Raw genomic sequence first — 135,492 nt, 5'->3', positions numbered from 1 at the left:
CACACATTTTGCCTGGACAACAATGATCAGCAAATTATGAGTCTTCAATTGATACCTCACCAGGCATGCTTTGTACAAAATTTATCATAGTCTTGTAAAAGGGGTGGACATAAGGGTACAGACTGTCACACATCCCACTTCCCCTTCTTGAATATTGGCATGACATTGGCACTCTAATCTTCTAGAATTTCCCTGGTATTCTGAGAGTTATTAAAAATTAACCTTAATAAGGCAGAAATCTCAGCCAACCCTTTTAGGATTCTTATGTGCAAGTTATCCAGGTCTGCTGATCTAAAAATATTTATCCCTTTTAGATTATTTTTAACATCCTCCTTAGTTACTAATGGATTGGAAAGTATTTAATTATCATCGTTACATCATCCAGTTTCTTTCCAAATACAGAACAGGAATATTTATTGAACATTTATCCTTTCCTGCATCATTAACAATTTTGTCATCTCTATCTAGTAATGGACCCGTGCCATTACTTGGATTTATTTTGTTTCTCATATACTTTAAAATTGCCGCCTTGTTGTCTTTAGCTCTGTCAGCCATGGACTTTTCCTTGATGTTCTTAGCTTCCCTTATCAATTGTCTACATTTCATAACTTCTAATTTATATAAATTGCTATATATTCTCCCCTTTTCCATTTTTTACATCTATATTATTTCTAATTGCTGTCTTCACTTCACTGAACCAGGATGAGCTTTTACCCAAAGTTATCCTTTTTGTGATTGTGAAATTGTGGCTTTTTGGCCATCAAATAAATTCTTAAAGAACTTCCAATTTTCACTCACATTTTTCTGTCTGAATATTTCCTCCTAATCAGTTTCACTCATAGTTTTCCTCAGCTTTGGGAAATTAGCCCTTTTGAAGCACCAAGTTACATATTACTGGTTGGGACCAGTACTCTCTTTGCCTGTATTGAATGTAATCAGGTAACGATTACTGGTCCCTAGGCAACTGCCAACTTCCAGTCCAATTATTTTCATCTTTATCCATCATAATGAGATCCAAAATGTTACCTCATGTTGTGTGTAATATCTTTTTTGTTAGAAAATTATCATCTATAATTTTTAGAAACTAATAATTTCTATGGACTATATGAATCCTCTAGCTAGTGTCTTGCAAATTGAAGTTCCCTGTGTCAACACAGTTTGTCTTTCTGTACATCAGATAGATGTTTAAGGAGTAACTCATCCTGTTTGGTTTGATTCGGTGTTCTGTAGCAGACCACCTTCGGCCTTGTCAGGATATTGAATCATATGCATTCAAAGTCCATTAATTTTTGTGAATTATGTACTCCTTTTCTGTGTGCTAGGCATAAGGGGCTGTGAAATCATTCTGGCCCTCTATTGGGTCTGAGTATGAGCAGCTGCTAGAGAGGTGAGAATGATGTGCTGGGTGTCAGCCAGAGGCTGTATGAGTGTGAGAATTGTGTGCTCCTTCCCCTGTGCATGAATGGCTTGCTAGGAGGAGAAGCACATGCTCTTGCCCTACTCCCCAGAGAGGGAGTGAAATGGCTATGGGGTGATGAGAACTCTGTGTTCCTGTGGATGGAGTGTGGGGGTAAATAGCCATGGGAGAGTGATATTCATATACTGCTGCTCCAGAAGTGAATCAGTGACTATGACAGGTTTCAGAGTAGCAGCCGTGTTAGTCTGTATTCGCAAAAAGAAAAGGAGTACTTGTGGCACCTTAGAGACTAACCAATTTATTTGAGCATAAGCTTTCGTGAGCTACAGCTCACTTCATCGGATGCATAAAGTGGAAAGTACAGTGAGGAGATTTTATATATACACGCAGACCATGAAAAAATATACATTAGTTAGTCTCTAAGGTGCCACAAGTACTCCTTTTCACTCTCCTTACAATGTATATTTTTTCATGGTCTGTGTGTATATATAAAATCTCCTCACTGTACTTTCCACTTTATGCATCCGATGAAGTGAGCTGTAGCTCACGAAAGCTTATGCTCAAATAAATTGGTTAGTCTCTAAGGTGCCACAAGTACTCCTTTTCTTTCAGTGACTATGGACTATGAGAATTATGCAGTATTGTCCCCCCTACAGAAGGTATTAGTATGAATGAGTATGGGAATGGAAGGATAAACACATCTGCTAGTGGGTGTGAGAATTATGTAGCCACCAGAGTTTGTGAATCATACTCAACCTGCAGCCAGAGGAAGGAGTATGACCTACCGTTGAGGTGTGGGGGGAAGTAGGTGTACGTGAGAGAATCATAGGTTCCTGCTCTGGTGAACCCAGCATGGAAATGGACATCTGGAAGGGGAGTGAATTGGGTGTTCTTGCCCTTATGCACTGGTACCTGAGTATGGGCAGCTGTAGGCATGTGGTAACCATGTGCTCCTGTCCATGTGACCAAATGTAAGAAATGTGTGCATCTGCTGCTGTGAACTGGAGCCTGATTGAGCAACATGGGAGAATCACGCACTCCTGTTTCTGTGTACCTAAGGACTGAGTGTGAGCCACTGTGGGAATGAGTTGTTCTGCCCCTGTGCACCAGCATGGTTGTGAGCAGCTGGGGAGTGTAACAATTGTGTGTTCTTGCTCCTGTGCACCAGGAGCAGCCCCTCAGAGACTTGCACACTGGACACAGGATTTTTTTTTTCTGTTAAGATGAAACTGACTGCATGAATTGGGAGTGACAGAACATCACGTATTATTTTATATTCAGTATAAAATCTCTCAGTTAATGCAGTGTTAAGGGCATCTGATGGACAGAATCTTTGAAGTGTAGGGCTGGAAGGGACCTCAGAGGTTATCCAGCCCAGTCCCCTGTGTTGGGGAGGACCAAATCTACCTAGAGCATGTTTTTGTCCATCCTGTACTTAAAAACCTCCAATGATGGGGATTCCACGACATCCACTGGAAGCCTATTCCAGTGCTTAACTATCCTTGTAATTAGAAAGGTTTTTTTTACTAATATCTAACCTAAATCTCTCTTGCCACAGATTAAGACCATTACTTCTTGTCCTACCTTCAGTGGACATAGAGAACAATTTATCACACTTGTTCTTTATAACAGCCCTTAACATATTTGTAGACTATTTTCAAGGCCCCCTGCCTCCCCCAAGTAGTCTTTTCTCAAGACTAAACATACGCAGTTTTTAACCTTTCCTCATAGGTCAGATTTTCTATATATTTTACCATTTTTGTTGCTCTCCTCTGAACTCTCTCGTTTGTCCCCATTTTTCTTAAAGTGGGGTGCCCAAAACTGGACACAATATGTTAGCTGAGTGCTAAGTAGAGGTGATGATTACCTCTAGCATCTTACATACAACAGTCCTGTTAATACACCCCAGAATGACATTTGCCTTTTTCCAGCAGTATCACGTTGTTGATTCTCATTCAATTTGTGATCCTCTATAACCCCCACATCCTTTTCTGCAGTACTTCACCTGACTAGTTATTCCCCATTTTGTATTTGTGCATTTGATTTTTCCCTCCTAAGTGTAGTACTTTGAAAGATAGGAAATGCTAAATGTTAAAGGTCTGAGCAGTATACACATGCCACATTGCACTTAGTGGGCCAAATACACTTCTTTGCATCTGCCTAACCTGATTGAAACCACTTGCTGTGGAGTTTGCCCAAGGTATATTACGGGCTCACTTCACAGTCTGGCTTATGCTTAAAAATACTGCATAGGTTCAGTGAGGCTGAACTTCAGCGTGCTCTGATAACGTTTCACATTTCCTTTCTGGACTCTGGGGTATTTAAATTTTCAACCTCAATAGTGCATTAGATGCATTTTTGTATTTCAGTTTCAGGAGGGTTTTTTATTATTATTATTTATTATTAATAATGATGCCATCATGCCCTGATAAACCTGGAAAGCCACTTCCTAACAGTGTAGTGTGTTATGTAACTCAAGAACAGGTTCCCTTCAAAGGACCCTCTAACCTCAGCACTAAACTGACGGTTTAACACTGAAGACAGGTAAACACCGCAAGCAGGCAGATCTTATGCTGATGGGAGCCAAATAGGTGCCAAAATAGATGTAAAGTCCAGCCAGCCAAAAAAAGAAAGGAGGAAGACCAAAAAAGTGCTGTATAGCTAAGTGGCAAAGTCTGAGGTTCCTCAAGCCAAGCAAGTGTCTTTCAGACAATGGAAATCCAACTTCAGTGAAGCCAATGGAAAGGAGCACAAACTACAGCAGACAATATGTAAGACAGAAAGCAGAAGAATTAATGTGATCCTGGGATGCACAAATGGAATCTCAAATAGGAACTGAGAGGTTATTTTACGTGGACGTGACTGCTGCTGGAATAGTGGGTCCATTTCTGGTGTCCACAATTCAAGAATGATTGTGATACACTGGAGAGGATTCAGAAAGGAGCCATGAGAATGATTAAAGGATTAGAAAACCTGCCTTATAGTGATTGAGCTTCTTGAGTAACTATTTAGCTTACCAAAGAGAAGATTAAGTGGTGACTTGATTACAGTCTGTAAGTACCTACATGTAGAACAAATCTTTAATAATGGGCTCTTCAGTCTAACATAGACAGGTATACCATGACCCAATGGCTGGAAGCTGAAGCTAGACAAATTCAGACAGGAAATAAGGTATACATTTTAAAAGGTGTGGGTAATTAACTATTGGAAAAATTTCCAAGGGTAATGGTGGATTCTCCATCACTTACCATTTTTAAATGAAGATTGCATATTTTTCTAAAAATATGCTCTAGGAATTATTTTAGGGAAGTTCTATGGCTTGTGATATATGTTAGACTAGATCACAATGGTCACTTCTGGCATTGGAATCTATACATCTATGAGGTAGATTATGAAGAGCAAATAACTAAAGACCTACAAACAAGGATTTCTTAAGGATATGAGAAACTGAAAGACAGCCTGTAAGAGAATCAGTGGGCCTGCTGGGATATCTGGAAGTAGAGAGATTAAGGGCACTGCAAAGTAGCTACATTTCTTTGCATTGTTTTTTTGCCTTGAACGTTAATAGGAGATCTACCCTGAACCTACTTTTCCCAGTGAGAAATCTCTTCTTTTTCACTGTTGGAGTATAGTGTTGAAAAAAGGATGCTGAAACACATGCACAGGGAGCAACAATATGGGATTGTATTTGTATTATAGGGCAGCAATAGCTGCTCCACAATTAAGATTGCAACATGTTTCCTATGGAAAGCTGAATTTTGCATGAAGTATAAGACACGTTGCTGCAGTGTTCTTGGTGAGCGCTAGTGCATGGTGTCATGCTGAAGGTCTATCATTTGGCATAGAAATAATTATTAGACTTTTTGTTTTTGGCTTTAGGGAATCTAATGCTGCAGCTGGCATGCCACTATAGATTTCCAGCACACTGTGTAAACTCCTGACATGAGCTGTTACTCCCACAAAAGATCCTGCAGATCAGTAGAAGGTACGCTGAGTCACAAGCTAGGAGCCCATGAGTTTAGACTAACCTCATACAGTGACTTACTATAAACATTTGTATGCTTCGCAACCCTCATTATTGAACAAAGCCTGAGGTCCCAACTGGGATACAGACCGGTAACTATAGTTCCTTGTATTTTATTCAGCGGTATTAAGTCCACAAGGGATCATTGTGATAGTTTAGTCTGTCCTGCATAACACAGACCATAACACTTTGTTCAGTAATTCCTGTGTCAAGTTTACAGCTTATTAACAGCCCGAAAACTTCATAAACAGAGGTAAAGTGGCCCGATCATGCCTCATGCTTGCTATTATTTATTAATTTAAATGGCTGGCTAAATTTAATCTGCTGAAAACCAGAAAAAGAGGTAAGATACATTCCACCTTAACAGCACAATCTTATCTCTGTCCCCTTGGATCTGAGAGTGATTCGGTAAGGGTGGTACCATAAGAAGATGACATGAGGAAGGACTATAAGAATGTGTCATTGTTTGTGTTGTGCTCCACTGCACTGCTCCATTTATCTGCATGCATTGCATATGTGTCCACTGTTTGGTATACTCATACTGAATGGTGGAGAGATTAGTTGGAGCAGATTGGCAGAGCTGTTGGTGTGATTTGAGAAGTGCATGTGTACTTTCATCAATTCTCAGCCAGAAGGGACCCCTGTGATCATCTAGTCTGATGTCCTGTAGAAGACAGGCCATACAACTTGCCCAAAATAATTCCTGTTTGAACTAGAGCAGATAATACTCAAGGGCAAGCAGTATCAGCCCTTGTGGGCCTGTACCATGCACTGAGCATGCTCATTCTCAGCTCCTACTTTAGTCTCAGCACTATCATAGAATCATAGAATCATAGAATATAAGGGTTGGAAGGGACCCCAGAAGGTCATCTAGTCCAACCCCCTGCTCAAAGCAGGACCAATTCCCAGTTAAATCATCCCAGCCAGGGCTTTGTCAAGCCTGACCTTAAAAACCTCTAAGGAAGGAGATTCTACCACCTCCCTAGGTAACTATGTCATCTAGTCCAACCCCCTGCTCAAAGCAGGACCAATTCCCAGTTAAATCATCCCAGCCAGGGCTTTGTCAAGCCTGACCTTAAAAACCTCTAAGGAAGGAGATTCTACCACCTCCCTAGGTAACTATGTACCTGTCCCATTCACTCAGAGAGAGGGTTAATGTTCAGAGCAAAAATCGCTTGAGTGGAGGATTTGAACTCATTGTTCTTGGATTCTAGCAGTCCATACTATAAATTTCATGAAGATTTGTGCCTTAGATTTTCCCTAGCTCTATACTCATAATAATTGTAAGAATCTGAAAATGTTATAAACTGCACATGTTGGGGTGGGGGGGGAGGGGAGAAGCTGTGTATCATGAACCCCTTGACCAAATGACTCAGTGGTTGGCATTTTTTATCACATTCAGTCCCGTTGTTCAGGAAATAGGGTGAGGAGCAAGTAGCATGATTACACTACCCTAATGCTGCTGCTTACTAACATCTTTCATTTTCTCTTTAGTTAAGGCTAATTTCCTTGACAATATTTCTAAAATAAAATCAGAATCTGCATGGGGAGTTCAGAGCACTTTGAAATGCCAGCTTTTAAACCAGAAGCTTTGGCCTCTGGGCAAAACTTCCAGAAATTGCCCCTGCAGAATGCAAATAATGCATACGACACTCATTCTCTGAAAGCTGCGAGTGTTAGAACTCAAATTTAAAGCACATGGGTAGGGCCCTATTAAATTCATGGTCCATTTTGGTCAATTTCACAGTCACAGGTTTTAAAAATAATAAATTTCATTGTTTCAACTGTTTAAATATGAAATTTCATGGTGTAATTAAAATAATAGAATCATAGAATATCAGGGTTGGAAGGGACCTCAGGAGGTCATCTAGTCCAAACCCCTGCTCAAAGCAGGACCAATCCCCAACTAAATCATCCCAGCTAGGGCTTTGTCAAGCCTGACCTTAAAAACCTCAAAGGAAGGAGATTCCACCACCTCCCTAGGTAACGCATTCCAGTGCTTCACCACCCTTCTACTGAAAAAGTTTTTCCTAATATCCAACCTAAACCTTCCCCACTGCAACTTGAGACCATTACTCCTTGTTCTGTCATCTGTTACCACTGAGAACAGTCTAGATCCATCCTCTTTGGAACCCCCTTTCAGGTAGTTGAAAACAGCTATCAAATCCCCCCTCATTCTTCTCTTCTGCAGACTAAACAATCCCAGTTCCCTCAGCCTCGCCTCATAAGTCATGTGTTCCAGTCCTCTAATCATTTTTGTTGCCCTCTGCTGGACGCTTTCCAATTTTTCCACATCCTTCTTATAGTGTGGGTCCCAAAACTGGACACAGTACTCCAGATGAGGCCTCACCAATGTCGAATAGAGGGGAACGATCACGTCACTCGATCTGGGGGCATGCCCCTACTTATACAGCCCAAAATGCCGTTAGACTTCTTGGCAACAAGGGCACACTGTTGACTCATATCCAGCTTCTTGTCCACTGTAACCCCTAGGTCCTTTTCTGCAGAACTGCTGCCTAGCCATTCGGTCTCTAGTCTGTAGCAGTGCATGGAATTCTTCCATCCTAAATGCAGGACTCTGCACTTGTCCTTGTTGAACCTCATCAGATTTCTTTTTGCCCAATCCTCTAATTTGTCTAGCTCCCTTTGTATCCTATCCCTCCCCTCCAGCATATCTACCACTCCTCCCAGTTTAGTGTCATCTGCAAACTTGCTGAGGGTGCAGTCCACAGCATCTTCCAGATCATTAATGAAGATATTGAACAAAACGGACCCTGGACTTCAGGAAAGCAGACTTCGACTCCCTCAGGGAACGGATGGCCAGGATCCCCTGGGGGACTAACTTGAAGGGGAAAGGAGTCCAGGAGAGCTGGCTGTATTTCAAGGAATCCCTGTTGAGGTTACAGGGACAAACCATCCCGATGAGTCGAAAGAATAGTAAATATGGCAGGCGACCAGCTTGGCTTAATGGTGAAATCCTAGCGGATCTTAAACATAAAAAAGAAGCTTACAAGAAGTGGAAGGTTGGACATATGACCAGGGAAGAGTATAAAAATATTGCTCGGGCATGTAGGAATGATATCAGGAGGGCCAAATCGCACCTGGAGCTGCAGCTAGCAAGAGATGTCAAGAATAACAAGAAGGGTTTCTTCAGGTATGTTGGCAACAAGAAGAAAGCCAAGGAAAGTGTGGGCCCCTTACTGAATGAGGGAGGCAACCTAGTGACAGAGGATGTGGAAAAAGCTAATGTACTCAATGCTTTTTTTGCCTCTGTCTTCACTAACAAGGTCAGCTCCCAGACTGCTGCGCTGGGCATCACAAAATGGGGAAGAGATGGCCAGCCCTCTGTGGAGATAGAGGTGGTTAGGGACTATTTAAAAAAGCTGGACGTGCACAAGTCCATGGGGTCGGACGAGTTGCATCCGAGAGTGCTGAAGGAATTGGCGGCTGTGATTGCAGAGCCATTGGCCATTATCTTTGAAAACTCGTGGCGAACCGGGGAAGTCCCGGATGACTGGAAAAAGGCTAATGTAGTGCCAATCTTTGAAAAAGGGAAGAAGGAGGATCCTGGGAACTACAGGCCAGTCAGCCTCACCTCAGTCCCTGGAAAAATCATGGAGCAGGTCCTCAAAGAATCAATCCTGAAGCACTTGCGTGAGAGGAAAGTGATCAGGAACAGCCAGTATGGATTCACCAAGGGAAGGTCATGCCTGACTAATCTAATCGCCTTTTATGATGAGATTACTGGTTCTGTGGATGAAGGGAAAGCAGTGGATGTATTGTTTCTTGACTTGAGCAAAGCTTTTGACACTGTCTCCCACAGTATTCTTGTCAGCAAGTTAAGGAAGTAAGGGCTGGATGAATGCACTATAAGGTGGGTAGAAAGCTGGCTAGATTGTCAGGCTCAACGGGTATTGATCAATGGCTCCATGTCTAGTTGGCAGCCGGTATCAAGTGGAGTACCCCAAGGGTCGGTCCTGGGGCCGGTTTTGTTCAATATCTTCATAAATGATCTGGAGGATGGTGTGGATTGCACTCTCAGCAAATTTGCGGATGATACTAAACTGGGAGGAGTGGTAGATACGCTGGAGGGGAGGGATAGGATACAGAAGGACCTAGACAAATTGGAGGATTGGGCCAAAAGAAATCTGATGAGGTTCAATAAGGATAAGTGCAGGGTCCTGCACTTAAGATGGAAGAATCCAATGCACCGCTACAGACTAGGGACCGAATGGCTAGGCAGCAGTTCTGCGGAAAAGGACCTAGGGGTGACAGTGGACGAGAAGCTGGATATGAGTCAGCAGTGTGCCCTTGTTGCCAAGAAGGCCAATGGCATTTTGGGATGTTTAAGTAGGGGCATAGCGAGCAGATCGAGGGACGTGATCGTTCCCCTCTATTCCACATTGGTGAGGCCTCATCTGGAGTACTGTGTCCAGTTTTGGGCCCCACACTACAAGAAGGATGTGGATAAATTGGAGAGAGTCCAGCGAAGGGCAATAAAAATGATTAGGGGTCTAGAACACATGACTTATGAGGAGAGGCTGAGGGAGCTGGGATTGTTTAGCCTGCAGAAGAGAAAAATGAGGGGGGATTTGATAGCTGCTTTCAACTACCTGAAAGGGGGTTCCAAAGAGGATGGCTCTAGACTGTTCTCAATGGTAGCAGATGACACAACGAGGAGTAATGGTCTCAAGTTGCAGTGGGGGAGGTTTAGATTGGATATTAGGAAAAACTTTTTCACTAAGAGGGTGGTGAAACACTGGAATGCGTTACCTAGGGAGGTGGTAGAATCTCCTTCCTTAGAGGTTTTTAAGGTCAGGCTTGACAAAGCCCTGGCTGGGATGATTTAACTGGGAATTGGTCCTGCTTCAAGCAGGAGGTTGGACTAGATGACCTTCAGAGGTCCCTTCCAACCCTGATATTCTATGATTCTATGATTCTATGAAAACCGGTCCCAGGACCGACCCTTGGGGTACTCCGCTTCATACCAGCTGCCAACTAGACATGGCGCCATTGATCACTACCCGTTGAGCCTGACGAACTAGGTCTAGCTTTCTATTCATCTTATAGTCCATTCATCCAGCCCATACTTATTTAACTTGCTGGCAAGAATACTGTGGGAGACCATATCAAAAGCTTTGCTAAAGTCAAGGAATAACATGTCCACCCCTTTCCCCTCATCAACAGAGCCAGTTATCTTGTCATAGAAGGCAATTAGATTAGTCAGGCATGACTTTCCCTTGGTGAATCTGTGCTGATTGTTCCTGAACACTTTCCTCTAAGTGCTTCAGAATTGATTCCTTGAGGACGTGCTCCATGATTTTTCCAGGGACTGAGGTGAGGCTGACTGGCCTGTAGTTCCCTGGATCCTCCTTCTTCCCTTTTTTAAAGATTGGCACTACATTAGCCTTTTTCCAGTCGTCCGGGACTTCCCCCAATCGCCATGAGTTTTCAAAAATAATGGCCAATGGCTCTGCAATCACATCCACCAACTCCTTTAGCACTCTCGGATGCAGTGCATCCAGCCCCATGGACTTGTGCTCATCCAGCTTTTCTAAATAGTCCCGAACCAATTCTTTCTCCACAGAGGGCTGGTCACCTCCTCCCCATGCTGTGCTGCCCAATGCAGCAGTCTGGGAGCTGACCTTGTTCGTGAAGACAGAGGTCCTGACCCAAAAAAGAAGTCGTGTGTGGGAAGGGGGTCGCAAGGTTACTGTAGGTGGGGGTTGCGGTACTGCTACCCTTACTTCTGCACTGCTGCTGGTGGCGGCACTGCCTTCAGAGCAGCAGCTGCAAGCCAGGAGTCCACCTCTGAATGCAGAGCCGCATGGTATTGTATTGCCACCCTTACTTCTGTGCTGCTGTCCACAGAAGTGGGCTCTCGGTTAGCAGCCACCACTGTCCAGCCGCCCAGCTCTGAAGGCAGTGTAGAAGTAAGGGTCCAGTAAGGGGATTAGAATACATGATTTATGAGGAGAGGCTGAGGGAACTGGGATTATTTAGTCTGCAAAAGAGAAGAATGAGGGGGGATTTGATAGCTGCTTTCAACTACCTGAAAGGGGGTTCCAAAGAGGATGGATCTAGACTGTTCTCAGTGGTAGCAGATGACAGAACAAGAAGTAATGGTCTCAAGTTGCAGTGGGGGAGGTTTAGGTTGGATATTAGGAAAAACTTTTTCAGTAGAAGGGTGGTGAAGCACTGGAATGCATTACCTAGGGAGGTGGTGGAATCTCCTTCCTTTGAGGTTTTTAAGGTCAGGCTTGACAAAGCCCTAGCTGGGATGATTTAGTTGGGGATTGGTCCTGCTTTGAGCAGGAGTTTGGACTAGATGACCTCCTGAGGTCCCTTCCAACTCTGATATTCTATGATTCTAAGGGTGGCAATACCTCAATGCCCCTAAAATAACCTTGTGACTCCCCTTTTGGGTCAGGACCCCCAATCTGAGAAATGCTGGTCTCCCCTCTGAAATATGTATAGTATAGAATAAAAGCACACAAAAGATGAGATTTGATGTGTGGGGAGAGCCCAGATTTCATGGTCCATGACATATTTTTCTTGGCTGTAAATTTGGTAGGGCCCTACATATAATTATAAAATAAATCAATGGGAATGTAAATATTGTAGTTACATTTCAGTGTATAATATATAGAGTAATATAAACAAGTGAGTGTGTGTATAAAATTTTAGTTTGTACTGACTTCGCTGGTGCTTTATACGTAGCCTGTTGTAAAACTAGGCAAATATCTAGATGAATTGACATAGCCCCTGGAAGATCTCTGCATACCCCCAGGGGTATGTTTACTCCTGGTTGAGAACCACTGGTATAGGGTAAAAGAACACAAGAGACCAGATTTCACAGTCCGTGATGTGTTTTTTCACGGTTGTGAATTTGGTAGGACCCCTACACATGAGTGCTGCTCAGGTTCAATGGCCATAGCATGTCCTATTGAGCCATCCAGTTATGCTGTCAGGGTTCTGCAAATCCTCTGGTTTGCAAAAGAGCCATAGTTTTGCTACACATGCACATTTCACTCTTTGGTGCATCAGTTTAACTTGAGCCGAGGTGGAGTTCCCAACTTTATCCTCAATAGCTTTTAAAATATTGCTTCCCAAAGGGGCAGTGAGTACCGGACACTAGCTGAGATCAATCTTAAGTGGATAATATCAGTTTGGGAAGGATCAGAACCATAGTTTGAGCCCTAGGTGACCAACTGAATGAATAATAATAAGAATAAAAGGCTTTTCATAGCCGCATGATTTTTAGGAAGTCTTGTTCTTAGGAATCTCATGCTCAAAAGACCCAGAATTTGGTCCACTATCCCTTCCTTGGATGTCCCCATAAGTCACAGAAAATTTCTTAGCTTCAAAGCATTTAAGGCCAGAAAAAAACATTAGATCATCTTGTTTGATCTCCTGTGTATCATAGGTCATTATATTTCACCAAGTACCCCTGTGCTGAGCCCAATCACTCATATTTTCCAAAAGTCTATCTTCCAGAAAGATATCCAGCTTTGATTTGAAGATGTCAAGAGATGGAGAATCCACCACTGTTCTTGGTATTGAATGGTTAATCATCTTCACTGTTAAAAATTTAAGTCTAATTTCTAATTTGAATTTGTCCGGGTTTAGCTTCCAAATACTAGTTCTTATGCTTTTCTCCAACATCACCCTGGGAGCTCATGTTGTGTTGCTTGTCTAGTAGGATGCCCTAAATTCTTTTTCAGAGTTATGGCTTTCCAGGATAGAGCCCCTACTTTCTGAAGATAGGTCTGGCATTCCTTGTTCTTAGATGTATAACTTTGCATTTAGCTGTATTAAAAAGCAATTGAGGAAAAAGGCCATATTGGTTTAAAAAGATGGGAAGTGCAGGCAGCTATAAAAATGTGTATATATAGCAAATAGAAGAAAGGGACAGTTGATTGTAATGAATTAGAAGCTAGGAATTATAGAAAATTGACAAGGGAAGGAAAGGGGCACAAGATGAAATCTGTGGCCAGCAGACTTAAGGAGGCAGTTTTAAAGTATATTAGGAACAGTAAGAATCCTAACAATGGTATTGGTCCATTACTAGATGGAAATGGTAGAATTATCAATAATAATACAGAAAAGGCAGAAGTGTTCAATAAATATTTCTGTTATGATGTAATCATATAATGTTGATAACACTCAATTTCACTAGTATCTCTGGAGGATGTAAAATAGCAGCTACTAACTGATATTTTTAAATCAGGAGGGCTAGATAACTTGCATCCAAGAGTTTAAAAAGAGCTGACTGAGGAACTCATTGGACCATTAATGCACCAATAAGAATTGGAACTCTGGGGAAGTTCCAGAAGACTGGAAGAAAGCTAATGTTGTGCCAGTAGGTAAAAAGGGTAAATGGGATGACCCGGGTAAGTATAGGCCTGTCAGTCTGACTTTGACACCAGGCCAGATAATGAAGCAGCTGATAAAGGACTAGATTAATAAAGAACTAAGGGAGGATAATGTAATTTACGCCAATCAGCATGGGTTTTTGGAAGATAGATACTGTCAAACTAACTTGATTTTTTTAACGAGATTAGAAGTTTGGCTGATAAAGCTAATAGTGTTGATGTAATATACATAGACTTCTGTAAGGCATTTGACTTGGTACCACATGACATTTTGATTAAAAAACTAGAACAATATAAAATTAGCACATTAAATGGATTAAAAACTGGTTAACTGATAGGTCTCAAAATGTAACTGTAAACAGGGAATGGGTGATTTTCTAGTGGGGTCCTGCAGGGATCTATAATTGGCCCTGTGCTATTTAACACTGTCAAAGTTTGACTCAGACTCACAATTTATCAGACCACTCTGTTTTATTAGCAAAGCTGCTCTGCTAATACATTTAGAAGTGAGCCCCCCGAGTGGGGCTTGTGTCTTTTAATTTATACAGTTTTTTGGAGAACAAGTTACAGAGAAGTTACAGACAAAAGAAGAAAAAGATTTTAGTCACCACCCTTCGAGATCCCTGAGACCAGTCACGTATCTTCAATTACCTGCCACCCTTAACAATCTCCTTTAACAGCTTCCAGTTAACTTAACTAATTGCCCTTCATACCTTCCATTCTGATGCCTGCTTCTTAGACGTGCTGGCTCTATCTTAATTGCTTCTCCATTCAAAAGCTAACTGTCCCTACGTGTGCTCCCTCAGATACTTTGTAACATGTTTTGGCATGCCCTCTCATATACAATGTATCCAGCATGTCCCCTTATACAATGTTATACTTCCACAATTCCCCCTTTTGGTCAAGGCTACGCCCATGATCAATGACTTACTGAATTCCATACATCAATCGTTCTTTTTCATTACTTTCACTGGTGACATTTAACAACATTAGATTAGCACTCTGGTTGGGGGTAACCTGATGGATGGTGTGTCTTGTGCAGTTTTGGATACAACAAGAAATCAATTGAAAACACACAAAGATTATTAGAATTCCAAATAGGATAGTCAGGATTCCTTGAAACAACCAGTTTCCCAGACTAGAGAAAAATTGAATAAGTTACTTATCCATTTCCACAAGGAACTTGGTTTTTCGTGGGGGAAGGTATGCAATTTGCTCCAGATGGCTAGCACAATTTATTACCTCATTAGTATGATCAGGTATGTATACACAGCATTCTGTTCCAATTACAGCGCAGGTCCCTCCTTTGGCTGCCAGTATTATATCTAATGCCCGACGGTTTTGGAGGGCCACTTGTCGGACCGCTCCTGCTTCTTTGGCTAGAGCTTTTAAGCTCTCTCCTGTTTCATTGGCCATGATCTCAACCACCGCTTGTAACCTTAAAAGCCTTTTTGGATGGTGGATTACCCCCCCTACTTGGACTAAAGAAATGCCAACAGCTTCTTCCCAAGTTAGGGGGCTTATGTTATCCACATACCATTTAGCATCTGGCAAGTCCCTCCTTTTTCGCCTGAAATTACGGAGGCGATTTCGTGGGAGGGATTGAAGCACCCGGAATTGTGGGAAAAGTTGAGCAGGATAACAGATACCTGACCAATTTGCTGGTAACACAGTGTAAGCATTTTCCCCACAAACCCAATGATGTCCCATTAAAGCTGGGAAGGGTTGACTGCAACCCTTTGACATGTAAGAATTTACGAAGGAGGAATAGTATCCCCCAAAGGGCACAGGATGATTTTCACTGGGAGAAGAGGTAGCATTCACATGACATTTGTAGATGGTGCTGTTTTTCTCAGGGAGGCTGTAGGGGGAGCAAGAGATTGAATCTTTGGTTTGATCCCAGGTTGAGAGGAAGTTTATCTTTCCATACCCGGTTCGCCATTCACCAACCTTGTTTGAATAGTCCCATACACCATGGGACACAATGTATTGGAGACAGCTGCTCCTCCCTAGATTCAGCCCTGTCCCATTACACACCCAGCACCAGTGGCCCTTTCCTTTCACCACACTTATTAGTTTAGGAACATATGTTTTTCCCAGCCCCCAAGTGTCATTTTCCTTCCATGTCCTTTTAAGTGGATAGGGTTCTCCAGCAAGTTCTGAGGAATTCAAAGGGATTGCCATGGTGGGGATACTAGCTTGTGAGTGAGCTGGGATGTGGCTGCAGACCCAGCAATTAGAAATATTCAGGATCTGGGCTATCTGCACCTGTTGTTGGATGAAAGAATTGTCACTGTCACTCTGGATTCCCCAGACCCTCAGGACACAGTAGCTGAGGATTAAGCTTCTCAAAGGACACATGTTGGAAGCAGGACCCTTTCTGGTTCCGACAACCCCTTTCGAGGGAACCACAGTCACGGTTTTATGTCCACCAGGCAGCAGGCGCTAGGCTCACTACTGCTTCTTGTTTGTTGGGTCCTGCTGTTTGCTTACGCTCTGCTTCTGACAACCCTTACGAGAGCGCAGATTGTAAGGTATTGCAGGCTGTTCCTCTCTGTCTTCTGGGGTTGAAGCTGGTTCTGCGTGGTCTTGCAGAGGTGCTTGGTCCCCTTGAGGTGGCGCTGGCTTACACTGTGTGGCGTGGATCCATGCAGCGATGCCGGATAATTTCACTGCTGTCTGGGTGGTGAGCAGTACCTGGTATGGACCCTTCCACCGGGGTTCCAAGGTGTGCTTCCGAAGGTGGTGCCGCAGGTAGACCCAATCACCAGGCTCAGAGTGTGACAGGCAGCAGAGGTGGGTTCCGTTGGCCAAGCTGCTCGCACCTGCGAATGGAAGGAGCTCACAGCTTGCATTAACCCTTTGCAGTACTGGAGGAGCGTGCTGTGAGTTAGGTTTAGGTCTGGGGCTGGGGTAATAGTAGCCATTGTTCGCATAGGGCGTCCCATGATGATTTCAAATGGACTCAATTTGTGTCTCTGGTATGGGGATGACCGAATTTCCGTAAGGGCCAGTGGTAAAGCAGCTGGCCAGTTTAACCCTGTGGAACTACAGATTTTTGCCAGCTTATTTTTAAGCACACCATTTCGCCTTTCAACTGCCCCTGCACTCTGTGGATGGTAAGGGCAGTGCAACAGGTGGGTGACATGTAATACCTGGTTTAGATGTTGAACAATTTTTCCAGTAAAATGTGTTCCCCAGTCACTAGACAAAGTGGCAGGAATTCCCTTGGTAGGGATAATGTGGTTTAACAGACATTTTGCAATGGACAATGAATCAGCTTTGCGACAGGGAAAGGCTTCAATCCAACCTGAAAACAGACCTATTATAACTAAAATGAATTCATATTTCTGACACTTTGGCATTTGTACAAAATCAAGTTGCCAGTGTAGGAAAGGTGCTTGAGGCAAACCCCGGAACCCTTGTGTTACTTTTACAGATTTGCCTACATTGTGGCTTTGACAAGTAACACAAGCGGCACAGTGGCAGGTTGCAAAGGAGCTGAAATGGGGGGAGCCCACCACCCCTCCTTACTCATAGCAGAGACCATCCCCTCCTTGCCGACATGCGAAACACCATGTAGCAGGGCGGCTAGAGACGGGTAGAGTGAGAGGGGGGCTACAAAGGTACCAGTGCGCGATCACCAAAGGGAATCAGAATGCAAAGAGCAACCCAAAGCACTCCAGGAGTCTTTCTCTGTTTCTGGGGCAGAATCCTGGAGCTGAGCGAGATGAGACAGGGATGGTGGCATTACAGAGACAGAGAGGGGACCAAGAAACGCTTCTGGTGAAGGTTTTATAGTGGCGGCATGTTTTGCAGCAGCATCAGCAAGTGCATTACCTTTTGCCACCTCGGTGTCTGCCGCTGAGTGGCCAGTACACTTAACAATTGCCAAGGCAGACGGTAGTAAAACTGCATACAGGAGGGCGGCAATGTAGCAGCCATTCTTGATAGGGGTACCAGTAGAGGTAAGAAAACCTCAAGCCTGCCAGAGGGTGCCAAAGTCATGCACAACCCCAAAGGCATACCGAGAATCAGTAAAAATAGTGGCAGAGAGCCCCTCGGCTAGAAAGCAGGCACGGGTTAGAGCAATCAGTTCAGCCGAGGTCACAGAGGGTAAGGGCGCAGCTTCTATGGTCTCAGAGAGAGAGACCACAGCGTACCCTGCAAGAAGGTGGCCTTGGTCATTTCTATAACAGGACCCATCAGTGAATAATACCAGGTCAGAGTTAGGGAGAGGTACATCTGAAAGGTCGGGACGCGGGACAGTGATAGCGGAGACAGTTGCAAGGCAGTCATGGGGTTCACCATCACTAGGTAAAGGAAGGAGGGTAGCAGGGTTTAACCGGGAGCAGCGCTTAATAGTGATATGTGAGGCTGAAAGCAGCAAAAGTTCATACCTAGTGAGGCGAGCAGAGGAGAGGTGAGCAGTGTTGCGTTGCAGAAGGAGAGTTTCCACAGAATGGGGAACCATGAGAGTGAGAGGAGAGCGGAGGACAAGGGACTCAGACATCTCGACCAGGCACGCTGCAGCAGCTACAGCGCGTAGGCAAGGGAGTAAACCCTGGGCTACAGGGTCCAAGGTTGCAGAAAAATAAGCCACCGGGCAATTTCTGTCACCGTGCTCCTGAGTAAGAACCCCGAGGGCACAAGCAGATTGTTCGTGACAGAAAAATGGTAAAAGGCTTGTCATAGTTAGGTAATCCTAAGGCAGGGGCAGAGGCTAAATTCTGCTTAAGGGAGATGGAAGCAAATGCTGCTTTCAAGTGGCCATGGCATGGGGTTAGGTACAGAGGATCGAGTGAGTTCTTGGAGTGGTTTAGCCAGAGAAGCATATTGGGGAATCCATTGCCTACAGAATCCTGTCATACCTAAGAATTTTCTGACCTGGCGTGGAGAGCAAGGCTGGAGAAAGCTAATGATGGCTTGTACCCGGGCTGGAGAGAGTGTATGGGAGCCCTGGGAGAGAAGGAAGCCTAGGTATGTGACAGAGGTTTGGCAAAGCTGCAATTTTGTGCGAGAAGCCTTATGACCCTTGTTTGCTAAAGCTGTGAGAAGTGTTAGTGAATCAGTTTCTGAGGCAGACAGAGAGGGGGAGCACAGGAGTAAATCGTCCACATATTGGATCAGTGTGGATCCTGATGGGAAAACCAGATCAGCGAGATCCCTGGCTAGGGCTTGAGAAAAATAGGATGGACTCTCTGTATACCCCTGGGGAAGGGTAGTCCATGTATATTGCTGACCCTTGTAGGAGAAGGCAAAGAGATACTGGGATTCAGAGTGAACTGGGACAGAGAAGAAAGCGGAGCACAAATCTACAACAGTAAAGTGGGTTGCATTTGGAGGAATAGACGCTAGTATTGTAGCAGGGTTAGGAACCACTGGAAAAGAAGGTATGACAATACAGTTAATAGCTCAAAGGTCTTGAACAAATCACCACGATTGGCCATCAGCCTTTTGAACTGGGAGGATAGGGGTGTTACAGGGGCTGGAACAAGGGACAATAATTCCTTGTTCTTTTAATGCAGATATAACTGGAGCAATCCCAGCCTCTGCCTCAGGATTCAAAGGTTACTGAGACAGGCAAGGCAGAGGTTTGGAATTGTCTACAGTAATCTGAACTGGGTCAGTATTTAATCGGCCCACTTCAGATGGGTGAGATGGCCATAGGGAGGAAGGAACCTGAGAGATTAAGTGCTCTAGGGACGGAGATAAGGGACAGCAAGGGACCGGAGTGGAGAGGGAAGTTTCAGACAGCAGGGAGGCTACAGAATCACATAAGGAAGACTGAGGGATTTGCAGATAGACACCATCTGGGGAGCAGTAAATAGAACAGCCAAGTTTGCATAGCAAGTCCCGTCCCAGAAGGTTTGCAGGGGTGGAATCAGAGAGGAGGAATGCATGCTCCTCAGAGAGGGGACCGACCTGAACAGACAAAGGTTTTGAGAGGGGAAAAGAGGTAGGGATCCCTGTAATGCCAACAGCAGACACAGATTTTCCAGATCAGGGAACCCCAGGCAAGTCAGTGGTGCGGATTGTAGAAAGAGAAGCTCCAGTATCAACAAGGAAAGGGAGAGAGAGATCATTTACAGTCAGGACACATTCTCCAGTAGGGGACAGAGGTAATAAGGGAGCTAAAACTTTGTGAGGTTCCCCAGCATCCCATCATTGTTGGGGTGAAAAATAGGGTTGGGGATCAGCTGGAGGAACCAGCGGGGGGTTCACTTGATTTCCCATACAATTATTAGGTCATCTTGGACACTCTTTTTTCCAGTGTCCAGGCTGTTTACAGTAGTTACAAACCCCAGTTAATCCAGCCCCCCGCCCCCTTCTGCAACCCCGTCCCTGTCCCCGGTGTGGTCTGCTTAGTCCTGAATAATGCTGTATCTGCAGAGCCATTAACTTCTGGGAGGACTGTTCCTCCTTTCCTTTTAAAGTGCAGTGGCAATGCTCTGCTACTGCCATCAATTTGTCCATGGTTTCAGTCTCCCATCCCACACTTATTCATTTTAACATGCTGCCTGTGGCAGGGAGAAGACCATCAACAAATGCTTGTGCCAAGGCTCCCTGCCCATTTACATCGGGCTCTTGTATTCCTGAATGTTGTAGGAAAATATCAGTTAGCCAGGACCTATAGTCGCCTGGACTTTCTCCTTGCCCTTGCTTACAGCAACGTATTGCTGTCCGGTTTGTTTTAGGAGACCACACTTTGGGAATGGCTTGATGCAGGCGCTTCCAAAGAGCCATACACCGGTCTCTGTATGCCGAATCTGGGCCAGTACTTTTTATGGTTGAGTGGCATGCCTCAGCTGGCCAGTCTGCGGCAGCCAACCATTTTTCATAATAACTGGCAGGAGCTAACAATTTACACAGTTGGAGGAGATCTGTCTCAGAGGGTTCATAGGTTTCACAGATTAACAGAAACTCTTCAGCAAATTTGACAGAGTTTTCCTGTGGTTTGGGAAAACTTTTAACTATAGATAAAAGTTCCGTACGAGTCCAGGGCTTATAATCCCATATAGACTCACTTTCTCCCATCTTAAGGACTCATAAGGGTGCCACAACAGTTTGATCAGAGTCTCTCATTAACCTCCCATCAGGTTCTCTTTTCCAAGAAGAGATGTCAAGAGAATCTTTGCAGTCTGCTTTGGATTTCTTCTTCATAATATTTTGCAGAGCTGTGAGGCCAATGAGGGTATCTTCTTCACTTTCATTATCTGTAGTCACTGAAGATTTTTCCTTTTCTGATTTCTTATTTGCGCAGGAGTATGGTGGGGGTTGGGTTTGATCCGGATCATTGCACAGGACTGGGCAAAGGGGAGCGCTCGGACTAGTGGTGGGAGAGACTGCATCCAATTGAACTGTTAGTTTTTTGATAGAATTTTTAAGAGAGGTGAGTTTTGACTCAGTCCATCTACTATTTGCCTCTTCCCACCACTTCATGAAGCAGTCTACTTCTCCTCTCCCCAATTTGGTTTTTGGGAGGACGAGTTTGCTTTATAAAGCGTCCACTCGATCCTTGTCCCAAGAACCTAACAGTGGCCACTGTAATTTGGGGTTCTCTAGAGCTAATTTGGACCATTTTTCAAGAAACCTACAAGAGTCCGGATCCCTCCTAAAATACATAAAATAAGCTGGAGTTCCCTTAGGGAACTGTTCTACCTTAGACTTCTGATTACCCATCCAGGAGGACTTCACACAGCACTCACACAAAAAGGAAATTCGGGCTCAGTAGAGCGGTACCCGGTGCAACACACAGAAAGGAGCCCACAGGCTACTGCCTCAACTGCCCTTGCTTTCACACCAGGGGTTATACCCAAGGCGTGGTGCGGCTGCAGCTGTGCAGATTCCACTTATTCAGACCGTGGGGATGGGGATCCCTTTGTCAGCCAGTCTCCGGACAGAGATGGCTCCCAGATTCACACACACACCACGGGGAAGACGGATAGACACAAAGACAAGACAGTCCTCAAACCGGTTAAGCACAAAAATAATAATTACCTGAGACGTCTGATTCCAGAAGCTGGATCCAAAGACCCCTACCCGAACAGAGTGGGAACCAACAAGTTCAATGGCGTAGACTGCGCTGCTGCTGTATACCTTTCTGTCTTGTGGAGGATCGCTTGGACTAAGCGTCCAGGTGCCGGCTGCCACGATCATCCTGCAAGGCAGTCAGGGATCACACACCCTCAGTGAAGCCGCTTGCCATCTCGGTGGGACCTCCAAATTGTCAAAGTTTGACTCAGACTCACATTTTATCAGACCACTCTGTTTTATTAGCAAAGTTGCTCTGCTAATACATTTAGAAGTGAACCCCCCGAGTGGGGCTTGTGTCTTTTAATTTATACAGTTTTTTGGAGAACAAGTTACAGAGAAGTTACAGACAAAAGAAGAAAAAGATTTTAGTCACCACCCTTCGAGATCCCTGAGACCAGTCACATATCTTCAATTACCTGCCATCCTTAACAATCTCCTTTAACAGCTTCCAGTTAACTTAACTAATTGCCCTTCACACCTTCCATTCTGATGCCTGCTTCTTAGACGTGCTGGCTCTATCTTAATTGCTTCTCCATTCAAAAGCTAACTGTCCCTACGTGTGCTCCCTCAAATACTTTGTAACAGGTTTTGACATGCCGTCTCATATACAATGTATCCAGCATGTCCCCTTATACAACGTTATACTTATACAATGTTATACTTCCACAACACTTTTATCAATGACCTGAAGAAAACATAAAATTGCCTCTTATGAAGTGTGCAGATGACATAAAAATTGGGATAGTAGTAAATCATGAAGAGTACAGGTCATTGATACAGAGCAATCTGGATTGCTTGGTCAGCTGGTAGCAAGCAAACAATATGCATTTTAATATGGCTGAATGTAAATGTATGCATCTAGGAACAAAGAATGTAGGCCATACTTACAGGATGGGGAGGACTCTATTCTGGGAAGCAGTGACTCTGAAAAAGATTTGGGGGTTGTGGTAGATAATCAACCGAGCACGTGTGACGCGGTGGCCAAAAGTGCTCATGCAATCCTTAGATCAGTGGTTCCCAAAGTCAGGTTCATGAACCCCTGGGGGTTCACAAAATGTGACAGTGGGTTCTCGGGAAAAAATTCCCTAATGGCGGACAGAACTGTCCCTAGGGACCGTGAGCAGCATGGGGCCAGCAGCCCCAGAGCCCCTGGACTTCCAAGAGCTAAGCAGATCAAAGCAAGCATATCTATCACACTGAAGACTTAAATACCTCAAGACTCCTTATAAGAAATGGAAAGGGAGGTGGATATTTTTTGCTGTTTTTAAAATTAAATTGGCAGCTAGTGTTGTTTTTAAAATTATTATGAAGAACAAGTTTAAGCTTTGTTGTAATGTGCATTGTTTACCTGGACTGCTCAGGACCTGAATGTTTGTACATGAGGATTTCTTTGAGTTGGCTTCTTAAATCCCTTCATGCTGTTTCACATCTGATACTCCTCAGTGAAACCTAGGAGCCTTGTCTTATAATAGGCTTATTCAAAGTGATACAAGCTATGAAAGTGAGATCTTGGAAGAGTGTTGCTGTTTTCATAATGTAATAAAAATACTGTAATGATCAATAATAATTAATAATAAATAGTGTGTAATAAGCATGTCATAAAAACAAATTTTATATTTCCAAGATCACTGCTTTTATAATTTATACTCAGGTAAAGGAGAAAATCCCTGGAAATACTCATTTTTAGGAGGAGGTTCGCAAGACTTGACATTTTAGTGAAAGGGGTTCATAGGTTGTTAAAGTTTGGGAACCACTGCCTTAGATGCATAAATGGGAGCCTCAAATAGGAGAGGAGAGGTTATTTTACCTCTGTATTTGGCATTGGTGCAACTAATGCTGGAATATTCTGTCCAGTTCTGGTGCCCACAATTCCAGAAGGATGTTGATAAATTGGAGAGCATTCAGAAAAGAGCCATGAGAATGATTAAACAGGCCTTATCATGTTAGATTGCACTCCTTCTTCAGTCTATTTAGTTTATCAAAGATAAAGTTAAGGGGTGACTTGATTAAAATCTGTAAGTACCTACAAGGGGAGCAAATATTTAATAATGGGCTCTTCAATCTAGCAGAGAAGGGAATAACACAATACAGTGGCTGGAAGTTGAAGCTAGACAAATTCAGATGGCAAATAAGATGTAATTTTTGAATGCTGAGAGTAATTACACCATTGGAACAATTTACCAAGGGTTGTGGTGGATTCTCTATTACTGACCATTTTAAATCAAGATTGGATATTTTCCTGAAAAATCTGCTCTAGGAATTATTTTGGGGAAGGTCTGTGGGCCTGTGTTCGACAGGAGGTCAGACTAGATGATTACAATCATCCCTGGTCTTGGAATCTATGAATACGCTGAGTTTATGAAGCGATTCAGATCACTCTGTATGACTGCCCTGTCCTCCTCATTATTTACCATTACACCAAATTTTGTCACCCATAAATTTTATCAGTAGTGATTTTATATTTACTTCCAGAACATTGATAAAAATGTTGAATAGTGTCATGCCTAGTACTGGTTGCTGTAGAACCCCACTAGAAATATTCTCATTCAATCATGATCACTCATTGACCACTACTTTTTGTGTCGGATAGCCAGTTCTTAATCAGTTTAATTTGTACTTTATGATACTTAATAGAGGGAATTTTAAAATCAGAATGTGTGGTGCTAAATCAAAGGCTTTACAAAAGTCTGCTACAACTATGCAGTTATATTTATCAACTAAACTTGATCTCATCAAAGAATGAAGTCAAGTTTGTTTGACAGGTCATATTTTCCATTAAAAATATGTTGACTGGCATTAATTATATTTCTATCCTTAATTAATTGAATCCTGTATCAGCTTTTCCATTACTTCCCCCAGGTCTGATGTCAGGCTAACTGGCTTATTATTAACTGGGATTTTTCCACTTCTCCTGTTTGGAAAAGTGCTATTGTACTGATAAAAGAAAAGGAGTACTTGTGGCACCTTAGAGACTAACCAATTTATTTGAGCATGAGCTTTCGTGAGCTACAGCTCACTTCATCAGATGCATCTGATGAAGTGAGCTGTAGCTCACGAAAGCTCATGCTCAAATAAATTGGTTAGTCTCTAAGGTGCCACAAGTACTCCTTTTCTTTTTGCGAATACAGACTAACATGGCTGTTACTCTGAAACCTGTCATTGTACTGATATTCACTCTTCTACAATTCCCCTCATATTCCAAGATTTATTAAAAAATTAACATTAGCAGGTCATAAAGCTCCTCAGCCAATTCTTTTAGGACTTTTGGGTGCAAGTTATCCAGGCCTGCTGATTTAAAAAACATTTAACCCTAGTAGTTGTTTAACATCCTCCTTCATTACTAATGGAATGGTAATCCCTTCATCATCCTCATATATATGAGTACATTATCCTGTTTCTTTCCAAACATACAACAGAAATATTTATTGACCATTTCTTCCCTTTCTGCATCATTAACAATTTTAACATCTCAATCTGATAATGGGCCTGTACCATTGCTGGGATTTCTTTTGTTCCTAACCTATTTTAAAATACCTTATTGTCCTTAGTTCTGCAAGCCATGGACTTTTCCCTGTTGTCTTTAACTTCCCTTATCAATTTTCTACACTTCATAACTTCTAATTCATATTGATTGGTATTTATTTCTCCTTTCACAATATTTTTCTGTCTGAATTTTTCCTTCCAATCAACTTCCCTCATAGTTTCCCTCAGTTTGGGGACATGAGTCCTTTTGAAGCACAAAGTATATATATTACTGGTTGGGGTTGTCCTCTGTTTGCCCATGTTGAGTATCATGAGGCCTTGATCACTGGTCCCTAGGCAACCACCATCTTCCAGTCCATGACTAATTCATCTTTATCCATCATGAGGTCCAAAATAGTTACCTCATATTCAGTGCAATGCCTTTTGTTTTAGAAAATTATCATCTATAATCTTTAAAACCTGTAATGATGTTTTACTACTGCCTGCCTGAGACCTCCAGCATGTGTCTCCCAAATTGAAGTCCCCCATAACAGCACAATTTTTTCTCTGCACATGTTACACAAAGGTTTTTAAGGGTAACTCATCCTGTTCTCCAGTTTGATTCACGGGTCTGGAACAGGCCTCATCCATGTCCCCTCCTGGATATTGTTAGTTCATTGATCCATATGCATTCAAGATTCTTTTCTTGAGAGTTATTAATAAGTCTAAAACAGATAACAGTGCTTTTAATGTACAGTGGCACTGCACACCCTCTCTTTTACCTTCTCTAGTCTTCCTGAACAGGTTATAAGCAGTGAACAGGTTATAAACATTGCAATCATATGACTCATCCCCAGTAGCGTAGCTGGGGGGGAGTGGGGCAGTGGCCGCTCTCCCACCGAGCAGAAGTGGCGCCTTTTAAAATGTTGGTGCCTTATTAATTTTTACTCACCTGACAGCGCTCCTGGTCTTTGGTGGCAGATCAGGCGGCATTCTGGATCTTCAGCGCCACTTCGGCATCGGGTCCTTCACTCGCTCTGGTCTTTGGAGGCATTTTGGTGGTGGGCGAGGGGGTGGTCCTTCAGTGCCACCGAAGACCAGGAGCGAGTGAAGGACCCGACACCGAAGTGCCGCTGAAGACTCGGAACGCCACCTGACCTGACGCCAAAGACCCTGAGTGCTGCCGAGTGAGTACTAGTGGGTGGTGCCTTTTTTATCTCTGCTCCCCCTGTTTTCTCCACCTAGCTATGCCACTGCTCATCCCACCAGGTTTTAGACATGTCAATGATATCAAATTTCTTTTAATCCATTATTAGTGCATTTCCACGTCCACTTGCTTTTTACCCAGATTCCTAGCATTGTTATATAAGCAACTGAAACATTTTCTTCTCTTCTCATTCTTTGTCACATTGGTTCAGTTTGTTCACAACACACTGAGTTTGAGTTTGTGCAGCATCTGCCTCCTTAGTACCTTCGTCTTGTGTTACTAATTTAATGCCCTCCTGGCTGGTCTAGCTAGTCTCCAACTGAGAAGATATGTCCCCCCTATTTGTGAAATGCAGGTTCTCCCATTCCTATAGCCCTCTGTGCCATTGTAATGTGGCCCAGTGCTCCACAAAACCAAAACTTTCAACTTCACACCAATCATGCAGACAAAGGTTCACCTCTTGTATTTTCTGTCCTCTCCCTTCTCTTAGTCATGGGACCAGAAGGATCTCTGAGAACATCACTTGGTGTTTTTTTGAGTGCTTGTCCATAATGTATTCTCCTCAAAGCGCACATGTGTCCCATGCACTTGAGAATTGGAGGTTTTTAGCTAGCAGTGTCCATTCTGTCTCCATGTGTGCACTGTACTAAGGAACTAAAAGGTGGTTCTGGACCAACCACTGCTCCAGTTCCTTCTTACCACCCGTAGTTGGAGATGGAGTGCTCAGTTTCTGCATACTTTCAGGTTTTCTAAAGAGTTTGTTCTGTTTATAGCTGTAATCAGGTTAGGACAGTTGTTGCTCATTGACACTTAAGGTGCTAGTGAGTATGCAAGAGTTTTTATTCCCTACCCCCATTCCTTTGTTTTATTCTTTCCCTATAAAAAATAACCTTTATTTTTAAGGGATAAAGACTCATCCAAAATCACCTGGGTTCAAATATCGGCTCTTCTGTGAGGGAGCATTCCCTCTTGATGGATACATTGTGTCTCTCTTTCTAAGAGAAATCATACATTCCTTCAAAATATAGTGTGTGCAAATCCTTTTCCCAAAGGACATGGGAATCCAGGGAGGTAAGGCTCAAAATGTATTTGCTTGACCACTCCATGTGGGCAGCCTTGGACCCAGGCCCATCTGACCCACCAAAATGGGATCAAAAAGTGCCCACTCAAGCTCCATTCCCATTATTTTGAGAGGCAGAGCCACTGCCTTAACTGAGGACTCCAATAGGAAAATCTCAAGGAGAGCAACTGAGGGGAAAAATGTCCATTCTCCTTGTGCGCCTAGAAGCAATTCTCCTCATAAATCCTCCAGTAAAATAGGTTTAAATTTGCCTCTACTCTCTTGTGCCTTGGAGACTCCACAGCCCAGTCTGGGTGCCAGCAGAGCTTCTGTAGAGCATGGTACTGACCATTGAGTACCAATAACCGTGGGACCAATGTCCATTATGGGTGCCAAGGCTCTCAGTACTGAGGTTTCTCTGGCACTGCAGAAGTTGGTACCACTGGCTACCATTACATATGTGCCAAGTAACTGAGCACCTTAACCTCAACAATCTCAGTGGGGCTCATGTTAACCCCAGGGCTCGGAGCTCCTTCAGCATCAAAACTAAGGATACAATTTAGTCATAGAGGCCATGGATTCCGTGAATTTACTTGACCTCTGTGACTTCTTCGGCTTCAGCTGTCAGCAGCTGCCACTGGAGCTGGAGCCAGGGCCATCTGCTCACCTTGCCTTCCCCTGTGGCTGCTGCTGGGTCTGGAGCCAAGACTGTGCACCCTCTCTCCCTCCCCATGTCTGCAGCTGGGACTATGTACCTCCATGGCCAGGGCTGGAGCTGGGGTTATGTGCCCCCCCTCCGTCCCCCGGCTGGGGTCGGACGCAGGACTGTGTGCTGGAGCCGGGGCTGTCAGTCCCCTCAATGGGGCTCCAGCTGTCATTGCTCCCCCGCCCTCCCAGCCCTGACCCCTGGTTATTTTTAGTCAAGTCACAGACAGGTCATAGGCTCCTGTGAATTTTTGTTTATTTCCTGCAACCTGTCCATGACTTTTACTAAAAGTAACCATGACAAAATCTTATCCTTAAGTACTGATCAAATATATGATATCTAGGGCGCTACAGTATACTGAAGAACCTACGTCCCAATTGCTGTCAGGAGGACTGTATATTCCTTTGATACATGAGGCTAGGATTTCAATGGTATCATCCTCCTCTCTGGTACCAACTCCGTTCAAGGGTTATGTCCCACCACCCCTACTTCTCCTCTTTCTGAGTTGGATGCTATTCGCCTTCTGACTCTCAACATAGTGGAAGCACTTTGCCCATCTATTCTCCTAGAGCTTACTCCCTAGATTATGTCATAGAGCAGGATTCTAGGATGTCCCACTACTCTAAACACTGTAGGGATTATCAAGTTTCCCATGTGCCCTGGCACTCATCCCCTTGTGCCTCTTTTTTTCTTTCCCTTATAGTGCCCCACCGTGGCCAAAATGGAATCCCTCAGACATTATTGGCAACATACTTCCAATCCCAGAGTGAGAGAGTGATTCAAGCATAAGTCTATTTAGCCACACGAACTTTCTGTTTAGATTAAACAACTGGAGAACCCGCTGAGGAGGAAAAGCAGCCCAGGGAAGAGGAAATTCAGGCAGTGGTGGCCATCTCCTCTTTGTCTTTGGATGAAGTGGTGATTCCTTCAAGTTTCATTAAAAGAGTGGCAGAATCACAGCAGCTCCACCTTGAAGGGCTTCAAGAAACTCCATATAAATTGTTAGATATTCTGCACACATCTTTGCTGGGATGAGTTGCTCTCCCAATTAATGAGGCTTTATTAGAATCTGCAAAGAATATCTGGCCGATGCCAGGTACCATAACTCCAGCAGCTAAGGTGGCTGATAAAAGATACTATGTTCCTTCTAGAGGAGCAGAATGCCTGCTCTCCTATCCAGTACCAGGCTCTCTTGTGGTTGCTGTGGGAAATTAAAAGAACCAGCCAGCACCATTCTAAAATGACCAGATCTGAAAAAAGACTCAAAACAAATGGACCTACTTGGCTGTAAGAATTATTCATCTTCAAGTTTGCAGGTTAGAATCTCTAGCCACCATGTGAGTCTGGCACAATATGACATTCTCATGTTTAGCTGGTTATCCACCAGGACCCTTAAGTCCTTAGCAGTGTCTCTGCTTTCCAGGAGATAGTCCCCCATCCTGTAAGTGTGACCTGCATTCTTTGTTCCTACATGACCAATGTTCTGTGGTGCTAAATCAGATACCGTACAGAATTCCAAGTGTATCACATCAACACAATTACTTTTATTGACCAAACTTGTGATTTCATAAAAATACATCTTTTGTTTGACAAGACCTATTTTCCATAAAACAAGTTGAAGTTAGTAAAGCTTCTGATACTGTTTTGCATGACCTTCTCATAAACAAACTACATAAATGCAACCTAAATGGAGCTACTATAAGGTGGGTGCAAAAATGGTTGGAAAACAGTTCCCAGAGAGTAATTATCAGTGGTTCACAGTCAGGCTGGAAGGGCATAACAAGTGGGGTCCCACAGGGATCAGTTCTGGGTCCAGTTCTGTTCAATATCTTCATCAGTGATTTAGATAATGACATAGAGAGTACACTTATAAAGTTTGTGGATGATACCAAGCTGGGAGGGGTTGCAAGTGCTTTGGAGGATAGGATTAAAATTCAAAATGATCTGGACAAACTGGAGAAATAGTCTGAAGTAAATAGGATGAAATTCAATAAGGACAAATGAAAAGTACTCCACTTAGGAAGGAACAATCAGTTGCACACATACAAAATGGGAAATGACTGCCTAGGAAGGTTTCAGAGCAGTAGCCGTGTTAGTCTCTATCAGGAAAAAAACCGAGGACTACTTGTGGCACCTTAGAGACTAACACATTTCTTTGGGCATAAGCTTTCATGGGCTAAAACCCACTTCATCAGATGTATGCAGTGGAAAATACAGTAGGAAGATCTATGTACACAGAGAACATGAAAAAAATGGGTGTTGCCAGACCAACTGTAATGAGACCAATTAATTAAGGTGGGCTATTATCAGCAGGAGAAAAAAAACTTTTTGTAGTGATAATCAGGATGGCCTATTTCATACAATTGACAAGAAGGTGCGAGTAACAGTAGGGGGGAAATAGCATGAGGAAATAGTTTTTACTTTACACAATTTCCCCATGTTAATTCCCCCCCCACACACACTGTTACTGTTACTCTCACCTTCTTGTCAACTGTTTGAAATGGGCCATCCTGATTATCACTGCAAAAGGTTTTTTTTCTCCTGCTGGTAATATCCCACCTTAATTAATTGGTCTCGTTACAGTTGGTATGGCAACACCCATTTTTTTTCAAGTTCTCTGTGTATATATATCTTCCTATTGTATTTTCCGCTGCATGCTTCCGATGAAGTGGGTTTTGCCCATGAAAGCTTATGCCCAAATAAATTTGTTAGTCTTTAAGATGCCACAAGTACTCCTCACTTTTTTTGCCTAGCAAGGAGTACTTCAGAAAGGGATCTGGGGGTCATAGCACATCACAAGTTAAATATGAGTCAGCAGTATCACACTGTTGCAAAAAAAGTGAACATCATTCTGGGATATATTAGCAGGAGTGTTGTACGTGTAAGCAGAGTCAGGATGAGCTCCACCCTGACATCTAGTGGTGAGTTGTGGCAAGTTGTGGAAAAGAACTTCAGGGTCTGATCTCATTTGCATAGGCACACCCACCCCGCCTAGCATGAGCCCTTGGCTGCCCAAATGGTCACTTTGGCTGCTGTGGGATCCCCAGTGTCTCTGTTATTGGGGCAGGAAGAATAAATTGTTATCCTGATTATGTGAATCAAGGACAGTGGAACTGTGCTTGGCCTTTTGTTATGATGGAGGGACTCGCCATCAACTAAATAGCACTTGCTAGGCAAGGGACATGGGTTCCAAAACTCAATGAATTGACAGATTGGGGATAGGTATTAGTACTTGGTGGTGTGGGCCTTTTGTGATAGCATGAAACATCAATTGCACCACCACCCCTTTCCCCCCTGAATATCAGAGCTAATTTTGGGTCTATTAAGAGTCTAGCTACAGGTGCTGAGTTGAATTTGCTTTGGGCTTATGGTGTACCAGCACTGAGGCTCCCACTACTGCAAGCTGAAATCACTAAAGAGCTAAAATTACTAAGCACTGTGTTAAGTAGTGTGGAGCCTGAAGATATATTGCAGAGTGGAGCAGTTTGTGGGACGGCTGGAGTGGCCTGTGGACCAGCTGGTGGAGCAATTCATGGGACAGTGGGAGCTGCTTGTGGGATGGCAAGCGGAGCAGTTTGTGGGACGGCGGGAGCTGCTTGCGAGACGGCTGGTGGAGTGGGGCAGAGTGGAGTGAAGCCCTATGGAGCGGCGGGGCAGTCCACTTCGGATCATGTAAGGTGCTCCTTACCTCTTTTTTATATTTATATATATATAGATACACACACACACACACTTTTGAATTCTGGGGCTAGACGTTTGGGTTGTTGGACTCAAGAACCAGAGGGAAAGGACATGGCCCAATCTGCTGGGTTGGGTCTTTGCTCATGGTTTGGTTGATGAACCCTAGTTGTGGTGTTTTCCCAATTTAATGCTGCTGTTGTTTACCTCATGTTATTAAAGATTTTCTGCTACACAGAGACTCTGTGCTTGTGAGAGGGGAAGTATTGCCTCTTTGAGATGCCCAGGGGTGTGTGTAAGATTTTCCCAGATCACTGGGTGGGGGCTCGAGACAGTTTTGCATTTGCTTTGTTGAGAGTATACTATGTACTGAACCCGGCCCTTGCTGCTATCAACTTGGCCTGGCAGAAGGGTTACATAAGCAAGACACGAGAAGTAATTCTTCCGCTCTACTCTGTGCTGATTAGGCCTCAGCTGGAGTATTGTGTCCAGTTCTGGGCGACACATTTCAGGAAGGATGTGGACAAATTGGAGAGAGTCCAGAGAAGAGCAACAAAAATGATTAAAGGTCTAGAAAACATGACCTATGAGGGAAGATTGAAAAAATTTGGTTTGTTTAGTCTGGAAAAGAAGACTGAAAGCGGACATGATAACAGTTTTCAAGTAGGTACAAGCTTGTTTCAAGAAAGAGGGAGAAAAATTGTTTTTCTTAACCTCTGAGGATAGGACAAGAAACAATGGGTTTAAATTGCAGCAAGGGAGGTTTAGGTTGGACATTAGGAAAAACTTCCTAACTGTCAGAGTGGTTAAGCACTGGAATAAGTTGTCTAGGGAGGTTGTGGAATCTCCATCATTGCAGATTTTTAAGAGCAGGTTAGACAAACACCTGTTAGGAATGGTCTAGATAATACTTAGTCCTGCCAAGAGTGCAGGGGACTAGACTAGATGACCTCTCAAGGTCCTTCCAGTTCTATGATTCTATAATTCTATGAATTACATTAATTATGCTATCATCATTTAATTCTTAACTGATTGTATCCTGAGTCAGCTGTTTCATGATTTTGCCCAGCATCAGTGTTAGGATATTTGGCCTATATTTATCTTCAAGTCCATTTGCCCTTTATAAATATTGGGACAACATCAGCTTTCTTCTAGAACCTGTCCAGTGTCGTAAGCTTTGTTAATCAATATAATTATCTAACAGAAATCCTCAGCAAATTCTTTGGTGCAAGTTGTCCTGTACATTTTGGACAGTTGTGCAAGTTGTCCTGCTACATCCTGAAGCACTTGCATGAGAGGAAAGTGATCAGGAACAGCCAGCATGGATTCACCAAGGGAAGGTCATGCCTGACGAATCTAATCGCCTTTTATGATGAGATTACTGGTTCTGTGGATGAAGGGAAAGCAGTGGATGTATTGTTTCTTGACTTTAGCAAAGCTTTTGACACGGTCTCCCACAGTATTCTTGTCAGCAAGTTAAGGAAGTATGGGCTGGATGAATGCACTACAAGGTGGGTAGAAAGCTGGCTAGATTGTCGGGCTCAACGGGTAGTGATCAATGGCTCCATATCTAGTTGGCAGCCGGTATCAAGTGGAGTACCCCAAGGGTCGGTCCTGGGGCCGGTTTTGTTCAATATCTTCATAAATGATCTGGAGGATGGTGTGGATTGCACTCTCAGCAAATTTGCGGATGATACTAAACTGGGAGGAGTGGTAGATACGCTGGAGGGGAGGGATAGGATACAGAAAGACCTAGACAAATTGGAGGATTGGGCCAAAAGAAATCTGATGAGGTTCAATAAGGATAAGTGCAGGGTCCTGCACTTAGGACGGAAGAATCCAATGCACTGCTACAGACTAGGGACCGAATGGCTAGGCAGCAGTTCTGCGGAAAAGGACCTAGGGGTGACAGTGGACGAGAAGCTGGATATGAGTCAGCAGTGTGCCCTTGTTGCCAAGAAGGCCAATGGCATTTTGGGATGTATAGGTAGGGGCATAGCGAGCAGATCGAGGGACGTGATCGTTCCCCTCTATTCGACATTGGTGAGGCCTCATCTGGAGTACTGTGTCCAGTTTTGGGCCCCACACTACAAGAAGGATGTGGATAAATTGGAGAGAGTGCAGCGAAGGGCAACAAAAATGATTAGGGGACTGGAACACATGAGTTATAAGGAGAGGCTGAGGGAGCTGGGATTGTTTAGCCTGCAGAAGAGAAGAATGAGGGGGGATTTGATAGCTGCTTTCAACTACCTGAAAGGGGGTTCCAAAGAGGATGGCTCTAGACTGTTCTCAATGGTATCAGATGACAGAACGAGGAGTAATGGTCTCAAGTTGCAGTGGGGGAGGTTTAGATTGGATATTAGGAAAAACTTTTTCACTAAGAGGGTGGTGAAACACTGGAATGCGTTACCTAGGGAGGTGGTAGAATCTCCTTCCTTAGAGGTTTTTAAGGTCAGGCTTGACAAAGCCCTGGCTGGGATGATTTAACTGGGAATTGGTCCTGCTTTGAGCAGGGGGTTGGACTAGATGACCTTCTGGGGTCCCTTCCAACCCTGATATTCTATGATTTTAAAATGTTTTACTTAGTAGCTGCTGTTTAACAGTCTCCCTAGTTACCACTGGAATAGGAAATATTTCATTATCACTGTAAGATATGGCTACATCATTCAGCTTCTTTCCATGTTTGGAAATTTACATATTTACTCAACACTTCTGCCTTTCTCTGTCATTATTGATGTTTATCATCTCTGTCTAGCAAAGGAACTATACCGCTGTTAGGATTTCTTTCTAGCATTTTACAGATAATATACCTAAAACGTTGTACAAGGTCACTTCTAGGAGAGACAGAATAAAATTCAAGTTTCCTTATATAGTAAATGCTTACTCATTTGGCTACTCAGACTCTCAGAAAGATTAGGTCAAATCTATGTATGTGGCTATGCTTTCTGTGTAATGGGTTTACTACTCCATACCTACATCTATAAAGAACCATGAGATACACAGCTGAATTGTCTCATTTCATGGTATTTCTAGTGGTAATGAACAACAGAGAGAGCTGCAGGAAGAAAAAGAATGTTTAACACAATGGACCATAAGAACGGCCACACTGGGTCAGACCAAAGGTCCAATTAGCCCAGTATTCTGTCTTCTGACAGTGGCCAATGCCAGGTGCCCCAGAGGGAATGAACAGAACAGGTAATCATCAAGTGATCCATCCCCTGTCACCCATTCCCAGCTTCTGGCAAACAGAGGTTAGGGACACCATCCCTGTCCATCCTGGCTAATAACCATTGACAGACCTATCCTCCATGAACTTTTCTAATTTTTTTTTAAACCCTGTTATAGTCTTGGCCTTCACAGAATCCTCTGACAAAGAGTTCCACAGGTTGACTGTGTGTTGTGTGAAGAAATACTTCCTTTAGTTTGTTTTAAACCTGCTACGTATTAATTTCATTTGGTGACCCCTAGTTCTTGTGTTATGAGAAGGAATAGTTAACACTTCCTGATTTACTTTCTCCACACCAATCATGATTTTATAGACCTCTATCATATCCCCCCTTAGTCATCTCTTGTCCAAGCTGAAAAGTCCCAGTCTTATTCATCTCTCCTCATATGGAAGCTGTTCCAGACCCCTAATCATCTTTGTTGCCCTTTTCTGAACCTTTTCCAATTTCATATACAGTAAAAGCTATGTTATCCAGCCCTGTACCAACCAGAAAGCTCTATAAACTGGCATTTTTAATCTTCATAGAAAATCTGGTTTATAATCCAGTTGGCGCAGAGCCAGCAGATTCCCTACCTAGCTCCACGTGGCTCCCTGGAAGCATCGACATGTCCCTCCTGCTCATAGGTGGAGGAATGGCCATGAGGGGTTCGGAGTGCAGGAGGGGGCTGCAGGACTGGAGCGCCGGGGGTGTGTGTGGGGCATGGGCTCTGGGCGGAAGTCAGGGTGTGGGAGGGGGTTGGGGTAGGAGGTTGGGGTGTGAAAGGGGGCTTGGGGTGCCAGATCTGGGAGGTACTCACTTTGGGCAGCTCCCCACAAACAGCTACCTGTCCCAGCTGCTCCTAGGTGGAGGTGTAGCAGAAGGCTCTTCACTCTGCCCCTGTCCGCAGGTGCTGCCCCCGCAGCTCCCATTGGCCGCAGTTCCTGGCCAATGGGAGCTGTGGAGCCAGCACTCAGGATGGGTGGGGGTAGCACGCAGAGCCGCCTGCCATGCCTCTGCCTAGGAGCAACTGACACAGGTCGTCGCTTGTGGGGAGCCATCCGAGGTGAGCGCCCCCCGGATCTGGCACCCCAAGCCCTTTCCCCAAATCCCTGCCCACATCCTAACTCCCTCCCAGAGCCTGTGCCCTGCACCCCCTTCCAGCAGCCTAACTCTCTTCCCCAAGCCCCCTCCTGCACCCAAACTCCTGCCCAGAACCTGTGCCCCGCATCTCCTCCCATGCCCCAACCCCCAGCTCTGCGCCGCCTCCCCCACCCAAACTCCCTCCCTCTTAGTTAACCAGCATTTTTCACTTACCAGCACCCGCCATTCCCCCAACATGCCAGATAAAAAAGCTTTTATTGTATCTTTTTTGAGATGGAGCGACCATATCTGCACACAGTATTCAAGATGTGGGTGTACTATGGATTTATATAGAGGCAATATGATATTTTCTGTCTTATTATCTATCCCTTTCCTAATGATTTCCGATCTTCTGTTAGCTTTTTTCATTGCCACTGCACATTGAGTGGATGTTTTTAGAGAACTGGCGACAATGACTCCAAGATTTCTTTCTTGAGTGGTAACAGCTAATTTAGACCCCATCATTTTATATGTACCATTGGGATTATGTTTTCCACTGTGCATTTATCAACATTGAATTTCATCTGCCATTTTGTTGCCCACTAACCCAGTTTTGTGTGATTTCTTTATAACTCTTTTAATCTGCTTTGGACTTAACTATCTCGAGTAGTTTTGTATCATCTGCAAATTTTGACACCTCAGTGTTTATCCCTTGTCATAACCATGGGGGTAGCCTAAATTCCTCCTTACCTGTAAGGGGTTAAGAAGCTCAAATAACCTGGTTGGTACCTGACCAAAGGAACCAATAGGGACAAAAGATACTTTCAAATCTGGGAGGGGGGAGAGGTTTTGTTTTTCTGTGCCATTCGCTCTTGGGACTAATTTGTTCTCCAAATCTTCCTGAACAAGTCTCTCATATTTCAAACTTGTAAGTAACAGCCAGGCAAGACATTTTAGTTTACCTTTGTTTACTCAACTTGTGAATTTTCCCTTTGTAGAGGGAGGTTTATCTCTGTTTTGTTGTAACTTTGAAACTAAGGCTAGAGGGGGTTCCTCTGTGCTCTTTGAATTTCCTGCTACTCTGTAAGGTTAACTACCAGCCTAGGTTTACAGAGGTAATTCTTTTACCTTTTTCTCTTTAAATAAAATCTTTCTTTTTAAGAACCTAGCTGATTTTTCCATTGTTCCAAGACCCAGAAGTTTGGGTCTTTGATCATTTTGTAACCAATTGATTAGGATATTATTCTCAAGCTTCCCCAGGAAAGGGGGTATATAGGCTTGGGGGAATAGGACTCCAAGTGGTCCTTTCCCTGATTGTTTGTCACTTGATTGCCACTTGGTGGTGGCAGTGATCCCAAGGCAAGAAGGGAATCTGTGCCTTGGGGAAGTTTTTAACCTAAGCTGGTAAGAATAAGCTTAGGGGGTCTTTCATGCAGGTCCCCACATCTGTACCCCAGAGTTCAGAGTGGGGAAGGAACCCTGACATCCCCTTTTCCAGATCATTTATGAATATGTTGAACAGTACTGATCCTAGTACAGACCCCTGGGGGACACCATTTACTTCTTTCCATTCTGAAAACTGACCATTTACTCCTACCCTTTGTTTCCTATCTTTTAACCAGTTACTGATCCATGAGAGGATCAACCAGGACTGAGGAGAGCTGGATTCTATGCCTGGTTCTGTTATTAACCTCCTTTGTGATATATTAGGTATGAGGAGGTGGCTACTAATTTGGGCCTTAATCTGTCTGGCCAAGATCTACAGAGGTATTTAGCCATCTAAACCTCAGATTTAGGTGCCTAAATCTAAGTTTTAGGCACTATTACGATCCACAAAACTTCTGCTTGGCTGCTGCCAAACCCTATAGGCACCTAAATTGCTGCTGTAAACATTCCCTAGGTATGTGAGGGAATGTGTTTTCTAACTTTTAGCCCAGTTGTTAGAGCAGTTGCCTGGGATGTGGGAGACCCAGGTTCAATTCCACCTTTTGACTGATGGGGAGAAAAGATTTGTGTATAAATAAAGACTCGTTGGAGCAGGGGGTCTGGACCCTGGGTCTCCGAGCTGGGTGCTCTAGCCACCAGACTATACTCTCTTTTGGTCTTGGGCCCAGTGCCTCTTTAAGTATTAATACATAATGGAACAGCTTCAACAGGACAGATTGAGGGAGCCCATACAACTTGCTATGATTATGGTGACCAGCGTAATACACCATGCTTTCATCAGAGACCTTACATGGCATTCTTTGATGGGCTACTATGTAGAATCCAGCTGCAGGGGATCTTTCTAACCCTCATGTAGCCTGTGCCCTCTGTCAGTTGCCACAAAGAGCTCCCTGGATCACAAAGACCCCTGTTCAAATCCTTTTGCTACCTCAGGCAGAGGGGGGAATTGAACATTGGTCTCCCATGTGAGTGCTCTAACCATTGGCCTAAAAGTTATAAGGTGGGTGGCCATTTTGTGTGGAGTGAGGCCAGAAACACCTAATGTGCCTGACTCCAGGAGAGGGGTTCCTGTTTGTGGACAGCTAGCAGAGATAGATGCTTCCGTACAGCCTGGATTTAGGTGCCTGGCTCTGTGAAAGGAGCAGGGCTTAGGACACAATGCTCTCATCAACATCTTACCATTGGCGATCTCAGGCACCTCCCTGCCTCACGTGCTGGCTTTGTGGATCACATTCTTAGACCTGGTCTACCCTACAATGTTAGGTTTATGTAAGTTGTCTTGTGTTGAACAATTGTACTTGTAGTGATACACAAATTTTTCTCCAGCCAGTGTAAGTGCCCTGTTATGGAGACACAGTAAGACCACCTCTCTGAACAGCGTCGATCCATGGTCGACCTTCTGAGGTTGAGAGAGTGAGTGAAGACACTACATGAGCTATGTTGACTCTAACAATCCTCCAGCAGCTGTCCCACAATGCCCCATTCCCTGCAGCTGTGACCACTCTGGTCACAATTGTAAAATCCAGGGGTCATAGAAACTGTGAAAAGATTGCAGGCAAAGAGATATGACAGGGAGCAGCAGCAGCATCACATAAAAGAGAAGGAACTGAATCGGGCATACTGCAAGCACAGGGAGGCCATCAATCAATCTGGTGCTGAGACACAGACCTGCTGCTTTACAACAAGCTGCGGGCCACCTTGCAGACCATCGTGGATACCTCGCAAGAGCCCAAGACAGAGATCCCTGCTATGAACACCAAGAAAGGGGAGATGCAGTGGGCGGGTCCAGCCTGTAGAAAGTTTCAGCTGGCCTGATCGGCTGAATGTGCCCCAACTTACTAATGTATTTGTATCTAAAAACTGTAATGTAAAGATCAATAGAAAGTTAATAATGTACTGATAATTACTATTGTGATTTATGTACAGAGGAGAAATTCAAAATTACAAACATATTGGACATTCTGTGTCTGCCAGGTGAGGCTAAAGTTACGCCACCTGAGACAAAGGACTGTGGTAGAGCCACCTGCAAGGCATCTCAAATGTACATTAAGAAACAAGGACCGGAAATGCGAATTACATGGAAGGTAACCAGGACCATCAGGGCAGCTGGGGGAGGAGATTGCAAAAAACAGATCAAATTGCGTTTTAGCAAATATCAGCTGGGGAAGAAACCAGACTGGAGCTTCCTTCACCAGGAGACACCATGGCACCTTCCTCAGAGCTTGAACGAACATTATTTCAGAAGAATCTATTTCAAAGGCTCACTGGACGAGAGGGGCAGAGAACCCAAGTGATCTTTCACCTAAGATGACAAAGTAACTGAACACTTTGGACTTTGTGGGAGATGCTGACCAGGGTGGTGGTCAGCCATTGTGCTATATGGAAGATTGGTAAGAAAACTACCTTGAACAAAGGCTGTAGCTTGCTTTGTTAAGTCCTAGCCTCTAGAAAGTACTTTTCACTTTTATTTGCTTCCAACCATTTCTATCCTTTGTACTTGAACTCACTAAAAATCCTATTTCCTTTTGTTAATAAACTTGTTCTACTTTTAATCTAAAACTAACCCAGCTCTGTATTTGAATTCAAGTGAACGGTAACTCCAGTGAGTTGCAAGTTGTTGGGTTTTGTCTCTTTAAAGGAGCAAACAAATCTGATTATTTCTCTGAGTGTTTCAGGAGAGGGCTAGACACTGCAGAGCACAGGGTATGGGCAAATTTTTCCTCCACAGTGTTATGCTTATAAGAAGCACACAGGATCTTTTTCAGGGGAAAAGGCAACACATCATGTTTATTGAAGATACAATTAAATACGCACACACCTACCTCTGCCAGTCAACGTTATAGTTACCAGTCCAGAGTCCAGATCAATCTAGTGGCCAGCTAGGTTGATCATGGGTAGGGAGGAGCTGGGTTCCATCAGTCATGACATGATTCTCTGGGTAGGGCTGGTGCAAGGATATTTTGCACCCTAGGCAAAACTTCCACTTTACACCCCCCTCCCCCCAAAGCATTGCTTATTATAAACTTTCAAAAATGAATAGTGCATAATGTGGTATTCATTAGAATTAATACATGTTCAGCTTGAAAATTTCATTAGTATACAAGTTTAATGAAAATAAATGAATAACCTGGACAGTGTTGACATTGTTATTGTTTTCACTTTGCACAACATAGCATGGTTCTTGAAATAAATCACATACATTATACACAATACACGGTCACAGAGTAACATGTTATAATTTAGAATTTACTTTCCACGCTTTCAGTTTAGCAAATTTAGAAACAAGTTCCTCCAAGTCAATGCTGCGAGCAATGTTATGTTCTATTGACGAGGTAGATAGCCCAACAAGTCTTTGTTGCAACATTGATGTTCGCATGTATGTTTTTAATCAACAAATTTTTCCTCTATCTGCCATGAGGCTGCATCAACTGAAAACAAAATATGAAGTTTTATTCTTATCAGTTCTTTTTCTTGCTCACTGTTAAAAGTAGAGGATAGAGAATACATGTCACTAACTATGAGTCACTATTTGACTATCAACTGTTTGATGTAAATGTTGATTAAGAGATCAAGATGACTTTTCCTTAAAATTAAGCAATGTTGATTGTAATAGGAAATCCACCCTTTAGTCATGTATACTTCCTTCCTTCATATAAAAATCTACTACATTTTATTCTACCTTTAGAATATCCAATTATTAATTTATAAAATTAGAATGGTGGATACTCCATCATACAACTGACAATATCAATGACAAATTTCAACAACCTACAGCTGGATATTTGTACATGATAAACATACACTCAAATACTTTACACACACAATTGAGAAAGTATTAGCGAAATGATACAGCAGCAATTGCCAGAGTCTTAGATCTGAAACAACTCAACAAAAATAGTTAGCCTCAGTCAACAACCTCCAAAAACTAGTAAACGTAGCATGATAAACAGCCTGTCAGAACGGGTAATGGCTGCGCGCGATGAGAAAAATGACGTCAGTGCCACTTTGTACCAAAGTGAAGCAATACGCTTGTGCCCGTAACGCAGACCTGGCGTAGGCTATAGCTGTAATGTACTAGAGAACGACAAGTTAAAATGCAAGTTCAATGACGTTTCTTTATTCATTCATTTCCCAGAAATAGTGTAAAAAAAATTGGGGGGCACTGCTTTTTGGCAACCCCAAATCTTGGCACCCTAAGCGGCTGCCTAGTGGTTACACTGGCCCTGGCTCCAGGGAAGTCTTGGCAGGACAAACCCAAAATTTCATGGCAAGGCCCCCTGTTTATAGAGGGATTTTCCTTAATTGGGACTAAAGTTTTGCACCATCATGCTGTGATCAATTGTTGTTTGACAAGTGCTTCTTTTCTTAAATTGTCCTTCTCATTCTTTATCACAGGTATTTTGTCCCCGTTGATAGGTGTATGTCTCATCTTTAGAGTTGTCAATCTGCCCTCCTCTGACATTTCAATAGGGGTGTGTTGCAGCCTCCTGGCACACTTGCGTCTGTCTCCAGTTCCTCCCTCAGACATCTGACTCAGCGATGGCCTTCAGACTTCTCTTTACACATACATTCCTCATCCACACAAAAATAGAATTTACACAACATTTTAAACAAACATCAAGTTGCAATGCACAATAAATCATGGCATTCTTTTACTTATTTTAAAATGCTAAACCTACAAAAGTAATGATCTTAAAACATCTGTTACTGCCTTGAAGTCAGCCCAGACACAGATTCCAGCTGCTGCATTTTTACCAAATGGCCCATTAGGACATTCCTTTCTGCTATTCAAAAAGGGTGGCTGGCAGGATATGATCAAATCCTACACCAATACATTTAATACATGCTACATTATCTCATTATTCTTTATCCTTCCTTCCAAATCATACAAAATACATCTGATGAAGTGAGCTGTAGCTCACAAAAGCTCATGGTCAAATAAATTGGTTAGTCTCTAAGGTGCCACAAGTACTCCTTTTCTTTTTGCGAATACAGACTAACACGGCTGTTCCTCTGAAACAAAATACAAACAAAATCCTACTACTACAACAGGACATTTTCCCATGCCACCCTAATGATGACATTGGTTGGCGCCATTTCTGTAAACAGGCTAGTGACATGTGGGGCCGGGTAGCTTTGGGACACCAGCAATGTTCCCTCTAATATTTTCCCCCCATCTATGTGCGGAATGAATTGTTATGTGCACCAATATCAAGATAATGTGTGGATGTGCATCACCAGTAGAAACAAACGAACTTATCTACCTTTTTGTAACTGTTGTTCTTTGAGAGGTGTTGCTCATGTCCATTCCATTCTAGGTTTGTGCGTGCCCGCGTGCACACTTGTTGGAGATTTTTGCCATAGCGGTACCTATAGGGCCAGTTGTGGCGCCCTTTGGAGTGCCATGCTCAGTGCAGCAGTATATCAGGCACCACTGGTCCTACACCCTCTTGGTTCCTTTTTGCCGGCAACTCTGACAGAGTGGCAGGAGGGCAGGTAATGGAATGGACATGAGCAACACAGCTTGAAGAGCAACAGTTACGAAAAGGTAGATAATTTTTTTCTTCGAGTGCTTGCTCATGTCGATTCTATTCTAGGTGACTCACAAGCAGTATATATTGAGGTGGGCTCTGAGTTCACCACTTGAAGTACTGCTCTACCGAAGCCAGCATCATCCCAGACCTGCTGGTTAAGTGCATAGTGGGACATGAAGGTATGGACCAACGACCAGATGGCCGCCCTGCAGATGTCCTGGGTAGGCACTTGGGCCAAAAAGGCTGCCAAAGAAGCCTGTGCCCTGTTAGAGTGGGCAGTGACTATTGCCAGGGCAGCATCTTTACTTGATCATAGCAAAAAAGTGAAAGCAGGCAGTGATCCAGGAAAAAAATTCTTTGAGGCTACAGCGATGAATAATTGCATTGACGTACGGAAAGGCTTGGTCCTGTCAATATAGAAGGCCAGGTCTCATCTGACGTCCAGGGCATGCAGCTTGTGCTCCTCCTCCGACTTATGTGGCTTTGGAAAGAAGACCGATAAGTAAATTTGGCTTGAATGAAACAGAGAGATTACCTTGGGAAGGAAGGCTGGGTGCAGTCTTAGCTGGGTCTTGTCCTTGTAGAAGACAGTAAGCCAGTTCTGAGGTGAGCACCCGAATCTCAGATACCTGGTGGGCCGATATCACTGCGACCAGGAACACAACCTTCCAGGAGAGGAGAAGGAGAGAGCAGGAAGCCAGAGGCTTGAAGCGGGGCTTGTGAGCTGAAACAGCACCAGATTTAAGTCCCACGGAGGAACAGGATCCCTGAGGCGCGGGTAGAGGTGCTCCAGGCCCTTAAGGAATCTGGCCATGCTATGCGGAGAGAAAACCGACCTGCCTTTGAGCGGTGGGTGGAAGGCTGAGATAACTGCTAGATGGACTTTGATGGATGACAGCGACAAGCCCTGGAGCTTGGAGGTGCAGGAGGTAGTCTAGAATGAGCTGCAACAAGGCTCGCTCAGGACAGACCTCCTTGTGACGTTGCACTCCATATGCTTTATGAAAACATGCTTATGAATATGAATGATGCAACTGGAATATGCTTTATGCAAAAGGTCTCTTGTAAGGTATCATTACAAAGCTTATAATCTACTGAGTGTGTTCATCCTATTTGTAAGCATGTATCATTTGTATCTGAAGCTAGAAATATGAAGTATAATTCTGAGATTCAATTATAATTATGCAAAGTGTGGGCCATTAATGGGTTTTAGAATCTTGATGGCTCCTATTGACTAGGACAATCTGTTGTGAATCGTTTATTTACCTGAAAGCCTTCCTGTGTGCTCGTGGGCCAGCCCATGGGTAATGAAGAATGAGGTCTTACAGTGACATGTGACTATGTCACCTGGTAATGAAATCCATCTTAAATCTGGTACTTTTCCATTTAGGAGGAGGAGTGGGGACCCCGAGAGACAAAAGATTCCTGCCTTGTGCCAAAGCTATAAAAGGGGAAAGAATGAAGGAGGCTGCCAGTCATGAGAAAACCCCTAGTTTTTACCTAAGATGGTCTGCTGAAACAAACAAGGACTGAATCAGGGGAAAGGATTGGGCCCAGACTAGGAAGGAGTCTAGTCTGTGAAAGAAGCTTATTGAAATATGAGGTGAGATTTTACCTGTAATTAGTTTCTTGATGTATTAGGCTTAGACTTGCATGATTTTTGCTTTATTTTGCTTGATAACTTACTCTGTTCTGTCTATTACTTGAAGCCACTTAAATCCTACTCTTTATACTTAACTGATATTAATAGTAAACCTAGAGTAAGTAATTAATACTTGAGTGGGAGTAAACAGCTGTACATCTCTATCAGTGTTAGAGAGGGTGGAAAATTTATGAGTTACTCTGTATAAAGCTTTATACAGAGTACGACGGATTTGGGGTTTGGATCCCATTGGGAGGTGGGTGTCTCGATGATGGAGATAGGGAACCTGCTAAGCAGTTTTTAGTTAAAGTCTGCAGCTTTGGGGGCATGGACCAGACCTGGGTCTGTGTTGCAGCAAGCTAGTGTGTCTGGCTCAACAAGGCAGAGTTCTGGAGTCCTAAGCTGGCAGGGAAAATGGGCTCAGAGGGAATTCCAGCACATCAGGTGACAGTCCCAAGGGGGTCTCTGTAACCAAACCTGTGTCACCCCTTATCCACTAGGTGGATCGCTTCCATTTGGCGAGGTAGGTGGCCCTGGTGGAAGGCTTTCTACTTGCTGGATCTTGGATGAGCACTGCCACTCCTGCACGTTCAGCCACACAGCAGCAAAACTGTTAGATGTAGCACTGCCAGATTCAGGTGCAGGAGTCTGCCATGGTTCTGAAACAAACAGGTCTGCCCCGAGCAGCACTGAGAGGTCCAGCAGAGTGCTGAACCAGTGTTGGTGCGGCCGCACCGGCGCTACGCAGATGACCATCACCCTGTGCTGCTTGATCCTCATGAGGACCCAGGGCAGCAATGGCACCAAAGGGAAGGCGTACATCAGAGCCCCCAACTACGGGAGCAGGAAGGTGTCCAACAGGGATCCCCTGTCCCTGCCCTGGAACGAGCAGAAGACATAGCATTTTCTGTTGTGCCTGGATGTGAATAGGTCCACCTGGGCACTTCCCCACCTGTGGAAGATAGAACTGACCACCTCCAGATGGAGGGACCACTTGTGGTGAGACAAGAATGTCCTGCTGAGGTGGTCTAGCCAAGTGTTCCTGACTCCTGAGCGGCAAATGGCCACAAGGTGGATGTCAGGCTGCAGACAGAAATTCTAGAGCGCTTCCTGACAGAGTGCAGACGATTGTTAATATAGAAGACCATGGCCACATTGTCCATTAGGACCTGAACCACCCTGTTTTGTACGTGAGGCAGAATGGCTTGGCAGGCTAGGGATGTGCAGGGGCTGATCGTGACTGGACCAATGGCCTTGAGTATTGAGATCCAGGTGGGCTCCCCAACCCAGATCCAAAGCTTCGGGAGACTGGGGGACTCCTTCCTGCACCAATGTGGGATCTTGCCACCAGGTGAGAGATGACAGTACGCTGTCCGGAACCCTGATCACCCATGCTGTGCTGATTGGGGGCATAGACCGACGCCAGCCACGACTGTAGGGGCCTGAGGCAGAGTCGCACATGCCAGACCATGTAAGTACATGCTGCCATGTGACCCAACAGTCTCAGGCAGGTGGTGGGCGGTGGTGAGTGGTTTGGCATGCAGAGACTAGATGAGGTCCACCATGGCTTGGAATTGAGTCTCAGATAGGAATGCTCTGGCCCAAGTGGAGTTGAGTACCACCCCAATTAAATTCTATATTTTGCACTGGGGTGAGGGTTGACTTTGTCATTTATTATTAGGCCCAGGTTGCAGCAAGTGGAAAAGACCAGATTTAGATGCTTCCATACCTGATCCACACCTTATCAACCAGTTGTCGAGGTATGGGTAGATTTGGACTCCTTGACATCGCAGGTAAGTGGCCACTGGTGCTATACGCTTTGAACACTTTGGGGGCCAATGAGAGACCAAAGGGCATCGCTGTGAACTGAAAACGGCGCTGGCCCAATGTGAAATGGAGGAAATGCTGGTGCCTTAGTAAGATGAATATATGGAAGTAGGCATCCTTTAAACTGAGGGATGTGTATCAGTCTCCTGGATCCAGGGAGGGAATGGAGACCATACAAAACTTCAACATTTTGAGAGACTTGTTGACACAACATAGGTCTATAATAGGTCTGAGGCCCTGCTTTTGCCTTTGGAATTAGGAAGTAGCAGGAGTAAAATCCTCTTTCTTCCATGTTTTGTGAAACCTTTTCCACTACCCCAGGCACAGGAGGTTAAGATTTCCTGAACAAGGAGTTGCTTGTGAGAAGGGTCTCTGAAGAGGGACGGGGAAGGGGGGTGGAAGGGTTGGTCGGCTATAAAGTGCAGGGTTGCCTGATAACAGTATCAAGCACCCGGAGGTCTGAGGTAATATGAGTCCAGGCCAACCAGAAAGGATGAAGGCAGTTGAGGAAGATGGGGAGCAGATCTGGTGCACTGACTGGGGTGTCATCCTCAGGCGCACCCTCAAAATGACTCCTTTTGGCTACCCTGGTCCCTGGAAGGACTAGGCTGGGCAGGTAGATGAGATGACGACTGGTGGTGTTGCTTAAAACCCATTGTGATGCTCTGTAACTTGGGGTGGGGGAGGGGGAACACCCTACACCCCCATGTTCATCCTTATGAGATGTAAAGGATGTCATGTTGGGTGTCTTCGGAAGGCTCATGATGCACTGAGCATTGTTATAGGTGTAATTTCATGTATATAGTTGTGAGGCTGAAAATGTGTCCTCATGGCTTAAAACAAGCCCAGGAAAAACTCCAAGAGCAGAGGGGTAGTTCACACCTCATCAGGGGATGTATGGGACAAACCCAACCCAGTCTTACAGGAACAGAGGACACTGGCCAAGGCAGCAACAAAATCTGTTGGACTCTCGAGTGAGTCACCCCCCTTCCTTTGGTCAGTTTGGGACTACAATGAGGTAATGCTCACCTGACTCTGAAGGGGGAGGGGGCAAAGTCAAGAGGGAAGAACGAACATGATAAAAAGGAGATGTTTGCCATGCTCTTCCTCTCTCTTCCACCTCCATCTACATACATTACAACCAAGTGACTGAAGCGCTGATCAAAGAGGAGAGCCTGGCTGAAGGGCAACCAGCCAGCCTGTGCTGTGAAACATCTAAGTTTGTAAGAGCACTGAAAGTGGTTAAGATCAACTTAGAATGCTTTTTGCTTTTATTTAATTTGACCAAATCTGACTTGTTGTGCTTAGATTAAGTGATTAGAAGTCAATCTTTGTAGTTAATAAATTTGTTTATTCTACCTGAAGCAGTGTGTTTGGTTTGAAGTGTGTCAGAGGCTCTCCTTGGGATAACAAGCCTGGTACATATCAATTTCTTTGTTAAATTGATAAACTCGTAAGCTTGCAGCATCCAGTGGGCATAACGGGACACTGCAAGACAGAGGTTCCTAGGGTTGTGTCTGGGACCGGAGATATTGGCTAGTGTTGTTTGGTTGCACAATCCAAGGAGCAGCTTACATGCCAGAGGCTGTGCGTGAACAGCCCAGGAGTGGGGGGGCTCTCACAGCAGAGCAGGGTAAGGCTGGCTCCCAGAGTCAAGGATTGGAGTGACCTAGCAGATAACCAGTCTGGATAACACTGGACGGAAACATCACAACCATCTTTGTCCTTTTTGTAGGAGCTGAAACGAGGGGTACCCCAAGACCTCGACAATAGCAGAAGGCAGAATGGCTTTCTAGCCTGCTGAGGAGTATACAGACCCGAAGAGTAGAGGGTGGCCTGAGAGTCTAAGGCTATGGAGTCTTGCATCAGTTACCTCCAAGAAAGCCCTGTTCCCTCAAAAGGGAGGTCCTGGAGAGAGTTGTTTGCATGGCTATCGCAGAGGTGACCACCCTGGACACTGAGTCTGTGGCATCACAGGCCATCTGGAGTACATCTCTGGCTACCACCTTGCCCTCTTCCACCACAGTGGCAAATTCCTGTGGGAGGTTCTCTTTGAACTTGCTGATGGAGTCCCACAGGTTGAAATTGTATCTGCCAAGTAGGTCCTGATCATTAGGGACCTTAAATCGGAGGCTGGCTGTTGAGTAAATTTTTCTGCCAAAAAAGTCCAACCTCTTGGCATCTTTATTTTTGGGGGTGCCACTTGCCTGTCCCTTTTGTTGACAGTGGACATGACCAGGGACCCTGCAGGAGGGTGCGTGTAAAGGTATTCATCCCCCTTGGCAGGGACATAGTACTTTTCCACCTTCTTGGATGTGGGTGGAACAGAAGATGGGGTCTGCCACACTGACTTGGCAATCTTTCGGACTCCTGGGTGAATGGGCAATGCGACCCAGGCTGGGACAGAGGAGGGAATGACATTGAAGAGGTCATCAGGTTCCTCAGCTAACTCCTCAACCTCCAAGTTCAGGTTGGCCGCCACCATTTTAAGTAGGGCTTGGTGCTCCCTGAAGTCATTGGGGGTGAGGCTACAGGTTTGTGAGGGCCCTGCCACTGCCTCATCTGGGGAAGAGGACGAGTATATCTGGAGGGTATCGCTGGGGCCTCCCATGAAGTCGCCGCTTCAGATTTGGTCCCTTGCTCAGACATCAGTCCCGGCTGTGCCAGAGGTAGCTTGTGCGATGCAGCTTGGGAGGAGTAGTGGGAGTACAGTGCCAGCATAACAGGCACCCATCACGGGTTCCAGTATTGCCACTGGGCAGGCCATTGTCCTTGACCCCTTGCCGGTGCTGCATGCGCCTTGGTGGTTCCTGGCTCAGAGACAATTCACCCTTTACAGGGGAAGGGCTTGAAGTGTCCCTGCAACCTGGACCACTGTCCTTCTGGTGACCAGGGCAGGGCTGTGGAAGACTGAGTCTGTCAACCGACTCTCATTGGCAACTGGTATGGGGAAGGTGAAGGCTGGTGTCTGCCCAAAGAACGGTACCGGAGCCCCAGTGACTAGTGCCACAACCAGGAAGGGTCTCGTGCTGGAGGGGACCGATGCCTGGGAGATCTGTGAGGCGATAGTGACTGGCATCTTGGCGATCTCTGGTGGGAGGATAGTCGGTACCAGGAGTATGAGGATTGGCGTCATGACTCCGGAGTTCCGACACCTGCGGTATGGGAACCAGGGACATTCCACTGCCTTCAGGGGTGGTCCCATAAGTGGCTTGGTCACCTGAACAGGTGTCTTGCCTGTGGGCAGGCTTCAGTGGTGCTGGCCACCGGGCCTGCCTTGGGCACAGATGGTCCTGCGATGGGCTGGGACCCCCTACTGCTCCCTGGAGTTGGGGCACTGGCCAAGCTAGGGGGTCTGACCACAGCGGAACCCCTGAAAACCTCCGTTGCAGACACAAGGCCTAGCTTAGGTTCCTCTGCAGTACCAGTGAAGGGGAAGAGTGTCAGGTGGATTCTGGTGCTGGCGGCATACTGAGTGCTGATGCTGAAGTACCAGGAGTGGAGTGCGAGGACTCTGATACTGGGTGTAGAGTGGCCTTCATGAGGAGGGCCCTCAATTGAATGCCCCGCTCTTTGAGTTGGGGACAAAAGGTTTTGCAGATCCAGGACTTGTCTTTTCTATGGGACTCCCCAAGGCATTTCAAACAACTCTCATGAGGGTCATGGATGGGCATCGGCCACCTGCACTCACAACACCGCTTGAAGCCTGGGAAGCAGGGCATGCCCCACTACAGGACAAAGTCCCACCTGGGACTCCAACAACTACTAAAACACTTTACAGCTAACTAAGCACTCTACTAAATAACAAAGGAGAATGATCTAAACAGTGAAGCATCACTAATGCTCTTGCTAAGCAAGACCAGGTGCTCCAACCAACCATCCTGGGCAGTAAGAAGGAACAGAGAGTGTAGGGCTGGTGGCGCCTGTTATACCACCACATGGGCATGGCACTCCACAGGGTGCCACAGCTGGCCCTATGGATACTACTAAGGCAAAAATCTTTGACAACTGTGCATGTGTGCACACCTAGAATGGAACAGATGTGAGCAAGCACTCGAAGAAACCTAGATATAATATATATTGTTTAAAAATTACCATAGGGATAATTACTCTATCCAGGACAGTTAGGTATTTTAGAACTCTCTACTCAAAGAATTAAATTTAAGCATGAGAGAAATAAAGTTATGAAATGCATAGACCAGTCAAAAAACTAAAAAACAGCACTTTGAAAGAATAAAATTAGAGATTGTGTGTGTATTGCAGGAAGTAGTAACAACAAACAACAACACAATGTTGGGAGGTGAGTGTGATGGAGACTGTGTGTGTGTGTCTCTCACATACACATAAACTGAGAGAGTATGTGTGAGTAACAGCACTGACTCACCAGCATGGTGGCTCCTGCTGGTCAGTCCAGGAATTAGCTCATCCAGCTCAGGAGCACCCTCCTCTGGCCAATTTCTCCCCTATCCTTACCTGCCCCTCTGCAGTCCTTTTATCTCCACCAGTTCAGGCCCCGCATCCCTCCCAGATCACCTTACCTTGGGATACTGCCCCACAGCAGAGTCCCCACACTCTGGGTTTCCCTTCCCAGAGGAACCCCAACCCTCCTATACCCACCTTTCCTCAGTGCTACTGCCAGTCATCATCTAGTCCCTTCTCTCAGGGGCAAACTGCAGTCTGAAGTGGCCACTCATCACTGGCAAGGGGGTTAGACTTGCTGCCTTTTCTTGCTCTGGCTGCCTCCCTGCAGCCCTAGTACCTCCTCAGGCCTTTGCCACAAGGCCTCAGCCTGGGAAGTTGCCAGGCCAGAGCTCCCCAGCTCAGCTCCCCTTTTCCAGTACTGCTCTAGTCAAGGTACCCTTGCCTCTACCAGGCAGCTAGATCCTTCTTGCTCCACTGCTGGAGCAAGACTCCCCTCCTTCTCCCCAGGAGCCCTTCTTATACTGGCCCAGCTGGGCTGTGATTGGCTGCCTCAAGCCCGCTCGTGATTGGCTCCCCGGAGCAGCCCTTTACCAGGGCTGATTTCAACCCCTTCCAAACTCGGGTGGGGTGACCGCCCTGCTATAGTGAGACAGAGAGACTGTGTGTGTGTGTGAGACAAAGAGAGATACACATATATACAGGTTTCAGAGTAACAGCTGTGTTAGTCTGTATTAGCAAAAAGAAAAGGAGTACTTGTGGCATCTTAGAGACTAACCAATTTATTTGACCAAGAGCTTTCGTGAGCTACAGCTCACTTCATTGGATGCATAATGTGGAAACTGCAGAAGCCCAGAATGGGTCCAAGTCGCACCCCGCCCTTCCCCCTCCCCCACACCTGCTTAAGGCTCTGGGAGGGAGTTTGGGTGTGGGAGGGATGCGGTCTCTGGGATAGAGTTTGTGTTCTGGGACGGGGGTGAGGGAGGGGCTCTGGGATGGAGTTTGGGTGCTGGGTGCAGGCTCTGGGCTGGGACAGAGGGTTGGAGTGTGGGAGGGGTGTGGGGCATGGGAATGGGCCAGGAATGAGGAGTTTGGGGTGCAGCAGACAGGCTGCCCTGGGGCTGTGGCTCAGGGCCAGAGAGGAGGACACCCTGCAGCCCTCTCCCCGCCAGCAGCAGCGAGCTCTGGGGGAGGACCAGCCCCCCCCCCCAGCACGATACTCACCCAAACCCCCCCAAGCTGCTGCTCAGGAGGTCCAGCCAGTATAAGCCCCTCCCCCATGGTGTTGCCTGCCAGACTGGGGAGGACTTCCATGCGCCTCCTTCCCTCCTCCCTCCACAGGCACAGCAACCGCCTCAGCCTGTCCCCTTGTAGCCAGCAGCGGCTGGTGAGGGAGCACAACACGGAGCTGCAGGGGGTAGCTGCCCACTGCTCAAGGCAGGCAGAGACACTCGGGGAAGGCATGCGGGGGCGACAGATGGGCCCCTGAATTTGCTGAAGGCCAGGCACCACGGGGCCCATACAACTCCCCGCCCCTGGCCAGCAGCTCCGTCCAGCTCCTGAGCTCTGTTCCTCCCCCATTCTGTGGTGATGGAGTACATGGGTGGGGGGATGGGGACACCCTGACATTAGCACCACCCTCCTCCTCCCCTGACTCTGCACAGCAAGCAGGAGGGTCTCAGGAGCAGCTGGCCAAGGGCTCCAAGGCAGAGGGCAGGAGCAGTGCAGCTGCAGAGCAGTGGGGGGAGAGGGGGTGCTCTGCTAACCAAGTGTGCGGCACTTGATTGACTCTGGGGAGGCCGCATGGCCAAGCAGCTTAGAGGGAACACAGGACACCAGTAGTAGCTGTGCTTGCTGTGCCTTTATTACCACCAGGAGTGAGATATCAGCCAAAATCACCACTGCCTGTGGAAAATAGAGCTAATATTCAGTGCCATTATCCTAGGCACATACTCATGGAATCGGGGCTGAAAATTTATTGTTTCATGCAACCAAAATTCTCCCCTGCTCTGCCTGCTCACCGAGTGGGCCATATTCAGCATGGTTGGTGCTGGAGAGCAGTGCTGAAGTGTCAGTAAGCATGTCTTATTAAAAGTTTACATGGGAATAAGGGAAGGGAGTTTTGAAACTTACGTTTCCCTTTGTGTTGTGACTGTAAATCTAATGATACATCTGTCTGTTTTTATCAGCAGTTGCTGCCATTGCAGCCTTGAGGGGTGCCCCCTCCACACCTGCAGAACACTTGGCCCTGATGAGGAACAGAAAGAGGACTAGGGAGGACATGGTCAGTGAGATCTGGCAAGCCAGTGTGGCATTGGACCACGAACAACAGGAAAGGACAGGGAGATGCATCAGTACATAATAGGTCTTCTTGGGCAACAAACCCAGATGCTGCAGACCCTGGTTGATCTACAGATCCAAAAATTCTAGATTCCCCACCCTTTGCAATTCTTGGAAAACTCCATGGTAGCAGCTCCCTATGCTCCCCAACAAACCATGTGGCATCATGGGCCACATCCTTACCCCTTCCGCTCCATACCAGGTGACAGAAAAGAAACCCCTAGCTTCATATACACTGACCTGAGAGAACCACAGTTGATGTATGTGTAGCCACAGTGGAATACATTTGTGTACTAAAATGGACCAAAATGTTTGCTGCTTTTCCAATTTTAAAGGTCCATTCTGTTAATTTATGTTAAAAGTTTGTGTTGCATTGCTTCCTGTTTTTTGCCATTGTTTTTCTGCACTGTTTTTTGCCACTCAATAAACTTCAATTTTTGGAGAATAAAATTATTTGTATTACTTCACAACATGTATTGCAGAATGCATAGGAATACTAAACCCTCACAATACTTGTAAATTTACAGGAAGCACCACAGCACTCCTAGGTTCAGGCAAATATGTGAGGTAATGCCTTTTATTAGACCAACTTCTGTTGGTGAGAAAGACAAGCTTTTGAGCTTACATAGAGCTCTTCTTCAGGTCTGAGAAACTAACTCACTGCTAAATACAAGGTGGAACAGATTGTTTAGCATTAGTTAACACATATTTCAAGGGACCATTCACAGTGAAGTGCCCGTTAACACCCCTCTAGTCATAGGTAGGACGGGGGCGAGGAAACAGCTGGGAGATGGTTGTTAGTGGGTTACAGAATGTTGTAATAAGCCGTAAATGTGGTTCTCTATTCAGTCCATGATTTTTAGTATCTAGTAAACTTGAATTTAAGCTTCCAGGCTCATCTTTGGAAAGTGCTGTGCAGATTTCCTCTGAGCATTGGGACTGATAGGTCAGACTTTGAATGATCACTTTGTGAAAAGTTTTCACCAACAGGTGTTTTTCGTCTTTTGTCATTTTTCTCTGTGTGTTTGTTTGAGAGCATAGTGATTGTCTGGTTTCACCCACATAGTTGCTATTGGGGCATTTAGGTACATGACATATTGTGATAGGCATGTGTAGGACCCTTGGATCTTGAAAAGTATGTTGTGGAGGGTGTTGATCATTGTGGCAGGCCTGGGTGGCGCATGAACCGCTGGCTGGGGGAGGCTAGCCTCCAGCCCTGCCCCTACTGTGTCCCCCACCGCCGGAGCCAAGAGCTCCCTCCACCCCAGCCATCAGCTCCCGCACCAGGCTAGTGCCCCCTCTACCCCCAGCCCTGGAACAACAGGAAGGCAGGCAGTGTAGCTGCAGCCCCCCCCCCCCGGCCTCAGCCCCCCCAGCCCTGGAGCATAGGGAGGGCAGGAGGCGCGGCCAAAGCCGGTGCCACCCCACAAGGAGACTGGAGTCGTGCCGAGCAAGCAGGAGGGAGGGTCTTGGGGGCAGAGCATGGGCGGGGCTACACCTGCCTGTTTAGGGAGGAACAGCCTCCCTCAGCCTATGATACCCGCCATCCATGGTGGCTGTGGAGATAAGTCTGCACGTTTGCATCTGTTGTTCTGGCAGGATCTGGCACTTTACTTTGAGTTGGTGTATCCTGGTCTGTGGGGAGCTTGCTTCTGATGATGAGCTTGGAGAAATTGGGGGGTTGTTTGACACAGCTACATCACTGCATAGATTAGGAAAATACAGTCATATTTATATGTCAAGCACCACACAGTTCCTAACAGCACCCAAAGCTCCAGGCCCAAAGAACAGTCTAGCACAGAACTCTATCTGAAGGGGATGGAGCTCTGCTGTTCTCAGTGGTGGCAGATGACAGAACAAGGAGCAATGGTCTCAAGTAGCAGTGGGGGAGGTCTAGGTTGGATATTAGGAAACACTATTTTACTAGGAGGGTGGTGAAGCACTGGAATGTGTTACCTAGGGAGATGGTGGAATCTCCGTCCTTAGAGGTTTTTAAGTACCGGCTTGACAAAGCCTTGGCTGGGATGATTTAGTTGGTGTTGGTCCTGCTTTGAGCAGGGGATTGGACTAGATGACCTCCTGAGGTCTCTTCCAACCCTAATATTCCATGATTCTATGACTACTGTGGCTGACCATTAAAATGTTCTTTCAAAGCCTCCCTCAACTACATAGCTCCACATTAAGCTCTTGTGATGGCCCTTGTGTCTGGCTGTTTGAAGTCGGTAGACAATAGTTCCACCTCCATTCTGGGAGCAGCTTTTCCTTCTTTGACTCATAGATATTATGCAGGACACAAGAGGCAGCTATAACCATTGGGATATTTACTCTCACTGAGATCCAACCTAGTATGTAAACACCACCAGCATCCCTTCAACCCACCAAAAGCACATCCAACTGTCATTCTACATCTGCTGAGCTGGTAATTGATTCTGTCTTTGGTGTTATTGAGGTGGCAGGTGTACAACTTGATGAGCCTGGGAAGCAAGGGGTAGACTGGGTCCCCCAGAATCAGAACTGGTTTTTGCATATCACCAATAATAATCTCAGGGTTCTGGAAGAATGTCCCTGCTTGAAGCTTTCTGAACAGTCTTGGGGGTTTTTTTCCTACTAATATTTTATTAATTACACACACACACACAAAGAGGAAAAAACAAATAATTATGCATACACTTCTCATAATCTATAACTTCTCATAATATATTAACTATTTGCTACCTAATCTTAGCTATACATAAAACATTTAATTATATATCATGAATTATTAAAATATAAAATCAAATATTTGTATTACACAATTTACAAACAGAATTCATTTAATAAAATCCAGCTAGTTAAAGAAAAATTAAGATAAAGAATAGAAGCAAATTTCAGAGAAGAGGGATAGATACAGAGAGGGAAGGAAGTGGGTAAAGAGGAGAGGAAAGCGAGGGGGAGGAGGGGGACATACATTTAACAGGATCATTCAGATACTTCCAGGAACTCATCCCATATCTCTGAAAATTTTTCTTTGATATTTCTGTTATGGTATACAATTCTTTCCATGGTGGCCAATATTATGAAGTCTATGCTCCAATCTTCAATTGTTGGTCCATTAGTCTTTTAGCAATTATTAGTGCTCTGTTTAACCAAAGTTTTTCAGATTTATTCAAAGCTTCCAATTAACATCCATTAGGTTTAAAATTGCATGTTTAGCTTGTAACACAATTTTAATTGACAGGAAAAAATTAACTCTGCAACTAATTTCTGTTCATACAGGTGTAGGAACGTTCCCAGAGCATATGGGTTCAGTTAGTACATATTGAATCACAGTGCCAACATTTTTCTGACTATTCTGAATGGTCAGAGAGGGGCCCAATGCATCCTCTGTATGATTTTCTGCTGGCTTAATCTTAAATGGAGGTCCAAGGAACAGTTTGGAGCACTGACTAAAATTTGTTTCCATTGGTTAGCAGAGAATAATTGGCCTAGTTCCTCCTCCTATTTCTTTTATAGGGAATCTGTGTTTAATTCAAATTTGCTGGCCAGGTGTGCATATACTGTTGTCCTAGGTCTTGGCAATCAGGATAATATTTGGAGAAATTAAAGCAGTTCACATGGATCAGGGGAAGTGCAGGCATCAGGGTCAAATAGATGGCATGTTTCAAGTGGATAGATTGCTACTCCTTCTTAGTCTCTAGATTGAACCTTTCTTTTGATATTGTAAAAGGATGGAAAGTATCATTTTCAATAAACTGACTGATGGTCAATATCTCTTTCCTAATCCAATATGGCCAGAGACACCAAACTGAAGACAGAAATCCCCCAAGGGTTACCTCCTGGGTCTGCCCTGAAAGACATTTCGAATTGACAGATCACTACAACTCTGTCACTTTTAGGATTTAGATGGTAACTCATTTCTGTGTATACATACGCTTGCTTTAATCTGTAAATAACTCATTTCTTTTTCCTAGTTAATAAACCTTCAGGTAGTTTTTTACAGGACTGGCTACAGGCACCGTCTTTGGTGTAAGATCTAGGGTACCAGTCGATCTGAGTAAGTGACTGGTCTCTTAGGACTGGAAGCAACCTGAATATGGTGTGATTTTTGGTATAAGTGACCATTATCACTAAGCCCAGTCTGCTTGAGTAGCACGGTAGACTGGAGAGTCTAAGGGGACTGTTGGACTCCACGGTGAAACTGTTATAGTAGATCCAGGAGTTCACATTTGTTACTGGTTTGATGACATCTAATTATAGAACATACCACCAGTTTGGGGTATCTGCCTGTTTTTGACAGTCTGTCCTGAAGTAAAAAGAAGTACTTGTGGCACCTTAGAGACTAACCAATTTATTTGAGCATGAGCTTTCGTGAGCTACAGCTCACTTCATCGGATGCATACCGTGGAAACTGCAGCAGACTTTATATATACACAGAGAATATGAAACAATACCTCCTCCCACCCCACTGTCCTGCTGGTAATAGCTTATCTAAAGTGATCATCGGGTGGGCCATTTCCAGCACAAATCCAGGTTTTCTCGCCCTCCACCCCCCCCGATGTCAAGAATTATAACATTCATAAACCAGTCGGAGAACACTTCAATCTCTCTGGTCACGCAATCACAGACATGAAGGTCGCTATCTTAAAACAAAAAAACTTCAAATCCAGACTCCAGCGAGAAACTGCTGAATTGGAATTCATTTGCAAATTGGATACTATTAATTTAGGCTTAAATAGAGACTGGGAGTGGCTCAGTCATTATGCAAGGTAGCCTGTTTCCTCTTGTTTTTTCCTACCCCCCCCCCCCCCAGATGTTCTGGTTTAACTTGGATTTAAACTTCGAGAGTGGTCAGTTTGGATGAGCTATTACCAGCAGGAGAGTGAGTTTGTGTGTGTATGGGGGTGGGGGGGATGTGAGAAAACCTGGATTTGTGCAGGAAATAGCCCGACTTGATTATGTAAAGAGTTGTCACTTTGGATGGGCTAGCACCAGCAGGAGAGTGAATTTGTGTGTGGGGGGGGGGGTGGAGGGCGAGAAAACCTGGATTTGTGCTGGAAATGGCCCACCCGATGATCACTTTAGATAAGCTATTACCAGCAGGACAGTGGGGTGGGAGGAGGTATTGTTTCATATTCTCTGTGTATATATAAAGTCTGCTGCAGTTTCCACGGTATGCATCCGATGAAGTGAGCTGTAGCTCACGAAAGCTCATGCTCAAATAAATTGGTTAGTCTCTAAGGTGCCACAAGTACTCCTTTTCTTTTTGCGAATACAGACTAACACGGCTGTTACTCTGAAACCTGTCCTGAAGTAGGAATTCATAGTCGCCAGCCACACCAGACAGTGTGACAATCACACTGGTCCCTCCTGGCCTTGGAATCTGTGAATCTTCTGGCTTGGGAATATATGAATTGTCAGTAGTGAGTGGGCTGTCTCATTTGATGTTAGCTCTTAAGAGCCACTGTGTATGCAGGCTCTCTCCAGTAGTGGATTTTTTCTGAAGCACTCTCATTAAAGATGGCACTGAGGGAAAGTTGGAAACTCAAGGCAACATCTAATATGGTCTGTGAAAACTTTATGTCCCATCCACAAGTGAGTAAACCCATTTTCCTGACATGTCAGAACCCCTGACAGCCTGGCTTATTCATATGATTAAAAAACAAATAAAATTCACTTACAAATAACTTCCTCTTGTAGGAGCAGCAGTGATCTGTATGCTCTGTATAACCTGTATGTTCAAAAGGTTTGTTACACCTTCCCCCTCGCCCCTTTGTCTCTTCTCCTTCTTTGAATATCTGTGAAGTGACTTTCCCCCTCCCTCTTGGAATACTTGTGGGATGAATGGGCTGCTTGAACAGCTGGAAGATCAGAAGAGCTCCAAGGTAGACAAGGTGTCTGGCACTCTGATTAGGCAGCAATCACACACCCAATGCATGGACACTGCACGAGGTGGAGTGTGACCAACCAGACGTGGCCAAGTCATCTCTAGTTGCAGGTCATGAGGAGCAGGTCCTTAAAAGGGGAAGGGGCCATGTGCTCAGGAGTGCACTCACAACATTGTACCTCCTGTGAAGGCCCTTCGCCCGGACCGCCTGGCCACTGGTTCGCCGTGTTGCGTTCCATCGTGCCTTGGGAAGACTTACCTTCGTTGCGCTGTGGGACACTTACCTTGAAGGATCCTGACCTCTCCAGTGACGTGCCTGTCCTGGGAGTGTGAGTATGCAAGTGTGAGTGTGATCCCCACTCCCTTCTTTTCAGCTTAGCTATCAGTATAATAAATGTGCTGCTTTCTGCCAAACTCTGGTGGGTGATTAGTCCTCCCTAAGCTTACTAGCTGGCCCAATTTTGGGTAACACTTCCTTACGATTGAGTTAAGGTTGCTGCTCAACCAAGAGCCTTCTGCTCCTTCTACCTTTCTGAAATGTGGGATCTCAGATCCCCAAACTCAAACATTAGAAAACCTGAAATGCTTAGTTAAGCTCTCCTATCCCACAAATCCTTGGCAAGAACTACACAGATCATGCTTGACACACTGAACTGATTGTTTCCAGCTTCACAACCACAATGAAAGAGGGTAAATATGCATTACGAGTTTTCCTAAAATTAGTTTCCCAGAGTTTAGGGAAAAATTAATCACTTCAAAAGGGACAAGTCTGGCATTTTTAAGTCCCACATCTTGAAAGGGTACAATAAAAAGTCACTGCTGTGTGACAGCATCATCATCCTTTTTAATTAAGATTTTTGTAAGTGAATTTATCCAAGAATTCTGACGGAATTGAAGAATTAAAAGGGGCTCATTAAAACCAGCTATTGTAAAGGGGGCCTGGAAAGAAGCAAATGCAGCTAATTTTATTAAAGAAGCTAGGGATGAGCCAGGAATTAGCAGTATCTCAGACTCAGGAAAATTAAAATAATTAATAACAGAATTGTAAATCACTTAGACAAACATGATATGTTAGGGACTATACACTACAGTGTCTACAAAGGAAAACCACATTTCTAATCTATTAGAATTTTTTGGATGTGTCAGCAAAATAGTTGATAAAGGAAGAACCAGTTTCTATAATTTGTTTGGATTTTCAGAAAGATTTTAACAAAGTCCCATGTCAGAAGCTACTAAGGCTTGTTTACACAGTAGTGTAATGGACTCTACGGGGGTGTGATTTTTAAAGTGCACTAACATGCTGCACATTAGATTGTCTGTGTAGACTCTGCTGCTCTGCACTAAAGTTCCCTAGTGTGCTTTAACACTATTTCAAACAGCACTACATTAAAGCACACCAGCAGGGTCTACACAGACCAATTAATGTGCAATATATTGGTGCACTTTAAAAATCACACCCCCATAGAGTGCATTACCCCACTATGTAGACAAGCCAAAGAAAACTAAGCAATCATGGGATGAGATATGAAGTTCTGTCATGCATTAGAAAGCAGCTAAGAGAGAAAACAAAGAGAAGAGAAAAAGAGTTAATTTTCATTAGCAGTGGGGTGCCCAGTCTCTGTACATGGACCATTATTGCTTAATATATTGATACAATTTCTGGAATAGGAAGGTGGGCAGTGAGGTTACAAAACTTTGCAGATTACACAAAATGATTGTGTAAATTGAATTTACTCAGGACCATAGAGTATTATGCAGAACATCAGAGGAACCAAAACAAGGTAGACCAGGTAGCACCATGAAATTTATGCATACCAATGCAATATAATGCACACTAAAATAAATAATTTGAACTTCTCATATACCTTGTAGGGTTCTCAATTAATCAGGGAAAATACTTAACCATTGAAAAGTCATAGATTTTAAAGACCAGAGTGACCATTATGACCACATACCACAACCTTGACCCTGACCTCCTAGGGAAGCTGCCTTCCATCACCCTCCTTACCAAACTACCTCCTTTTAGCCCAAGACATTACTACACCAAACATTAACAACTAAATGTTAGATCAGGGGTCGGCAACCTTTCAGAAGTGGTGTGCCGAGTCTTCATTTATTCACTCTAATTTAAGGTTTCGCATGCCAGTAATACATTTTAACGTTTTTTAGAAGGTCTCTTTCTATAAATCTATAACATATAACTAAACTATTATTGTGTGTAAAGTAAATAAAATTTTTAAAATGCTTAAGACGCTTCATTTAAAATTAAATTAAAATGCAGATCCCCCCCCGACCAGTGGCCAGGACCCGGGCAGTGTGAGTGCCACTGAAAATCAGCTCGCGTGCCATAGGTTGCCTACCCCTGTGCTAGATTGAGGGAGCTAGTGTTAAGGTGGCAGTATATGGTCTGGAGCTCATGGCAGTTCTGGTAATGGTAAGGTGAATGCCTTTGGGCAGAGGAGTAGAGAGTATGTTCTGAAAATGATTAGGAGGCTGGGGCAAATGACTTATGAGGAGAGACTGAAGGAACTGGTCTTATTTAGTCTGCAGAAAAGAAGATTGAGGGGGGATTTGATAGCATCCTTCAACTACTTGAAGGGGGATTCCAAAGAGGATGGAGCTCAGCTGCTCTCAGTGGTGCCAGATGACAGAACAAGGAGCAATGGTCTCAAGTTGCAGTGGGGGAGGTCTAGGTTGGATATTAGGAAAAACTATTTCACTAGGAGGGTGGTGAAGCACTGGAATGAGTTACCTACGGAGGTGGTGGAATCTCCTTCCTTTGAGGTTTTTAAGGCCCGGGTTGACAAAGCCCTGGCTGGGATGATTTAGTTGGGGTTGGTCCTGCTTTGAGCAGGGGGTTGGACTAGATGACTTCCTGAGATCTCTTCCAACCCTAATCTTCTATGATCCCATGATTCTTGTTGTATATTCCATCTGAATCATTATGGAGACAATGAAAACCTCTGCTCACTGCTGCAACTGTCAAAAAAGACAACAAAATGTAAAGAATGGGATGGAAAAAAATACTGACATTATTGTTGAATTACATAAATGAATGGGACACCTTCACCTGGAACATTTTGTTAATTCAGGCTACCATATCTCAAGAATGATATGGAAGAAATAGAGGAAATTCAGTGATAAAAGACCAGAAGAAACTTCCATGAGACTGAAAAGACTGGGACTGTTCAGTTTAGCAAAGAGATTAATGGAGGCAACCAGGCTAAAGGTACCAAGGCTAATGAGCAACCTAGTGAAGGTAAATTGGGCACCCATATTTACTCACTCATGTAATAACAAGGGACAGTCAGTGAAATAGAAAGGCAGCACATTTAAAACTGACAAAAGGAAACTTTACTGCCCCATGAGTTCATGGAGACCAAGAGCCTAGCAGAGGGGTTTCCCTCATTCTGTAGAGAGGGCCAAGTTCTGTTTTTAATTATGGTGTGTGGGCTGGGATATAAACTTAGGATAAAATATTTGCCTCTATCCACAGCTGATCTCCCATTGACAACAGTGAAAACTGTCCACAGAAAACCAGGGTAGAAAGTTTATGTAGAAACTAATCTTTTCATTATCTATATTTGTTCAATGCCTTACTCTGAGTAATACTGAATGAGACAATAAATTCTGCTCCCTTTGCTCTACCTTTGCTCTGGATAAATTGGAGAGAGTCCAGCGAAGGGCAACAAAAATGATTAGGGGTCTGGAACACATGAGTTATGAGGAGAGGCTGAGGGAGCTGGGATTGTTTAGCCTGCAGAAGAGAAGAATGAGGGGGGATTTGATAGCTGCTTTCAACTACCTGAAAGGGGGTTCCAAAGAGGATGGCTCTAGACTGTTCTCAATGGTAGCAAATGACAGAACGAGAAGTAATGGTCTCAAGTTGCAGTGGGGGAGGTTTAGATTGGATATTAGGAAAAACTTTTTCACTAAGAGGGTGGTGAAACACTGGAATGCGTTACCTAGGGAGGTGGTAGAATCTCCTTCCTTAGAGGTTTTTAAGGTCAGGCTTGACAAAGCCCTGGCTGGGATGATTTAACTGGGAATTGGTCCTGCTTCGAGCAGGGGGTTGGACTAGATGACCTTCTGGGGTCCCTTCCAACCCTGATATTCTATGATTCTACCATCCTCCATTCTTTCTTTGTCTCCTGCTTCTGTCCCTGGGACTTTTCTTCTTTCATATTTCTGTATGTCCTTCCATGCAGTATCCTCCCAGTGGGTTTTATTCCCATTCATCTTCTAAAATTATTGGAAATGAAATAATTGACATTTAAAACATAATGATTAGGCTTTAATGTTAACACACCATTGATATTAATGGAAGGTGAGGAAGTTTACACATTTGAGTTTTTGTTTTAGGCTGTCTGCTGCCTCAGGATGACATCCCTACAACAGTTTACATTCAGGTCACATTTTCAATGTTTTATCTGAGGACAAGAAATGTATTTAAAAAACTAAAACGTAAATTGTGCAGAATGTGAGTGTGCTGTGCAAACCACATACATCAGTGTGGCCAGGTATTTCACACTTCTACCGCTATAAGTCAAAACAGGGTTGGACATCTGATCTTATGTTAGATAGAATACAAAACAAGAGAGATGGTTATTCCGTAATTGTTCACTAGGGAGTTTCCTGCACCTGTCATTGAAGCATCTGGCACTGGTTACTATTAGAGGCTGGATACAGAACAAGATAAACCCTTGGGCTGACCCAGTCTTATGTATCTATACTCTATATATTAATTTATCTGTCTATATCAGAGGTTCTCAAACTGTGATCCATGGACCATTTTGATTTAGTTGGGGATTGGTCCTGCTTTGAGCAGGGGGTTGGACTAGATGACCTCCTGAGGTCCCTTCCAACCCTGATACTCTATGATTCTATGACCACCAATGGTTTGCAAGCTCCATTCAGGTGGTATGCGGATAGTTCCCTCTAAGGTGCGCACCTGGGCGGCCGCACACGACAGAATGAAGAGCCATCCTCAAATTAGTGGAGCCGCGGCTCCACTAATTAGGTGCCTGGACCCTGTAGAAGACACACCTGTAGAAGACCCTGTAGGAAACACACATGTAAGCCTTGTGGGGGGATAGGAGGTCAGTGAGAGGGGGTAGTAGGGTGAGAAGAGGGGGTGGGGGGAATTTGGGACATGCAGGGCTGTGGTTCCCAGAGAAAGAGGTGACTTTCCCCAGCTCCAGGGCTGTGGCTGCTGGGGAGAGACCCCCCTCCTTCCCAGCCTCAGCTCCCCCCCCTCTTTCCTAACCCCAGCTCAGGGGCTGCCGTGTCGGGAGAGGGAACATTCATTGCATTAGAAAGGTAAGACTACTGATATTAAAATACGAGTTGTGTGCTTTTATTTGTAGAATAAAAAAACAATTATTATGATGTTTTTATTATATAGCGCTTTTATCCAAAGTGTTTTACAATAGTTAGCTAATGGTACAAACAACATTTGGAAAGATCATTAAGTTGTCCACCAAGACCCGCAGCAATTTTCAAGTGGTCCATGGAAAAAAAAGTTTGAGAATCACTGGTCTATAGCCATTCAGTCTCTCAATCAGTCACCCACCTCTCCAGGCCTTTCCCCTCTGCCCACCATTGCAGTAGTTACACACACAATATTCAGATGTCCTGCTTACCCCAAAGTTTATTTTTCTTCCTTTTGGTGCCTTTATTTTACTGAATCTGAAATGCAGCAGGCATCGTACTGTGTAGACTAAGTTCTGTGAGGCAAGTACTTTTGGGGACTTGAGCAGCCTCAAGGGCTTAGTCTACTGACTTTCTGATTCTTTTTACTAAATATCTCCCACAACGCACTCAGTTCAGATGACATGAATATGTTAATGTTTCCCTGGGAGCCCCTGTGACCTAAATAGGATGCATGATTCTTGTACTTCAATAAAAAAGTTGGAATTTCAAACCCTTGAAGAAAAGGTATTGCATCCCATTTTCCACACACATACTCCACCTGTTGTTGTAGCTACCCTCTCAATAGCCTCCTGTTTTGTCTGTAGTCACCCCCTTTATACTTTTCTGAGCCTCTTTATCTCCCATCCCTAACAGAGCAGCTGGATGACCACATATAAATCCCCTTTTGTACATTTCATATTTCCCTCTTGGTCTCCTGGACTATAACTCATGAGACACCTTTTCAGCCTTGTGACGAGCAAAAAGCTCATTGGCTGTCATTGGTGTGAAGGGAGACAGAAGCGACACTTAGTTCCTGAGGCACCTTGGAATTAGTAGAGAGCTGGTAAAGGGATATGACAGCTGCACTGGGGTCTCCTGTAAAGTGACTATGAAGAGAGGAATGATTGGGGAATAATTTCAAATTTCTATCTAAGAGACAGACCTCAAAGATGGGACTGCAGAGAACTTGTGCCTGTAGTAAAGAACATCTGAACAAGCCAAAACATGTGGCCTGCAAAAAGGTAAGCAAAAGCTCCTAGGCTGCCTCAGGGTCTGGCTGGGCTGCACTGATAGCTAGGCTATGTCAGTTGGTATCTTATTGTCTGCCCTCCTCTCTCTTTCCCCCCGCACAAGGTTATGGCTCCATTCAATCCATTTCCTATATTAATACTAAATCCCTATCCATCCTCAGATCAAACCACTGATTAAGAGACAATGACTGAATCATCCACTGTCTGAACCTACGAAATACACTGCTCCTGGAGGGCATGAGCCAAGGTCACAAGGTGAGAACAACACCCCTGCACCTGTCCCACCCTGGTAATAGTGTTCACCACCGAGTCTAGGAAAGCATTCCCATCCTCTACTCTCAGTCCTGTGTTCTTCCTCTCCCTGTGTGCTGTCAGGGTCCCCAACGCTTTTGTGAGAGCTCCCCCCCGAAAGTACTAGGAAAATATTTCCACTCTCTTCCCCAGTGCTGCCAGGGCTCTTTAGTCCGATGAAAACTACCCCTCGGGGAGCCTGGGAGGGCCCGAGATGAATCCCGACAGGCACACAGTTGTTTCTGATTGTGACTGGATACCAGGCCAGTCTAGACTGAATTTTCCTTTTCCTTCCCATCATCAGCACCCTCCTCGCCGCTAACTGGGCAAGGCGTTGCTGCTCCTGGAAATGACCCGGCAGAGCATCCGCACGCTGCGGCAGCAGGCCAGGAACGCGTCCATGGAGCCATCCTCCTTCCCGCACCGGGATGGGGCCCAGATCCTCAGACGCCTTTACACACACTTCCACGCTCCTCCGAGGAGCGGGGCCCTTGCTCCCCGCTGGGCTGCTGCCCTAGTCTCGCCCCCGATTTGGCCCCTCGGACCTGAACCCTCCCGGACCCACTATACGCCGCTCACCGGCTTTTTGCACAGACAAACTGCTCTCTTGTGCGCCTCAGCCAAGCGGCCCCGCGCCCTCCTCCGCCCCGCGACCCGCTTGCGCGATCCGCAATCCGCGCCGGCCACTCGCCTCGGGGCCTAACCGTCCGCGGCTGCGCCGGGCCCGCGGCGCGGAGCCGGGCCCGGCCCGTCTGCCCCGCGACCGCGTCACTCCGACGGGTGCCTGCCTCCGCTTGTACCGTTATCGCCCATCAACGGGCGCTGAGCTCACAGCCCGACGCAGGGTGGGCGGAGCCTCTAGCCGCGCCCCCGGCCCGACGCGGGCCAGCCGAGCCGTTGCTGGGGCAGGAACGAGCAACAATTCAAAGCGGCGCCTCCCGCAGGCGGAAGCGGCCGTGCCCTACCCGGAAGTACTTTCGAGGGGGGAGGAAGTGACGCCTGGTCAGACGGAGGGACAGAAGTTACCCGGTTTCCGGCCCTGGCCGGAAGTGTCTGTGTTTGAGGCCCAAGATGGCGGCGGGGATGTACCTGGAGCACTACCTGGATAGTAAGAGCCGGGGTGGGGCTGGGGGTGGCTCCTGGCGGGGGGGTCGTTGCCCGGGGCTGGCCCCGTGGGGAGTGCGTTCGGCTCGGGGAGAAGCGGCGCGCGGGCTTCCGGGACTCGGCCCGACAGCTTCGAGCGCGCGCGGTCCCGCCAGCCCCCGTGCGCGGCGGGGAGGGGGGTTAAAGCGCGGCGCCGGCGCTGTGGCCCCTTCCCGCGCTCATGGGGTGTCGGGCTCGCCCTGGCGTTGCGGAGCTGTTCCCAGTTCCTGCTCTTCCTGTGCTCTCTGGAGCTCGGCTCGACGTGGTCTGGGTCAGTCCCACACACCTGCTCTCGGCGCCAGATCCTGCTTCGGGGTAGGGGTGGGGCTGCTGGCTGCTGCTTCTTCTGCACGTTCTCTTTTGCATCCTTTCCCTGCTGACTTCTCCTTTCATCGCGGTTTATATGTTGGGGGGAAGGTGTAGTTTTTTAGCTTTGTTCTCCTGCCCCACAACGCACACTCAATCTGTGGGACTTGTTGCCAGAGGATGTTGTGAAGGCCAAGACTATAACAGGGTTAAAAACAAAAAAAACCCTAGATAAGTTCATGGAGGACAGGTCCATCAATGACTATTAGCTAAGGTGGTTGGGGACACAACCTCATGCTCAGGGTGTCCCTAAACTTCTTACTGGGAGTGGACACTTGACGATTGCCTGGTGGCTTCATTCTGAAGCATCTGAGACTGGCCACTGTCAGAAGACAGGATAACTGGGTTAGATGAATAGTTGGTCTGACCCAGTGTAGCGACTATTATGTTCAGAAAGCAGATTGTTTGTGCCAGGCTCCTGCAAGAGCTGGCAGCCATACAGTTGGCATTGGTGTGGGTGATGGTTAAGGATATGATTCTTTCACAGAGGTTTCAGAAATCACGGAATCTCTGACTTCCAGCGACCTCCATGACTTCAGCCCACGGTGGCTGGGAGCTGTGGGGTTACCCCGCCATGTGGCGGTGGGGCTCCCGGAGCTCCGAGCGGGCCCCCACAGATGTCTGGCTGCTGGGTGTGGTGTGGGGACCCTGCAGCTGAGCTTCTGATTTTGTCATGAATATTTTTAGGAAAGGTCACAGACAGGTCACAGTCTTCCATGACCTTTCTTGCTCATGATCTGTCTGTGACTTTAGTGATGGTTTGAGTGAAGAAGAGAGAAAGTAGTTGGATTTCAAGTTCTGTCTCCTATAATTGACAAAAAGCGTATTTTTCTCCGCTCCCCATGCTGTCTCCCCACCCCCCGAGAAAGCAATAAAGGAGAGTGGATGGTTTACAGTGTTTTTCTCTTCAATATGTGGGTGGAGAGGATGGTTGTGAGCTAAATCCAACTATATTTATGATTTTTCTTATACTTGTATTATTTTTATTTGCATAAATGTTTTAAAATTGTCCTTGCTTGTTTTTTGTTATAGAGAAAGTGGTAATTTTATAGGTGAAGCTGGTAGCACCATCTTTTAAGATTGCCTGATACTTCTCATTATAAGATCCTCACTTTCACTTATAACTCTACCAAACTTGATCCATTTTGGGGGAAAAGTCTTGAGCTGATTTTTTTTGTTTGTTTTGTTTTAAATTTCAGCCAAAATAGTTCAATTGCTTCAGAGAACAAGTCTAGGAGAAAATGTTTTGGCATATTTTAATAAAAGATATGTTAGCAACCTATTCTTTAGAAATTGCTAGCATGTGTTAGGTTAGGGACTTGAAATTTGGCAGGGAAGTTGCTGTGATTGTTAGGATTGTGCCTTTTGCCATCCTGGAGAAAATTCACCCAAATGTGGCCAAGTTGCAAGTCTTGGCCGGGGTGGGGGAATCTTTTTGCACATGCTCAGTATAAACTTGTTGGAACTTAACAGCGAAATTCTCTGAAAATTCCTTGAGTGGGGGAACTGAGATTACATGAGCCCAGGAAGGGAGACTGGGAGCCAGTGTGGAGTGAGGAGGAGATGATTGGAGACCTGGTGAAAAGGGAAAGAAACAGATTTTACAAGGATACTAGGGCTCAGACCGGGAGCTCAGAGGAAAGGACTAGGACTGATTGGCGCTGGAACGAAGAGAGAGGACTAGACAAGGACAGTTGGAAGGCACAGGAACAGAAGGCTCTGTGACCGGAGTGCACACACTTCCAAAACCTGGACTGGAACCCAAGATTCCTGGCTCTCACCATTCGTTGGCTGTCAGCAAATTGCTGTGAAACCCACTGTCTTGTACCCCTCCTGCCTCAATCCATGTAGAGGACGACAACCTACTATTGCTGTCAGTTATTGCTTAGCTTAAATGCTAGCAGTCTGTGCTGTGGATTTAAAGGTTTTAACCCTGCTGGTGAGCCAAGTGGGTGTCAATATATCACATGACGAAATTATTTTTTGTTAACCTTTTTAAAAACTTAGGAAATTACCCATTTAAAAAAAACTTCTTATACAAACATTAAGCTTTCAAAGTCAAGCTTTCAGAAGTTGGGAAATGCCAGAATTAAGGTTGCATATTCTTTTAATGCAGTTTTGTGTGTGTAAGCTCTAACACCTCTATGGTTTGCAGCAGGGACTTAACATTTAGCAGAGGGGATGGTTCTAGGTTCAGAGACTTGCATCTTGCTGTCCCTTTGAAAACTGAAAAAGTTATAAAACTGTAAAACATCTCCATTTGCAGTTTGTATTATATCTGCAGAGCATGATAGGCTTGCTGTTTAAAAAATGAGACTGTGTGTCTGCACTGAGCATGCCCCAGCTTTGCTGAGCCCATTCACAGACAGATACATTTGAACTCAGCTTTCTTCCTCTCTGGTGATGTCTCTGTGTCCCGTATCCTCTTCTTCTTCCCCTTCCTTCAACTCTGTCCAATATGAGAGGAGTTAAAAATGAAAAGGCATCTCCCCACTTCCCTAAAACATGTCCTCCTGCAGCTTATCTCCATTTAATGTCCTAAACCATTTTTTGTCCCCTGCCTCCACTATTGGAGAAGCTGGATCTTCTATACTGTAGCTATCAAATCCTGTAATGGGAGGAGGAAGCTAGATACTGAAGCACTTTCTCCTCCCCTACACTAAGGAAGCAGTGGGTAGTAAGAGAGAGGGAGAAGAAAGGAGGGAGATCAGAGAAAGAACTTGGGAAGGGAAGAGTCTTGGGGGACAGTTGGGAGAGAGAAGGCTGGGGGAGGGGGGAAGAGCTCTTTCCTTTGTGTAGAGGAGCTTGTGTCTGTGTATGTGGACTCTTAGAAGAGTCTGTGTAACAAGTCCCTTATGTGTAGAGGCAGTCTGTGTGTGTGCTGTTTGCGTTTGCTTGATTTTTGAGGTAAGAAGGCCAGAGAACATGACATTTTTTTGGATGGGATGCATGAGATGAGTGGCTGTTAGAGATTTTGTAGAGGGTGGAAAATGAGTGTAATCTTGGGGGGCAAGTGGGAGAAGGGATGGCACAAGAATGTGATTTTTTTTTTGTAGTAACCAAAGGACCCTTGAGGACTGTGGTCTCGTGCTAGGCACTGTACAAACATGAACAATAAGATTATGATCCCTGCCCTAAAGAGATTATTATCCAAGTCCCTATGTACACATGAAAGTTCCACTGGTGAAATTGCCCTTATATTAGAGGGAACTGCTGTGCATCCACACACACGTTTCCTCCCACCCATGCTTCACTGAGGAAATTACCCTTGTTTCTATCCATAGTAAGTCTGCACCAGTGGGAGTTAAATCTGTGTAGTGCCGCAAGGACTTGTTTCACTTCCATGGCAAATAGTTCTTCTGCTGCTGTCTCACGCTCCAGTGGTCACAACAGATTTGACCCGTCTGGTCAGCTTCCTACACTTTTTATGTTCTGAGCTCATCTCAGCTAGAAGTCACCCACCTGTTCAGAGAGCACTGACGAATGTACAGTTCCCATTCATAGGCTACTTTTGAAAGAGCTTTCCCAACCAAATCCAGCCTTCTGTGTTCGTTATGCTTTGCACATCTGCCTGGAACCATAAGGAGTTTTAATTGCTGTTAGGGACATGCAACATGGACTGTCCCAGCTGGGAAAATTGAACCAGAATGCAAAGAGATCCAAGCACCTGCCTTGACAGGTGGTAGAACTGGGTTACTTTCTGAATAACAGTGTAGAGTGAAGGGTAAGGAGCTGTGACAAAGCTATAAAAGAGATCACAATGGCAACTATGGAAATGCCCACACAACCTCCAAGTAGCCCATCAACCGGGTGGATAAAAATCAGTGATATAAATCTGATTTTTTTATTTTATTTTTTTTAGGTTTTTTTTTACTTAAATCAGATTTTTTTGATAAAATGCTTTTTGAGGAAAAAACCTCTCTAAAGATAGTTTTAATTAAGATACATTATAGCTCAAAGATATCTTATCATGGAATAGGGATTATAAATTATAATTCTATTGTATGAGCCAATATAGTCATGTAATGTTTAAGAAAAGTTTTGTAAATGAGTTCCAATAGTTCATGGATTATAGGGACCCAGTCTTATGGGGTTGCAGGGGCTTCTGTATAGATTATTTAGGTTCATCTTTCTGTCTACCCAATGGGACTCAGTGCTCAGTCTAGAAGATACCATCAGAAATGCTTAGTTTTGCAGTTCTCAAACTGTGGATTTGTGTCTCCAGAGATAACATGCTTGTTAACAGCAAAAATGTTTTAAAATAAATAAATAATATTTCTCACCTCTATATAACAGACCTCAACCCTATTGTCCTTCTGCAAGTTTGTGTACACCCAGTCAATCCCTTAACTTTCTCTAAAAGTGCAAAGTTTCAAAAAATTCAATGAATAGAAAATTGTTGGGGGCGGAATAGATCTGGACAAGGAGAAGAAGTCATGAGATAAATTTGAGAAGGGAGGGACAGGCAGTAGAACCAAAAGTGAAACTGTTTGAGCAACATATTCCAGAATATTCCATATTCTCTGACTAGAAGGGAAAGCCTATAATGGCAGCAGGCTGTAAAAGAGACCCAGTCTGGGAATATTTTAATGAAGTTCCTCTACCTGTGGGTAAGACAAGCATGCGTGCAAAATGCAAACAGTTCAACAAAGAAATGCAAGGCCTGGTTGCCCGAATGAAACAACATTATGAGAAGTGTTCCTTCTCAGGAGGAAGCTGTGTTGAAGATGATGAGAGAACATGTCTGAACATGCAGAATCTTCAGGTTGGTAAACTTTTTTTATTTCATACTTCTTTCTTAAGGACCGCCTGTCTTCCTTCTGGAGTAGTCTTGAATTCTCATGTTTGAAGAAAAAATATAGTTGTTACTCTGTGATACTATGATTTTAGATGCAGTTGTGATAAAAAATAAATAGCTGAAATAGGCAGATCTTCCTTTTTGCAATTTCACCTTTAAAGTAGTACTGAGTAAAAGTGAGTGTAATGAGTAATACTAAATGAGCAGTATGATAATAATTAAATAACTGCGTTGACTTATTTTGTTTAGGAGAATCCATCCTCAACATACAGGATTCTGAAGACTATCCACCTTCAAGAGCACCATCATTTTCTATAGTTTCGGAGTTATCTGCCAATGGTAGTGTTTCAGTCACATCATGTATGTCACGTAGCCACAGTATATCACTTGTAGCAAAAAAAAAAAAAAAAAAATCTCCGTCACCCAGAAACAACCATAGGTAAGTTTGTGATACTAACCAGCAGATTACAAAAAGAGGTAATTAATAGAAAAAATTGCCCGGCTTGTTTATCGAACAGACTCTCCTTTCCATATGATTGAGAACCCACACTTCACTAACATGGTTCAGTCATTAAGACCAGGGTACAGTTCACCCAACAGAGCAGTTGTCGCAGGCAAATTGCTGGATAAAGTGTAAGAAAGAGAAATTGAGCACTGTGCAAAAGGTTTAGAGCAGTGTTTCCCAAACTTGGGACGCTGCTTGTTCAGGGAAAGCCCCTGGGGGCCGTGCTGGTTTGTTTACCTGCCGCATCCACAGGTTCGGCCAATCGAGGCTCCCACTGGCCGCGGTTCACCACTCCAGGCCAATGGGGGCTGCGGGAAGCGGGGTCCAGTACATCGCCTCAAACCGCGGCCGGTGGGAGCCACAATCGGCCAAACCTGCGGACGTGGCAGGTAAACAAACCGGCACGGCCCCCCAGGGGCTTTCCCTGAACAAGAGGCGTCCCAAGTTTGGGAAACAGTGGTCTAGAGGGTAAAATTGTTAACCTGAGTCTTGATGGGTGGAGTAATGTCCACAATGATCGTGTTGTATGTGCTTGTGTGACAACAGAAGAAGGGAATGTCTTCCTTACAGAAACAATTGATACATCAGGAAATGCACACACAGCAGAATACTTATAAGAAGTAGCAGTAAAAGCTATAACAAACTGTGGGGAAAAAGTTCAAATGTCTAGTACGCAGCTTGGTCATAGACAATGCTGCAAATGTATCCAAGATTAGAAGAAATTATTTAGAACGGAGTCCCAAGCTAATAACATGTTTGCAGTGCTCAGTGAAGAGAGTCCCAAGCTAATAACATACGGTTGCAGTGCTCATTTGATGCACCTCCTAGCCAAAGACTTCAGTGTTCCAGAAATAAAGGCTAATGTTGTTGAAATTGCAAAATTCTTGTGTAACAGCCACTTTGCAGCAGCAGCTGCTCTGAAAAAAGTGGGAGGAGCCAAGCTAACTCTCCCACAAGACGTGTAATGGAACTCAGTAGTGGACTGGTTTGAGCACTGTATCAAGAACTGGTCTAATCTGTTGACAGTTTGTGAACAAAATCATGAAAAAATAGATGGCACTGTCACAGCCAAAGTTCTCAACATTGGGGTTAAGAGAAATGTTGAACACAGACTGAATACCCTGAAGCCTATTGCTGTAGCCTTGAACAAAATGCAGGGAAATAGCTGTTTAATTGCTGATGCTGTTGAAATTTGGAAGGAGCTGAGTGAGATCTTAAAAAGAGAAATATGCCATGACAGAGTTAAATTACAAGCATTAAAAAAACGAATGGGACAAGCACTATCTCCAGCTCATTTTCTTGCAAATATTCTCAATACGCGGTACCAGGGTCGAACCTTAACTGCTGAAGAAGGGGAGTTGGCTATGACATGGACCTCCAGCAATCATCCCTCCATAATGCCAACTATAATAAACTTCAAAGCTAAGGGTGAAACCATTGAAGAAATATATGTTTGCTGATGATGTTTTAAAGAAAGTCACACCGGTGAACTGGTGGAAGTCACTTAAAGCACTTGGATTCAGAGACTGTTGAAGTGATCATCTCACTTTTAACAGCAGTAGCTTCTTTTGCCGGTGTAGAAAGAATATTTTCTTCCTTTGGACTAATTCATTCCAAATTGAGAAATTGTTTGGGACCTGAAAAAGCAGGAAAGCTTGTTTTTCTTTTCCAAATTATGAACAAACAGGAAAATGAAGATGAAGATGACTGAGTTAGCTGCAGAAGCCAATATTTTAAGTTTTTCATGTTGACCTGGCTGACATAGTTGATTTAATTTTTTTTTAAAAAATATCATTTAACTATTATAGTTAAAAACAACTTTAACAAAAACAAACCTGATTTTAAAAATTTTGAATGTTTAACTAAATTCAAAAATTCATATGCTTGTTTTGTTAAAATATTATGTGTGTGCTGTTGAAGAAAAAAATTCAGAATACATAACGTTGTTTTAGTTAAATAAAACAATTTAAGTGTCTGTCTGATGATGATCTCCTCCTAATACAGCATAGCAAGAAAATCCTCCAAATATTAATGATTAATCTGTTGAATTGGAGATAGTTCACCTCCCAATGACTTCATAAATATCTGCTTCAATTACCTTTGGTAAATGAAATAAACAATCATTCATTTTCTCATATAGCTGTAAAACTCATCTGAAAAGTTTTCAAAATAAATCACTTTAAAAATGTATAGTGTGTACCTTCTAAAAATGAAACCTACATCTATCTGAGTTGTGAAGAATATGTATTAAGGTTAAAACAACCAATAAGAATGCACTTTTATGTAGAAATACATGATTAAATCGAGTCTTCCTGACTACTGATTTGAATCATGATTTAAATCAATTTGATTTAAATCAAATCCACCCTGCCCATCATTCAGCCTCAGTTACTTGCAAACCATACTGACCCTGTCTGGAGGCTCCCCAGAAGAGTGCTGATAGCCATGATGAGGTAGAGCAATAGGAGAATAATACTGACGTGTCTACTCAAAGCTGCTTGATACTCATGGTATTGTCCTGGAGGCCATCAGTCAGGACCTGCTCCAGATGCAGATACTAGGATACATCTGCCTCAGAGACGACAACGGAGACAACATACTAGGGAGATGAGGGGCCCTCAGCCAGTAAGTTTTTATTGTAATACATAATCATTGTAGCTTTTTTTGTGCTGCGGGGGGGAGGGGAGGCTTTGAACTTTCTACCACGTTTGCTTTTCCACTTTTTGCTTTTGTAAATGGGTAAATATAGCTATGTCATTTTGAAACCTCTCCATTTCTCCTTCTCATTATTCCGCTCCGCCCCCATCCCACATCTTCCAAAATGCTGCTGAGACTACTTGCCCCAAGGTCTCCTCTTTTCTCCACACACACACCCATCTCCTCCTGCCACCACTCTCCCTTGTTCAATTCCTGACACTTTCATCTTTTCTCCCCCCATTGAGTCATGTGGTTGGGTACAAAATGGCAAACAGCAGCAAAAAAATTCCAGCACAAATGGCCCATGATGTGTCATAACATAAATATAGAAGCAATATAGAGATCACAAAGCTTGAACACAATATCTGCCAGTCTCTGGGCTGTCCAGCAATACAGCATCATAAGCAATGTTGTTCACTGTCTCAAGCCTTTGGTTTAACTGCATGCATAACAGTATAATACAGAAAGTCCATGGAAAATTACAGTACTTCTCAAAAAAAAGGGGTTCAATGATTCATGGACATTATTGGTTCACATATCCCAGTAAAAAGAAAAGGAGTACTAGTGGCGTCTTAGAGACTAGCAAATTTATTTGAGCATAAGCTTTCGTGAGCTGCAACTTACTTCATCGGATGCATTCATGAAGTGAGCTGTAGCTCACAAAAGCTTATGCTCAAATAAATTCGTTAGTCTCTAAGGTGCCACTAGTACTTCTTTTCTTTTTGCGAATACAGACTAACACGGCTGCTACTTTGAAACATATCAGAGGCAGTCATTTAAACTTGTTAGTGCAGTGTATTTTCAGAGATGGTTATTTATTTTTAATCCTGATTTTCTCATGTCTCCTGGCATATCAGAGAATTTCTGGGACAAGAGGAGTTTTAATTCGATATGCACATTCCTAGACAGTACATGTTTCCCTATCCCTTCCATGCTATGGCAGGATACGTTTTCTCACTTATCAAGTAGCAAATCTGGCAGAACCACCTCAGCTCAAAACCTTGCAGTCTCCCTGGCTGGCCTCTAGCCCTCTTGAATTATGTCCTCCTTTGCCTTTTGGGACTCTGCATCAGGGTAATGTCTTCCAAGGCCAGGTCTGCCTGTGATAGTATAACTGGAGTTCTAAATAAGTTCCATATAATGCATCATTTTCCTGCACTCTATCAAACCTTTAAAGTAAAGATTGGCATCGACGTAATGATAAACATCCTTTTTCTAGGAAGCATTTAAAGGCTGCTTTCCATTTTGCTCTGGGTGCCAGATTGTTGGGGAACTATGGTAAACTATTGGGAAAATGGCCAACAACAAAAAGAGGGGTTGCGGGAGGGTAAATGATACATTTTCTTTTTGGGAATGCTGGGTTTCCATAGCTACTGCATTCACTATGGTTACTGACTGATCTCTGTTTCTTTGGACAGTACCTGCAATAGACATACCTTACTAGAAAGTTCCACTGATGCTTGCTGTCTTATAAATTGGAACACAAGAGAAAGGACCAGGATACCTGGATCAGCTACAGACTTCTTTTGTGACCCTGGACAAGTTGATAAATCTACTCTGTGCCTCAGTTCCCCATTTGTAAAATAGGGATAACACTTCCCTCACAGTAGTGTTGTGAAGATAAAGCCCACTAATGATTGTAAGGCATATAGATACAGTAACTCCTCACTTAACTTTGTAGTTATGTTCCTGAAAAACGCTACTTTAAGCAAAATGATGTTAAGTGAATACAATTTCTCCATAAGAATTAATATAAAGGGGGAGGGGGGTGTTGTATTAGGTTCCAGGGAAATTTTTTTTGCCAGACAAGACTATATTTTAAATATATACACACACGTATACACAGTATAAGTTTTAAACAATTTAATACTGTACACAGCAATGATGATTGTGAGGCTTGGTTGAGGTGGTGGTGGAAGAGGGCGGGATATTTCCCGGGGACTGGCTTACTACTAAATGAAGAACTAATACTTGGCTGAGCCCTCAAGGATTAAGACGTAGTTAATGTAGCCTCACACTCTACAAGGCAGCATGAATGGAGGGAGAGGAGACAGCACGGCAGAGAGAGACAGAGACACGCACAATGTGTGTGAGAGAGAGACAGGCATTGCCCCTTTAAGTACGCTGACCACACTCTAAGTACACTGTCTTTTTAAGTTGATCAGCAAGTTGAGACAGCAGCTGCTGCCAGCAAGCTTCCTCCTGCTCTGTGGAGATGGGGTAAAGGAGCAGGGAGGGGAAGGGGGACACCCTAACATTAGCACCCCTCTTCGCCCCCCACCCCTTGCACAGCAAGCAGGAGGCTCCCAGGAGCAGCACCAAGACAGAGGGCAGGAACAGCACATGGCAGTGTGGGGAGGGACAGCTGAACTGCCTGGCAGTTGATAGCCTGCTGGGCAGCTGCTGCACAGGGAACTTAGGGGAGCTGATGCTGGGCCACCCTGATTCCAAGCCCACACCAGTAGGTTCCAACAGGCTGCTCTTCCTTCAAGCCATGGACAAAGCAGGCAGCTGCCAAATGACATTATAAGGGAGCATTGTGCAACTTTAAACAAACATGTTCCCTAATTGATCAGCAATGAAACATTGTTAATCGGGATGACTTTAAGTGAGGAGTTACTGTACTATGGTAATGAGGGCCATATAGGTAAGTAATATAAAGAGATTGTTTAAAAAACTTATGGTGGAGTTCCAATGAGCCACAAAGAGGACCTGGATGTGTTAAGATGAGCACTTAACTGAGAGAGTGTGGGACAGGAAGAAGACTGTTCTTTGAAGTTGATCTAAGCAAAGAGAGAGAGAGAGACATGACGGGGTGGGATGATGCAAGAAGAAATGCTCACCCTAATAAGGAAGCACACTGTGTTCCTGGAGAGCATTGTTGCCTAGGCAAGCTGCACCTTTGTGCTGCAGAAATATTGAGATTGAGGATATTGGGTGGGCTCTTTCACTTTCCCCCCATGGTCCCAGTCATTCTCCCACCAATCCTCAGGACAAGGAGAACGACTTAGTCTGTGTCTTATCTGTCACAGACTTGATCTTTAAATTATTTTGTTGTGTGTTTGTGAATGCTTTGCATGGTTGCTGAAGTTCTGATTTGTGTTTAATAAAATTTGTACTGTTTAATAAAGCAGCAGTGGTGGTCTTGGTTTCAAAACACAGATGCCAAGGTTTATTGAATAGCATTAAAATGCATATAAACTAGAAGATGAAGAGATTTCAGGACAGGCACCATCTTTCTGTTATGTGTTTATACAGTGCCTAGAACAGTGGCACCCAAATTGCTCATTTGGGACCATAAGCACTTCTGCAATACTGATATATATTCTACCAAAATCTAATATGTTGCTGTCTCCTGTTCCCAAAGTGTATGCACGAGCATTTTTGACCATGGCACTTCTGCTGGCAACATTGCCAACAGTTTTCAGAGCGGTAGCCGTGTTAGTCTGTATCAGCAAAAACAACAAGGACTACTTGTGGCACCTTAGAGACTAACAGATTTATTTGGGCATAAACATTTGTGGGCTAAAACCCACTTCATCAGATGCATGGAGTGGAAAATACAGTAGGAAGGTATATATAACAGTACATGAAAAGATGGGAACTGCCTTACCAAGTGGAGGGGGGGGGGGTCAAGACAATTCAATTAAAGTGGGCTATTATCAACAGGATGAAAAATCACTTTTGTAGTGGTAATCAGGGTGGCTCATTTCAAGCAGTTGACAGGAAGATATGAGTAACAGTAGGGGGAAATTAGCATGCGGAAATTAGTTTTTAGTTTTTGTAGTGACCCATCCACTCTCAGTCTTTATTCAGGCCTAATTTGATGGTGTCCAATTTGCAAATTAATTCCAGTTCTGCAGTCTGTCATTGGAGTCCGGTTCTGAAGATTTTGTTGTTGAAGAATTGCCACTTTTAAGTCTGTTGTTGAGTGTTCAGGGAGGTTGAAGTGTTCTCCGACTGGTTTTTGAATGTGACAGTTGACATCTGATTTATGTCCATTTATTCTTTTGTGTAGAGATTGCCCAGAGGGGCATGCTGGCACATGATGGCATATATCACATTGGTAGATGTGCAGGTGAACGAGCCGCTGATGGTGTGGTTGATGTGGTTAGGTCCTATGATAGTGTCCCTTGAATAGGTAGGTGGACAGAGTTGGCTCTGGGGTTTGTTGCAGGGATAGGTTCCTGGGTTAGTGTTTTTGTTGTGTGGTGTGTAGTTGCTTCAGGTTGGGGGGCTGTCTGAAAGTGAGGACTGGCCTGTCTCCCAAGGTTTGTGAGAGTGATGGATCGTCCTTCAGGATAGGTTGTAGATCCTTAATGATGTGCTGGAGAGGTTTTAGTTGGGGGCTGAAGGTGATGGCTAGTGGCGTTCTGTTACTTCCTTTGTTAGGCCTGTCCTGTAATAGGTGACTTCTGGGTACCCTTCTGGCTCTGTCAATCTGTTTCTTCTCTTCAGCAGGTGGGTATTGTAGTTTTAAGAATGCTTGATAGAGATCCTGTATGTGTTTGTCTCTGTCTGAAGGATTAGCACAAATGCGGTTGTATCTTAGAGCTTGGCTGTAGACAATGGATCGTGTGGTGTGATCTGGATGAAAGCTGGAGGCGTGTAGATAAGTATAGCGGTCAGTAGGTTTCTGGTTTTGGGTGGTGTTTATGTGACCATTGCATATTTGGACTGTAGTGTCCAGGAAGTGGATCTCTTGTGTGGACTGGTCCAGGCTGAGGGTGATGGTGGGGTGGAAATTGTTGAAATCATGGTGGAATTCCTCAAGGGCTTCTTTTCCATGGGTCCAGATGATGAAGATGTCATCAGTGTAGTGCAAGTAGAGACGTTAGGGGACTTTGTCCACCTACCTATTCAAGGGACACTATCATAGGACCGAACCACATCAGCCACAACATCAGGGGCTCGTTCACCTGCACATCTACCCATGTTATATATGCCATCATGTGCCAGCAATGCACCTCTGCCATGTACATTGGTCAAACCGGACAGTCTCAACACAAAAGAATAAATGGACCCAAATCAGTTGTTAAGAATTATAACATTCAAAAGCCAATTGGAGAACACTTCAGCCTCCCTGGACACTCAATAACAGACTTAAAAGTGGCAATTCTTCTACAAAAAATCTTCAAAACCAGACTCCAACGAGAAACTGCAGAACTGGAATTAATTTGCAAACTGGACACCATCAAATTAGGCCTGAATAAAGACTGGGCGTGGATGGGTCACTACAAAGACTAAAAACTAATATCCACATGCTAATTTCCCCTACTGTTACTCACTCCTTCTTGTCAACTGCTTGAAATGAGCCACCCTGATTACCACTACAAAAGTGATTTTTCATCCTGTTGATAATAGCCCACTTTAATTAAATTGTCTTGACCCCCCCCCCCACGCCACTTAGTAAGGCAACTCCCATCTTTTCATGATCTATCGATCCATCTGTCGATCTATCTACTGTATTTTCCACTCCATGCATTTGATGAAGTGGGTTTTAGCCCACAAAACCTTATGCCCAAATAAATTTGTTAGTCTCAAAGGTGCCACAAGTACTTCTCATTATTGCCAACAGTGGATTGCACCTTTAGCTGTTCACGTTTGGCAGGTAGTCTCTGCACCTCTTCTCTTCAATCATCAGCAATTACTCCTCCTTTAGTCTCACAGATTATGTGTAAAAACAACATGCAGCAGTAATACAGGGAAGATGAGTCCAGAACAGGGAAGTCTGTGACAGACTTTTCCACCTCCTCTTCAGCCTACCAAATGCATGCTCTATAACCATCCTACAGTGGTTTAGGGTATAGTTAACTAGTCTCTTGTGTTCCTGTCAGGATTTACAGTAGCTCCCTTTATAAGCCAGGGAAGCAAGAAGGTGGTGCTGGGTCATCCAAAAATAAGTTGGTTCAATTTCTTCATTTATGTCTGTAGTACAGTAGAGGAAGAGAACTTCTTGTTTGATTTTTGAGATTAGTGCTGAATTTCTGAAGACCCTGGTATCACGAACTTTTCCTGACCCATCCAGTGTTAATGCTGGTGAACTGTTGGGGTCTTCAAACAAGGCCTACAGAACCATGGAGTAATTGAATGGCAAGAGCTGGTGAGGGGGGAAATAGAATGGGCACACAGGTCCTTTCAGTGGATCCCTATCACAATTGGGATCTTTTCATACACAGTAATGAGCTCCCGTATTACCTAACTTGATCACATGATGCAGTGTCAAATGCTGAATAGTTTTGTACACACTTTGCATAACAGCTCCAACTGTGAATCTTTCATCACTGACATGGTTTTCCACTGATTGGTAGCAATTGGTGATGGCCACCTTCCAAATAGTGATTGTCACTCACTTCTGCATGCTGAGAAGTGCTCTCATTCTGGTCTCTGGCCCTGCTTCATCAGTACCCTCATGCAGTCTGAAGTTTTGAAGCTTTCATCATCCTAAATCTCCAGATTATCAATGCTTGTTGGCTGGAGTAAACAGCAGCATCCCTCCAAAGACAGTTGATCAAATAATAGATTTTGTTGGTCCATGCAAATTCAATTTCTGGGTCCTTCTCTGAATTTCTCACACAATTTCAAAAATTCTCACAGTCACCATAGGTACCACACTGCATGCTTTCAGATATTCCAAAACCTGCTTTCAGTCTCAATAATGGACAGGAGCACAGTATGTCTCCATCACTGTGACCAAGTTGTTTAGAAATGGCACTTCCGTCAGCTAAATTCCAGGATACAGTGAGAAGATTTTAGGAATTGGGCCTCTCTTCCCACAATTTCTCTGGCCTCCTGGAAGTATCTCACAATCTGGAGCAAAAATTACTCAGAATGCAGCATGCCTAGGAGCAGTGCAAGGAATCCTGGCATATTTATCCATACTGGAATTGATGCAGCACAGCCCTGCTATATGAATATAAGGCTCAAAAGCAACGTATCTTACCAAAATGCAACTACAACAATATGGGCACAAGCAATCAATGTAAGATGCATCGGTTTTACTACACTAATGGAATTCTTGTGTGTAGACAAGTCCTAATTTAAGACAAGACACAAGTAAGTAGTCAAATGTTAGAGAAGGAGGGAAGATGAAGGGTAACATATTGTGCAATTACAGAGGCTTGCAGTGTGAAAAAAATCAATGGCTGTGAATTGTAACTTGTTTTTATATAAATATTAGTAATCCCACTACTCTGCATATCAATGAATGTTTGAGTTTTTTATGGGATTTTCAGGATAAAGGAAGATAGAAGTCTGTATATTCTTTGAGGGGAAAATCAGCATAGTGTGCTGTGTGAATGTTTGTGGTCTTGTCTACAATGGCGATGGCATTAGGGTATCTGTAGCTATGGGGTGCAGTGAAAAGTGGGCTGCATCTGTACTGTCATATGTAGCTACATGTCTCAAAAAAAGACTCAACTGGGGGGAAAGAGCTGGGAAAAGGCTCCAAAATCTTCCAAATATTTGCACTGTAAAAAACCAAAGAAATGGTATTTTCCAATTCACCTAATACAAGTACTGTAATGCAGTTTCTTTATTATGAGAGTTGAACTTACAAATGTAGAATTATGTACAAAAAATAACTGCATTAAAAAATAAAACAATATAAAACTTTAGAGCCTACAAGTCCCCTCACTCCTATGTCTTGTTCAGCCAATCGCCCAGACAAACAAGTTTATTTACATTTGCAGGAGATAATGCTGCCCACTTCTTGTTCACAATGTCACCTGAAAGTGAGAACAGGTGTTCGCATGACACTGTTGTAGCCAGTGTCACAAGATATTTACATGCTTTAAAGTTTTGCATTATTTTGTTTTTGAGAGCAGTTATGTAACCAAAAAAAAAAAATCTACATTTGTAAGTTTTACTTTCACGATAAAGAGATTGCCCTACAGTACTTGTATGAGGTGAATTGAAAAATACTATTTCTTTATCATTTTTACAGTGCAAATATTTGTAATAAAAAATAAAGTGAGCAGTGTATACTTTGTGTTTTGTGTGGTAATTGAAATCAATATATTTGAAAATGTAGAAAAACATCCAAAATTATTTAATAAATTCCAATTGGTATTCTATTGTTTAACAGTGCAATTAAAACTGCTATTAATTTTTTTCATGTTTTGTTGACAAGTTTTTTTTTAAAGATGGAATAAAATGTGCTGATTGTGGGGAATCACGTGCTTGATTCATAGTTTTAGGGCCAGAAGGGGCCATTAGGATCATCTAATCAGAGTATCACAGAACATAGAATTTCACACAGTGATTCCTGCATCAAGCACAGTAACTTCTGTTTGAGCTACAGCATATCTTTTAAAAAAGATAGACTGTTTTTAAGTGATGGAGAATCCACTACGTACCAAGGCAAATTGTTCCACTGGTTAATTACCTTCACTGTTAAAATATTGCTCCTTATTTCTAGTTGAGTTTGTCTACCTTCAGTTTCTAGCGGTTGAATTCTGTTATGCCTTTGTCTGCTACATTAACAAGGAGCCCTCTATCTGAAATCTTTTCTCAGATTGTCCCTGAAATATGCCATGTAGGCATTTCATAATCATAACTTGTTTTTCTGGTTAATATTTTTGCAAGGGACAACAGGGACAGACTGACATTTACTTTCTCATCAATCATTCACCTCAGCTCTTGCTGTTGTGCTGTCGTAGAGGGTCAGTTGACCCTAGTCAGTTTGTTCTGAGTTCACCATTTACATGTTTTCTGGGTGATTTGTTTGAACATGACTGACCATGACCATAGTTCTTCCAGATCACCACAAATACACACAAAGCCCCTGGTTAAACATCCAGAGTACATAGTTGTGTCAGGGTTCAAGTGCAATTTCAGCACTCTCAGTAAATTTCCATACATCCTGTCTGATGCCAAGAGAATCCTGCTCCCAGAATCCTCTAGCAAATTCAGACTTACCAGGCTTTACCAGACTTGTGTCATCCCCCACAATTCATAATATTTCAACACTATCCCATCAGTCCCCCACTCGATATCCAGTTACTAAAGGTAATTGTGATATTGTACCAATTACACCAATTATACCTATTAATTATTGGGCCATGTGTCTCCTTTTTAAGTTAAAATGTCATTTTGTGGTCTTCAGTTGTATAATCTGGCAACTGAATTTTAAAGTCTCCCTTTAAGGCTTGCCTTTTCTTATACTGTTTACATATTTGATACCCAATACAGATGCACAAGAAAAATAACACCGTTATTCCAAGAATCCAAAATACAATTATCCATTCAGTCCCATTCCACTCTGTTTCATGACATACAATATCATACCAGGCACGTATTTGAGATTCTTTACCCTTTACATCTATTTCAATAACCTTGTATTTTCAAGCAAGTACACCTTTTATGCCTATTACAAGGCCTGTCATCTGTTCTATCTGATTTAATGTCCTCTGGTATGTTTGTATTTCCATGACCCGATCTGTATCATTCCCTCCTCTTTCCTCCAAAGTTGGTGGCATCAATCTAGGGTGAGTTATATATGTTTTGATTACCAGGGGGTGCCATTGTTTTTGTTCATATTGGAAGTTAATTATTTTCCTACACATATACCACATTCCTCGTTCCAGCATCCAGGGCATTTTTATTGTTACATTATCTTTTTGTTTGTGGTGCCAACATAAATTTTGATTTATTTAATACAATCCCCACCAACCTCTTTTCCATTGCAAATTGATCGTAAGGTTCTCTCCTTTCCATTCTAAATTCCTATTTCCCTTTTCAATTAGTGTTCCCCATTCCCATTGGGCTCCTATTATTCTTTTCCATCTTTCTCCAGGGATCTACCACAATCCATTTCCTTCTGACACTATTTCATAGTATCTCATCTCATTTCCCCAAGTACTAGTTATACCTCTTGCACCTTTCCATTGACTATTCCTGAAAGGATAAGTATACATTGGTATAGTGTACACTTTTGCATTTTCACCTTCCAGGTGTCTTTGAACATGTTGTTAATGTAAGATAATATTTTAATGCCCAATTCAGTACTCTTGGCCAGTTACCTTTACTACTTTGTTCTAAGATATCTTTCCATTGTTCTAATATTCCCTGTGCTTCCATATAAACTTCCCACCAGGATAAACCAATACAAATGTGCTTTTCTTGTTTAACAATTTCCAAAACAGCCTTTCCCAGTAATTTCCTTAATTCCATTACTGATTGATCTAACTTTTGGTCTACCACCTCCCATTGTCCCCCTGTGTTGGCCACTTTAGCCAGTTGTTCCAAGGTCTCTCTCTCTCTCTCTCTCTCTCTTTTCCTTAAAGTAGAGAGACACCAGGTAGTTCCTAATCCCAAACCAGTGTTAAATGTTTCCCATGTAGCATTCCTTTAAATCATTCTCCTTTTTAAATCCCAAAACCAATATGTTTTATACCCAGCAGTCCACTTGGAACAGTTTGGATAGTGACTGTCTATAACCCAATCCTCAGGAGATAAAATCAAAGTAATCTCAAATCTGGACCCATTTTGTATACATCTGCAACCATGATCACGATCTGGGATCAGCTATTCCATTTGTTCAGGAGCAAAAGTTGTAATGGTCCAGTGTTCTTTCATCTGTTGGGTTATATTAGTCCAAGTTTGTCCAGTTCTATGTTGTTGACCTCCAATGTAAGTAAGATGTTTCAAGGCACATACGTGTTCATGGGACATTTCCGTCTAGATACTTCCCATCTTTTAAATCAAGTCCCATTAATGGTGTCCCTGTATCATGACCCATTCGTTCCCAAACACTCTTTCGAAAATGTTCTTTACCATATCCTAGTGAACCAGGGTGGATTTGATTTAAATCACTAGTCAGGAAGACTCGATTTAATCATAGATTTCTACATAAAAGTGCATTCTTGTTGGTTGTTACCAAACTGAAGATCCTGCATGTTCAGACATGTTTCTTTCATCATCTTCAATGCAGCTTCCTCCTGAGAAGGATGTTTCCTTCAGGCAACCAGGCCTTGCATTTCTTTGTTGAACTGTTTGCATTTTACACGCATACCTGTCTTACCCACGGGTAGAGGAACTTCATTAAAATATTCCCAAACTGGGTCTCTTTTACAGCCTGCTGCCATTATAGGTTTTCCCTTCTAGTCAGAGAATGGAATGGTAGATCTCAAATCAATGGAAACTACACTCAGAAAGACCTCAAGACTTCTGGAATATGCTGCTCAAACAGTTTCAATTTTGTTTCTACTGCGTGTCCCTCCCTTCTCATGTTTATCTCCTGACTTCTTCGCCTTGTCCAGATCTATTCCGCCCCCAACAATCTTCTATTCATTGAACTTTTTTAAACTTTTGCACTTTTAGAGAGAAGTAAGGGATTAACGCTCTGTACACAAACAATAGGGTTGAGGTCAGTTATTTCTCACCTCTATACATTATTTATTTATTTTAAAACATTTTTGCTGTTAACGAGCGCGTTATCTTTGGAGACACAAATCCACAGTTTGAGAACTGCAAAACTAAGCATCTTTGATGGTATCTTCTAGACTAGGGGTCTCAAACATGCGGTGCAGCCCATGGAGTTATTTGCTGCAGCCCGCCAAACTCCCCTCCCCTGCCACCCCCTTTCCCCCCCAGTGCACCCCGTCCCCGCTCCTCTGCCTACTTCCAGGTGCTTCCCGCTGCCAAACAGCTGTTTGGTAGTGCATAGCGCTTTCCAGGAGGGAGAGGGGAGGAGTGGGGAGCTGCGCACTCGGGGAGGAGGCGGGGCAGGGGCGGGGATTTGGGGAAGGGGTTGGAATAGGGGAAGGGAGGGGGCAGAGTTGGGGTGGGGACTTTGGGGAAGGAATTGGAATGGGGCCGGGGGCGGGGGGGGTATCAGTGATGTGGCCCTCGGACCAATGTACTAGTCCTCATGTGGCCCTTGTGGTGATTTGAGTTTGAGATCCATGTTCTACACTGAGCACTGAGTCCCATTGGGTAGATAGAAAGATTAACCGAAACAATATATTTATCTTGAGTCCCTAATCCATGAACTATTGGAACTCGTTTACAAAACTGTTCTTAAACATTACATGAATATATTGTTTTATATATAGAATTAGAATTTATAATCCCTATTCCATGATGAGATACATTATATCTTAATTAAAACTATCTTTTGTTAGGTTTTTCCTCAAAAAGCATTTTATCAAAGAAATCAGATTTAAATAAAAAAATCATTGATTTTTATCCACCCTGTAATGAACAATTCCTCTGAGAACACCACTCACATCCCCAATGACATATATAGATATTCCCTGTAATATTATACAGTTTTACAAAAACTCCTGTAAATATTCCTGTCACTTCAGTCCCATTATCAAACCAGGCCCCTTGGTAGTACACTCTTGAGGTACTTTTTCAAGATTATGTTAATATGTTTGAGGAGGTTCCCTGTGCAAAACAATTGGTACCCATTTACTTTGCCAAGTCTAATCTGTATTTACACACTGCAAAACTCCCTCATCTAGTTCTTCTTCCACTCATAGTCCTCACTAAATTTGGCTGATTGGGGTTTTCTGTTGGGTCGTAGGGTACTTCAAAATCCTTGTAATGCCTGGTGATGAGTTAACCTCTTTGGTGAGGGTTTAATCTTTCTCTGCTGTTCCCTTATCTTCATTAGATACCTGAGGCATCACTCGGGTCATCTTCATTAGGCATCACTGGGGTGATTACCTCAGAGATATTGGCCAGATAATCAGAATATCACTCCCATGGTCAACCTCTGCTGGTTATGGTTCCGTTTTACCTTTTATATTAGGTTCTATTTCTATGGGGGTTATAATTAGGGTTTTGTATTTGTGTGATTTGTAACAATCACTTTTTTCTCCTTATTAACCATGGGGGTCTTCATTATGTTTCTCAGCCTCACACTGTCTCTCAATATTTCAAATTGATACTTCAAGTTCAGATCCTTTAGTGTAAATATAAATCTCATAAATTACATTCACCCCTGCAAATTTTTCATTGCATTGCCATTTTAATTGATTTGCTTCATACTGTGTTCTTTGTGACCATATGAAAGCCCATTGTGGGGGACCCCTTTCAGTTGGATCTGAAACATGTCAATTACTCACCTTAAACCTCCACTGTGCCTACATAGTTTGACCAGGAGAAGTAATCAGCATTCCCTTAAGTTCTTGTCACTCAAGCATCCACACAGACTCGGTTCCACCTGTGTGTGTAAAAATATCAATCTGGTTGAAAGGCTATAGCTACAATCTGGGTAACTTCACACCGTATCTGACCCTCTTGTTTTGTCCTAAATGACCTTATGAGTCCAATGAAATTAAATATTTCCTACCAAGCCAGGTTCCTTTTACATATTGATCTCTTCCTGGACATGGGAGAGTCCATTTAAGGGGTCTGTGTTCCATTATTCCTGTATGTGGCCAATACTGCCATTTCCTACATCTTATTTTTGCTTTTATTACCTTTCCCCTAGGGGTAGCTAGGGTACCCGATTTAGTTTGCAAATATGTCATCCAGGTTGAATTAGTACTTCCAGTATGTGCTGTGATGGTGGTCTGCTCCCCCAACAAGGATGCCCATCATATTATAATTTGAGTAACTTCACAACCTGCTGGCTCATCCCCTAGTTGTGGTTCTGTGGCAAGAACAGATTTATCTGTAAAACATAAGCAAAGCATAGGGCCTCTAACAGGGCCTTATAGGTTAGCAGCATTTTGGCTTCCACACTACACATTTATTTCAGTAGAATGAATTTCCTCTTTGTCTCAGGGTTGCCAGGTACACTACTTAATTTCCAACTGGTCATGTGCCCAAACAACTCCAGAAAATAGCCTACAAGTTTTCTACTGAGCTATAATTAAATTTTGCAAGATATTGGGAATTCTATATTTACTCCACTTTCCACTTCCTCCTTTCATTCTTTGTGCCTTAGCAGGGGACTTCTTTTCCATAAGATATTGTGCCACTGCTGCAGCTGTCAACCATTCCCATCTTGGGCGTTCAGCCTTGCCCTGCGCTGCTGGTACTCAAGCCATTAACCATGAGCCAGGAGTATAGATTCCTAATTAGCGGAGAGTGGCCCTGGAATCTTTAAGGATATAGAAGGATGCATCAGTCTTTTTAGGGAACAATTTGGTGCCTTCAAACGGAAGGTCTTCAACTGTCATCTGCACTTCCTTAGGGAGGCCAAATAGGTGTAACCAAAACACTTGTCGCATAACCACCACAATGGAGTCTGCTGTGTTGGCTGCATCGAGGGCTGACTGGAGCACTGTTTTGGCTACTACTTATCCCTCATGGATAATAGCTCGGAATGGGTCACGGTGTAACTTTGGGAGTTGAGCAATAAAGGTCTATCATTATTAGAGAGGCCTCCTTTCTAGAACTTGGGGTAGAGTCCAGGATTTTTGAGTCTCAACTGTTTGCTAGTAGGTTTCACAGCTATTTGCTAAGGGTGTGTATCACTCTCCTATTTGAGCTCATGCTCAAATAAATTGGTTAGTCTCTAAGGTGCCACAAGTACTCCTTTTCTTTTTGCGAATACAGACTAACACGGCTGTTCCTCTGAAACCTGTCTCCTATTGTTGGTTCACACAGAGCATAAACTCTTATTGCTCAAGTCATAAAGGGTCTGTGCTGTGGATCTAAAGGTTCCAACCTTGCTCATGATGCATTTGAGGGGTCAGTATGGTTTCTCATGGTTTTTAAGTTTGCAGTGTTAAACTAAGAAATTATATTAAAATTAATTGAAAAATATTAAGGTAGCAAAGTCACACCCTCTAATAGGAAATATCAGAATTAACGTTGCTCATGCAAATCTTAATGCATACACACACAGGAGTTTAATTATGTGACGGGGCAAGGCCAGATGGCTATAGAAAAGTAGTGGGAAATAGATATATTAGCTCCAGGCTAAACAAATCCCTGGTACCAGGATAAGTGAAATGACAGCTGCTCCAGGTCAGTTAAGACACCTGTGGCCAATTAAGAACTTTCCAGAAGGCAAGGAGAATGCTAGGTTGATTGGGACACCTGAAGCCAATCAGGGGCTGGCTGAAACTAGTTAAAAGCCTCCCAGTTAGTCAGGTGGGGGCGGATGTAAGGAGCTGTGGGAGGAAGTTGTGCTGTTGGAGAGACTGAGCAGTACACACCATATCAGGCACAAGGAAGGAGGCCCTGAGGTAAGGGTGAAGTGGAGCTTGAGGGAGTGGGTGCTGCTGTGGGGAAGTAGCCCAGGGAATTGTACGTGTCATGTTTCTAAAAGGTCAGTTACCATAGCTGATACTATTAGGGTCCCTGGGCTGGAGCCCGGAGTAGAGGGTGGGTCCAGGCTCCCCCTTTTGCCCCCCACCCCCCGTTTAATCACTGAGACTGGGAGACAACAGAGGCTGTGCAAGGGAAGATAGCGTCTTGTCACCTCCCTCGCTGGCTTGGGATGAAAATGGCTCAGTAGACTGTGACCCTTGTCTCTAGAGAGAGAAGGATTACTTGGAGGGTCACAGTGAGCCTCTGAGGCTAGCAAAATCCGCCAGGGGATGCGGGACCTATGGAGACAAGGACAGAGCTTTGTCACAACTGGTGTTAAGGGTGGGATTTCGTTCACAGCGTGGCGGAAGAAAGAGGTTTAAAAAAAAAGTGCACTGGGGTTTTGGATTTTTGGTTTTGTTTTGGTTTGTATGTTTGCTTTGTACCACAATGGAGGAAGTGGTAAGAGCTCTGGTACAAGCCACACAGCAGCCCAGCAGGAGGCCACCTGGGTTCAGGCAATGGCGCAACAGGAGTCTATGCGGCTACTGCAGAAAACCAATTATTGATGAGCCAGGCGACCCAAGATCGTGCCCTCTTGAGAGAGGTGGTGGACCAGCTGAAGATCCTCACCACCCAGGCCTGGGGGTCCGACGGGACACGAACCTTGAGGGACACTTGTCTGCCAAAGATGACGTCAGGAGATGATGTAGAGGCATATCTCTTCTCATTGGAAAGGACTGCTCAGCGTGAGGCGTGGCCCCAGAAGCAGTGGGCCAGCATTCTCTCCCCTTTCTTGTGTGGAGAGGCCCAGAAGGCCTACTTTGACTTGCTTGCCACAGATGCCACTGACTATACCCGTCTGAAGGCAGAGATCCTAGCATGATCAGGGATGATGGCAGCAGTAAGGGCCCAGAGGTTACGTGAGTGGAAATACCAGGAGAACAAACCCCCGAGCCAACTATTCGACCTCATACACCTCATGTGGAAGTGGTTACAGCCCGAGGTGTACAGCCCGGAGGAGATTTTGGAGACCCTGGTCATGGACCATTACGTGCAGGGACTGCCACCAGATCTCCACAAATGGATAGGCCAGAACGATCTGTCCACGTACGACAAGATGATCTTGCTGGTAGAAAGACGGATGACAGCCAGGGAACTGACCTGACTACCCAAGGAAGGCCCCTTTCGAAGCAAGTACCCGATCCCAACCCTGGAAGGTTGGGCAGCCAAACCCCGGTGAGTCCTAGGTGGAAGAAGTGGGGGGGCCGAAAACCAGCTGGGACCCCAGAAGGAAGGGACTGTCTTGAGTAGGGGGAACCCCGGGACTAAACCCCCTAACCCGCGGGATAGGGTAGTGATTAAAAGCAATTATAGATGTTATGCATGTGGGGATAGGGACACATAGCAGCACAGAGTCCCAGCACCAAGGAGCCTATGCAATGTAACTTGAGGGATTGGGAGGTCCCATGCTCCCTTATCCACCTCGTGGGGGTCGCATTAGCCCCGCATAATTACACCAGGCCAGTGAGGATAAATGGAGCAGAGACTACAGCGCTTGTGGATTCTGGGAGTGCTATCACCCTCATATCGGGTAAGCTGGTAAAAAGTAGTCAGCTGCTACAAACCAAACGTGTAGCAGTGATGTGCATGCATGGGGCTGTGAGCCGTTACCCCACCATTCCGGTGGAGATAGAGGTTCAGGGGAACCCCATTGAGGTGACTGTGGGCGTAGTTCCTAAACTCCCATATCCTGTAGTCATTGGGAGGGACTATCCAGGGTTTGACAATTTACTTCCTCCGGGGAGGCTGGAGGACAGCGACTCATCACCGGGGGAATGTCAACCCCCTGTGTTCACTGAGATTTCTCAGGATCTGTTCTCAGCCCCCAAAAAGACCCGGAAGACAAAAAAAAGAGAGGAAAGTTGTGAAGGCCTTGGGAACCCGGATCCTGACCCAGGGCCAGAAGACCTCCCGAGTAGGCAGATGGATGTGAGCAGCCAACCGAGAAACTTCCACCACAGAAGGTGAGCCAGAGGCTGGCCCCAGCCATGACGGTGGCGAGCCGTTGGAAGAAGCAGAAGCTGGCCTCTGGGAGCTTGGGCAGGTTAGTCCTGGGAGAGAGACTTTTGGGTGGGACTAGGCAGAGGACCCCAGATATGATAACGCCAGGAAAGAGGTGGCTGAGATCGATGAGATACCCATGGATGGGAAGGTCCGGAGTCCCGGACCTTACTTTATAGTGAAGAAAGATCTCCTGTTCCGCATGGTGCAAATGCAGGAGCAAGAGATACAACTTCTGGTGCCACGAAAACATCAAAAAGCCGTATTGAGTCTTGTCCACAGTCACCTATTTGGAGGACGCCTAGGGGTAGAGAAAACCCAGGCATGGATCTTGCGGAGGTTCTTCTGTCCAGGAGTACATGAAGATGTCCGGCGATACTGCGCCTCTTGTCCGGAGTGTCAGTTACATAGACCTCGCCCGCACTTGCGGGCTCCTTTGATACCTCTTCCAATAATAGAGGTTCCTTTCGAACGGATAGCCATGGATCTGGTAGGGCGTGAAGACAGCTCGGGGCTACCAACATGTGCTTGTTGTACTGGACTATGCAACCTGATACCCAGAAGCTGTTCCCCTACACAACACAGCTTCCAAGACAATAGCTAAGGAGCTAAGTACAGATCTTTGCCCGAGTTGGGCTACCCAAGGAGATATTGACTGATCAAAGGACACGTTACGTGTCCAAGTTGATGAAAGATCTCTGTTCATTGCTCCATGTACAAGCCCTACGGACCTCTGTATACCACCCGCAAACAGATGGCCTTGTGGAAAGGTTCAATAGGACCCTCAAGGCCATGATCAGGAAAGTGGTGAGCCGGGATGGGAAAGATTGGGATACCCTATTGCCTTACCTCATGTTCGCCATCCGGGAGATTCCGCAAGCCTCCACAGGTTTCTCTCCATTTGAACTACTATATGGGCACCACCCCTGGGGCATATTGGATGTAGCCAGAGAAGCCTGGGAAGAGGAGCCAAATCCTGGAAGGAACATAGTTGAGCATGTACTGTAGATGAGAGATCGCATAGCCCGAGTTACGCCCATTGTACAGGAACACTTGGAGAGAGCACAGGAGACCCAACGAACCCATTATAACCACCAAGTAAAGCTTTGACTGTTCCAACCAGGGGATCGGGTGATGATACTGGTGCTCACAGCAGAAAGTAAACTGTTGGCCCAGTGGCAGGGACCCTACAAAGTAATCAAAGCCATGGGAGAGGTGAACTATAAGATGCGGCAGCCAGGCCGCCAGTAACCAGAGCAAATTTACCACATCAATCTTCTAAAACCTTGGTACGATCGAGAGGCATGCTTAGTCATGCAGGAGACCCTTCTCCTGGAGCATAACTTACACGAGCAAGTGAGGATATCATCCGACTTGATGCCGATCCAAAAGATCAAGGCAGCCGACATGATTAATCGCAACCGAGATGTGTTCTCTACAATACCAGGGCGGATGACTGAGACCTATCACCATATCCGCACGATCCCCAGAACCAAGGTAACATTGAGACCCTACCGAATCCCAGCAGCCAAAAGAGAAGAAATCAAGGCCGAAGTAAAGAAAATGTTAGAATTAGGGGTTATTGAAGAATCTTACAGTCAGTGGTCCAGTCCAATTGTTCTAGTGCCTAAACCTGACGGTACCATGAGATTCTGTAACGACTTTCGCCCCCTGAATGAAATATCCCAGTTTGATGCATACCCCATACCACGCATCGACGAACTGGTTGGCCGACTGGGTAGTGCCTGATTCTTGACTACACTGGATCTGACAAAAGGGTACTGGCAGATTCCTCTGACCAAAGAAGCTAAAGAAAAGACAGCGTTCTCCACCCCGGACAGGCTATTCCAGTATACCGTCCTCCCTTTTGGGTTACATGGGCCCTGGCCACATTCCAGCGCCTCATGGATAAGCTGCTGTGCCCTCATACTGGTTATGCAGCTGCATACCTAGACGATGTCATCATCCATATGCCAGACTGGGGAACTCACTTGGAGAAAGTTGAGGCAGTACTGCGCACCTTAAGGCTGGCTGGCCTCACTGCTAATCCTGCTAAATGCTCCATAGGGCTAGCAGAGGCTAGGTACCTGGGATATATTGTGGGAAGGGGCATAGTGAAGCCCCAAACGAATAAGCTAGAGGCAATTCAAAACTGGCCCTGGCCGACCTGAAAGAATCAGGTCTGAGTGTTCCTAGGTGTGGTAGGCTACCACCGACATTTTATTCCCCACTTCGCCCCTAGGGCAAGTCCCCAACTGACCTGGTGAAGGCCCGAAGTCCAGACATGGTAAAGTGGACCAAAGCAGCAGAGGGGGCATTCACAGACCTTCGGACGGCTCTCTGTAATGACCTCGTACTCATAGCCCCGGACTTTAGCAAGGAATTTATTTTACAAACAGATGCTTCTGAGGTAGGGTTGGGGGCGGTTCTGTTGCAAATGGTGGGAGAAGAGGAACACCCGATCCTCTACCTAAGCAGAAAGCTTCTCCCGAGAGAACAGAAATACGCAGTAGTCGAGAGAGAATGCCTTGCTGTCAAATGGGCTATGGAGACACTGTGTTATTACCTCCTAGGCCAGCGATTTACTCTTGTGACAGACCATGCACCCCTCCAGTGGATGCAGTGGAATAAGGAAGAGAATGGAAGGGTCACCAGGTGGTTCTTATCCCTCCAACCGTTCCAATTCCGCATATGGCACAGGGCTGGATGCCACCATGGCAACGCTGATGGTCTATCACGAGCATACTGCCCGGCGTCCCAAGTTGCCCAACTCTATGGTGTTGAGCAGAGGGGTGGGGATATGTGACGGGGCAAGGCCAGATGGCTATAGAAAAGTAGTGGGAAATAGATACATTAGCTCCAGGCTAAACAAATCCCTGGTACCAGGATAAGTGAAATGACAGCTGCTCCAGGTCAGTTAAGACACCTGTGGCCAATTAAGAACTTTCCAGAAGGCAGGGAGAACGGTAGGTTGATTGGGACACCTGAAGCTAATCAGGGGCTGGCTGAAACTAGTTAAAAGCCTCCCAGTTAGTCAGGTGGGGGCGGATGTAAGGAGCCGTGGGAGGAAGTTGTGCTGTTGGAGAGACTGAGCAGTACACACCATATCAGGCACAAGGAAGGAGGCCCTGAGGTAAGGGTGAAGTGGAGCTTGAGGAAGTGGGTGCTGCTGTGGGGAAGTAGCCCAGGGAATTGTACGTGTCATGTTTCTAAAAGGTCAGTTACCATAGCTGATACTATTAGGGTCCCTGGGCTGGAGCCCGGAGTAGAGGGCGGGCCCGGGCTCCCCCTTTTGCCCCCCCCCCCCAATTAATCACTGAGACTGGGAGACAACAGAGATTGTGCAAGGGATGATAGCTTCTTGTCACCTCCCTCGCTGGCTTAGGGTGAAAATGGCTCAGTAGACTGTGACTCTTGTCTCTAGAGAGAGAAGGGTTACATGGAGGGTCACAGTGAGCCTCTGAGGCTAGCTAAATCCGCCAGGAAACGCGGGACCCACAGAGACAAGGACAGAGCTTTGTCACAATCATGGTACAGTCTTTAATTACAGGGTCATGTTGTTTTTTCCACAGGATCCCTCCATCATTCAATGCACAAGCTGAGCCTCCTCTGGGAATGGACCAGGGTTGTGTAGTGAATGAGATTGTTGTCTATGGCACCCCTGCCACATTTGTTACAGAAGTTGGAAGGTGTATAGTGAATGAGGCAGTGGACTGCAGGAAGAGGAAAGGATGGTCTTATGGTTTAGTCATTGGATTCTATTCTTGTCTTTGCCACAGAGTTCCTATGTAATTAAATTAAGACTTTTTGCAGGTGGTCACTAATTATGTGTCCTTCATTTTCTAGGTGCCCAACTTGAGATCCTGGGGTCTCATTTGCATATGTGGTAAGCACTTGCAGCTGAAGTCAATGGGAGCTGCACTTTGAACATATAAAGTGCTATAAAAATGCTAAGTATTGTGATTGATGTACCAGGCTCTGGGTGTCTCAAATTGAGCACCCAAAATGAATGGATACCTTTTGTCCTTAAATTCTCTGAACCTCAGTTCCCGATCTGTAGAATGGCAATTATAATACCTACCTGGACCTGACAGCAGTGGGGTGGAGATACACTGTGAAGCACTCAGTGATGAGTGCTATAGCAAAGCCCACGAGGAAATTAATAATTCTGTATTCAAAGTATAGTTTGACTAATAGTGCAGTAAATAAGGTCTGGGGCCACACATTAAATGAGGATGAAAAGAATTCATTCAGTGAGCACTATCCATCATGTGCACTGAATGAGGCAGGCATTTTGTGAGACAAATAGTATGTGATCATGTAATTAAAGACTGTGGCATAATACATATGTACAAAGAGGATAGACTGAGGTTACAGAGGCAATCTTAAGTCTGGCTTTTCCTAACTTTTGAATGCTTAACTGTGCAATGTTATCTTTCTTTTAATGTAGTCCTCCGCCCCCCACCCCACCCCATTTATATGTAATCTTTGGAATAATACCATGAAAACTTTTCCTTCTATTTAGATACTTAAATGGCCCATAGAAGCTGAGCCTCTCCTAGCTATTTAAAATAGAAATAATAGTAACAAATTCCCCTTCAGTTCCTTCCCAGCCTCTAGAAGAAATACTTTGCATTGTTTGTAAGGACGTTTGCTTGTGTGTAAGTGGTTGTTTTTGTGTCTGCATGATGAAATTGAAGTTGAACAAACAGGTTCTGAACAGAGTGGGTATGTCTACACAGCAATTAAACACCCACGGTTGCACCAGGTCAGCTGACTTACACTCGCAGGGCTGCAAAATTGTGGTTTAAATGGTTTGGGCTTGGGCTGGGGCCTGAGTCCTGGGACCCTGTGAATGGGGAGGTCCCAGAGCCCGTTTCCCTGCAGTAGATGTAATGTCTACACAGCACTTTTATAGCCCTGCAGCCTGAGCCCTGCAAGTCCAAGTCAGCTGTAGTCATTCTTCTCTCTTGCCAGAGTGAGTTCCGTAGTTTGGGTCCAGTTTTTTTGAGAATTCTGTCTTTTGCATTCACAAGCCTTCCCCAATAGTTGGCAGCTTAATTGTCTTAGTTTTGATTATTTCTGTTGTGGGAATGCATGGTCATGAAAGGTGGGGCAGTCTGTCATGTTGTGACCAATCCTGTAGAGGGCTTTGAATATCACAATGGAGACCTTGATCCAGATTCTGAATTCAATGGAGAGTCAGTGCAGAATGGAGATGTTTTCATGGTGTCCTATGTTGTTGTGCACACAAGTTGCTGCATTTCTTACCAACTGGAGTTTTTTCAGGTCATGTGATTTCATTTCTAGATATGGATAGTAGTAATCAAGCTTGGTGGTCTTGAGTGGCTGGGTCACTGAGTTTTATTGCATGCAGCACAGTCTTTTGTCCAGTCACAGAAGAAAGTGGGCCTTTCCCCCCAACAGTTTCCCCAGTAAGAGGAGTCCAAGAGAACCTCCATGGCTATGGGTAAGAAGTAGGGTTGTCAAGCGATTAAAAAAGATTAATCACACCGTTAAACAATAATAGAATACCATTTATTTAAATATATTTGGATGTTTTCTACTTTTTCGAATACATTGATTTCAATTACAACACAAAATACAAAGTGTACAGTGCTCACTTTATATTTATTTTTGATATCAAGTATTTGCCCTGTAAAAAACAAAAGAAATAGTATATTTAAATTCATCTAATACAAGTATTGTAGTGCTCTTTATAATGAAAGTTGAACTTACAAATGTAGAATTATGTACAAAAAATAACTTCATTCAAAAATAAAACAATGTAAAACTTTAGAACCTACAAGTCCACTCAGTCCTACTTCAGCCAATCACTCAGACAAACAAGTCTGGTTACAGTTTGCAGGAGATAATACTGCCCGTGTCTTGTTTACAGTGTCATCTGAAATTAAGAACAGGCATTCACATGGCACTGTTGTAGCTGGCATTGCACGATATTTATGTGCCAGGTGCGCTAAAGATTCATATGTTCCTTCATGTTTCAGCCACCATTCCAGAATACATGCATCCATGCTGATGACGGATTCTGCTCGATAACGATCCAAAGCAGAGCGTACCGACGCATGTTCATTTACATCATCTGAGTCAGATGCCACCAGCAGAAGGTTGATTTTCTTTTTTGGTGGTTCAGGTTCTGTAGTTTCCATGTCGGAGTGTTGCTCTTTTAAGACACCTGAAAGTATTCTCCATACCTTGTCCTGCTCAGATTTTGGAAGGCACTTCAGATTATTAAACCTTGGGTTGAATGCTATATCTATCCTTAGAAATCTCACACTGGTACCTTCTTTGCGTTTTGTCAAATCTGCTGTGAAAGTGTTCTTAAAATGAACATGTGCTGGGTCATCATCCAATACTGCTATAACATGAAATGAGTAAAAAAGAACAGGAGACATACAATTCTTCCCCAAGGAGTTCAGTCACAAATTTAATGAACATATTATTTTTTTAATGAGCATCTGTCATGGAGTCCCTGGGCTATGCTCTGGAACTGCTCCCCATGAAGCCAGTCAGGACTCTGGGGAAGTCTCCTTTCTGTGAGCAGTCTGTCTTCAGGACACAAAGCTCACACAGCTTCCACCTTCCTGGGTCTGACCTCGGAGCATTCAGCATCCTCTGCCCCTCCGTGTGCTTCCCCCAGCGAGTCCGCCCAGGCAGGGTCTTGGGGAAGCCAGAGGGTCCTGCACCCCAACTCCGCAGTCAGACGTGACTCTCAGCCAGCCAGTAAAACAGAGGTTTATTAGACAACAGGAACCATGGTCTAAAACAGAGCTTGCAGGTGCAGAGAACAGGACCCCTCAGCTGGGTCCATTTTGGGGGGCAGTGAGCCAGACAACCACGTCTGCACTTCACTCCATGTCCCAGCCAGCCCCAAACTGAAGCTTCCTCCAGCCCCTCCTCCTCTGGGCTTTCCCTTTTCCCGGGCCAGGAGGTCACCTGATTCCTTTGTTCTCCAACTCTTTAGCTCTCACCTTGCGGGGGGGGGGGAGGGCCCAGGCCATCAGTTGCTAGGAAACAGGGTGTTGGCCATTCTCTGTGTCCAGACCCCTGCACACACCTGCCCTCTAGGGTTCTGCAATGATCATACACCCTTACTCCACCACCTAAATACTTAAGAACTGCATAGGGGAAGCTGAGGCACCTCCACACTATTCAGAGGAAACATTAACAACAGTCCCACTTCGTCACAGCATCATCAGCATGGAAGCATGTCCTCTGGAATGGTGGCCGAAGCTTGAAGGGGCATATGAATGTTTAGCACATCTGGTATGTGGCTACGAAAGTACCATGCAAATGCCTGTTCTCACTTTCAGGTAACACTGTAAATAAGAAACAGTCAGCAGTATCTCCCATAAATGTAAACAAATTTGTTTGTCTTAGCAATTGGCTGAACAAGAAGTAGGACTGAGTAGACTTGTAGGCTCTAAAGTTTTACACTGTTTTGGTTTTGAGTGCAGTTATGTAACAAAAAAAAATCTACATTTGTAAGTTACACTTTCACAATAAAGAGATTGCACTACAGTACTTGTATGAGGTGAACTGAAAAATACTATTTCTTTATCATTTTTACAGTGTGAATATTTGTAATAAAAAATAATATAAAGTGAACACTGTACACTTTGTATTGAACTGTAATAGAAATCAATATATTTATTTGAAAATGTAGAAAAACATCTGAAAATATTAATAAATTTCAATTGGTATTCTATTGTTTAACAATGCGATTAATTTTTTTAGTCGCATTTAATTTTTTTGAGTTAATCGCATGAGTTAACTGCAATTAATCAACAACACTAGTAAGAAGTAATGCTGAAAAAGAATCATGGAATACTGACTTTTGAGTCTTGCAGCATGTCTGTTACTGTAATAATATTTGGTAGTTACAATATACATTGTGTTTCAGAACTTCCAGGACCTGGAGAGAGACAACTGAATTATGTTATAATGTAGCAGGCAGAATAGACTAAAGAGCAGGGGACTTGGAGTCAAGATTCCTGTATTCTATTCCCAGCTTTTCCCCAATTTGCTCTATGACCTTGGACAAGTCTCTTCCCATCTCGACCTCTGTTTTCCCATCTGTAAAATGGGGAAATTAATCCTTCTTTGTGGCACTTCAAGCAGTTCAGTGCTTTGAGTTGGTTGCATGAAAAGCACTATTATTTTATTATTTATTTAATGTAAAACAGTTTTAGGATTATCTTAGACAAGTTAGATGTATTCAAGTCAGCAGAGCCTGATGAAATACATCCTAGAATACTGAAGGAGTTGACTAAGGAGATATCTGAACCATTAGTGATTATCTTTGAAAACTCATGGAAGATGGGTGATATTCCAGAGGACTGGAAGAGGGCAAATATAGTGTCAATCTGAAAAAAGGGGAATAAGGACAACCCTCGGAATTACAGACCATTCATCTTCAGTACCTGGAAAGATAATGGAACAAATAATCAAGTAATAATCAATTTGCAAACACCTAGAAGATAATAAAATGATAAGTAACAGTCAACATGGATTTGTCAAGAACAAATCATGTCAAACCAACCGGATGGCTCTCTGTGGCAGGTTAATAAGCCTTATGAATAGGGTGCATGTGGTAGATGTAGTATGTCTTGACTTTCCTGCGATTGTTGTTACTGTTTTGCTAGACCTTTTCATAAACAAACTAGCAAAATAAAGCCTAGGTGAAGCTGTTATAAGGTGGGTGCCTAACTGGTTGAAAAATCATTCCCAGAGAGTACTTATCAGCGGTTCAGTCAAGCTGGAAGTGCATATTGAGTGGGGTCCTGCGGTGATCAGTCCTGGGTCCAGTTCTGTTCAATATCTTCATCAATGATTTAGATAATGGCAGAGAGAGTACACTTAAAAAGTTTACGGATGATACCAAGCTGGGAGGGGTTGCAAGTGCTTTGGAGGGTCGGATTAAAATTCAAAATTATCTGGAGAAATGGTCTGAAGTAAATAGAATGAAATGCAATAAGGACAAATTCAAAGTACTCTACTTAGGAAGGAACAATCAATTGCACACATGCAAAATGGGAAATGATTGCCTAGTAAGGAGTACTTCAGAAAGGGATCTGGGGGTTATAGGGGATCACAAGATAAATATGAGTGAACGGTATAAAAGCAAACGTAATTCTAGGGTGTATTAGCAGGAGCATTGTAAGCAAGACACGATAAGTAATTCTTCCACTCTGCTCTGTGCTGGTGAGGTCTTAGCTGGAATATTGTGTCGAGTTCTGGGTGCCACATTTCAGGAAAGATGTGGACAAATTGGAGAAAGTCCAGAGGAGAGCAACAAAAATTATTAAAGGTCTAGAAAACATGACTTGTGAGGAAAGATTGAAAAAAATTTGATTTGTTTAGTCTGGAAAAGAGAAGACTGATGGTTTTTAAGTACATAAAAGGTTGTTACAAGGAGGAGAGTGAAAAATTGTTAACTTCTGAGGATAGGATAAGAAGTGATGGGCTTAAATTGTAGCAAGGGAGGTTTAGGTTCGACATTAGAAAAAACTTCTTAACTGTCAGGGTAGTTAAGCACTGGAACAAATTGCCTAGGGAGGTTGTAGAATCTCCCTCATTGGAGGTTTCTAAGAGCAGTTTAGACAAACACCTGCCAGAAATGGTCTAGTTCAGTGGTTTTCAACCTGTGGTCCACGGACCCCTGGGGTCCGCAGACGGTCTAAGTTTTCCAAAGGGGTCGTGCCTCCTTTAGAAGTTTTTTAGGGGTCTGCAAATGAAAAAAGGTTGAAAACCTCTGGTTTAGTTATTATGTAGTCCTGTCATGAGTACAAGGGACTGGGCTAGATGACCTATTGAGCTTCCTTCCAATCCTACATGTCTATGATTCTGTGTTATATTGTAATGAACTGACTAGTGTGGTCTGTGTCGTCAATGTCTTGTACTGGATGCAATCAGTATTTTTCACCCATGTTCTCCTAGGTCCTGTACAGCTTACAATAAGATATATCTCATTTATCTTTACTGATAAGGACCTGTGCTTCTGGTGCATGCGTATTTGAATTACATCCAGGCCAAATATTGCTGCTGCTTCCATGATGTTTCTAAGTTGGTACCTTTTCTCTCTGCTCCCTCAGCAGAACTCTTGCACAGCCCCATATCTATTGTCTTGATTACTGTGACTTCTTTCTTTAAGACTGCCTGGACACATACACCACTTACCTTCAGTCCATTCAACATTCTGCCACTAAGATTATCTTTCTGGTATCTTGGTCTGACTATCATCCCTGAATCACCTTTGAATCCACTGGTTCTTCTTTTTCCTCCATATCGTGTTCAAGCTTTTTGTTCTGACCTTTAAGCCACTGCACAGCTTCGTCCCTCATGAGCTTTCCATTATTATTTTTTTTGCTACCGCTACCATTGTGTAGTTGTCAGATTGTTCCATAAACAACCCCATACCTCTTCTCATGCCGCATCTTATGCGTGGAAGAGCCTTCTTGCTCTGATCAGGACCACTACCCACTCCTCCTCCTGACCCACCTTTTCCATGCTACCTGCAAGTTAATAATGCCAGTTAATAATGTCTGCATTGAGGGGAGTTGGAGATAGTGCCAACTTAGTGGACCCCAGTAAGATTTACTAAAGTAACGACCCCGTCTGTGAGCCCACCAGACTCTAGGCTTCCAATGGGCGCAAGACTGAATCATTGGCATCTTAGAGAACAGCTGCTGCATTACATCAGAGTTGGACTGACAGGGAAATTAGGGGATGTTAAGTCCTATATCTGGTTATTATAAATGCTTAATGGGGGAAACAGAGACAGGGACCTGACCTCTCCATGTATCTACCTCTCTCTCCAGGCATTGAGAACCTGCCATTTGAATTGCAGAGAAATTTCCAACTCATGCGAGATTTAGACCAGCGAACAGAAGGTGAGTGTCAGGAATGAGGCCCAGAGTATGTGCTGTGAGTAGGTAGGGAGCCTGCAGCTGGCCTGCTCTTCCTTCCCTTGCAGGTGGTGGTGTGACAACAGGGCAGAGGAGGGAGCCTGCAGCTGTCCAGATCTGCCCTTCCTAGCAGAGGGCACTGGGATATTTTTGACCATGAATCCGGTCTTGTTTCAGACCTCAAGTCAGAGATTGATAAACTGGCCACGGAGTATATCACCAATGCACGGACTCTGTCTTCGGAGGAAAAACTGGGGCTTCTCAAGCAAATTCAGGAAGCCTATGCGAAATGCAAGGAGTTCGGGGATGACAAGGTTCAGCTGGCCATGCAGACCTATGAGATGGTATGAAGGAGAGAGAGGGAGCAGAGTGGTGACAAAGGGTTACAGCATGAAGGGCTGGGAGTCATGACTCACTGTATCCTGTTCCTGGTACTGGATGGGGTTATAAAGCATTTGGAAATCCTTTGCTCCAGTCCCAACATGGACCCTGTCTCCCTTGTAGGCACCACCTACAGTTGCCTCTCTGCTGAAGCCCCTTCCCCTGTCCTTTCTCGGCCCTTCAGGATTCCATCCCCTAATAATGCTTTTGCTTACTGTCCTACCTGCAGGTGGATAAGCACATCCGGCGGCTAGACACGGACCTTGCCCGTTTTGAAGCTGACTTGAAGGAGAAGCAGATTGAATCGAGTGACTACGACAGCTCCTCCAGCAAGGGCAAGAAGAGTGAGTCCCAGGGCCCTGCCACAAACTAATACAGTGGGGCCCAGGACCACAAAAGTGGTGGGGTGGAAGGGAGCCTGGGAGGGGGATGGCAGGAGATGGCCCAGAGACTGTGAAGTTGGAGTTTGAGGAGGAGCTAGAGCCCCAGCAAGTGACAAGGAGGTGACCCAGGGATGATGATGGAGGGTTGTGATGGGGTGTCTCAGAGGAGATGATGGGTGTGTGTAGACCAGAGACTATGAAAGGGCAGGGTATGTGTCTTAATGCTGTAAAGGGGGCTGGTGTACAGGTATCTGTCTTCGTGGGTGGAAGAGTTTAATGCCCATTTCTTTTCCCCATCCCTCCAGAGGGCCGGGCCCAAAAGGAGAAGAAAGCTGCCCGTGCTCGTTCTAAGGGGAAAAACTCTGATGAGGAGGCACCAAAGATGGCTCAAAAGAAGCTGAAACTCGTCCGCACGTAAGTGACAGGGAGACTTAGGGAATGGGGGGTAACCACACAAGTTAAGTCAGACCAGTGGGTCCATCAAGGTTCCCCTTGTTACTCTTTCTTGGAACCAGCCAAGAAATAACCACAAACAAAGGTCGAATTGAAACAGTATTGAGGGTTGATTTATTGCTTACTTCCATTATTTGCGTAGTTATACTCACACACATTCCATGCATACTGGCAGGCTGTAGACGCAGGTGTTGTTTTCGATCTTAGGTGACTGAGACTGGCCAGGTTCCAGCTTCCCAGAGATCGAACCGCTAGGCGACGAGAGTCCCCGAAGCCCCTTCGGGTCTGTGGGAGGGCTCTACTGCTTCCGGTCCGGTCCTGAGTTTTTGCTGTCGTAGGTTACATCTCTCTCTGGCCGCTACTGCTGTAGGTTTATATACAGTCCCATATACACCTTGATTATCCTTACATGGTAATATTTCAGTTCAAGCCTTGCGATTGGTTTCTTACACTCATACTATCTCACTCCTTATATATTGATTACATGTTCATAAGCATGAATACAATTGGTAATATAGCTTTAAGCAAGCCCCTCACGTTCGCAAGGACTTCTGCTGTTATTTGTGGTTCAGATAGGAAACTGTGCAAACTGCACTTCAAAAGCAAGGTAACGACGTGACAGGAGGTCGACACAGACACAGGCACGGACTGCTTGGCAGGGCAGATGCAGAGGGAGCCATGGGCTGCACCTCTTCCCCATGGAGCAGGAGCTGCTGCTGCCTGGGGGGGTCAAGCCATGGATGGGGGCTGCGGCTGGCTACACCCCTAATCAGGATCAAACCAATGGTCAGGTCCTGCCCTTTGTCATAGAATCATAGAAGATTAGGATTGGAAGAGACCTCAGGAGGTCATCTAGTCCAACCCTCTACCCAAAGCAGGACCAATCTCAACTAAATCATCCTAGCCAGGGCTTTGTCAAGCCAAGCCTTAAAAAACCTCTAAAGATGGAGATTCCACCACCTCCCTAGATAACCCATTCCAGTGCTTCACCATCCTCCTAGTGAAATAGTTTTTCCTAATATCCAACCTAGACCTCCCGCACTGCAACTTGAGACCATTGCTTCTTGTTCTGTCATCTGCCACCACTGAGAACAGCCTAGCTCCATCCTCCTTGGAACCCCCCGTTAGTGGGGTGGAGGGCTGTTAGTTGAAGGCTGCTATCAAATCCAGCTTCCCATCCACTGTAATCCCCAGGTCCTTTTCTGCAGAACTTCCGCTTAGCCAATCAGTCCCCAGCATGTAACAGTGCATGGGATTCTTCCGTCCTAAGTGCAGGACTCTGCACTTGTCCTTGTTGAACCTAATCAGTTTTCTCTTGGCCCAATCCTCCAATTTGTCTAGGTCATTCCAGACCCTGTCCCTACCCTCCAGCATATCTACCTCTCCCCCCAGCTTAGTGTCATCCGAGAACTTGCTGAGGGTGCAATCCATCCCTCATCCAGATCATAAGCGATCCCCTGACTTCACCCAGATCAGACCAATGGCTCATCCATCCCACTTGTTCCTGCTGTGCCCTGGAGCAGTTAGAGCAAGAGCCCGGGTAGGCTGGGACTCCTAGTGAGAGAAATATCCTTCCCTCTGGAAGGAGATAGAGGCCTGGAGAGGTCAGGTCCTTGCTGTGAGGACAGGACCTGGGATAGTGAATTTCTGCAGTTGTGTTATGTGGGGAAGGGTCTCTTTCTGTTTCTGTCAAGGTGGAGTCCACAGCAGAGGGTCTCCCCGGGTGAAGTGTGGGGGTGCCCCCACCCTGGTGACTTTGCTGACCTGATTCCTCCTTCTCCCCTGCAGCAGCACGGAGTATGGGATGCCCTCAGTGACATTTGGAAATGTGCACCCCTCAGATGTGCTGGATATGCCTGTGGATCCCAATGAACCCACCTACTGCCTGTGCCACCAGGTCTCCTATGGGGAGATGATTGGCTGTGATAACCCTGATGTAAGATACTGGGCTTGGAGAGAATGGGGGCGGGGTGAGACTCACACTGGAAATCCGGTTCTGCTTATGTGGGTCCTGCTATCTCAAGCAGTGACACCTGCAGGTCGAGGGTGTATGTACAGATTATGTGAGAGGGGAGAATTAAGGAGGATGCTCATTTTAGAGAGACCCTTAAGGGACAGATTTTTGTCCTGGACAAGTCTGGAATCCAGGAGGAGGGAAGCCTTAAAACAGAGTAGGAATTAGGTGAGTTTCTCAATCCACTTCCACAATCCTGAATATTGATGTGGTCACTGCTGAGGAGTTGCAAGGGGAGGTTATGTGATCAAATGCTGAGGGGGTGTTGGTAGCCCCCAAAAGACTCAGGAGGGAAGGAAACTCTACTGTACGACTGACTCTGTGCTCTTCATCCCACATCAGTGCTCCATCGAATGGTTCCATTTCGCCTGTGTGGGCCTGACGACAAAGCCAAGAGGGAAATGGTGAGTGGGTGCTGAAACAAGGACATCAGAGGTTTCGAGGCTATAAATCACTGGGGAGTCCCATGGGTGTCTGGAGCGGAACGTTCTGGGGCGGGGTGACTATGGATGTTAGGGGGTGTTGGGACTGCATCTCAATGAAGAGTTATTGGGGGTTGTGTGTGTTTAAGGGCTTCTGTGTGTGTGGCTGTATTTGGGGGGCACTAAGGAGGGTCCCATAGGCTTTGTGTATTGGTGGGTCCCTCCCACGTCATAACTGCTGCCTTCTCTTTCCTTTTCCTACCAGGTTCTGCCCTCGCTGTTCCCAGGAGAGGAAGAAGAAATAAAATCCCTAGAGCCCCCTGGTGCAGTGGCCAGAGTCCCATCTCTTCTACTAGGGCCTCATCAAGGCTCCCCCAGCCCCTGGGCCTTGAGGTTGCGGGGAGTCTTGCCCTGTTTGTGGTTAGGGTGACCTTTGAATGGGCTGTGCCCTCATGACAGTTCCAATGTGTTCTGTATCCCGTGCTACCTTCAGATTCCCCTTGGAGGTCCTTTGTGTGCTGTTCTAGAACAGGTCTCTGAATCCCAGAGGGAATGAGGGTAACTAGGTAGCCCCCAGATTCCTAGGGGTTGGATGGTCCCCTGATTTCCCTGGCTCACCCTTCACCCCACTTAGAGTCCATTGCCTGCATCTCTCCTTGGGGAAGCCAGACTTAGTCAGGGAAGTGAAAGATTACCTGAATGCCCAGGGGAAGGAGGTAAGTCTCCCCAAACTTTATAGGCTCCTGATTTTATTAGATCTTCCCTGGGCGTGGGGGGTAAGCAGGCCACCTCTTCATCTTACAGGTTGGTTGAAAAGTTGGATCCCTTAGTCCTTCCCTGCCCTACCTTACATTCCACTATCACCTCCAGTACCAAGTGGTCTCTGTTGTATGTGGGAGAGGAGGGAGTTTAGAGAGAACCTGAGTCTCATTTATTCCCCTTCTGGGGGAATATCTCAGGAATGGGTAGTGTACTGTGTCTTACAGGAAAGAGGAAGCATTCGTGAGCTTAGGTGGAGCTGGTTTGTATTACCTGTGCTTCTGCCCCAGAGTTCCCCAATCCCTGTTGCTGTCCAAGATCCTTTGTTCTCCTGATGATGGGAAGTTTGGGAATCCAGATCCACCTTGTAAAATATGGAATTAAATAAAACCCATTGAAACAAACACCCCAGCATTTGCCAGGGTCTGTGATTGTGGGTCTTGGCTCTGACCTGTGGAGGATGACACAGAAACCTTCTGTAGATCCCCTCAGTGAGTAAAAGAGTTGTTGGTGGAGGATAGGGTTGCACTCTACATTAAAGACACCATTACCTATTTTAGAGTTATTGATAAATCAGAAGATGACCTAGGTGAATCTTCTTAGGTTCGCTAGCATTTCCAAAAAATCAAACTGAAAATGAAAAATTTCCAATTTTTTTGTGAATTGAAAAGTTGGAAAAATTTCTAGTAGGGTCATATGAAACATTTTTTGTTATTATTCAACTTGGATTTTTTTGTTTGATTTTGGGCATTTTAACAAAGGCTGGGGAGGACTAGATTCAGAAAACAGCTGGAAGAGGAGGTGGTTATGGTGATCTCCTCATAGTTTTTACCCTAGTAGTTAGGGCACTGCCTGGGATGTGGGAGTCTCAAGTGCAAGTCTGCTCTAAGAAATACTTATTTATAAAAGGTGGAATAGCTTCAACAGGAGAGCTTGAGGGAAAAACCATTTGGTGAATCTAGTCCTCCTTTACTTTTGTTAAAATTTCAAAAATCAAAATGAAAAGCCGTCATATGAAAACAAAATGCTTTGTTTCAACATCTCCAAAACATTTCTTTTTTTTTTTTTTTTTGGTTCGGTCATAACTGGGCAAACTCAACGCAAATCATTTTGGGTCAAACAAAATTGTACTTTCTGGTGAGTAAAATATTTGCCATTATTTTTTCCCAGCTGTACTGATCATATGGATTAACGTGCTTACTAACAAAGCCCAGGAGGGATACTGATGAATGGTGGGTGTTCCCACACACTCTAGGGCACCCCACATTTACCCTTCTGTGCACTCAAGGCATAACACGGTTAATTTAGGCACTCCCACCCTTTCCCAGTTATAGGGCTCTGGATGAAAGGCACCCACCCTGACCCAGTTCCCAGGGATCAGGGCATAATCTTCTGCGTGTTTGTGAGGTCTTTACCAGTGAAAGAGCCTTACACAATAATATCCTTAACCTCTGTTTGTTTATTAACAGTTACCAAAACAGAACACATAGGCTAAGCATGCAATGCTCACCACTCCGAATAAGGCAGACGAACTTTCCTTAGTGGCTAGTCAGGATCAAGTCGTCCAGGGCTCCAGCTTCTGCATGGTATGCTCGGCAGTGTTGAGGTCTGGCAGCTCTGATCTTGGGCTATGTGCTGGAGTTAGGTTCCAAAGAATTTCCTTTTGGACTCCAGTTACATAGTTAAACTAAGTCCTGCTTAGCTATACTTTAACCAATCATTTTCAAGTAAAGTACTACGAAGCAGTATTTTTCACCAATCCTAGCCCCTTACGAAACAATTCTTTAACCAGTCACACTCCGCCACCTTAGCTGATTTAAATCTTGCAAAATTAATTATGCAACAGATAGAAATAATTAAAGAATCAGACAGAGTCCATACAGATAAACAATAGAGAAGTAGGGACCATAAAGGCAAAACACTAAAGTATAGATTTCACAATCACAGCTGTTCAATGATTCCTGGCGAGACAGAATGCTGTCAAACAAAGTTTCTTTAACCATCTTAAGATTTGTTCTTTGAGTGCTTGCTAATGTCGATTCCATGCTAGGTGTGTGTGCGCACACGTGCACGGCTGCCAGACACTTTTCCTTAGTGGTATCCAGAGGGCTGGCTCTGGTGTCCTCTGGAGTGCCACGCTCATGCACCAGTATATTAGGCGCTACCAGCCCTGCGCCCTGTCAGTTTCTTCTTGTCGCCCTTGACAGATGCTGGAACGCCTCTTTCGCCCTTGTTCAGCAAGTGTGATAGTGGTCTCTTCGAACTGTTTGTGTACTATAGTTTTTGGATAGTTAGTATTGTTAGCAGTTAAGGTAGAGTTAGTTACAGTTAGAGTGGGGGGACGGATAGCTCAGTGGTTTGAGCATTGCCCTGCTAAACCCAAGGCTGTGAGTTCAATCCTTGAGGGGGCCATTTAGGGAGTTGGGGCAAAAATTGGGGAATGGTCCTGCTTTGAGCAGGGGGTTGGACTAGATGACTTCCTGAGGTCCCTTCCAACCCTGATATTCTATGATTCCCTGTTGAGACGTTGTTCCAGGGATAAGGCATGCCCCAGTCCCCGGGTTTCAAGCTGTGCTCTGCTTGTAATAAGCCGATGCAGGTTAGCGACCTTCACACAAGCTGCTTGAAGTGTTTGGGGGAAGCGCATGTCAAGGTCAAGTACTGAATTTGTAAAACCTTAAGCTAAGGACCCAAAAGGACAGGGACATCCACTTAAATGCACTATTAATGGAGGCAGTTCTTAGACCGGCGTCAGACCCCTCCAGGTCTGACTCAGCACAGAACATGTCCAGGTCAGTTTGGAGTGCCCCTCCAGCTCCGAGCTCTCCATGGCACCACTCCCTGTCACCGGTGCCCAGGAAGCACATAAAGCAGTGGGGGCGCTCCCCAGCTTCTAATGAGGACAAGGCACAATCAGCAGGCAAAGGACCCATGTCGGGCCACCTGCCTGCACTTGAGAGCCCAGGGGTGGCAGCCTCAAGAGCCCCTAGCCCATCCAAGAACCTGCCTCCGACTCCTGGGAGTGGTAGGGGGCCAGCGTGGTTGATGGTGCCTTCGATGCCAGAGGCGTTTCAGGTGGTGAGAGACCTCATGGCTCTCACGGTACCACCTACATGACAAGACTCCCAGCCAGTGGAGGTGGCAAAGGTTCCGCAGGCACCATCAATCCCCGGAGACTTGGCACCAGTCCATCACCACCTTCGTGTTCTCAGACGATGTGATTCATCACTGGTGAGACTTCAATCTCCTTGGCACCGACCTGCATCTTAAAGACAGCGGTTGCCATCTCCTCGGCGCAGGTCACCCACACCCCAGTCCCCAGTCCGTCAGCTCTCACCACCATCCCACTATCAGTCTCCACCTACATGGTACCACCAATCACCATGACCCCAGCACCATTCTCCAGCCTTGATGGCAGAGGGAGGCTCTGACAGCACCTCCAGGGTAAGGAAGGGAGGAGTCTTCCCCAGAATTCAAAGGGGGAACCATTCACTGGGGCACCAGACATGGCAGAGCCCGCGATGGGTGCCTGGCCACAGAGCCAGTGGCTGATCCAGTGGCCTTATTGGAATCCCTGGAGCCTCCCCATAATGCCAGGGCCATACTCACAACGTTCCTCAGTGGGGCCCTCCAAGAAGCTGTCTGCAGTACCATTGGCACCAGGACCAGACCTGGAATCGGATTCTGATTCTGGTACCTGATGACAGACGTCAGTTGCTGGGGAAGACTCTCTTGGGGTAGTGTGTGTGGCCCAGCCCCTCCCCGGTTTACCTTCCTCTTCCCCTGATGAGGTGGTCATGGGCCCATCTCACCCACTCCCTCCCGATGACTTTATGGCCCACAAAGAACTGCTTAAAAGGGTGGCCTCAAATCTGGGCCTACAGGCTGAGGAGCTTGCAGAACAAGCAGACAGCCTCTTTGACATCTTGGCACCGCAACACCTGCCAAGATGGCATTACCTGTGAATAAAGGGGTGATCAAAGGTAGTAAAGGCCCTGTGGCAAACCCTGTCCTCTTTGCTGCGCATATCAAAGAGGGCTTTAAAGAAGTATTACGTGCCCGCCAAAGGCTATGAATACCTATACTCCCACCCACCCCCGGGTTGACTCATAGTATCAGTGGTGAACAAAAGGACAGGAAGGGACAGGCAAGAGCCACGCCTAAAAATAAGGATGCAAAAATGTTGGACCTCTTTGGAAGGAAAATTTATTTGACTGCGCGCCTCTAGCTGAGGATATCTAACCAGTAGGCGCTGCTGGGTAGATATAATTACAACTTGCGGGACTCGCTGGCAAAATTTAAACATTTCCTGCCGCAAGACCTGGGCCAAGGGTTCACGTCTATTCTGGAGAAAGGCAGGTCAGTAGCCAGGGCCTCACTCCATACCGCTTTGGATGTGGCAGACTTGGCAGCCAGGTTTATGGCTATGGCTGTGTCGATGAGGCAGAGTTTGTGGCTGCAGTCCTCTGGCCTCTCCCTGGAGGTCCAGCAATCCATCCAGACCTCCCATTTGAAGGCAATGCTCTGTTCTTGGAGCAAACGGATGCCAGGCTACAAGGCCTGAAAGACTCCCATGCCATGCTCCGCTCCATGGGGCTTTCCACACCGCAGACCGCCAGGAAGTCATTCCGGCCTTCTCCCCCATCACTGAGGGTCTCGGGCTCCTTGAGACAAGGCTCCTACAGGAGAAGGGACAGAGACAAGGGCTTCAAATACCATTGTCCCACCCCATCCTCAGCCTCCCAATCAGGCTCTGCATGTCAGTCAGGTGGCCCGAGATAGGCATTTTGAGGGTGCGCCCAAGGACGGAGTACCAGATTTATCAGATCCAGCCCCCCTTCCCCACCCGTTTATTTTTCAATCGTTTATTCCCTTTCCGTACTGCCTGGTTCCGAATTACTTTGAACCGCTGGGTGCTGAGCACTGAAACCTCTGGGTATACCCTGCAGTTTTCCTCCCTCCCACCCCACCTCCACGTCCCTCTTCAGGGACCCTTCTCTGGGGCAACTCCTCGTCCAGGAGGTAGAAACCCTCCTAAGGGTGGGGGTTGTAGAGGAAGTCCCTCAAGACATGAGGGGAAAAGGTTTTTCTCTCAGTATTTCCTAATCCTGAAGGCCGAAAGGGGCGTCAGACCCATTCTAGACCTGTGTCGCCTCAACAAATATCTCAGAAGTTGAAGTTCCACATGGTCTCCCTGGCCTCCATCATTCCTTCTCTGGATCCAGGAGACTGGTTTGCCGCCCTCAATTTGAAGGATGCTTATTTCTATATCTCCATTTTCCAAGGACACAGAAGGTTTCTGCGCTTTGTAGTGGGTCAGTGCCACTACTAGTTCATGGCCCTGCGTGAGCGAGCCTGCTCCTCCACATTCAGCCATGCAGCAACCATGCCGTCAAGTGGAGGGGTGCTGGATTCAGGTGCAGCAAAAGGCCGTGGTTCTGCGACAGCAGGTCCAGCTGGAGCAGGAGCTCCAATGGGGTTGCTACCAAAAGCTCTAACAGCGTGCTGAAGTTGATGCAGCCACACCGGAGCTATCAGGATAACCTTTGCTCCCGACCACAGGAACAGGAAGGCTTTGGACAGGAAACCTCTGTCGTGCCTGTGGATCAGGCAGAACCGGTGACGCTTCCTGTTCTGGTCCACGTGGGGAGTCCCCCACCTTTGGAAAATGCAGCTGACCACCTATGGGTGAAGAGACCACTTGTGGCAAGGCAAGAAAGACCTGCTGAGATGATCTGCCAATGCATTCTTGGTGCCAAGCAGGTGAGACACCATGAGATGAATGGCGTACTGGACGCAGAAGTCCCATAGCTGGAAAGCCTTTTGGCACAGGCCTAACAAGCGGACTCCGCCCTGCTTGTTGATGTGAAACATCACCATGGTATTGTCTGTCCATGACTCAGACCTTGCCCTCCAGAAAGTGGAGGAAAGCTTGACAGGCCAGCCAAACTGCCTTGAGCTCCCTGATGTTTATATGCAAGGAACGATCTTTCTGCAACCAAAGAACTTGCATGCTGATGTCGCTGAGGTGGGCTCGCCAGCCCAAGTCTGATACATTGGAGACAAAGGTTACTACAGGACATGGGTTCATGAAGGGAATGCCCTCCAACACTGATTGGGGTTCCATCCTCCACCCCAGGGAAGCCAGGATGTGTGATGGGACTGTAATCACCTGTTCCAAATCGCGTCTGCCTGGCATGTAGATTGAAACCAGCCACACTTGCAGGGGTCTGAAATGCAGACATGCATGCCGGACCATGTAAGTACCTGCTGCCATGTAGCCTAGCAGCTTGATCCATACGCGGGCAGTTGTGAGCAGGTGGGTTCACATGTGGGTTATGAGGTCCGACATGGCTCAGAACCTAGACTCTAGAAGGAAGGCCTTGGCTGGGGTAGAATTGAGTACTGCTCCTATAAACTCTATCCGTTGCACTGGTGACAGAGTTGATTTCTGTTAGTTTATAAGAGGCGGGCAAACTACGGCCCACGGGACCGTCCTGTCCGGCCCCTGAGCTCCTGGCCCAGGAGGCTAGCTCTCAGTCCCTCCCCTCCTGTCCTCCCTCCCCCGCAGCCACGCGGGCAGCACTCTGGGCAGCGGGGCTGCCCGCTCAACGTGTCTGGCTCCAGCTGGGTGGCATGGCAGCCAGACATGCTGCTCTGAGCTGCATGGTAAGGGGCTGGAGTGTTGGATAAGGGGCAGAGGGTCCCGGGGGGCAGTCAGGGGACAGGGGGAGGTTGGATGGGGCAGAGGTTTGGAGGGGGCAGTCAGGGGACAGGGAGGGAGTTATATAGGGGGTGGGGTCCTGGGGGGCTGTTGTCCCAGGAGGGGGCAGTCAGGGGACAAGGAGCAGGGGGGTTGGATGGGTGGGAGGTTCTGAGGGGGGCAGTCAGGGGGCAGGAAGTGGGAGGGGGCAGATAGGGGGCGGGGCCAGGCTGTTTGGGGAGGCACAGCCTTCCCTACCCGGCCCTCCATGCAGTTTTGCACCCCAATGTGGCCCTCAGGCCAAAAAGTTTGCCCACCCCTGGTTTATAAGCAGGCCCAGATCCTGAGAGGTGAACCTCACCAAGTTGAGGCTGCATTGCACCTGAGTTTGTGACCTGTCTCTGACCAGTCAGTTATCAAGGTAAGGACACCCCTCGACACCTCAGGTAAGTGGCCACTATGGCCATACACTTTGTGAACACCTTTGGGGCGATTCAGGGCAAGCCCTCCACCAGGGCTACCTACCTGGCCAAATGGAAGCGTTTTTCATGTTGGGTCTTGGGCCAGAACCTACCTCCACACCAGATCTCACTACAATCCATCCTAGACTACCTGTTGCATCTAAAGCACCAAGGTCTGACTCTTTCATCAATCAGGGTCCACTTAGTGGCCATCTTGGCCTTTCATCCGCTGGTTCAGGGCAGATCTGCTTTTTTCCCATGATATGACGGTCAGATTTCTGAAAGGCATAGAGCGACTTTATGCTGAAGTTCATGACCCTATCCTGCCTTGGGATCTAAACCTGGTGTGGCCTAAGCTCACAGGGCCACCCTTCGAGCCATTATCTTTGTGTTTCTGCTACTCCTCTTGAAGAAGGTTTCCTTCCTGATCGCAATCACTTCAGCCTGCAGAGTTTCCAAAATTAGAGCGCTCACATCAGAACCACTGTATATGATGTTCTACAAGGATATGGTCCAGCTGTGGGCCCCCCCCAGCCTTCTTGCTGAAGGTGGTGTCACCGTTCCACAATAATCAGGATATATTCCTGCTGGTATTTTATCCCAAGCCTCATAAGTCTAGCGAGGAACTCAGGCTACATACCCTGGTGTTAGAAGGGTGCTGGCTTTCTACCTTGAGAGAACCAAGTCCTTTCCTAAATTGACGCAGCTCTTTGTTGCAGTGGCAGACAGGATGAAAGGCCTGCCGGTTTCCGCCCAGGGTATCTACTCATGGATAGCCACATGTATCAAGTTCTGCTATAAGCAAGCAGGGTGTCACCGCCAGCTACTGTGACCACCCGTTCTACCAGAGCTCAGACCTCATCAACAGCTTTCCTTGCACAAGTTCTGAAATAGGACATCTGCAGAGCTGCGACCTGGTCCTCGGTCCACACCTTTGCATCCCATTATGTCATTACCCAACAGGCATGGGATGACACAAGTTTCAGTAGAGCAGTGTTGCAAGCCGCAAGATCATTAACTCTGAGCCCACCTCCAGGGAAACTGCTTGTGAGTCACCTAACATGGAATTGACCTGAGCAAGCACTCAAAGAAGAAAAAACTGTTACCTACCCTTCGTAACTGTTGTTCTTCAAGATTTGTTGCTCATGTCCATTCCATGACCCGCCCTCTGTCCCCACTGTCAGAATTGATGGCAAGAAGGAACTGAGAGGGGGCAGGGATGGTGGTGCCTAATATACCGGCGCATGAGTGTGGCACTCCAGAGGGCGCCAGAGCCAGCCCTACAGATATCACTAAAGCAAAAAGTCTCTAGCAGCTGTGCACATGGGCGCGTATACACCTAGCATGGAATGGACATGAGCAACACACCTTGAAGAACAACAGTTACGAAAGATAGGTAACCGTTTTTTTCTTTATCTGGTGATGGTGGGTACTATTAGGACAGGAGTGCCTTCTTAATAGTCTGCTATTACATTGTTTTGATGTAATTTAGATGGAATGTGAGGATGTGACTCTCTGCTTCTTAATTCATGGCTGCTGCTTTCCTATTCTGGCTGCTGCTGCTTACTGTAGAAAAGACCCTCAGACCTTACAGTGGGGGTTTGTTACAGACCACCAAATTGAACCAAAGAACAGGATGAGCTACTCCTTAAACACTTGTATGTAGGTAAAAATATTATTATGAGGGACTTCAGTTTGGGAGACTTATGCTGTCAGTTTCATGCAGCCACCAGCACAACATCATTAGAGTTTCTAAAAATGTTTACCTTTTGCAAACCAAAAAGTTTTGGGTTACAAATTAGATACTGGGTGCAATACTTAGAATGTAAGATCTTGGGGCAGGGACCATCTTTTTGTTCCATGTTTGTACAGCACATAGCAAAATGGGGCCCTAGTCTGTGACAAGGGTTCCTAGGCACTATGGCAATACAAATAAGAATGATGATACCTTATCTAACAAAAAAGGTATTGTACCCAACTTTTTGGATCTCAGTATAAGGGATAAAGATGAATTGATCACTGGACTGGAAGTTGGTGGTTGACTTGGATCCAGCGATCATGACCTGATATTCAAAATGGCCAAACAATGGGCATTCCCAATCAGTTATTTGGGAATGTCCACTGTTTGCCCATATTGAATGTTATCAGGTCATAATCACTGGATCCTAGTCAACCACCAAATTCCAGTCCAGTGATCAATTCATCTTAGAAGATATGAAGTTTAGAAAATTGATAAGGGGAGTTAAAGACACTAGGGAAAAATCCATGGCTGGCAGGGCTAAGGACAATCAGAAAGAGTTTAAGTATATCAGGAGCAAATGAAATCCTAGTAGTGGCCTCTTATTAGTAGAATAGGCCTTTTACTAGCTAGATGTGGTAACATTGTTAATAATGCAGAAAAGGACAAGTGTTCAATAAATATTTTCTTTCTCTGTTTGGAAAGAAGTAGGATGATATGCGTGTAACACATGAGGATGATTAATTACTTTCCAGGCCATTAATGAATAAGGAGAATGTTTAACAGCATCTATTAAGGATAAACCTATTTAAACCAGCAGGGCTGGATAACTTGCATCCCAAAGCTCTAAAACAGTTTGTGAGGAGATCTCTGACTCATTGATGTTAACTTTTAATAAAACTTGCAATACTGGGGAAATTTCCGAAGACTGGAAGAGTGCTAATTTGTGCAAATACTCAGAAAGGGTGAGCAGGATTACCTGGGTAATTATAGCCTGGTTAGCCTTGTGACGTTGCACTCCATATGCTTTATGAAAATATGGTTATGAACGTGAATATGGTGTAACTGAAATATGCTTTATGCAAAAGATCTCTTGTAAGGTATCATTAAAAAGCTTATAATCTACTGAGTGTGTTCATCCTATTTGTAAGCATATATCATTCTTGTATCTGAAGCTAGAAATATGAAGCATAACACTGAAGTCCTATTGTAATTTTGCAAAGTGTGGGCCATTAACGGTGGTTTAGAATCTTGATGGCTCCCATTGACTAGAACAATTGGTTGCGGATGGTTTAGTTACCTGCAAGCCTTCCTGTGTATGTGTGGGCCAGCCCGTGGGTAATGAAGAATGAGGTCTTAAAGTGACATGTGACCATATCACCTGATAGTGAAATCCATCTTAAATCTGGTACTTTTCCATTTAGAAGGAGCGGTGGAGACCCAGAGAGACAAAAGAGTCCTGCCTTGTGCCAAAGCTATAAAAGGGGGTGGAGCAAAACAAAGGGGGCTGCTAGTCATGAGACAGCCCCTGCTTTACACCTAAGATGTCTGCTGGAACTAACAAGGACTGTACCAGGGGAAAGGATTGGGCCCAGACTAGGAAGGAGTCTAGTCTGTGAAAGCAGTTTATTGGAACATCTCTGAGGGTGAGATATTACCTGTAATCAGTTTCTTAATGTGTTAGGCTTAGACTGGCGTGTTTTTGCTTTATTTTGCTTGGTGACTTACTTTGTTCTGTCTGTTATTACTTGAAACCACTTAAATCCTACTTTGTATACTTAATAAAATGACTTTCATTTATTAATGAATCCAGAGTAAGTGATTAATACCTGGGGGAGCAAACAGCTGTGCATATCTCTCTCTCAGTGTTGTAGAGGGCATACAATTTATGAGTTTACCCTGTATAAGCTTTCGAAAGAGTAAAATGGGTTTATTTGGGGTTTGGATCCCATTGGGAGCTGGGTGTCTTGGTGCTGGAGGCAAGTAACCTGCTGAGCAGTTTTTAGTTAAAGTCTGCAGCTTTGAGGGCATGGACCAGACCTGGGTCTGTGTTGCAGCAGGCTAGCATGTCTGGCTTATCAAGGCAGAGTTCTAGAGTCCCAAGCTGGCAGGGAAAATGGGCTCAGAGGTAATTTCAGCACATCAGGTGACAGTACCAAGGGGGTCTGTGTGACCAAACCTGTCACAAGCCTGACATCAGTTTTGGGCATAATAATGGAAAAGCTGTTATGGGTTTCAATTTTAAAAAATGTACAGGATGGAAGTAAAACCAGTCAACTTTGTTTTATGGAAAATAGCTCTTAAGCAAAACCTGATTTCATGGTTTGATGAGACTACAAGTCTGATAGATAAAAGTAACACTGGTAACTACACGTGTTAATAGACTTTTGGCATTCTGATTAAAAAATGCACAATACAATATCAATAAAGCACATGTTAAATGGATTAAGAACTGGCTAACTGAAAGATCTCAAAAAATAGCGGTCATTGGGGAATCATTATACAGGGGTGTTTTTAGTGGGGTTTCACAGGGAACAGGTTCTAGCTCCAATCCTATTCAACCTTTTAATCAGTGATCTGGAGGTAAATATAAAATCACAGCGGGTAAAATATGCAGATCCCATAAAGATTAATGAGTGGTAAATACCTAATGATGATGGAGGGCAGTCATACAGAGTGATCTGGATGAGTGGGTAATTCATTCAAACAGTTGATTTTAATATAGCGAAATGGAAGGTCAAACATTGAGAAACAAGGAGTATTGGCCATACTTACAGAATAGGGGACTGTATCCTGGGTAGTAGTGACCAGAAAGCATTGAGAGATTGTAGTGGACACAAGTCAGCATGAACATCCAGTGTGGTAATGTACTAAAAAAGACTCTGTGATTCTTAGATATATAAACAAGTGAGTAGGACTGGGGTGGTAATTTGATCACTGTACAATATGTTGAAAATTGGAGAGGGTGCAGAGAAGAGCCACAAAATTATTTGAGGGCTTGAGAAAATACCCTACAGTGAGAGAGAGAAAGAGATTTAGTTTATCAAAAAGGAAATCATTATAGTTTTATCAGAACCTTCATGGGGAGAAAATATGGTACCAAAGGGCTCTTTAATCTAACAGAGAAAGACATATCAAGAACCATATCAAGACTGGAAGGTGAAGCCAAATTCAAACTAGAGGTAAGGCATGTATTTTTAACAGTGAGAGTGATTAACCATTGCAACAAACTAACAAGAGAAGTGACGGATTCTCTATCTTTTGAATACTTCATATTAAGCCTGGATGACTTTCAGGAAGATAAGGTTTAATTCAACACAAGTTATTGGGTTCAGTACAGGGGTAACTGAATGTAATTCTGTGGCCTGTGTTGTACAGGATGGCAGACTAGATTTTCGAATGGTCCCTTGTGGCCTTAAATTCTGTGAATCTGAAAAGTCATTAACACATTTTATTAAAATTACTTCCTATACTTTTTATAGGATGTATTTTCTGAGAGCTCAAACTAATGTATTTAATTGTAAATTATTCATTTTATAGGGAGTCCTTGAAATTTAACACTGTATGTGATCTTCAGTCCCAAATGATGAGAATAATCTAGTAATGCAGACTTTTCAATTTCCCTATGTAGCTAAAATCACTACGATCTTGTGTATTGGCTACATTTGCAGACATTTTAGAATTAATGGTCATTTTTTGCCATTCTTCAAAAGTGAAAGTTGCTCCTTCAGCAGTAGCTTACGGATAATATTGTATTACAGAAAATTCTACCAAAAAACTTGCCCTCTGTCAAAAAGACTGTCATGTCCTATTGTTCCCAATTGAACTGAGACCACAGGCTGCCCTTAGCAAATATGTCCACTGCCTCCATTCACCTGCACTTCACAGTTTTCTAGTCAATCTCCTGAAAGTACAGTGAGCCACCATCTTTCGTCAGGGCAGATTGTTTTAACTCCTATTTGGAATAATGAGAGGGGTGGCCATTTTGAAAGAGAACATCTTATTTGATGGCAACCTGTGGCCTCAATCCTATTGAAAACTGTAGAGAGAGTTTTCCCATTTTGAAAGATCAGTTCCTAGTAGAATTGGATGAAATAGAGCATTTTTCTGCTGAAGGAGAAACTTTGAACTATGAAGAATAATGACAAAAATGACCATTAATTTTTAGTACTTTTTTTTAAGCTAACTGTTACACGAGATCTACTCCATAAGAAAGGCAGTAGAGGGTTGTATGTGCATGGAGGGCAGGAGGGAGGGAAAAGTGTGTGTGTGTGTGTGTCTTCATGTGTAATTATCTCAGTCTAATTATCCAGTATGTTATGGGTGCTTTGCACTGTTGCAAGATGACATAATGCAGCCATAGCATTTCAGGGTATCTGGCCATAGAAATTAAAATAAATAATGAAAGGTTGATACTTCAACTATGGTGACTGTCCTGTAGTGCGACTGTAAAGGAAAAAAAAATAAACTGTGTGTTTAAATTTAGTTTAATTCAGCTTTGTATCACAAACACTAAAATGCCTGAAACATATGGTTATTGCATTAGTGTTGCTGTGGAGCAGAATTAAGGTCATTTGGATGACTGACCTATGCATTTCCATACTTGAACATGTTTGGATTTTTTTTAATGTAACCTTAACTCTCTAATTTCTTGGCTTTTTAATGTTTTGGGAATAATTACATCTGGGTTTTACACTAAATTAATTATATGTATTCTCAACCTTAACATCTATCTATGTGCATGTATAATATATGTAACCCTTCTGCCCGTCAGAGTTGGCAGCAACAAGGGCCGGGTTCAATATCTAGGGGATCCATTCCAATAACACAATGCAAACCGGCTCGAGCCCCCACCCAGTGACCTGGGACAAATATATACCACCCCCGCTGGGCGCCTCCAAGAGGCAATACTTCCCCTCTCACAAGCACATAGTCTGAGTGTAGCAAAAAGCCTTTTAATAACAGAGAGAAACAATGTGGCATTATGTTGGGGAAACACCACCAACAGGATTCATAACACAACTGGTTCTTGAGTCCAGCAACCCCAAATCACCCAAAGTCCCAAAAGTCTCTGTCCCTGATCAGGGCAGCCCCAGAGTTCGAAAGTTTATCTGCAGAGCTTTACCTCCCAACCTGGGTAGAGATGGGGCAGGGGTAAGAGGCACCTTACATGATCTGAAGCTGACCGCCCCACAGCTCCATAGGCCTTCACTCAGCTCTGCTCCGCTCCGTGGCCGACAAGCAACTCCCGCTGTCCCACGAACTGCTCCACCAGCCAGTCCACAAACTGCTCCGCATCCCACCAGCAGCAGCTCCCGCCATCCTACAAACTGCTCCACCAGCCTGTCTACAAGGCACTCCAGCCATCCCACAAAATGCTCCACAATATATCTTCAGGCTCCCCCACTACTTAACACAACACTCAGTGATTTCAGCTCTTAGTCAGTTCAGCTCTTTGGTGAATTCAGCTTGTAGTAGGGGAGCCTCAGTGCTGGTGCACTATTAGCCCAAAGTGAGCTCAGCAGCCTGTAACTAGACTTCTAATGAAATCAAAATTAGCTCTGATATTCCACAGTGGAGAGAGGAGGAAGTGCAATTAGCATGTAAGGCCCATACCACCAAGTATTAATACTTATCCCCAGTCTCTCTCAATTCACAGAGTTTTGGAACCCACTGGTAGCCGTCATCGTCATGTCCGAGGTGCTCCTGGCCACATCGGCTGGGAGCGCCTGGGCAGACATGGGCGCAGGGACTAAATTTGGAGTGACTTGACCAGGTCATTCTCTTTAGTCCTGCAGTCAGTCCTATTGAACCGTCTTATGGTGAGCGGGCAGGCGATACGGACTGCTAGCAGTCGTACTGTACCATCTTCTGCCGAGCAGCCATGAGATGTGGATGGCATGCAGTCCTTCTGCACCGTCTGCTGCCAGCCAAAGATGTAAAAGATAGATGGAGTGGGTCAAAACAAGAAATAGACCAGATTTGTTTTGTACTCATTTGCCTCCTCCCCTGTCTAGGGGACTCATTCCTCTAGGTCACACTGCAGTCACTCACAGAGAAGGTGCAGCGAGGTAAATCTAGCCATGTATCAATCAGAGGCCAGGCTAACCTCCTTGTTCCAATAAGAACGATAACTTAGGTGCACCATTTCTTATTGGAACCTTCCGTGAAGTCCTGCCTGAAATACTCCTTGATGTACAGGCACCCCCTTTGTTGATTTTAGCTCCCTGAAGCCAACCCTGTAAGCCGTGTCGTCAGTCGCCCCTCCCTCCGTCAGAGCAACGGCAGACAATCGTTCCGCGCCTTTTTTCTGTGTGGACGCCATACGAAGGCAAGCATGGAGGCCGCTCAGCTCACTTTGGCAATTAGGAGCACATTAAACACCACACGCATTATCCAGCAGTATATGCAGCACCAGAACCTGGCAAAGCGATACCGGGCGAGGAGGCGACGTCAGCGCGGTCACGTGAGTGATCAGGACATGGACACAGATTTCTCTGAAAGCATGGGCCCTGCCAATGCATGCATCATGGTGCTAATGGGGCAGGTTCATGCTGTGGAACGCCGATTCTGGGCTCGGGAAACAAGCACAGACTGGTGGGACCGCATAGTGTTGCAGGTCTGGGACGATTCCCAGTGGCTGCAAAACTTTCGCATGCGTAAGGGCACTTTCATGGAACTTTGTGACTTGCTTTCCCCTGCCCTGAGGCGCATGAATACCAAGATGAGAGCAGCCCTCACAGTTGAGAAGCGAGTGGCGATAGCCCTGTGGAAGCTTGCAACGCCAGACAGCTACCGGTCAGTTGGGAATCAATATGGAGTGGGCAAATCTACTGTGGGGGCTGCTGTGATGCAAGTAGCCCACGCAATCAAAGATCTGCTGATATCAAGGGTAGTGACCCTGGGAAATGTGCAGGTCATAGTGGATGGCTTTGCTGCAATGGGATTCCCTAACTGTGGTGGGGCTATAGACGGAACCCATATCCCTATCTTGGCACCGGAGCACCAAGCCGCCGAGTACATAAACCGCAAGGGATACTTTTCGATAGTGCTGCAAGCTCTGGTGGATCACAAGGGACGTTTCACCAACATCAACGTGGGATGGCCGGGAAAGGTGCATGATGCTCGCATCTTCAGGATCTCTGGTCTGTTTCAAAAGCTGCAGGAAGGGACTTTATTCCCAGACCAGAAAATAACTGTTGGGGATGTTGAAATGCCTATATGTATCCTTGGGGACCCAGCCTACTCCTTAATGCCATGGCTCATGAAGCCGTACACAGGCAGCCTGGAGAGTAGTCAGGAGCTGTTCAACTACAGGCTGAGCAAGTGCAGAATGGTGGTAGAATGTGCATTTGGACGTTTAAAGGCGCGCTGGCGCAGTTTACTGACTCGCTTAGACCTCAGCGAAACCAATATTCCCACTGTTATTACTGCTTGCTGTGTGCTCCACAATATCTGTGAGAGTAAGGGGGAGACGTTTATGGCGGGGTGGGAGGTTGAGGCAAATCGCCTGGCTGCTGGTTACGCGCAGCCAGACACCAGGGCGGTTAGAAGAGCACAGGAGGGCGCGGTACGCATCAGAGAAGCTTTGAAAACCAGTTTCATGACTGGCCAGGCTACGGTGTGAAAGTTCTGTTTGTTTCTCCTTGATGAAACCCCCCGCCCCTTGGTTCACTCTACTTCCCTGTAAGCTAACCACCCGCCCCTCCTCCCTTCAATCACCGCTTGCAGAGGCAATAAAGTCATTGTTGCTTCACATTCATGCATTCTTTATTCATTCATCACACAAATAGGGGGATGACTACCAAGGTAGCCCAGGAGGGGTGGTGGAGGAGGGAAGGAAAATGCCACACAGCACTTTAAGCACAGCACTTTAAAAGTTTACAACTTTAAAATTTATTGAATGACAGCCTTCTTTTTTTTGGGCAATCCTCTGTGGTGGAGTGGCTGGTTGGCTGGAGGCCCCCCCACCGCGTTCTTGGGCGTCTGGGTGTGGAGGCTATGGAACTTGGGGAGGAGGGCGGTTGGTTACAGAGGGGCAGCAGTGGCAGTCTGTGCTCCAGCTGCCTTTGCTGCAGCTCAACCATACACTGGAGCATACTGGTTTGGTCCTGCAGCAGCCTCAGCATTGAATCCTGCCTCCTCTCATCACGCTGCCGCCACATTTGAGCTTCAGCCCTGTCTTCAGCCCGCCACTTACTCTCTTCAGCCCACCACCTCTCGTCCCGGTCATTTTGTGCTTTCCTGCACTCTGACATTATTTGCCTCCACGCATTCGTCTGTGCTCTGTCAGTGTGGGAGGACAGCATGAGTTCGGAGAACATTTCATCGCGAGCGCGTTTTTTTTTCTTTCTAAGCTTCACTAGCCTCTGGGAAGGAGAAGATCCTGTGATCATTGAAACACATGCAGCTGGTGGAGAAAAAAAAAGGAACAGCGGTATTTAAAAAGACACATTTTATAAAACAGTGGCTACACTCTTTCAGGGTAAACCTTGCTGTTAACATTACATACATAGCACATGTGCTTTCGTTACAAGGTCGCATTTTGCCTCCTCCCACCGCGTGACTACCCCCTCAACCTTCCCCCCTCCCTGTGGCTAACAGCGGGGAACATTTCTGATTAGCCACAGGCAAACAGCCCAGCAGGAATGGGCTCCTCTGAGTGTCCCCTGAAGAAAACCACTCTATTTCAACCAGGTGACCATGAATTAGATCTCACTCTCCTGAGGATAACACAGAGAGATAAAGAACGGATGTTGTTTGAATGCCAGCAAATATACACTGCAATGCTTTGTTCTACAATGATTCCCGAGTACGTGTTACTGGCCTGGAGTGGTAAAGTGTCCTACCATGAAGGACGCAATAAGGCTGCCCTCCCCAGAAACCTTTTGCAAAGGCTTTAGGACTACATCTAGGAGAACCGCAAATGCCAGGGCAAAGTAATCCTTTCACATGCTTGCTTTTAAACCATGTATAGTATTTTAAAAGGTACACTCACCAGAGGTCCCTTCTCCGCCTGCTGGGTCCAGGAGGCAGCCTTGGGTGGGTTCTGGGGGTACTGGCTCCAGGTCTAGGGTGAGAAACAGTTCCTGGCTGTCGGGAAAACCGGTTTCTCCGCTTGCTTGCTGTGAGCTATCTACAACCTCCTCCTCATCATCATCTTCTTCGTCCCCAAAACCTGCTTCCGTATTGCCTCCATCTCCATTGAAGGAGTCAAACAACACGGCTGGGGTAGTGGTGGCTGAACCCCCTAAAATGGCATGCAGCTCATCATAGAAGCGGCATGTTTGGGGCTCTGACCCAGAGCGGCTGTTCGCCTCTCTGGTTTTCTGGTAGGCTTGCCTCAGCTTCTTCAGTTTCACGCGGCACTGCTTCGGGTCCCTGTTATGGCCTCTGTCCTTCATGCCCTGGGCGATTTTCACAAAGGTTTTGGCATTTCGAAAACTGGAACGGAGTTCTGATAGCACGGATTCCTCTCCCCAAACAGCGATCAGATCCCATACCTCCCGTTCGGTCCATGCTGGAGCTCTTTTGCGATTCTGGGACTCCATCATGGTCACCTGTGCTGATGAGCTCTGCATAGTCACCTGCAGCTTGCCACGCTGGCCAAACAGGAAATGAGATTCAAAAGTTCGCGGTTCTTTTCCTGTCTACCTGGCCAGTGCATCTGAGTTGAGAGTGCTGTCCAGAGCGGTCATAATGGAGCACTCTGGGATAGCTCCCGGAGGCCAATACCATCGAATTGTGTCCACAGTACCCCAAATTCGAGCCGGCAATGTCGATTTAAGCGCTAATCCACTTGTCAGGGGTGGAGTGAGGAAATCGATTTTAAGAGCCCTTTAAGTCGAAATAAAGGGCTTCATTGTGTGGACGGGTGCAGGTTTACATCGATTTAACGCTGCTAAATTTGACCTAAAGTCCTAGTGTAGACCAGGGCTAAGGAAAGCATCTGACTCCCCTCAAGGGCTTCTAAGAAGAAGGCCACAAGTTCCCAAACTGAATTCTTGACTGATCAAAGGAGATCTCTGGCACAATCAGTCATTTTGGCACAGGCACCACTGTGGCATGGTACCCATGAGGCTCACAGTTTCTTGGGTACAGGTACCACCATCAAACCTAAAGACCTGAAGGGCACAAGCTCAAAAGCATCGGCACCATCTGTCAGAGCTACAAGCAAATCATAGGATCATAGAATCAAAGATCGTACCACCTCTGCAAAATCGGCGTTGATGCATAAGACTACAGTATCAAGGAAGGAGCCCTCTTCTGACCGCTCATCACACAAGAGGCCTCATCCCCCACTGACTCCCTTGGTACTGATGAGCCAGCATTGACCATCCCTAGTGGTACCAACCACCATCACGGTACCTCAGGAGTTTTGTTTCTCCAGAGATCTTCTAGTTACTGAGACAACAGGGTTTCCACTGCTCGGTACCAGAACTCTGGTACTGACTGCATCTTGGTCTCCAGGATCACCATCAGCACCAGGACACTCACCACCAGCTTCCCTCTCAGCGGCACTGCTGCAGGTCCCTGTTATAGCCTCTGTCCTTCATGCCCTTGGAGATATTTTTCAAATATTTTGGCATTTCGTCTTTTGGAACAGAGTTCTGATAGCATGGATTCATCTCCCCATACAGCGATCAGATCCAGTACCTCCCGTTTGGTCCATGCTGGATCTCTTTTGAGATTCTGGAACTGCATGGTCACCTGTGCTGATGAGCTCTGCATGGTCACCTCTGCTGATGAGCTCGCCACGCTGGCCAAACAGGAAATGAAATTCAAAAGCCCTTGGGGCTTTTCCTGTGTACCTTGCTAGTGCATCTGAGTTGAAACTGCTGTTCAGAGCAGTCACAATGGAGCACTCTGGGATAGCTCCCAGAGGCCAATACCAACAAATTGTTTCCACACTACCCCAAATTCGACCCAGCAATGTCAATTTCAGCGCTGATCCCCTTGTCAGGGAAGAGTACAGAAACTGATTTTAAGAGCCCTTTAAGTCAACAAAAATGGCTTCGTCATGTGGACTGGTGCAGGTTAAATCGATCTAACGCTGCTAAATTCGACCTGAACTCGTAGTGTAGACCAGGGCTAAGGTGGGAAAGCACCAGTTTTGACGGGATGTCTGGGGGCAACTTACTAGTTCATACCAGGGATCCACCCACAATAAAACTTCCCTTCTCCAACTGGTTGTGTGCTTTTCTCCCAGCGTGGTCGTGGCTGACTTCGGACCGTCTGGTCGGTTACACCCTCCAGTTTACTTCTATCCCACCCACCCACCCTCCATCCCCATCCCTCTTCAGGGATTCCTCTCATGAAAGCCTACTCGAGCAGAAGGTGACGCGGCTCCTTGGCTTAGGAGCGGTGGAGGTGGTGCCAGCGGAGTTCAGACGCAAGGGGTTCTACTCCTGCTATTTCTTTATTCTGAAGGCCAAAGAGCGGCTCAGGCCTACCCTGGTCTTGCGAGGCCTGAACTAGTACATGGTAAAGCTCAAGTTTCTCATGGTCTTTCTGGCCTCCATCATCCCCACCCGGGATCCCGGGGACTGGTACGCCGCCCTCGATCTACAGGATGCGTATTTCCACATTCATATATTCGAGGGACACAGGCGTTTCCTCTGTTTCATGGTTGGGCAGGAGCACTATCAATTCACTGTTGTCCCATTTGGCCTGTCCATGGCTCCCAGGGTATTCACAAAGTGTATGTCTGTGGTAGCTGCCTACCTTAGATGTCGGGGGGTCCAGATTTTTCCCTATCTCGATGACTGGCTGGTCGCAGGTACCGCAACTTAGCAGGACTCCACCTCACGGTGTGGCTGCTCAAGCGTTAGGTCAGGAGGAGAGGACTTGCTCGGAAGGGGTTCAGCGCGTCCTCCTGGAGAGCAGGTGGCCCACCTGACAAAATAGTCTTGATTTTCCCGGTGGGCTGCTGATCAGGGCATCTCGCTTGTAGCTGCTCTGATCCAGCTCATATTAGACTACCTCCTTCATCTTAGAGCTTAGGGCCTAGCGCCCTCGTCCATCAAGGTGCACTTGGCGGCCATATCGGCCTTCCACCCGCCAGTGCAGGGCCACACGGTGTTCTCTCGTGCCATGACTGGCTGATTCCTTAAGGGTTTGGATCGCCTCTTCCCCTACGTTAGGCCCCCAGTCCCAGAGTGGGACCTGAACTTGGTGCTGGCCAGGTTAACTCCATTTGAACTGCTAGCTACATTCTCCTGGTCACACCTCTAATGGAAGATATTCTTCCTGGTGGTGATCACGTCCGCTAGACAGGTCTCAGAGCTCCAGGCCCTGACCTCCGAACCCCCGTACACAGTGTTCCATAAGGATAAGGTCCAGGTCCCACCACATCCTTCGTACCTCCCTAAGATGGTCTCCTCCTACCATATGGGCCAGGACATTTTCCTGCCAGTGCTCTGTCCCAAACCCCACACGTCCAGTGAGGAGCACCACCTCCACATGCTGGATGTGATACAGGCTCTGGCTTTTTACCTGGAATGTACAAAACCGTTCAGAAAGTCTTTGCAACTGTTCATCGCTTCGGCCAAATGCATGAGAGGTCGGCTGATCTCCACTCAGCGGCTCTCCAACTGGATCACCTTGTGTATCCGTACTTGTTACGACCTGGCAGGAGTCCCACCGCTGCCGATTGTGAGGGCACACTCGACTAGGGCGCAAGCCTCCTCGGCTGCCTTTCTGCCCCATGTCCCTATTCAGGACATCTGTAGGGCTGCCACATGGTCATCAGTTCACACCTTCACCTCGCATTATGCGATTGTCTCTCAAACCAGGGAGGACACCAGGTTCGGCAGGGCTGTGCTCTGTCCCAAGTGTCTGTGAACTCCTACCCACCTCCAACAGATATAGCTTGGAATCACCTATTGTGGAATGCACATGAGCAATCACTCAAAGAAGAGATAGTTATCTTTTCTGTAACTGGTGTTCTTGGTGTTGTGTTGCTCATGTCCATTCCACATCCTGCCCTCCTTCCCCTGTGTTGGAGGTGTCTGACAAGAAGAAACTGAGGGTGGAGGGAGCATGCAGCGCCCCTTATACTGCACCATGGCGACACCACGCCAGGGGTCGCTAGGGCACTCCCCTAAGGGTACTGCTAAGGGAGAAACTTCTGGTACCGGTGCACATGGCAAGCATGCACACCTATTGTGGAATGGACATGAGCAACACATCTCGAAGAACACAAGTTACAGAAAAGGTAAATGTCTCTTCCATCACTAGACCAGGGAGATTGGTTCTCAGCACAGGAACTACAAGATACCTATTTCCACATATTGATTCAACCATCTCACAGGAGATTGCTCATATTCATCTTCGGTCAGGACCATTACCAGTACAGAGTGCTTCCATTTGGCCTCTTATCCGCACCCAGAGTATTCTCCAAAATTCTATCCGTGGTAGCAGCTAATCTACGCAAATTATGAATCATGGTTTACCCATATTTGGATGATTGCCTTCACAAGGCTTGTTCTGTCGAAGATGCCCTAAGGGCCACTCAAAAGACTATGGAGGTATTCTCACAGTGGGGACTAGAACTGAATACTCAGAAATCGACCTTGACTCCAGTGCAACACTTGGAGTTTATAGGGGTTTATCTCGATGCAGTGAAGGCCAGAGCCTTCCTCCTGCTACACAGATTCCACAACCTGACCACCTTAATAGACACAGTTCATGCCAGTCCCCAAATGTCAGCCAGAAATTGCCTTCAGCTTCTTGGACACATGGTAGAGCATGTACGTACATGGTATCTCATGTGAGACTACACATGCGCTGTCTCCAAGCATGGCTCAGATTGGTATACATGCTAAACAGGCACAGATTAAACAAGTCACTCTCAATGTCCTCCATGGTTAAAGACTCCCTTACATGGTGGAAAGATCCAAAGAATGTCTGTGCAGGGATTCCATTTACACAGCCTCCCCCAGCATTGATTCTCACAACAGACATATCTTTAGTGGGCTGGGGAGTTCACCTGAGCAATCACAAGGTTTGGGGGAAATGGTCCCCACAGAATCAACGCTCCATATCAACCTCCTGGAATTTAGGAATCAGTCAGGAATGCTTGTGCTCTTTTCCTACTGTTAATCAAAGATACACATACGAAGATAATGACAGACGACATAGCATGTATGTTTTACATAAACTGACAAGGGGCGGGGTGAGAGCACCATCCCTATGTACAGAAACAATACAATTATGGAATTGGCAATACTGGGTCAGACCATAGGTCCATCTAGCCCAGTGTCCTGTCTTCTGACAGTGGCCAATACAATTCACCACAACATTCACATATCAGCCGCTTACCTATCAGGAGCATAGAATATAACAGCGGACATGCTCAATCTCACACACACACACACAGGATTGCGCATGGGAAATGGACTGGACAGTGCTCCACAACATATTCTGCTACTGGGGAACCCCAAAAATAGATTTGTTTGTTGCTTATGGGAACAAGAAATGCCCCCGGTACTGCTCCAGAGCCAGTCTGGAGAGAGACTCATAGGGGGATGCTTTTGTCTTTCAATAGAACAGAGAGCTCCTCTATGTCTTTCCCCCATGTCCACTCATAATGAAGGTCCTACTCAGAGGGAGAGAGAGAGAACAAAAGTTATACACATAGTTCCCACCCACCAAGACAAACGTGGTACCTGTATGTAGCTTAGCTAGCAATGTGCCCACCAATTACTCTTCAGCTCCTTCCTCGCCTCCTCTCTCAGAGTGCCAGACAGATCCATCATCTGAACATACAGATTGTCTGACTCCAGGCTTGACTCCTACATGTTTCCAATGCACAGAGAACTCCTGCTGTGAGGAGGTGAAAAAGGTGCTGTTACGTAGTAGAAAATCAATGACTCATCACACTTACATATAAAAGTTGAAAAGTTTCCAAATCTGGTATTTTGAAACAAATTACCTCAGCATCCTCTCCCCTCCTCCTAATACTAGACTACATTCTAGACCTCAAGAAGATGGGACTATTAGCTCAGTAAAAGTGCACCTTTCAGCCATAACGGCCTTCCACCACAAGACAGATGGATATTCAATATTTGCTCATCCAACAATGACAAGATTCCTCAAAGGTATGGGTAACTTTATTCCTACAAATCAGATGTCTCTCACCAACACTGGACTTTAATCTAGTCCTCAAAGGCCTGACAAAACCACCTTTTGAACCCATGGCCACATGTCACTTACTCATCTGTGCATGAAGGCAGCATTCCTAGTGGCCATCACCTTGGCTCGGAGGATCGTGGAGATAGCGGCACTAATGGCACACCCTCCCTTCACAATATTCTTTAAGGTCACACTGAGACCACACCCAAAGTTCTCTCCCAAAGTAGCCTTGTCTTTCCATATGAGCCAGCTCATTCATCTGCCTACTTTCCTCCCAAAGCTCAACAGTGACAACAGAGAAGCAATATTACATATGCTTGATGTGAGGAGAGCTTTGGCATTTTATTTGGCTAGAAGAAAGGAGTTTAGGAAATCTCCTAAACTGTTCCTCTCAGTTGCAGACAGATCCAATAGATCCACAATATGAAAACAGCAACTCTCAAAATGGATTTCAAACTGTATTAACTATTACTATTGTGCCCACAATCTGCAACCTCCATCTAGAGTCCAAACTCATTCCACAAGATCCATCTCCACTTCTGTAGCATTTATTAACAATGTCCCCATCACAGAAATATGCAGGACAGGAACTTGGGCATCAGCTCATATCTTTGCAGAAAATTATGCAGTTACCCATGACTTCAGCTTCACAGTATTGACATCATTAATAGACTCGACACCGAAGCCCCACCCCTCCATAAGGAGTACTGCTAGGGAGTCACCTACAGTGGAGAACCCATAGAGACTCTACTTGAAGAAGAAAAAGTTACTCACCCTGTGCAGTAACAATGGTTCTTCAAGATGTGTGTCCCTGTGAGTGCTCCACAACCCGCCTTCCTCCCCTCTACTTTGAAGTTCTCAATAAGGGGCTCTGTGGTAGAGAAGGAACTGGGGACGGTTCGCCCACGCAATGCTAGTTAGGCTCAAGGCAAGGCACGAGACAGGGAGAGCACATGTGCAGGCCAAACAAACACTGCTATCTAAAATCTCTGATCAGAGGTGCAGGGACTCACACACCTACAGTGGAGCATCCATGAGGACACACATCTTGAACCATCGTTACTGCACAAGGTAAATAACTTTTTCTTTTTTCACAGGATTCCTATCTCATTTAGTACACAGGATTGATGGTGCTCAGGGAATGTTGCAGCAGTTCAATAATTTTATCCTCATCATTCAGTTAGTGGCTCCTTCCTTATTTACTACACACCATCCGAACCCCACACTCTCTACAGAATTATGTATTTCCTCACAGTCTGTTCTATGGTGCTTATCACTATCTGAGTGCTCCATGAACATGAATTAACTGCGACATGAGAGTACTGTTATCCCCATTTTACAGGTGGGTAAATTGAGGCAGAGAATTGACTCATGCCACATAGTGAGTCAGTGGCAGAGTCAAGATAGGAACTCCTGCCTCTCCCATAGCTGTGCTCATTCCTCCGGATCACACTGCCTTATTGCTGGAAGTACTGAGCAGGTACCCATTGTTGTCAGTTGTAGTTGTGTAAGCTCAGCACTTCTAAAAATCAGGTCCCAGGTATCTCAATTCGGGCACATAGAAACTAAGGAATGCACAGTTAGTGGTCTCCTCCAAAAGTTTTGATTTAAGCAACCTACTCAGCATCACATAGGGACTCTGAAGCAGAGAATTGAGTTCTGCTGTATGGCATCCACTTGCCTTAACCATGAGAACATCCTTTTTCTTCTTGCAATCCCCTGCTTCATTCACTCCATGCCTTCCAACTTCTGTGAAAATTAGGCATACATTTTATAGACAACAACCTCCTTTGCAACACAACCCTGAATAATTCCCTGAGCTCCATCCCTTCTGTAAATTGAATATGGCAAGGGTCCTGTGGAAATAATAATGTATCTAAATCATGTGCTGTACCTAATGCATACATGAATACATGAATAGAGGGCAGAATTAATTTTTAATAGGCACCTAAATTCTGGAATTTTCTAACTTTCCAGTGCTTGACTTTGCCATCTAAGTCACATTTTTCATGTAATTTAAAACAAAAGAGAGCTTAAAAAACCAAAACCCTGTAATTTCCTCATGGTATGTAGAAGGAGGTTGTTTGTTCTGTTTTTGGAGGGTTTTTATTTGATGGAAAAGGTAAAAAGAATTACATCATGTGCAATTGTAACAACTTTGGCATCATCATTAGAACTTGAATCCTAAACCTTTAGTAATGGAGCAGAGCTTGAGTTATAAACTAACTTCATTAGCTGGCAGTAGTATACTGCGTCTAGCTTTGGTCAAAATGAGATTGAGCAACATTTTTATGATTCCTATGTGTGCCTCAGTTACCCCTTTGCACTTTGCATTGCTACCCAGTGATTGCAGAAGGGTTAAAACTGCTCTTGGGACAGATCAGGAGCAATATGAGTCATTTAACTGTCTGGAACCCTCAGGAATGAATGTGTCATTAAAGGACTAGCTGAAGCCAACCCATATCAATGAAGAATCTGGAAAGACGATAAGAGCCCCAAGGACAGATCAATTAACACCTAAGAACGGGAATCATGTGAAGTCAGCATGGGTCAGCAATAGGTGTGTAAGAGTTGTCCTTTGCAGAGACTGAGAAGCTCTCACCTGGGACTTACAGAGGGAGACAGCCGCAAATGGACTCCATGGGAGCTTGGCTGGCTGGAATGCTGATCAGGATAGACTGTCTTAACCTTTGATTCGCTATGCTAACCTAAGGACTTCCCAATGCTGCATTCTAGCTGACTAATAAATCCTACTCTGTTTTGAAAAGACTGTCTGGTGTCACTGCAAATACTTGCTGAGGTGCATTGGTCCCTGAAGAGTGCAAAGTCTTCGACCAGGAATCTATCTCAGGTGGACTCCCTGAGCAGAGGTCACAGTGTGAAACAGAAGTGCAGAAGCTCCAAGGCTCAATACTGGAGATGATATGGTTGCATGGCTTATCCTTGTGGGATAGTGGAAACTGTTGGTGTTCTGGCACACTGAAGGGGTGCCTCCAAAGGACAGCTTCCAACCTGGAGCACATCTCAGATCCTGTGGATCTGTGACACCACCTCACCTAGGGAGGGAAACAATAGGATTGGGTGTCAGAACCCCTGAACCAGTGACTGATAGGTAGTGCCATTCCTGGAAATAAGGAAATTCAGGTAAAATGGAGAGAGAGAGAGAGAGGTTTTAAAATACCCGCAGTGACACCTATTATGGAAAAAGGGACATTTATGGATCTAAATGTTAGCTAGAACATTCCAGTATGTTTTCCCATGAATAATGA

At 45.1% G+C, this 135,492-nt stretch overlaps 2 protein-coding genes and 1 long non-coding RNA gene across 8 annotated transcripts; 2 read left to right on the top strand and 1 right to left on the bottom strand.

The window, feature by feature from the left end:
* The first annotated feature begins 46,115 nt into the window (after window positions 1-46,115).
* On the top strand, window positions 46,116-48,854 carry LOC125622545 (uncharacterized). The gene is made up of 3 exons (XR_007352739.2): window positions 46,116-46,345; window positions 46,556-46,667; window positions 48,437-48,854. It is a non-coding gene; the product is annotated as an uncharacterized LOC125622545 (long non-coding RNA).
* Window positions 48,855-67,066: 18,212 nt separating this feature from the next.
* Window positions 67,067-108,590, top strand: ING4 (inhibitor of growth family member 4). Of its 6 annotated transcripts, none has more exons than XM_048820584.2 (9): window positions 67,073-67,165; window positions 96,693-96,732; window positions 103,688-103,759; window positions 103,952-104,118; window positions 104,385-104,499; window positions 104,844-104,952; window positions 106,780-106,927; window positions 107,348-107,409; window positions 107,693-108,590. In XM_048820584.2, the coding sequence occupies exons 3-9, from the start codon at window positions 103,732-103,734 to the stop codon at window positions 107,730-107,732; spliced, it is 669 nt and encodes a 222-aa protein (XP_048676541.1). In that variant the 5' UTR covers window positions 67,073-67,165; window positions 96,693-96,732; window positions 103,688-103,731; the 3' UTR covers window positions 107,733-108,590. The 6 variants fall into 6 exon arrangements, with proteins under 6 accessions (XP_048676536.1, XP_048676541.1, XP_048676523.1 ...); XM_048820566.2 differs by lacking the exon at window positions 67,073-67,165 and adding an exon at window positions 67,367-67,471; XM_075119662.1 differs by lacking the exon at window positions 67,073-67,165 and adding an exon at window positions 91,851-92,021 and having other exon boundaries at window positions 106,783-106,927.
* A 16,182-nt stretch (window positions 108,591-124,772) lies between these two features.
* LOC125630243 (uncharacterized) lies at window positions 124,773-127,013 on the bottom strand. Its single transcript, XM_048835907.2, has 2 exons — window positions 126,087-127,013; window positions 124,773-125,498 (listed from the first exon to the last, which is right to left on the bottom strand). The coding sequence occupies exons 1-2, from the start codon at window positions 126,667-126,669 to the stop codon at window positions 124,978-124,980; spliced, it is 1,104 nt and encodes a 367-aa protein (XP_048691864.2). The 5' UTR covers window positions 126,670-127,013; the 3' UTR covers window positions 124,773-124,977.
* Window positions 127,014-135,492: the final 8,479 nt, after the last annotated feature.

This window comes from Caretta caretta, chromosome 1, assembly GCF_965140235.1.
Source record: "Caretta caretta isolate rCarCar2 chromosome 1, rCarCar1.hap1, whole genome shotgun sequence".
Lineage (NCBI taxonomy): Eukaryota > Metazoa > Chordata > Testudines > Cheloniidae > Caretta > Caretta caretta.
The sequence above is the reverse complement of the archived record's forward strand: the minus strand, read 5'-3'. Positions and strand labels throughout refer to the sequence as shown.

What these genes read in the sequence shown, in the direction of transcription:
- ING4 (XM_075119661.1), top strand. Translation starts at nt 91,866, where the DNA reads ATGGATAGGCCAGAACGATCTGTCCACGTACGACAAGATGATCTTGCT. An exon ending in CCATGCAGACCTATGAGATG is followed by an intron (nt 104,119 to 104,384) that starts GTATGAAGGAGA and finishes TCCTACCTGCAG; the next exon opens with GTGGATAAGCACATCCGGCG. An exon ending in ACAAAGCCAAGAGGGAAATG is followed by an intron (nt 107,410 to 107,692) that starts GTGAGTGGGTGC and finishes TTTTCCTACCAG; the next exon opens with GTTCTGCCCTCGCTGTTCCC.
- LOC125630243 (XM_048835907.2), bottom strand. Translation starts at nt 126,669, where the DNA reads ATGCAGAGCTCATCAGCACAGGTGACCATGATGGAGTCCCAGAATCGC. An exon ending in AGGCGGAGAAGGGACCTCTG is followed by an intron (nt 125,499 to 126,086) that starts GTGAGTGTACCT and finishes TTTCTCCACCAG; the next exon opens with CTGCATGTGTTTCAATGATC.